Raw genomic sequence first — 144,179 nt, 5'->3', positions numbered from 1 at the left:
CTCACAACACATCTAGACGAGTTCCCTGTGGGGTCTAGTTTCCAATATGGGGTCACTTGTGGGGGGTTTCTACTGTTTAGGTACATTAGGGGCTCTGCAAACGCAATGTGACACCTGCAGACCATTCCATCTTAGTCTGCATTCCAAATGGCGCTCCTTCCCTTCCGAGCCCTTCCATGCGGCCAAACAGTGGTTTCCCCCCACATATGGGGTATCAGCGCACTCAGGACAAATTGAACAACTTTTGGGGTCCAATTTCTTTTCTTATCCTCGGGAAAATACAAAACTGGGGGCCAAAAAATAATTTTGGGGGGAAATTTTTTATTTTTTATTTTCACGGCTCTGCGTTACAAACTGTAGTGAAACACTTGGGGGTTCAAAGCTCTCACAACACATCTAGATGAGTTCCTTAGGGGGTCTACTTTCCAAAATGGTGTCACTTGTGGGGGGTTTCTACTGTTTAGGTACATTAGGGGCTCTGCAAACGCAATGTGACACCTGCAGACCATTCCATCTAAGTCTGCATTCCAAATGGCGCTCCTTCCCTTCCGAGCCCTCCCATGCGGCCAAATGGTGGTTCCCCCCACATATGGGGTATCAGTGCACTCAGGACAAATTGGACAACAACTTTTGGGGTCGAATTTCTCTTCTTACCCTTGGGAAAATAAAAAATTGGGGGCAAAAAGATAATTTTTGTGAAAAAATATGATTTTTTATTTTTACGGTTCTGCATTATAAACTTCTGTGAAGCACTGGGTGGGTCAAAGTGCTCACCACACCTCTAGATAAGTTCCTTAGGGGGTGTCCTTTCCAAAATGGTGTCACTTGTGGGGGGTTTCAATGTTTAGGCACATCAGTGTCTCTCCAAACGCAACATGGCGTCCCATCTCAATTCCTGTCAATTTTGCATTGAAAAGTCAAATGGCGCTCCTTCGCTTCCGAGCTGTGCCATGCGCCCAAACAGTGGTTTACCCCCACATGTGGGGTATCTGCGTACTCAGGACAAATTGTGCAACAATGTTTGCGGTCCATTTTCTCCTGTTACCCTTGGTAAAATAAAACAAATTGTAGCTGAAGTAAATTTTTTGTGAAAAAAAGTTAAATGTTCATTTTTATTTAAACATTCCAAAAATTCCTGTGAAGCACCAGAAGGGTTAATAAACTTCTTGAATATGGTTTTGAGCACCTTGAGGGGTGCAGTTTTTAGAATGGTGTCACACTTGGGTATTTTCTATCATATAGACCCCTCAAAATGACTTCAAATGAGATGTGGTCCCTAAAAAAAAAAATGGTGTTGTATAAATGAGAAATTGCGGGTCAACTTTTAACCCTTATAACTCCCTAACAAAAAAAAATTTTTGTTCCAAAATTGTGCTGATGTAAAGTAAACATGTGGGAAATGTTACTTATTAAGTATTTTGTGTGACATATCTCTGTGATTTAATTGCATAAAAATTCAAAGTTGGAAAATTGCAAAATTTTCATAATTTTCGCCAAATTTCCATTTTTTTTCACAAACAAACGCAGGTACTATCAAAGAATTTTACCACTATCATGAACTACAATATGTCCCGAGAAAGCAATGTCAGAATCACTGGGATCTGTTGAAGCGTTCCAGAGTTATAACCTCATAAAGGGACAGTGGTCAGAATTGTAAAAATTGGCCCGGTCATTAACGTGCAAACCACCCTCGGGGCTTAAGGGGTTAAGCCAACAAATTTCTATTTTCACTTTGTAATAGGAAAAAGTTGTCCAATTTGTCCTGAGTACGCTGATACCCCATATGTGGGATAAACCACTGTTTTGGCGCACAGCAAAACTCGGAAGGGAAGGAGCACTGTTTGACTTTTTCAACTCAGAAATTGGCTGGAATTGAGATCGGATGCCATGTCGCTTTTGGAGAGCCCCTGGTGTGCCTAAACAGTGGAAACTGCCAATTCTAACTCCAACCCTAACCCCAACACACCCTTAATCCCAATCATAACTCTAACCACACCCCTAACCCTGACACACCCCTAACCATAATTCCAGCCCTAACCCTAATCCCAACCGTAAACATAATTCTAACCCTAATCCAAACCCTAACTTTAGCCCCAACCCTAACTTTAGCCACAACCCTAACCATAACTTTAGGCCCAACCCTAACATTAGCCGCAACCCTAACCCTAACTTTAGCCCCAACACTAACCCTAACTTTATGTCTGTACGGACCCGTGGAAGCGCAGAGAGCGCGAAACGGCCGTCGTCCGTACACTGCTCACAAGAGCTCCTTTTCATTCTCCCAGCCATGATGTTTTAATGGATATTTAATAACGACAAGTCAAGTTTCAGTTCGGTGAGTGCCTTCCTCTCCTTTTTTCTTGTGCAACAAATTGCTTTATTTGTGGTTTCCTGGAAGAGCTCCCGGTAACTGGAGGTGGATTATACATCGAATGAGTGCACCTGACTTTCATACAGGTTGAAGGTCTTTGTGTGGAAGGCAGTGCCGTCCATTTTTTCTACTTCATGCTAAGACTAACCCTAACTTTAGCCCTAACCATAATGGGAATATCGAAATAAATACATTTTTTTTAATTTATTATTTTTCCCTAACTAAGGGGGTGATGAAGGGGTTTGATTTACTATTTATGGTGGGTTTTTATGTTTGGCAGTTGTCACACGCTAAAAGACGCTTTTTATTGCAAAAAATAGTTTTTGCATCACCACATTTTGAGAGCTATAATTTTTTTTCCATATTTTGGCCTACAGAGTCATGTGAGGTATTGTTTTTTGCGGGACGAGTTGACATTTTTATTGGTACCATTTTCAGGCACATTACTTTTATTATTGCTTTTTATTCTGATTTTGGGAGGCAGATTGAACAAAAACAAGCAGTTCATTAATTTCTTTTGGTGGGGGGCGGTTATACCGTTCCGTGAGTGGTAAAATTGATAAAGCAGTTTTATTATTTGGGTTAGTGCGATTACAGCTATACCTCATTTATATGTTTTTTTTTTTTAAAATTATACAATAAAAACTATTTTATATAAAAAATAATTATTTTTGCATCGCTTTATTCTGAGAGCTATAACTTTTTTATTTTTTTCGCTGATGCTGTTTGGTGGCTCGTTTTTTGCTGGACAAGATGATGTTTTCAGTTGTACCATGTTTATTTACATAGTGTTATTCCACTTTTTGTTTGGCGGTATGATGATAAAGCATCTTTTGCCTTGTTTTTTTATGGGGTTCAGTTAAGGGGTAATTAGTGGGACAGTTTTATAGGTTGGGTCGTTACGGACGCTGCAATACTAAATATGTGTACTTTTATTGTTTTGTTTATTTACATAAAGAAATGTATTTATTGAAAAAAAAAATATTTTTTCTTTATTTAGGAATTTAAAAAAATATATTTTTACAAATGCTAATATTTTTTTTACTTTTTTACATTGGCCCAGGATGGGACATCACTATATGAAGTCAGATCGCTGATCAGACATTTTGCACTGCACTGTATCAGATCAGCTATCTGACAGGCAGTGAAGGAGGCTTGCCGGCGCCTGCTCTCAGCAGGCACTGAAAAGCCACCTCCCTGCAGGAGCCGGAAGGACCCCGTGGCCATCTTTGAGCCAGGGGGTCTGAAAGGAGATATGTTACGAGAGATTAAAGAGGCTGGGGTAATCAGAGATAGTTGTAGCCCCTGGGTAGCTGCCTTAGTCCTCGTCAGGAAAAAGGACGGCACCATGAGAATGTGTGTAGATTATCGGCAGATAAACCACATTACACACAAAGATGCATACTCACTGCCCAGAATCGAAGAGTCATCAGCTGCTTTAAAATCTGCTAACTACTTCACTACCTTGGATCTCACCAGTGGGTCCGGCAGGTTCCCATAGCAGAAGTGGACAAGGAAAAGACTGGCTTCACCACACCGATGGGCCTCTGTGAATTCAACTACATGCCATTCAGACTGTGCAACACCCCAGGAACGTTTCATAGGATGATGGAGTGCTGTCTTGGACACAAGAATTTTGAAACCGTCTTGCTGTATCTGGACGATGTCATCATCTTCTCCAAGACTTATAAGGACCATCTGGAGCACCTGGCCGAGGTGTTCGAAGCTCTGTCCAGCTTTAGTTCGAAGGTAAAGCCATCCAAATGCCATCTGTTAAAGCCCAAAGTGCAGTACCTGGGCCATGTGGTGAGCGCCGAAGGAGTGATTCCTGACCCTGACAAGGTCACGGTGATCAGAGACTGGCCGAAGCCCAGCAACCTCCATGAAGTTCGGCAGTTCCTCGGGTTGGTAGGCTACTACAGAAGATTTATCAAAGACTTCACCAAGAAAGCCGCGCCACTACAAGACCTGTTAGTGGGCCAATCCAAGAAAACCAAGGGTAAGAATACCCCATTTGACTGGGGCGACGGACTGGAGAGATCTTTCACTGGTTTGAAGTTGGCTCTGACGGGTGATGAGGTACTGGCTTACCCTGAATATGACCAACTGTTTGTGCTGTACACAGACGCCAGCAACATGAGACTAGGAGCCATGTTGTCCCAGGTCCAGAAAGGCAAAGAAAGGATAATCGCCTACGCCAGCAGGAAACTGCGTCCCACTGAGAGGAACCCTGAAAACTACAGTTCCTTTAAGCTGGAGTTCATCGTCATCGTCTGGGCAGTGACGGAGAGATTCAAGCACTACCTGGCCTCGGCAAGATTCACCGTCTTCATGGATAACAATCCACTGACATACTTGGACACAGCAAAACTTGGTGCCCTGGAGCAACGGTGGATGGCCCGGTTGTCCAATTATGATTGGATTATGATTACCGCGCAGGGCACAAGAATGCGAATGCCAATGCATTGTCCAGAATGCCCAACTTGCCAGAGATGGGAGAAGATTCAGAAACACTCGAAGAAATAGAATTGCCAGCTTTCCATAGCCCCAAGGCAACTCAGTATTCTCATCATGTGAGGAACCGGCACAGAAACAAGCCAGAAGCCACGCTGAACCCCCTGCCCCACCATGAATGGGCAGAGACCCAGGAGAGTGACCCTGCGGTCCATCTGGTGAAAACTCCTGACACAGGCAGGTTCACACCCTGGTCCAGATGATCCACAAGAGACACAACAGCTATGGAAGGAGAAAGGCAAAGTATTTATCTCCGATGGTAAGCTGTGCCGGAGAAACATTGACCCACACACTCATGAGTTAGTTTGGCAGATAGTGGTTCTGACAAGATGCGCCAATGGTTCTGGAAGCGTACCACGATGGAGCAGGACACTTCGGATGGAAGAAGTTGGAGTGTCTACTTTGTGGAAGGTTCTACTGGGTTAACATGAGAAAAGCCATCAAAAAGTGGTGCCGAGAGTGTGGCCCATGTAGCATGTGCAGAAAGGACCGTGACAGAGGGTTTCCCTACAGCCCATAGTCACCAAACAGCCACTTGAACTGGTGGCCTTAGACCACGTGAAGCTAACACCAAGCCGGTCAGACTATGTCTACGCTCTGACCATCGTGGAACACTACTCCAGATTCCTGGTAGTTGTACCTGTCAAGGATCTGACGGCAAGAACAGCAGCCATGGCCCTTCAATGGTATTCACGGATATCCTGAGAAGGTACAACACCGTACCACCCACAAACCAACGGAATGTGTGTAAAGATGAACCAAGTAGTGATTGACATACTGAAGACCTTACCTATACAGGAAAGGAACTTATGGCGAGAAAAGTTGCCAGACTTGTACAACCACATTCCAGTGAATTCCACCAACTGTACTCCAGCATACCTGATGAGATGAACATCCAGCAAACTACCTGTTGATCTAGAAATGGGAGTCCTAACCCCAGAAAATTCCTCATCTGATGCAGATTGGGATACTGAGAGACAGAAAAAGTACTGCCAAGTACAAGAGTGTGTTGAAAGAAGTCTATCCCAAACCTCACAAAAACAAGAGAGAGACTACAACCAACGTGCTCCTGCAATTGCCTTGTCACCAGGTGAACAAAGTGTTAAAGCATAAAAGGAGAATCCACAAACTTGTTGATCAGTGGGAAGCAGAAGCATATACCATCTTGCCGTCCAACTTTGACAATACTAAAGTCTGTCGTATCAGCAAAGATGGAGGAGAAACTTCAACTGCAGTATCTAGAGACCATCTCAAGAAAGGCCCTGATAAACTGAGGAACAAAGAAACAGATCCAGGAACATCTCCACCCGTGGAAACTTAAGAAAAGAAGATTCACACTGTTCTTGGGGATTTTCCCCAGTCTTGGACTCAAGTACATCAGGCCATCGTGATACTTGTCTTAACTTTTCCCCAGCTGGAAATACCAGAACAAAATGTGATTCCAGACCATCCTGAACCAGAAGAGACTCTGCACCAACAGGTTCAAGCAGCGTATGTCACCCCAGCAGTGGAACCAGAGAATCCACCCTCTGCTATTGGTGAATCTGTCAGACCTATGGTGAATCTAAGAAGACGCAGACTCTTGCCCAATTTACCTACTTAATGCAGGCCTACAGATAGTACACACACTAGTGGGTCCACTACAGTAACAGCAGACATGTTAGATCAGAAACTACGCAGGTCTACGCGTAGTATCAAAGGTCAAATCCCAGCTCATTACAGGGATTAAAAGTGTCAATAATTGCTGTTACATGTTTGAATTGCTTGCTTATCTTTGTTACAGGTTTAAAAATGAACATTGCGGTAATGGACGATGCTTACCCAAAAACTTTTGTTGTAAATAGTTTGGCACCCTCAAGGTGCACCTTGGTTCTGCCCACTTTGCCGGCGTGGGTAGAGCCTTTCTTTGCTTCATCTGACCAAAGACAATAACAGATGTACTTTTATAAACTTGATTTTGCAACGTTCAAGTGTCCTCACCTCCCATAAAGGGAAGCCAAAGTTTTATAATTGTTCAAATATTTTTTTCAAAATGTTTGCATTATTTAACTTGCAAATTGTTTTCTTTTCACAGTCCGGGAGTACTCTATTTAATGGGGGGAATGTGGCGCCCCAGGGTCCTGGTCGTCGCAGTGGTATTTCTTTCCTCTCGGGGAGAGTGATGCTACGTTTGGAGGCAAAGAAGGATAACTGCATCCAGGTAACACAATGCATGCAACATGTTCACACTCCAGACCAGAATGGGGAGCTCTAAGCCTGTTTTAGGTGAACTCCCCTATAAGAACATCCTGATCTGGAGGGAAAGGGGTCAGTTCCTGTCAGGGAGACAGAGGGAAAGGAAGCAGAGGAGCTGTGTAGCCTGAAGTGCTGCAGCTCCTGGGAAGAGACATTCAGAAGGCAGAACTGTATTGCAGTGAGCGTACAAGGAAAGCAAAGCAAAGGAGAGGATACCAGAAAGGGACCAGCCCTGCACAAGCTGCCTCCTTCTGAGGCGCAGAATCCCGGTAGCCAGAATACCGAGGGAGTAATGACCTTTATGCTTTACTCCAGAGACCGGCAGTACAGCTAATTGCAGGTTACCTGTCCGCACCTACACCCAGGAGGCACAGTGGCATCCATCAGAGGCCGGGGCATGCTAGAGTCCCTATAAACAGCCTCAAGCCACCAGTCATATGGGTTTTGTCCTATCCGACTACGGGGGACAGAGAGAGAGACACCACATCTGTGAGACCCTTATGAGAAGCCATAGGCAGTAAGGGACAACACCACTACAGTGCAAGGGAAGGCTATTGATTTTCACCTGGACAAGGGAACTCTGGACTTGCCTCCAAACCGGCCAGACTCTGCGTGCCCTGTGATCTGGTGCCCTGGACTGTGGATGCTGAAGTCTTCAGTAAAGGTAAAGAGACTGCAACCTTGTGTCCTCGTACTTCTCTGCACCTCTCACCATCCAGGGGAAGGAGATGTACCTTCGTGGGCGGAGCTAGCCAAAAAAAGCACAAAGCAGGAAGAACGGGTGCTGCGCTGCTGCCTGGAACGCCAGAAGTGAAGACGCTGTACAGCAGAGCCGCAAAAGGAGACACCGGCTTCTATCAGGTTAGCGAGGGGAAAGAGCCATGTCTAATCCGGGAGTACCCCACAGCCCCATGGGGGCGCTCCACTAGTATTCCTGATCGCTATGCACGTTAATAGAATTTTGTTATTGCTAATTACAATTGTTACATAAGCAGCTCGCATGATGTCTGTTTGAGTTGAATGATGAAATGATGATCAATTTTTGGAACATCTCCAAGAGATAGTCAGAGGTTAGATTAAGGTTTGTTTAAAATGTCAGTATAGAGTGTTGAACAAATACTTTACTCAGGGACATAATGTCAAGGCCTATTAACCACTCATACTATATAAACCTGTCCACATCAAGGTGACCATTATTAAATGAGAACCTATTGGTTTTGGAGACGAAAAAGTAATAGTGGATTAGGGCTGTATTAAAAAAAACATTGCCACTTAATCTCACGACTTCTGCTTATGAACTTATGAATCATTTGGAATGACAAATCTACCAGTTATTTACATTGAGTCTTGGAAATTTTCACCAGTACCCCAGTATACTTACTGCATAAAATATCTGTCACGGGGACACCGTGACAGGGAGGGTCCAGAAGACCACAGAGTCTGGTTTCACGAAATCCTACACTGGTGAGGCGTACTTCACCATATTAAACTGCAGGTTTTATCCTTTTTAGCAGTGCAATGAATCTGTTCAGTTGATGCTCCTGGAGCTCTCCTGCCTGGATTGTCTCAGCTGTTTAGTGTTGGCCACTCCCCTCTGCTATTTGCTTGCCTCTGGCACCTAGGGATTGCCAGTGTTAGTTCTTACTGCCTGGTTCTGGAGTTCGAGGTGTAGTTTGTGGTTGGAGTTGGCATCTGGAGATTGTTCAGAAGATTGTTGCTTGCAGTGTGCATATCCTCTTTCTCTCCTATTTGGTTTTTCCTACATTAAACTCCTTTGTGTCCCACTCTCTGTTCTTTGGTATGTGAATTTTGTATGGTTGGTATTTATCCCTGTCTGTCTTCCCTTCTTTGTCTGGTTAGCGTATTTCTATACACTTCAGCTTCCCACTACCCTGGATGAAGGAGGGGACAGGACAGATAGGGGTTGATATTGGAGCATAGGAAGACATGTGAACCCGGCATCTCCACCTTCATTAGTAATCCGGGGTACAGGGATAGACTATAGCGTCCCTAGTCCTAGGGACCTGGTTAGTGCCTATAGTCAACACAATCATGACAATATCTTGTGATAATGGATTAATGAAAATGTACTATTAGCGGGCATTGTCTATAGGTATGTGCAAGTACCTTATCGGTTTCCTTTACCTTTGTAGCACACAGGGTGCGGTACAATATGTGATGTCCTTCGATAACACAGGATTGGGACACCTAAATATTACACCTAAAGGAACTTCAATGACATCTCATTCCAAATCTATAGGTATTAGTATGGAGTTTGTCAACCCTTTGCAGCTATAACAGCTTCCAGTTTTCTGGGAAGATTTTTTACAAGATATTAGAGTGTGTCTACACTCCACCAGGTGCATGGATCACACGGTCTGTAATGAGAGGAAAACAAAGAAATATCCAGCTTCATTGCCATGAATAATGATCATAAATGATCTGAAATGTGTAGCACATTTACACTCTTGGTCTTGTTCTTATTTTTTTGTGGATTATTCAGTTAGGCCTTTGATTACTTTATTTGGATCATGGGAGCTGGATATTTCATCATTTTCATTACGGTCAATTTCTGGACAGGCAGCGGGTCTCTGGATCCAAACTTTAAAGCTTCATATACAGTCATGGCCAAAAGTGTTGGCACCCTTGAAATTCTTCCAGACCATGAAGTATTTCTCCCAGAAAATTATTGCAATTACATGTTTTGTTATACACATGTATATTTTCTTTGTATTGGAACAACACAAAAATAACAGAGCAAAACAAGGCAAATTGGACAAAATTTCAGAGATCCCTAAAAATAGGGAGGACAAAATTGTTGGAACCTTTCCAAGATTGTTGGTAAATGACTTTGTTTCAAGCATGTGATGCTCATTCAAACTAACTTTTGGCAAGTAACAAGTGTGGGCAATTGTTATGACCTGGTGGTCAGGACAATAATGGACCTGGTGGTTAAGAGCACACGGAATGACCTGATAGTTACTGATAATAAAGGACGAGTTCTGGGACGTGGGAACTCTGCTGACCGCAATCCCTAATCCTATCAATCACACTAGAAATAGCCGTGGATTGCTCCTAACGCTCCCTATGCAACTCGGCACAGCCTAAGGAACTAGCCAGCCCTGAAGATAGAAAAATAAAGCCTACCTTGCCTCAGAGAAATTCCCCAAAGGAAAAGGCAGCCCCCCACATATAATGACTGTGAGTAAGATGAAAATACAAACACAGAGATGAAATAGATTTAGCAAAGTGAGGCCCGACTTACTGAACAGACCGAGGATAGGAAAGGTTGCTTTGTGGTCAGCACAAAAACCTACAAAAAGACCACGCAGAGGGCGCAAAAAGACCCTCCGCACCGACTCACGGTGCGGAGGCGCTCCCTCTGCGTCCCAGAGCTTCCAGCAAGCAAGACAACAATAAAAAATAGCAAGCTGGACAGAAAAATAGCAAACCAAAGAAATACAAGCAGGAACTTAGCTTCTGCTGGGAAGACAGGTCACAAGAACGATCCAGGAGTGAACTAGACCAATACTGGAACATTGACAGGTGGCATGGAGCAAAGATCTAAGTGGAGTTAAATAGAGCAGCCAGCTAACGAGTTAACCTCGTCACCTGTGGAAGGAAACTCAGAAACACCCACCAGAGGAAGTCCATGGACAGAACCAGCCGAAGTACCATTCATGACCACAGGAGGGAGCCCGACAACAGAATTCACAACAGTACCCCCCCTTGAGGAGGGGTCACCGAACCCTCACCGGAGCCCCCAGGCCAACCAGGATGAGCCAAATGAAAGGCACAAACAAGATCGGCAGCATGAACATCAGAGGCAAAAACCCAGGAATTATCTTCCTGACCATAACCCTTCCACTTGACCAGGTACTGGAGTTTCCATCTCGAAACACGAATCCAAAATCTTCTCCACCACATACTCCAACTCCCCCTCAACCAACACCGGGGCAGGAGGATCAACGGATGGAACCACAGGCGCCACGTATCTCCGCAATAACGACCTATGGAACACATTATGGATGGCAAAAGAAGCAGGAAGGGCCAAATGAAATGACACAGGATTGATAACCTCAGAAATCTTATACGGACCAATGAAACGAGGCTTAAACTTAGGAGAGGAAACCTTCATAGGAACATAACGAGACGACAACCAAACCAAATCCCCAACACGAAGTCGGGGACCCACACAGCGCCGGCGGTTAGCGAAACGTTGAGCCTTCTCCTGGGACAATGTCAAATTGTCCACCACATGAGTCCAAATCTGCTGCAACCTATCCACCACAGTATCTACACCAGGACAGTCCGAAGACTCAACCTGCCCTGAAGAGAAACGAGGATGGAAACCAGAATTGCAGAAAAACGGCGAAACCAAAGTAGCTGAGCTGGCCCGATTATTAAGGGCGAACTCAGCCAACGGCAAAAAGGACACCCAATCATCCTGATCAGCAGAAACAAAGCATCTCAGATATGTTTCCAAAGTTTGATTAGTTTGCTCGGTTTGGCCATTTGTCTGAGGATGGAAAGCCGAGGAAAAAGACAAATCAATGACCATCCTTGCACAAAAGGATCGCCAAAACCTCGAAACAAACTGGGAACCTCTGTCAGAAACGATGTTCTCCAGGATACCATGTAAACGAACCACATGCTGGAAAAATAATGGCACCAAATCAGAGGAGGAAGGCAATTTAGACAACGGTACCAAATGGACCATCTTAGAAAAGCGATCACAAACCACCCAAATGACCGACATCTTATGAGAGACTGGGAGATCCGAAATAAAATCCATAGAAATATGCGTCCAGGGCCTCTTCGGGACCGGCAAGGGCAAAAGCAACCCACTGGCACGAGAACAGCAGGGCTTAGCCCGAGCACAAGTCCCACAGGACTGCACAAAAGAACGCACATCCCGTGACAAAGACGGCCACCAAAAGGATCTAGCCACCAAATCTCTGGTACCAAAGATTCCAGGATGCCCAGCCAACACTGAACAATGAATCTCAGAGATAACTCTACTAGTCCATCTATCAGGGACAAACAGTTTCTCCGCTGGGCAACGGTCAGGTCTATCAGCCTGAAATTTTTGCAGCACCCGCCACAAATCAGGGGAGATGGCAGACAAAATTACCCCCTCTTTGAGAATACCCGCCGTCTCAGGAACACCCGGAGAGTCAGGCACAAAACTCCTTAACAGGGCATCAGCCTTCACATTCTTAGACCCTGGAAGGTAAGAAACCACAAAATCAAAACGGGAGAAAAATAACGACCATCGAGCCTGTCTCAGATTCAACCGTTTGGCAGACTCAAGATAAGTCAAATTCTTGTGATCTGTCAAGACCACCACGCGATGCTTGGCTCCTTCAAGCCAATGACGCCACTCCTCGAATGCCCACTTCATGGCCAACAACTCACGATTACCAACATCATAATTACGCTCAGCAGGTGAAAACTTTCTAGAAAAGAAAGCACATGGCTTCATCACCGAGCCATCAGAACTTCTTTGCGACAAAACAGCCCCTGCTCCAATCTCAGAAGCATCAACCTCAACCTGAAATGGGAGCGAAACATCTGGCTGGCACAACACAGGGGAAGAAGAAAAACGACGCTTCAACTCCTGAAAAGCCTCTACAGCTGCAGAAGACCAATTGACCACATCAGCACCCTTCTTGGTCAAATCAGTCAACGGCTTAGCAACAGTAGAAAAATTAGCGATGAAGCGCCGATAAAAATTAGCAAAGCCCAGGAACTTCTGCAGGCTCTTCACAGATGTCGGCTGAGTCCAATCGTAAATGGCCTGGACTTTAACAGGGTCCATCTCGATAGTAGAAGGGGAAAAAATGAACCCCAAAAATGAAACCTTCTGAACTCCAAAGAGACACTTTGACCCCTTCACAAACAAGGAATTAGCACGAAGGACCTGGAACACCATTCTGACCTGCTTCACATGAGACTCCCAATCATCCGAAAAGACCAAAATATCATGCAAATACACAATCAGGAATTTATCCAGGTACTCTCGGAAGATGTCATGCATAAAGGACTGAAATACTGATGGAGCACTGGAAAGCCCGAATGGCATAACCAGGTACTCAAAATGGCCCTTGGGTGTATTAAATGCTGCTTTCCATTCATCACCTTGTTTAATACGCACAAGATTATACGCCCCTCGAAGATCTATCTTGGTGAACCAACTAGCCCCTTTAATACGAGCAAACAAATCAGACAGCAACGGCAAAGGATACTGAAATTTGACTGTAATTTTATTAAGAAGGCGGTAATCAATACAAGGTTTTAAAGAACCATCCTTCTTGGCCACAAAAAAGAACCCTGCTCCTAACGGTGATGACTGGCGAATATGGCCTTTCTCCAAGGATTCCTTTATATAACTCCGCATAGCGGCGTGTTCTGGCACAGATAAATTGAACAATCGGCCCTTAGGAAACTTACTACCAGGAATCAAATTAATTGCACAATCGCAATCCCTATGAGGAGGTAGGGCACTGGCTTTGGGCTCATCAAATACATCCCGATAATCCGACAAAAACTCTGGAACTTCAGAAGGAGTGGAAGACGAAATGGACAAAAATGGAACATCACCATGTACCCCCTGGCAACCCCAGCTGGACACAGACATAGATTTCCAGTCCAATACTGGATTATGAACCTGTAGCCATGGCAACCCCAAAACGACCACATCATGCAGATTATGCAACACCAGAAAGCGGATATCCTCCTGATTTGCAGGAGCCATGCACATGGTCAATTGGGTCCAGTACTGAGGCTTATTCTTGGCCAAAGGCGTAGCATCAATTCCTCTCAATGGAATAGGATACTGCAAGGGCTCCAAGAAAAAACCACAGCACCTAGCATACTCCAAGTCCATCAAATTCAGGGCAGCGCCTGAATCCACAAATGCCATAACAGAATAGGATGACAAAGAGCAAATCAGTGTAACGGACAATAGAAATTTAGACTGTACCGTACCAATGGTGGCAGACCTAGCGAACCGCTTAGTGCGCTTAGGACAATCGGAGATAGCATGAGTGGAATCACCACAGTAAAAACATAGCCCATTCCGACGTCTGTGTTCTTGCCGTTCAGCTCTGGTCAAAGTCCTATCGCATTGCATAGGCTCAGGCCCATGCTCAGATAGTACCGCCAAATGGTGCACAGCTTTACGCTCACGCAAGCGTCGATCGATCTGAATGGCCAAAGACAGACTCATTCAGACCAGCAGGCATGGGAAATCCCACCATGACATCCTTAAGGGCTTCAGAAAGACCCTTTCTGAAGATTGCTGCCAGGGCACATTCATTCCACTGAGTGAGCACAGACCACTTTCTAAACTTCTGACAATATATCTCCGCTTCATCCTGACCCTGACACAGAGCCAGCAAGATTTTCTCTGCCTGATCCACTGAATTAGGTTCGTCATAAAGCAATCCAAGCGCCAGGAAAAACGCATCAACATCACGCAATGCCGGATCTCCTGGCGCAAGGGAAAATGCCCAGTCTTGAGGATCACCACGTAACAAAGAAATAATGATCTTTACTTCTTGAACAGGGTCACCTGAGGAGCGAGGTTTCAAGGCAAGAAACAATTTACAATTATTTTTGAAATTCAAGAACTTAGATCTATCACCAAAAAACAAATCAGGAATTGGAATCCTAGGCTCTGACATCGGATTCTGAACCACAAAATCTTGAATGTTTTGTACCCTTGTAGTGAGATTATCCATCCAAGAGGACAGACCTTGAATGTCCATGTTTACACCTGTGTCCTGAACCACCCAGAGGTAAAGGGGAAAAGAGAGACAAAACACACTGCAAAGAAAAAAAAATGGTCTCAGAACTTCTCTTATCCCTCTATTGAGATGCATTAGTACTTTGTGCCACCTGTACTGTTATGACCTGGTGGCCAGGAAAATAATGGACCCGGTGGTTAAGAGCACACGGAATGACCTGATAGTTACTGATAATAAAGGACGAGCTTTGGGATGTGGGAACTCTGCTGACCGCAATCCCTAATCCTATCAATCACACTAGAAATAGCCGTGGATTGCTCCTAACGCTCCCTATGCAACTCGGCACAGCCTAAGGAACTAGCTAGCCCTGAAGATAGAAAAATAAAGCCTACCTTGCCTCAGAGAAATTCCCCCAAGGAAAAGGCAGCCCCCCACATATAATGACTGTGAGTAAGATGAAAATACAAACACAGAGATGAAATAGATTTAGCAAAGTGAGGCCCGACTTACCGAACAGACCGAGGATAGGAAAGGTTGCTTTGCGGTCAGCACAAAAACCTACAAAAAGACCACGCAGAGGGCGCAAAAAGACCCTCTGCACCGACTCACGGTGCGGAGGCGCTCCCTCTGCGTCCCAGAGCTTCCAGCAAGCAAGACAACAATAAAAAATAGCAAGCTGGACAGAAAAATAGCAAACCAAAGAAATACAAGCAGGAACTTAGCTTCTGCTGGGAAGACAGGTCACAAGAACGATCCAGGAGTGAACTAGACCAATACTGGAACATTGACAGTTGGCATGGAGCAAAGATCTAAGTGGAGTTAAATAGAGCAGCCAGCTAACGAATTAACCTCGTCACCTGTGGAAGGAAACTCAGAAACACCCACCAGAGGAAGTCCATGGACAGAACCAGCCGAAGTACCATTCATGACCACAGGAGGGAGCCCGACAACAGAATTCACAACAGGCCATTTAAAATCACACCTGAAACCATATAAAAGGGGGAGAAGTAGACTCAATCTTTGCATTGTGTATTTGTGTGTGCCACAATAAGCATGGAGAACAGATAGAGGAGTAGAGAACTGTTTGAGGACTTGAGAAACAAAACTGTTGAATAATATCAACAATCTAAAGGCTACAAGTCTATCTCCAGAGATCTTGATGTTCCTTTATCCATGATGTGCAACATAATCCAGAAGTTTACAACAGATGGCACTGCAGCTAATCTCCATGGACATGGACAGCAGAGAAATTGATGAAAGGTTGCAATGCAGAATAGTCTGGATGGTGGATAAGCAGCCCCAATAAAATTTCAAAGAAATTCAAGCTGTCTATTAGGCTCAGGATGCATCAGTGTCAGCGTGAACTATTCATAGGCATTTGAATTAGATGAAACACTATATGGCAAGAGACCCAGAAGAACCTTACTGCTCACACAGAAACATAAAAAAAGCTTACTGCAGTTTTTAGTATGCCAAAATCCTTTTAGGAAAGTGTCTTGTGAACAGATGAGACCAAGACAGAATGTTTTTGTAAAGCACAACATTCTACTGATTATCGAAAACAAAATGAGGCCTACAAAGAAAAAACACAGTACCTACAGTCAATTGTTATGATCTGGTGGCCTAGGAGCAGCATGAGACGTACTCTGGAGAAGGTGGTACCTGTACTGACCGCAGACCCTGAACTTAGCACTGCAACTAGAAGTAGCCGTGGGATGTACCTAACACTCCCTAGACACCTCGACACAGCCTCAGAACTAACTTCCCCTAAAGATAGAAACGGGAAAACTATCTTGCCTCAGAGAAAATCCCCAAAGGATAGACAGCCCCCCACAAATATTGACTGTGAGAGGAGAGGGAAATGACATACGCAGACTGAAATCAGGATTTAGCTAAGGAGGCCATTCTAGCTAAAAAGAAAGAATAGGACAGAGTACTATGCGGTCAGCATTAAAACACTAGAAAATATCCACCACAGAAAATACAAATCTCCACATCTGACTAAAAACATGGAGGGTAAATCTGCATCTCCAGAGACACAGCTTGGCTGCAAAAAATCCTTCACAGACAAAGCTGGACAAGGCAAAACATGAAAATGCACTGAACTATAAGGTCCACAGCCTGTGGACAGCAAAAACAAAGCCAGAACTTATCTTTGTTGAAATGAACAGCCAAACAGGAGAGACCAGGAATGGATGTGAATCCTCCAAAAACAATGGGCAACTGGCACTGACTAAAGGATCAAGGAAGACTAAATAGCCCAGTCAAAATTGCAATAAGTGAACACACCTGATAAATTCTGCGATCCAAAGACAGCAGCACTACCACTCATAACCACCGGAGGGAGCCCAAGAGCAGAATTCACAACAGTACTCCCCCTTGAGGAGGGGTCACCGAACCCTCACCAGAGCCCCCAGGCCGATCAGGACGAGCCAAATGAAAAGCACGAACCAAATCGTCAGCATGAACATCGGAGGCAACAACCCAAGAATTATCCTTCTGGCGATAACCCTTCTATTTGACCAGATACTGAAGCTTCCGCCTCGAAAAACGAGAATCCAAAATCTTCTCAACCACATACTCCAACTCCCCATCAATCAACACCGGGGCCGGAGGATCAACAGAGGGAACAACGGGCACCACATACTTCCGCAACAAAGATCTATGGAAAACATTATGTATGGAAAAAGAGGCTGGAAGGGCCAAACGAAAAGACACTGGATTGATAATCTCAGAAATCCTATAAGAACCAATAAACCGAGGCTTGAACTTAGGGGAAGAAACCTTCATAGGAACATGACGGGAAGACAACCAGACCAAATCCCCAACCTGAAGCCAGGAACCAACACACTGACGACGGTTAGCAAAATGCTGAGCCTCCTCCTGAGAACACCAAATTGTCCACCACATGAGCCCAAATTTGCTGCAGCCTGTCAACCACAGAATCCACAGCAGGACAGTCAGAAGGCTCAACCTGCCCTGAAGAAAAACGAGGATGAAAACCAAAATTACAAAAAAAAGGCGAAACCAAGGTAGCAGAACTAGCCCGATTATATTAAGGGCAAACTCGGCCAATGGCAAGAAAGCCACCCAATCATCCTGATCAGCAGACACAAAGCATCTCAAATAAGTTTGCAAGGTCTGATTAGTTCGCTCGGTTTGGCCATTTGTCTGAGGATGAAATGCGGAAGAAAAAGACAAATCAATGCCCAGCCTAGCACAAAAGGTCCGCCAAAACCTAGAAACAAACTGGGAACCTCTATCGGAAACAATATTCTCCGGAATGCCATGCAAACGAACCATATGCTGAAAAAACAACGGAACCAAATCAGAAGAGGAAGGCAATTTAGGCAAAGGTACCAAATGAACCATCTTAGAAAACCGATCACAAACCACCCAGATAACCAACATCCTCTGGGAAACCGGAAAATCTGAAATAAAATCCATAGAAATATGCGTCCAAGGTCTCTCAGGGACCGGCAAAGGCAGAAGCAACCCACTAGCGCGGGAACAGCAAGGCTTAGCCCACGCACAAATCCCACAGGACTGCACAAAAGAACGCACATCCCGCGACAAAGAAGGCCACCAAAAGGACCTACCAACCAAATCTCTGGTACCAAAAATCCCAGGATGGCCAGCCAACACAGAACAATGAACCTCAGAAATCACTTTACTAGTCCATCTATCAGGAACAAACAGTTTCCCCACTGGACAGCGGTCAGGTTTATTAGCCTGAATTCCTGAAGAACCCGTCGTAAATCAGGGGAGATGGCAGAGAGAATCACCCCTTCCTTCAGAATGCCGACCGGCTCAAGAACCCCAGGGGAATCAGGAAAAAAACTCCTAGAGAGGGCATCAGCCTTAACATTCTTAGAACCCGGAAGATACGAGACCACAAAATCAAAACGGGAGAAAAACAGGGACCATCGAGCCTGTCTAGGATTCAGTCGTTTGACAGACTCGAGGTAAATCAGATTCTTATGATCGGTCAGGACCACAATACGGTGCTTGGCCCCCTCAAGCCAATGTCGCCACTCCTCAAATACCCACTTCATAGCCAACAACTCCCGATTGCCGACATCACAATTGCGTTCCGCAGGCGAAAACTTCCGAGGAAAGAAGGCACACGGTTTCATCAAGGAACCATCAGAATTCCTCTGAGACAAAACGGCCCCTGCTCCAATCTCAGACGCGTCAACCTCAACCTGAAATGGAAGAGAAACATCCGGCTGACGCAACACAGGGGCAGAAGTAAATCGGCGTTTAAGCTCCTGAAAGGCAGAAACAGCTGCGGAGGACCAATTCGTCACATCAGCGCCTTTCTTCATCAAATCGGTCAGAGGTTTAACCACGCTGGAGAAGTTGGCAATGAAACGACAATAAAAATTAGCAAAGCCCAAGAATTTCTGAAGGCTCTTCACAGATGTGGGCTGAATCCAATCATGAATGGCCTGAACCTTAACCGGATCCATTTCTATAGATGAGGGAGAAAAAATGAAGCCCAAAAAAGAAACCTTCTGCACTCCAAAGAGGCACTTCGACCCCTTCACAAATAAAGCATTATTACGGAGGATCTGAAATACCATCCTGACCTGTTTCACATGAGACTCCCAATCATCGGAAAAAATCAAAATATCATCCAAATATACAACCATGAATTTATCAAGATAACTCCGAAAGATAACATGCATGAAGGACTGGAACACAGATGGGGCATTAGAGAGTCCGAATGGCATCACAAGGTATTCAAAATGGCCTTCGGGCGTATTAAATGCAGTTTTCCATTCATCACCCTGCTTAATACGAATAAGATTATATGCCCCTCAAAGGTCAATCTTAGTAAACCAACTAGCCCCCTTAATCTTAGCAAACAAATCAGTAAGCAAAGGCAAAGGGTATTGAAATTTGACCGTGATCTTATTCAAGAGGCGATAATCATTACAGGGTCTCAAGGAGCCATCCTTCTTGGCAACAAAAAAAAACCTGCTCCCAATGGTGAAGAAGATGGCCGAATATGCCCTTTCTCCAAAGACTCCTTAATATAGCTCCGCATGGCGGCATGTTCTGGCACAGACAGGTTGAAAAGTCGGCCCTTAGGGAACTTACAACCTGGAATCAAGTCAATAGCACAATCACAGTCCCTATGCGGTGGAAGGGAACTGGATTTGGGCTCATCGAATACATCCTGGAAATCTGACAAAAACTCAGGAATTTTAGAAGAGGGGGAAGAGGAAATTGACATCAAAGGAACGTGACCATGAACCCCCTGACAACCCCAACTAGTCACAGACATAGATTTCCAATTTAACATCGGATTATGTACCTGTAACCATGGAAAACCCAGCACAATATCATCATGCAAATTATGCAACACCAGAAAATGACAATCTTCCTGATGGGCTGGCGCCATGCGCATGGTTAGCTGTGTCCAAAACTGAGGTTTATTTATAGCCAACGGTGTAGCATCAATCCCCCTTAAAGGAATAGGGTTCCGCAAAGGCTGCAAGGGGAAACCACAACGTCTGGCAAATTCCAAGTCCATTAAGTTCAGAGCGGCGCCTGAATCCACAAACACCATGACAGAAAATGACGATAATGAGCAGATCAAGGTCACAGATAACATAAATTTAGGTTGTACAGTACTGATGGTAACAGAACTAGCGATTCTCTTTGTACGCTTAGGGCAATCCAAAATAACAAACAGAATCGCCGCAGTAAAAACACAACCTATTCTGACGCCTGAATCTTTGTCGTTCAGCTCTAGACAAAATCCTATCACACTGCGTAGACTCAGGGCTCCGCTCGGAGGACAACGCCACGGTGTGCACAACTGCGCTCGCGCAAGCGCCGATCAATCTGAATGGCCAGAGACATAGAATCACTCAGACCAACAGGCATGGGGAACCCCACCATAACATCTTTAACGGATTCAGAAAGACCCTTTCTGAAAATTGCCGCCAAGGCATCCTCATTCCATTTAGTCAACACCAACCATTTTCTAAATATCTGGCAATACGATTCTGCCGCTTCTTGACCCTGACACAGGGCCAACAAGGTCTTCTCTGCATGATCCACTGAATTAGGTTCTTCATACAATAACCCTAGCGCCTGAAAAAAGGTTTCTACATTAAGCAAAGCACGATTCCCAGATTCCAGGGAAAATGCCCAATCCTGAGGATCACCACGCAGCAGGGAAATAACAATTTTAACCTGCTGAATGGAATCACCAGAAGAACGGGTTTCAGAGCAAAAAACAGTTTAGTTATTTTTAAAGCTCAAAAATTTGGACCTGTCCCCAAAAAACAAATCAGGAGTTGGAATTCTAGGCTCTAAAGCCGGAGTCTGAACGATATAATCGGAAATACCCTGTACTCTAGCAGCAAGTTGGTCCACACAAGAAACCAATTCCTGAACCTCCATGCCAGCACAGAACTCCTGAGCCACCCAGAGGAAAAGAGGGAAGGAAAGACAAAACAGACTACAGAAAAAAAAATGGCTCAGCACTTTCCTTCCCTTCTTCTGAGATGCGTTTAACTCATTGTTGGCCAGTTGTACTGTTATGATCTGGTGGCCTAGGAGCAGCATGAGATGTACTCTGGAGAAGGTGGTACCTGTACTGACCGCAGACCCTGAACTTAGCACCGCAACTAGAAGTAGCCGTGGGATGTACCTAACACTCCCTAGACACATCAACACAGCCTCAGAACTAACTTCCCCTAAAGATAGAAACGGGAAAACTATCTTGCCTCAGAGAAAATCCCCAAAGGATAGACAGCCCCCCACAAATATTGACTGTGAGAGGAGAGGGAAATGACATACGCAGACTGAAATCAGGATTTAGCAAAGGAGGCCATTCTAGCTAAAAAGAAATAATAGGACAGAGTACTATGCGGTCTGTATTAAAACACTAGAAAATATCCACCACAGAAAATACAAATCTCCACATCTGACTAAAAACATGGAGGGTAAATCTGCATCTCCAGAGACACAGCTTGGCTGCAAAAAATCCTTCACAGACAAAGCTGGACAAGACAAAACATGAAAATGCACTGAACTATAAGGTCCACAGCCTGTGGACAGCAAAAACAAAGCCAGAACTTATCTTTGTTGAAATGAACAGCCAAACAGGAGAGACCAGGAAGTGCATTTGGACAGCAAGGTGGATTGCTGTTAAGGGAGAGAAAAAAAAAATCTTTAAATCTTCAGCATAGCGAGTGTGAGCGAGCTGAGTGTGACCAGAGCGTAAGTGTGGACGGCGGTAAGTGTGACTTGTGATTCAGTGACTTTGGAGTCAGGGAGTTTCCAAGGGAGGAATTACTGAATTGCTGTCTATTTTTTATTAATACTTTGTATTTATTTTTAATTTTTTTTTATTGAACTGTTCTGTCTGGTGCAATCCCCATTAGGAAATATGCTCCACTCTTGTTAATGCCATCCAGTGCACATCTTGCCACATGTATGCAGTCCTTGAGCAGCCGATTGAGGGTGCATACTGCTGTGCGAGATGTGAGCACGTTGTGCATTTGGAAACCCAGATTCTGATTCTAAATGTGCAGCTGGCAACACTGAGATCCATAGACAATATGGAGAGGAGTCTTCTGCTCACGGAGCAGACGCTCAATGGGACAGATGAGGGGGGGGATGGTGGGATGGAGCTGCAGGACAATGAAGTAGCAAGCTGGGTGACAGTTAGGAAGCGGGGTAGAGGGAAAAGTGCCAGGGAGGCTAGTCCTGACCTGGCACACCCCAATAAGTTTGCTAAGTTGGCAGATGAGGGGGGTGACAGTACAGGGGTAGCACTGCTGCAGCCAGGCATGTCCTCTGAAAGCCGGGGGAGTGACTGCTCCAGTAAGGAGGGAAATAGGAGAGCAGGGCAGGCCAGACAGGTGCTGGTAGTGGGGGACTCAATTATTAGGGGAACAGATAGGAACAGATAGGGCAATCTGTCACAAAGACAGGGATCGTCGAACGGTGTGCTGCCTACCTGGCGCTCGAGTCCGACACATCGCTGATCGGGTGGACAGATTATTGGGAGGGGCTGGTGAGGACCCAGCGGTCATGGTGCACATTGGCACTAATGACAAAGTTAGAGGTAGGTGGAAGGTCCTTAAAGATGATTTCAGGCTGCAAGCTGAAAGCAAGGACCTCAAACGTGGTATTTTCCGAAATACTGCCGGTACCACGTGCCACGCCAGAGAGGCAACGGGAGATTAGGGAGGTTAATAAGTGGCTCAAGAATTGGTGTAGGAAAGAGGGGTTTGGGTTCCTGCAGAACTGGGCCAACTTCTCAGTTGGCTACAGGCTCTATGCTAGGGACGGGCTGCACCTCAATGGGGAGGGTGCAGCTGTGCTGGGGGAGAGAATGGCTAGAAGGTTGGAGGAGTGTTTAAACTAGGAATTGGGGGGGAGGGTATTCATTTTATAGGAGGGGAAGATAGTGCAGACAGAGACCTGGGCACAAATAAGGAAGTTGGGGGTGGCGGTGGCATGGGGGGTGGGGTCAGAACAGTTAATAATTTAAGAAATAGAAGTACAGAGAGGAACATAAAGTGCATGCACACTAATGCCAGAAGCCTCACCAACAAAATGGACAAATTAGAACTAATGTTGTTGGAGCATAATTATGACATGGTGGGGATATCTGAAACGTGGCTGGATGAGAGCCATGACTGGGCTGTTAACTTGCAGGGCTATAGCCTGTTCAGAAACGACCGTACAGATAAACGAGGGGGAGGGGTGTGTCTATATGTAAAATCGTCCTTAAAACCCATCCTGTGCGATAATATAGGTGAATTTAATGAAAATGTAGAATCCCTGTGGGTGGAGATAAGGGGAGGGGGAAAAAATAAATTACTGATAGGGGTTTGTTATAAATCTCCAAAAATAATGGAAGCAATGGAGAATATCCTCGTAAAGCAAATAGATGAAGCGGCGACTCAAGGAGAAGTCATTATTATGGGGGACTTCAACTACCCTGAAATAGATTGGGGAACAGAAACCTGCAGTTCCAGCAAAGGTAATCGGTTTTTGACAACTATGAGACAATTATCTTTCACAACTGGTTCAGGACCCAACAAGAAGGGGGGCACTGCTAGACCTAATATTAACCAACAGGCCAGACCGCATAGCAAATATAAGGGTTGGGGGTCACTTGGGAAATAGCGATCACAAAATAATAAGTTTTCATGTATCCTTTAAAAAGATGTGTAGTAGAGGGGTTACAAGGACACTAAACTTCAGGAGGGCAAATTTCCAACGGATGAGAGAGGATCTTGGTGCAATTAACTGGGACGATATCCTGAGACACAAAAATACACAAAGAAAATGGGAGACGTTTATTAGCATCCTGGATAGGACCTGTGCACAGTATATACCGTATGGGAATAAACATACTAGAAATAGGAGGAAACCAATATGGCTAAATAGAGCTGTAAGGGGCGCAATAAGTGACAAAAAGAAAGCATTTAGAGAATTAAAGGAAGTAGGTAGTGATGAGGCATTAAATAAATACAGAAAATTAAATAAATTCTGTAAAAAGCAAATCAAGGCAGCAAAGATTGAGACAGAGAGACTCATTGCCAGAGAGAGTAAAAATAATCCTAAAATATTCTTTAACTGCATAAATAGTAAGAAACTAAAAAATGATAGTGTTGGCCCCCTTAAAAATAGTCTGGGTGAGATGGTGGATGAGGATGAGGAAAAAGCCAATATGCTAAATGACTTTTTTTCATCAGTATTTACACAAGAAAATCCCATGGCAGACAAAATGTCTAGTGATAAAAATTCCCAATTAAATGTCACCTGCTTAACCCAGCAGGAAGTGCGGCGGCGTCTAAAAATCACTAAAATTGACAAATCTCCGGGCCCGGATGGGATACACCCTCGAGTACTACAGGAATTAAGTACAGTCATTGATAGACCATTATTTTTAATCTTTAAAGACTCCATAATAACAGGGTCTGTGCCACAGGACTGGCGTATAGCAAATGTGGTGCCAATATTCAAAAAGGGAACAAAAACTGAACTCGGAAATTATAGGCCAGTAAGCTTAACCTCTACTGTGGGTAAAATCCTGGAGGGCATTCTAAGGGACGCTATACTGGAGTATCTGAAGAGGAATAACCTCATGACCCAGTATCAGCACGGGTTTACTAGGGACCGTTCATGTCAGACTAATTTGATCAGTTTCTATGAAGAGGTAAGTTCCGGATTGGACCAAGGGAACCCAGTGGATGTAGTGTATATGGACTTTTCAAAAGCTTTTGATACGGTGCCACACAAAAGGTTGATACATGAAATGAGAATAATGGGGATAGGGGAAAATATGTGCAAGTGGGTTGAGAGCTGGCTCAGGGATAGGAAACAAAGGGTGGTTATTAATGGAGCACACTCAGACTGGGTAGCGGTTAGCAGTGGGGTACCACAGGGGTCTGTATTGGGCCCTCTTCTTTTTAACATATTTATTAATGACCTTGTAGGGGGCATTCAGAGTAGAATTTCAATATTTGCAGATGACACTAAACTCTGCAGGGTAATCAATACAGAGGAGGACAATTTTATATTACAGGATGTTTTATGTAAACTAGAAGCTTGGGCTGATAAATGGCAAATGAGCTTTAATGGGGATAAATGTAAGGTCATGCACTTGGGTAGAAGTAATAAGATGTATAATTATGTGCTTAATTCTAAAACTCTGGGCAAAACCGTCAATGAAAAAGACCTGGGTGTATGGGTGGATGACAAACTCATATTCAGGGGCCAGTGTCAGGCAGCTGCTACAAAGGCAAATAAAATAATGGGATGCATTAAAAGAGGCATAGATGCTCATGAGGAGAATATAATTTTACCTCTATACAAGTCACTAGTTCGACCACACTTAGAATACTGTGCACAGTTCTGGTCTCCGGTGTTTAAGAAAGACATAGCTGAACTAGAGCGGGTGCAGAGAAGAGCGACCAAGGTTATTAGAGGACTGGGGGGTCTGCAATAACAAGATAGGTTATTACACTTGGGGCTATTTAGTTTGGAAAAACGAAGACTAAGGGGTGATCTTATTTTAATGTATAAATATATGAGGGGACAGTACAAAGACCTTTCTGATGATCTTTTTAATCATAGACCTGAAACAGGGACAAGGGGGCATCCTCTGCGTTTGGAGGAAAAAAGGTTTAAGCATAATAACAGACGCGGATTCTTTACTGTAAGAGCAGTGAGACTATGGAACTCTCTGCCGTATGATGTTGTAATGAGTGATTCATTACTTAAATTTAAGAGGGGACTGGATACCTTTCTGGAAAAGTATAATGTTACAGGGTATATACACTAGATTCCTTGATAGGGCGTTGATCCAGGGAACTAGTCTGATTGCCGTATGTGGAGTCGGGAAGGAATTTTTTTCCCCAATGTGGAGCTTACTCTTTGCCACATGGGTTTTTTTTGCCTTCCTCTGGATCAACATGTTAGGGCATGTTAGGTTAGGCTATGGGTTGAACTAGATGGACATATAGTCTTCCTTCAACCTTAATAACTATGGATGTGAATCCTCCAAAAACAATGGGCAACTGGCACTGACTAAAGGATCAAGGAAGACTAAATAGCCCAGTCCAAATTGCAATAAGTGAACACACCTGATAAATGCTGCGATCAAAAGACAGCAGCACTACCACTCATAACCACCGGAGGGAGCCCAAGAGCAGAATTCACAACAGTCAATATGGTGGAAGATCAAAGATGTTTTAGGGATGTTTTGCTGTTATTTATTCCAAAAAGTGTACAACCAAATATTAAGTTGAGGGTGTCAACAATTTTGTCCAGCCCATTTTGTGGGTTTTGTGTGAAATTATGTCCAATTTGTCTTTTTTCAGGTTTTTTTTTGTGGTGTTCCAATGGGCAGCACGGTGGCTCTGCTTGGGTTTAAATCCCACCAAGGACAATATCTGCAAGGAGTTTGTATGTTCTCCCCGTGATTGCGTGGGTTTCTTCCTTGTTCTCCGGTTTCCTCCCACATTCCAAAGACATACTGATTAGGGATTAGGATTCTAGATTGTGAGCCCCATCGGGGACAGCGATGACATTGTGTGCAAACTGTAATGCACTGCGGAATATGTTAGCGCTATGTAGAAATAAAGATTATCATTATTAATATACACAAAGGAAATAAATATATGAATAAATAACAAAACGTGTAATTGCAATAATTTTCTGGGAGAAATACTTCATTTCCTTTAACAATTTCAAGGGTGCCAACACTTTCGGCAATGACCGTATGTCTATGTTGAGACTGTTGAATTTGGATCTGTGCACTGGCAAACAATACAAGAAAAACAGAAGTCTGAATTCAGCCTTACCCTGCATCAGTATAATAAAGGCAATGAAGGTAAGATTAAAATGGGGTATTCGCTCCTTTGTGTATGTACCACCTGCCCAAATGGCCTCATTGGTGCTTGTGTTGAAAGTAAGAATATGAATATGTCCTTTGTTTCATATAACAACTTTTCAAAGACAATTCATGTCTCATAGAACAGATGGGCATTTCGTTTTGAGAAACTGCTCTAAATTCAGAAATAATAATCAAGAATTACATATATGCTTTAAGTGGAATTTTGACATTACTAATAAGAATTCCTATGTACGTAGCTCGTATGATGTCTACTTCAGTTGAATGATGAAACAATGAGCAATTTTTGGAACAGCTCCAAGAGATACTAAGAGGTTAGATTAATGTTTGTTTAAAATATTGGAGTAGTGTATTGAGTACAGAATCTTTTGAAAACCAAAGTTGCCAATTTCTCAGAACATTTCCAAAAATTAGATTGACAACTAGCTGAAAGTACTTCCATTCCTTTGAAAATACATACAGTTTGGGCCAGAAATATTTGGACAGTGACACAAGTTTTGTTATTTTAGCTGTTTACAAAAACATGTTCAGAAATACAATTATATATATAATATGGGCTGAAAGTGCACACTCCCAGCTGCAATATGATAGTTTCCACATCCAAATCGGAGAAAGGGTTTAGGAATCATAGCTCTGTAATGCATAGCGTCCTCTTTTTCAAGGGACCAAAAGTAATTGGACAATGGACTCTAAGGGCTGCAATTAACTCTGAAGGCGTCTCCCTCGTTAACCTGTAATCAATGAAGTAGTTAAAAGGTCAGGGGTGGATTCCAGGTGTGTGGTTTTGCATTTGGAAGCTGTTGCTGTGAGCAGACAACATGCGGTCAAAGGAACTCTCAATTGAGGTGAAGCAGAACATCCTGAGGCTGAAAAAAAAAGAAAAAATCCATCAGAGAGATAGCAGACATGCTTGGAGTAGCAAAATCAACAGTTGGGTACATTCTGAGAAAAAAGGAATTGACTGGTGAGCTTGGGAACTCAAAAAGGCCTGGGCGTCCACGGATGACAACAGTGGTGGATGATCGCCGCATACTTAATTTGGTGAAGAAGAACCCATTCACAACATCAACTGAAGTCCAGAACACTCTCAGTGAAGTAGGTGTATCTGTCTCTAAGTCAACAGTAAAGAGAAGACTCCATGACAGTAAATACAAAGGGTTCACATCTAGATGCAAACCATTCATCAATACCAAAAATAGACAGGCCAGAGTTGAATTTGCAGAAAAACACCTCAAGAAGCCAGCTCAGTTCTGGAAAAGTATTCTATGGACAGATGAGAGAAAGATCAACCTGTAGCAGAATGATGGGAAGAAAAAAGTTTGGAGAAGAAAGGGAATGGCACATGATCCAAGGCACACCACATCCTCTGTAAAACATGGTGGAGGCAACGTGATGGCATGGGCATGCATGGCTTTCAATGGCACTGGGTCACTTGTGTTTATTGATGACATAAGAGCAGACAAGAGTAGCCGGATGAATTCTGAAGTGTACCGGGATATACTTTCAGCCCAGATTCAGCCAAATGCTGCAAAGTTGATTGGACGGCGCTTCATAGTACAGATGGACAATGACCCCAAGCATACAGCCAAAGCTACCCAGGAGTTCATGAGTGCCAAAAAGTGGAACATTCTGCAATGGCCAAGTCAATCTCCAGATCTAAACTCAATTGAGCATGCATTTCACTTGCTCAAATCCAGACTTAAGACGGAAAGACCCACAAACAAGCAAGACCTGAAGGCTGCGGCTGTAAAGGCCTGGCAAAGCATTAAGAAGGAGGAAACCCAGCGTTTGGTGATGTCCACGGGTTCCAGACTTAAGGCAGTGATTGCCTCCAAAGGATTTGCAACAAAATATTGAAAATAAAAATATTTTGTTTGGGTTATGTTTATTTGTCCAATTACTTTTGACCTCCTAAAATGTGGAGTGTTTGTAAAGAAATGTGTACAATTTCTACATTTTCTATCAGATATTTTTGTTCAACCCTTCAAATTAAACGTTACAATCTGCACTTGAATTCTGTTGTAGAGGTTTCATTTCAAATCCAATGTGGTGGCATGCAGAGCCCAACTCGCGAAAATTGTGTCACTGTCCAAATATTTCTGGCCCTAACTGTATATAACAGTATGAGGTCTCCTAGGACTGTATCCAATTCATTTCAAGTTATTTATAAAAAATACAGTCTTGGTAATGTCAAAATGTCCTCAGCATATATGGCTATAGGAAACAAATGATAACTTTTTATCGCTGCTGTGATGTCACACATTAGCTGTAATGTTTATTCAGTGTGCTATAGTTTTATCTCCTTATTTCTGGGACTAAGCTGTGAGCTCGGATGTCCTTTCATTATCCAGATTCACTACAACATGGCTGCTGCATTCCCTGCCTCTACTTTAAAAAAGGCTTTTATAGTCTCTCATGATTGGCTGTGCCTTGCCATGTGATGTGATAGCTGTAAGGCATTTTTGGGATAACCGTACAACCATGTTTGAGATCGTATACACCTTCATTGGCTGATGCAACCTTCTGCATTGAGTAAAACGTTGGCAGACATTTTAAGCGATTTGCGCAAATCAAATCTCAAATGGTTCGAATTTGTTGGGTTCAGTGAATTCCTAAAAATTCAACACAAATTTGATTAGGATCGAATAGATGCTCTTATCTCTACTAATGAGCAAATATTTTACTCAAAGACCTAATGGCTTATTAACATAAAGGCTTAGTATCCGCTAATGATAATTCAGCTCTAATGCTGCATGTCATGTGATTTAAAACTGCTCTCATTATTAAAGAGAATGTATCATATTTGGAGATTTAAAATTGACAATGGATTAAAGGGGTAGTCCATGACTGAACAACCCCATCTTAATCAATCAGGACCCTAATTAAAAATGAACAGTATCTACCCACCTCTTGTTCCAATGATGACACTGTTCCTGGAGAGTTAGTAGAATAATAAAAAACAGAAAATCGCAAATCGGGTCTTATCCCACGGATTACTCCAATCAATGTTAGAGAACTGCTCACCTGATGGTGCAGAGTAAGAGCATGTAGATGTCAGCTGCTGCAGATCCACTAGGTCGGCAAACCAACTTCTCAGAAATGTTATAATAAATATGTGTGGGTGATATCCGCGCTGCTGTGATAGAACTAATCCAGATATAGTTGTAATACAGTTTGGTGGTTTATTCTTTTCCATGTTGAATTCCAAGAAAGATAGGAACAGACCCTCTGCTGCTACTGAATCCTGAAAATCAGGAGATCCTCAACGATATTGCCGGTGAAGTGCTAGTAGAATAATAGGATTTTGGTGTAATACCACCAAAGTGTATTACAACTATATCTGGATTCGTTCTATCACAGCAGCGCGGATATCACCCACACATTTATTCTAATGTTCCTGGAGAGTGACATGATTTGTTGCGGGAGCCAGTTATAATCACAGTATTCTGATTGAGGGAGTTGTCATTGTAAAATACTTATCAATCACTACCAGTTATTTCGAATGAAGCTCAGACATTTCCAACAGGACCCAAGTTTATTTACTACATAAAATGCCTTTTGATATTGGAACAGCCCCTTTACGACCAGTGACGGGCATAGCATGTCATGAACGGTCGTCACTTTCTTCATGACTTGCTATGTCCTAAATGACTTCAACCCTTTAACGTCCAATGACGTTCATATCTAACATTGTAAAGCTGTATAATCACTGCACTCGTACTATGGAAGATGCTTTTTTCAAGTGAAAAAGTTTATTGGAACAGTGTTGTGGTGAAGCGATAGGCAAAAAACGTTTCGGCCAACCTGTGGCCTTGATCACAATATCGCTGAAACAAACGAAAACAAGAAACAATAAATAACTATATACAGACCATAATTTACATATATACAGTTTCGAAAGCATGTCAAGACAAATGCCGAAATAAAGTGGTATCTAAAGAGATGCCGGTACAAATTAGTACATTATACATGATGCAAGGACATAAAATAGAGAAAATGGGTTACAGAGATCTGCTCTGATCACAATTAGGGACATGGATGATCAAGTTTTTTGCCTATCGCTCCAATAAACTTTTTCACTTGAAATAAGCATCTTCCATAGTACGAGTGCAGTGATTATACAGCTTTATGATTGATGGGATCGTTGGCTCCGTTCACTGGCACCATCACCGTTTGATCGCAGTGTTCCGGGGGTTAATGTACCAGGAGCGGTCCTTGACAGCTCCTGGCACATAGTGCCGGATGTCAGCTGCGATAGTCAACTGACACCTGGCCCCAATCGGCCGCACTCCCACCCCGTGAGCTCGGCTGATCGGTGATGACGTACTATCCCGTCGGTGGTCATACGGGCCCATACCACCTCGACGGGATAGTACGTCATATTCAGAAAGGGGTTAAACAGTCACTGCATGTAAACACGCAGTGACAGTTTTGTGCCGACAGTTAATAATAATAATCTTTATTTTTATACAACGCTAACATATTCTGCAGCGCTTTACAGTTTGCACACATATCATCACTGTCCCCGATGGGGCTCACAATCTAAATTCCCTATCAGTATGTCTTTGGAATGTGGGAGGAAACCGGAGAACCCGGAGGAAACCCATGCAAACACGGGGAGAACATACAAACTCCTTGCAGATGTTGTCCTTGGTGGGATTCGAACCCAGGACCCCAGCGCAGCAAGGCAGCTATCCACTGAGCCACCGTGTTGTCACTGACAGCTGAGTAGCATGGTAAGAGGTGCAGAGAACCATGCCATCGGTCCTCACACTCAGGGCACCGTGACTGGTCAGTCAATGTAACTGACCGATCACAGCATGATCGTACAGGAGGTGCTGAAATAGTGGCCGAACTCCTGCATTAACTGCTGCACTAACTGTTTAACCACATAAATACTGCAGTCGAGAGCGATCGCAACATTTAGTGGGCAGGCAGAGGGAGGAAGCTCCCTTTGCCTTAAGATTGTCATGTGGGGGCCTGATCGTTGCCATGGTGACTCACGTTCATCATGATGATGACAAGGTCACCAAATTATGGAAAGCTGCTTAGACCATGCTAAGAGCATAGTCTAAGAAGATTTCTGTACACATATAATGCATTGCAATGTTTGTGCATTGCAATGCATTACATCTGTGAAAAAAGTGAAAATCCCACATTTTTTAAATAAAAAGAAATAAAAAAAAATACACATTTGTTATTGCTGCGTCTGGAACAACCCAATCTAAAAAACTGTCATACTAGTTAACCTGTTCAGTGAATGCCTTAAAAAAAAAAAAAGTGGCAAACTATGGTTTTTCATCATACCGCTGGAAAACAAAGTGAAATAAAACACAATAAAAAAAAGATGAATGTAAATAAAAATGGTATCGCTGAAAATATCATCTTGACCCACAAAAAGAAGCAGCCATACAGGATCCGTCAGTCAAAAAATTAAAAGGTTATAGCTCTCAGAATACAGGAAAGCAAAAATAATTATTTTTTGTATAAAAGTTTTTATTGTGTAAAAGCAGCAAAGCCTAAAAAAAAATCACATAAATGTGGTATCACTGAAATCGTACACACCCAAAGAATAAAGATGCTTTATCAATTTTACCATACGCATAATGGCATAAAAAAATATATATTCCCGAATTCCTGGTTTTGTTCATGCTGCCTCCAAAAAATCGGAATAGAAAGTGATCAAAATACATCATGTGCCAAAACATGGTACCAATAAAAACACGAACTCGTCCTGCAAAAAACAAGCTCTCATATACAGTTGTGCTCAAAAGTTTACATACCCCGGCAGAATTTTTGCTTTCTTGGCACCAAAACTTTTTCTCCACTCATGGTTAGTGGTTGTGTGAAGCCATTTATTGTCAAAATACTGTGTTTTCTCTTTTTAAATCATAATGACAACCCAAAACATCCAAATGATCCTGATCAAAAGTTCACATACCCTGGTGATTTTGGCCAGATATCATGCACAGGAGTTGACACAAATGGGTTTGAATGGCTACTAAAAGTAACATCCTCACCTGTGACCTGTTTGCTTGTAATTGGTACGTGCATTAAAGACTCTTGCATCTTTCATCCAGCCACTGATATTGCTGGATTGTGAGTCATGAGGAAAGCAAAAGAATTGTCAATGGATCTACGGGAAAAGGTAGTTGAACTGTAAAAAACAGGAAAGGAATACAAAAAGATATCCAAGGAATTGATAATGCCAGTCAGCACCGTTCAAACTGTGATTAACAAATGGAAAATCAGGGGCTCTGTAAAAACAAAACCATGGTCAGGTAAACCAACAAAAATGTAGTCCACAGCTACCAGGAAAATTGTTCAGGATGCAAAGAAAAACCCACAACATCTGCAAAAATACAGGACTCTCTGAAAACTAGCGGTGTGGCTGTTTCAAGATGCACAATAAGGAGGCACTTGATGAAAAATGGGCATGGTCGAGTCTCCAGAAGAAAGCCATTACTGCACAAATGCCACAAAGTATCTTGCCTATAATATGCAAAACAGCACAAAGCCAAGCCTCAAAACTTCTACAACAAGGTAATTTGGAGTGATGACCATAAACGTTACATTTGGAGAGCGGTCAACAAGGCCTATGATGAAAGGAACACCATTCCTACTGTAAAGTATGGAGGTAGATCGCATATGTTTAGGGGATGTGTGAGCTTCAAAGGCACAGGAAACTTGGTCAAAGTTGAAGGAAAGATGAATGCAGCACGTTATTAGCAAATACTGGAGGCAAATTTTCAATCATCAGCCTGGAAGCTGCGCATGGGACGTACTTGAACGTTCCAACATGACAATGATCCAAAACACAAGGCCATGATGACCTGTCATTGGCTACAGCAGAACAAAGTGAAGGCATGTACAGCACGGTGGCGCAGTGGTTAGCACTGCAGCCTTGCAGCGCTGGGGTCCTGGGTTCTAATCCCACCCAGGACAACATCTGCAAAGAGTTTGTATGTTCTCTCCGTGTTTGCGTGGGTTTCCTCCAGGCACTCCGGTTTCCTCCCACATTCCAAAGACATACTGATAGGGATTCTAGCTTGTGAGCCCCATCGGGGACAGTGATGATAATGTGTGCAAAACTGTAAAGCGCTGCGGAATATGTTAGCGCTATAAAAAAAAAGATTATTTATTTATTAAGGTTCTCGAGTGGCCATCTCAGTCTCCTGACCTCAATATCACTGAGGCACTCTGGGGAGGTCTCAAGTGTGCAGTTCATGTTAGACAGCCCAGGAACTGGAGGCTTTTTGCCAAGAAGAGTGGGCAGCTTTACCATCTGATAAAATAAAGAACATCATCCACAACTACCACAAAAGACTTCAAGCTGTCATTGATGTTAGACGGGGCAATACACAGTATTAAGAAATGGGGTATGTAACCCTCATCCCCCTGTACTGATCCTCTATGTCTTTACCTACACATTATACCTACAGGAACTTTTATGGCATCCCATTCTAAATCCATGGGCATTAATATGGAGTCATTTGCCAATTAGCAGCTATAACAACTTCCACTCATCTGGAAGATTTTTTATACAATTTTGCAGGTGTCTGTGGGATTTTTTTCCATTCTTTCAGAAAATCATTTATGAGATCAGACACTGATGTTGGCAAGAGGAAATGGATCACAATCTCTTTTCTAGTGTTCATCCCAAAGCACTTTGATGAAGCTGAGGCCAAGGCTTGTACAGCCAGCCAAGCTCTTACACACCAAATTCTCCCAAACATACGTTTATAGTTTTTGCTCTGTGCAGTGGGACAGTCATAGAGGATTAAAAAGGGTCTTATTCAAACTGTTCCTTCAAAGCTGGGAGCTGCTATTGTCAAAAATATCTTATATGCTGAATCATTAAGCTTTCCATTCACTGGAACTAAAGGGCCTAAGCTGACCCCTGAAAAACAAAGTCATCACATTCGTCTGTCTGCCACACTTTACATTTGGCATAATGCGGTTAGGCTGGTAAATGCCCGTCAAGAGAAGCTTGATTCATCTCTCCACAGATCATGTTTCCTCTGCTCCTGAGTCTAGTGGCAGCTTTACTCCATTCCATCTGATGCTTGATATTGTGCGTGGTGATGTAAAGACTGCATACAGTTGCTTGACCATGGGAACTCATGCCACAAACCTCCTGGCACACTATTTTTGTGATGATGTTAGTTCCAGATGATGTTTAGAGCTATTCAGGTACTGAGCCAAGCATTGGCAAATTGTATGCACTATACATCTCAGCACTTGGAAACCCCATTCTAACTTTACATGGTCTGTTACTTCATGGCTGAGTTCCTGTGGTTCCTAAATTCTTTTACTTATCAAAAATACCACTAAATACTGGAAAATTTAGGAGTGAAGAATTTTTACAAACTAGCATGTCTCATCTAATGAATTCAGTGGGATCTTTACTTCGAGCCATCCTTTCACAAATGTATGCAAATTCAGATTGCATAGCAATGGGCTGGATTTTATACACTGGTGGCAATGTTACTGAATGAAAACACTTAATTCAATAATTAGGAAGTGTTTCCCAATACTTTTGTCCATATAGTGTATTTTTAACAAACATTTGAACAAACTGGCAAATTAAAAGAAAGTATCACAACACAGCTGTCAGGTGACCCAAGACCAGGGGCTCCTTCCCTGTCCCTGACACTAGGGGGCACCCTAGCTCACCCTATTCCCTGGGATACTTCTGAAGGTGAAGATGCCGGAGCCGCCACCCTTGCCTAATCTCCTGAATCCACCCTCCGTCTGTTCTCTTCCCTCACACAGAGAAGAGTGGCACTGATGTGCATCGCAGTACACCAATCTGATGTGAACAAGGCAACACGAACAAGGTTAACTGAAAATACCAGACTTGCAAATATTCACTCACATATAACAGAGGAATACACTGGAGTGTGGAAGATGGGGAAAGAAAAACAAAGTAATAGGAGGGAAGGGAGTTATCACACTTACAAACCCACACAACAGTCACAGACAACTCATCAAAACTTCTTCTCATATAACCACCAAAACACCTTTCCTTCAAGCCATGCGGCATTAGCTAGCTCTGACGATGTGTTTCAATCAGGACCCAGATTATAAAGAGGATAGGAGTGACTAACCAAACTCAGCTGAGAGCTCAGACTCCCAGAGCTTCCAACATGGCCGATTAACCCTGTTTTGCCAAAAGAAACTAACACCATTTAAAAAGAAGATAAAGTGCTTCTTTTCAGCCCAGGAGAGGGAACAATCAGATGCTGTGGTCTCTGGCTCCTCTCTGTTGAGGTAACCCCATGACAAAAGTGTCATCCAACAACAACTCAGTCTCTGGGCAACATTGGATCTCTCTCTGGATTCACTGCCCCCTCAAACCTATATCTCTGTGCCTAGCCAGCATCTTTAACCATAAAGTATATGGCGGACTCCTGAGATTATGGAGTAATATTTAAACAACCAATTATTTTAATTTCAGGGGCGATAAGCCACTACCAGATGTGTTTGCCATTGGCTTTTACCCCTTTGAGAACACATAAAAGTTCAGCAACGACATACCATATTTTTCAGACTATAATGCACACTTTTTGCTTCAAAAATGTGGAGGAAAATGGGGGGTGTCTTATAGTCCAAAAGTACTTTCTGTGGATGGGGAGGTGAGGGAGCCGCAGCGGCGGAGAAGTGAGTTACAGGAGGCAGGAGCCGACTGGCTCCTATGCCCGCTGCTAAAGATAAATGAATATTTAATGTTCTCCATGCCCATAGAAGTGGAGAGCAGTGAATATTCTTTTTTCTTTAATAGAGGACAAGCTGCTAGCCGTGGCCATCGGTTTCCTGCAGCTGTGGGCTTTCACATGTGCCCGCTACTTAAGGGAATGAATAGTCACTGCTCTCCACTCCCATATGTGTGGAGAGCAGTGAATATTAATTTCTCTTTAATAGCAGGCACAGGAGCAGCAGCCGCTGACTCCTGCAGCTGCCAGGATAGGGATGAGGGGGCTATGTATACCAGGCTGGGCATGAGGGGACCATGTATACCTGGATTGGAGATATATATCAGGATAGGGGATATTATTATTTTTATTATTTATTTATATAGCACCATTAATTCCGTGGTGCTGTACATGAGAAAGGGGTTACATACAGGGTTATAGATATCGTTTACAGTAAACAGGTTTACCGTGACAGACTGGTACAGAGGGGAGAGGACCCTGTCCTTGCGAACTTACATTCTATGGGATAGTGGGGACAGAATTGACCACATTTTTTGCTTACATTTTTTTTTCTCCTCTAAAACCTAGGTGCGTCTTATAGACCGAAAAATATGGTACATTTACACTGTGTGTAGAATTATTAGGCAAGTTGTATTTTGATCACATGATCATTTTTATACATGTTGTCCTACTCCAAGTTGTTCAGGCTTGAGAGCCAACTACCAATTATGTAAATCAGGTGATGTGCATCTCTGTAATGAGGAGGGGTGTTGTCTAATGACATCAAAACCCTATATAAGGTGTGCTAAATTATTAGGCAACTTCCTTTCCTTTGGCAAAATGGGTCAGAAGAGAGATTTGGCGGGCTCTGAAAAGTCCAAAATTGTGAGATGTCTTGCAGAGGGATGCAGCAGTCTTGAAATTGCCAAACTTTTGAAGCGTGATCACCGAACAATAAGTTTCATGGCAAATAGCCAACAGGGTCGCAAGAAGCGTGTTGGGCAAAAAAGGCGCAAAATAACTGCCCATGAATTGAGGATAATCAAGCGTGAAGCTGCCAAGATGCCATTTGCCACCAGTTTTGCCATATTTCAGAGCTGCAATGTTACTGGAGTAACAAAAAGCACAAGGTGTACGATACTCAGGGACATGGCCAAGGTAAGGAAGGCTGAAAAACGACCACCTTTGACCAAGAAACAAAAGATAAAGCGTCAAGACTGGGCCAAGAAGTATCTTAAGACTGACTTTTCAAAGGTTTTATGGACTGAAGAAATGAGAGTGACACTTGATGGGCCAGAGGCTGGATCAGTAAAGGGCAGAGAGCTCCACTCCAACTCAGACGCCAGCAAGGTGGAGGTGGGGTACTGGTATGGGCTGTTATCATCAAACTGAACTTGTGGGACCTTTTCGGGTTGAAAGACAACTGGGTTGCCAGTTTCTGAAAGACAACTTCTTCAAGCAGTGGTACAGGAAGAAGTCGGTATTGTTCAAGAAAAACATGATTTTCATGAAGGACAATGCTCCATCACATGCCTCCAACTACTCCACAGCGTGGCTGGCCAGTAAAAGTCTAAAAGAAGAAAAAATAATGACATGGCCCCCTTGTTCACCTGATCTGAACCCCATAGAGAACCTGTGGTCCCTCATAAAATGTGAGATCTACAGGGAGGAAAAACAGTACACCTCTCGGAACAGTGTCTGGGAGGCTGTGGTGGCTGCTGCACGCAATGTTGATCGTAAACAGATCAAGCAACTGACAAAATCTATGGATGGAATGCTGTTGAGTGTCATCATAAAGAAAGGTGGCTATATTGGTCACCAATTTTTTTGGGGGGGTTTGTTTTTGCATGTCAGAAATGTTTATTTCTAAATTTTGTGCAGTTATATTGGTTTACCTGGTGAAAATAAACAAGTGAGATGGGAACATATTTGTTTTTTTATTAAGTTGCCTAATAATTCTACACAGTAACAGTTACCTGCACAAACAGATATCCTCCTAAGATATCCAAATCTAAAAAAAACACTCCAACTTCCAAAAATATTAAGCTTTGATATTTATGAGTCTTTTGGGTTGATTGAGAACATAGTTGTTGATCAATAATAAAAATAATCCTCTAAAATACAACTTGCCTAATAATTCTGCACACAGTGTATTTGTTTATATTCATATATTGGATGAACACACATTTGTCCGATGCCTATCTTATGTATAATTAGTCTGTCACACACTGCTGCCTGTTCTTGTTGTCGCTCTTTGTAGGCTTCGCAGCAACTTCTCTTTGTTGCATCTCACACCATTTTTAACTTGGTTTGCTTGAGTTTTCCTCCTGGGGTCTACGGTCTGCTGTCTCAGCAATACAGGCTCTCCAGCCATTCCATGTGGTCTAAACTACACACAACTTACTTCTAGAGATGAGCGGTGTTCGAGTCAACTGTTCGCCAATTTCAAATTCAAGCTGTTTTGGGCGGTGTTAGAGTCGTTCGAGGAACCCGAACAATTTGCTTAAAATTCGGCTGTTCGAGTTTCTGTCTGATAACTGTTCGTTCACCAAAAGCCTTGCTTGATTTGCACATTAAAACTGTTTATCATTGTTAATAGACTGTTTCAGTATATTTCTTTCCCGCATTTACAGTGGGGCGGTGCAGTCTCTCAGCCTATCAGCAGTGCGCACACACACAGCAATGTGCATGAGATGCACACAAGCAAGGGCATGTGTCATTGGCTGTGTATGTCACATGTCCTTGCCCTATAAGAACCAGCCATTTTCCCCGTCGCCACCATTTCCTCATTGCTGCAGCTTAGTGTTAGACGGCACCGCTGCTGCTGTGGGCGCTATACAGTCAAAGAGTCTTTTTTTACAAGCGAATTTTCTGACAGATAGGTTTAGGGAATCGGGAGTCGGGACTAGTTGTATTATCAGCCCTTTTCAGGGTAGGTTACAGCAGGTCATAGCACTGTTTGCCAGGCAGGTCTGTGCCAGCGCTGTGCAAGTGTTTGTCACAGCATTTGGTGTAATCTAGCTCAGCCAATCCTTTTGGGCTAGTAGCATTGCCTGATAGTCATCTGAGTAGCCTGCCTGTGAAACAATCTATACCGCCTGTGTATCTCTATTTTCACAGCATCTAATCCAGTTATTAGTTTTGGGCCTAGGAGCAGTGTCTGCATGTCAGCAGAGTAGCCCACCTGTGAAACAAACTATACTACCTGTGTATCTCAATTTTCACTGCACCTAATCCAGTTAATAGTTTTGGGCCTAGGAGCAGTGTCTGCATGTCAGCAGAGTAGCGCGCCTGTGAACAAACCATACCGCCCGTGTATCTCTATTTTCACAGCATCTAATCCAGTTAATGGTTTTGGGCCTAGTACCACAGTTTGGCCACTCAGTTTTGCTCACTTTTCATCCATCGGTTGTTGTGCCAACAACTACAGATACAGAGTTGCCAATTAGTTAAGCACTAAAATGAGTGGCAAAAGGCCTGCTGATGGTGGAAAGGGGAATAGGCGTGGTGGAAAGGGAAAAAGGTTGTGTCCGTGGGGTAGGTGGTAAAGCAACAGTAACATCTGCAGAAGAAAGACCATCTTCCAGCCAAAGTAAGATGTCTACTTCTTTTCGTCGACAATCTGATATGATCCCTTTCTTACGACCATCGCTACAAGCATCGCCAAAAATTCCAGATGAGGCATAAAAACAGCAGGTGCTTGAATGGATATCAAGTGCTCGTTCAAGTGGGCTCTCCTCCATGTCAACTTCAACATCACAACTACTCCAGTCCTCAGAGTTGTCACCCCAATCGCACTTGCTTCCTCACAGGTCCCAAATCTCCAGCTGCCCGTCTGAGCATGGGGTAACACACATGGTTGAGTCTGTAGAGCTGTTTACGCATACTATAGCCTGGGAATCAGAGGTCTGCTACAGAGCTTCTGTGAATCCAGACGAGGAAATGATCTGCACTGATGCCCAGAATCTTTGTGAGTCGGATTCAGGCCCAGATGAATAAGGTTCTGAGCACAATGTAGACCCTCGTTCCCAAACTGTAACTCCTTTTGGTGGAAACAATGAGGAAGATGATGATGAGACTGAGATCCCTGATTGGAACGAAAACTTGACTTTTCGGTCGGGGCAGGAAGAGGTTGGCTCTGAGGACGATGGGTGTGAGAACACACAGGATGATGATGATGAGGTTGTAGACCCCACTTACTGTCAACCCCCAGTCCGCCAGTCCATGAGGTCAGCAGAGGAGGTGGAGGAGGATGCTAGTGACGAGTCTGACGACGAGGTAACGGTGCGCCTTCCTGGACAAAGACGGAGCACTGGAAGCAGGTCATCAACTGCATCCTCAACCCCAACTGTGCCTCAGACCAGACATCGTGGTGGCTCTTCAGGTCGCACAAGCTCTAAGCCTTGCATAGCCTGGGCATTTTTTGACATCGCAAAGGATGACCCAACTCATGTTGTCTGTAAGATTTGTCAACAAAATCTCAGTAGAGGCCAAAAAATCACTAGCTTGAGTACTTCATGCATGAACCGTCACATGGATGTGAGGCACAAGTTGCAGTGGGAAGCTCACTGTGCTACTATGCGGCCTAGTGGGCCAGGTCAACCACCGAAGCAAGCTACACCACCTGTTTACCTAAGTACTATTTTTTAACGGCATCTAGCCCTGGAAATCCTTTTGGGCCTAGTAAAATTTGGTGCTACTCAGCAGCGTACTACACCCATGAAGCTAGCTACACCGCCTGTTTACCTAAGTACTATTTTTTAACGGCATCTAGCCCAGGAAATCTTTTTGGGCCTAGTAGAATTTGGTGCTACTCAGCAGTGTACTTCACCCATGAAGCAAGCTACACCGCCTGTTTACCTAACTACTATTTTTTAACGCCATCTAGCCCAGGAAATCCTTTTGGGCCTAGTAGAATTTGGTGCTACTCAGCAGCGTACTTCACCCATGAAGCAAGCTACACCGCCTGTTTACCTAACTACTATTTATTAACTGCATCTAGCCCAGGAAATCCTTTTAAGCCTAGTAGCAATTTCTGCTACTCAGCAGAGTACCCCACCCATGAAGCAAGCTACACCACCTGTTTACCTAAGTACTATTTTTTAACGGCATCTAGTCCAGGAAATCCTTTTGGGCCTAGTAGAATTTGGTGCAACTCAGCAGTGTACCCCACCCATGAAGCAAGCTACACCGCCTGTTTACCTAAGTACTATTTTTTAACGGCATCTAGCCCCAGAAATCCTTTTGGGCCTAGTAGAATTTAGTGCTACTCAGCAGCGTACCCCACCCATGAAGCAAGCTACACCGCCTGTTTATCTAAGTACTATTTTTAAAACGGCATTTGGCCCAGGAAATCCTTTTGGGCCTAGTAGCAATTTCTGCTACTCAGCTGAGTACCCCACCCATGAAGCAAGCTACACCGCCTTCTTTCTTTCTCAATCTAACCCCTCGGTTCTGGGGTGTCCACTCTCCCTCCAGCTCTCTCCTTCTCACAGGTGGACTACCGCGTGATTTCACACTGTGGCAAATCTTTTGGGCCCAGGCATAAGAAGTCGTTGAGGTAATGGATAATATGTGCCGCCTTACAAACGTCCATGACAACACATTCGAGGAAGCAACTAAACGCCTCAAATAGTGAACAGGATATGGAGCACCCCATGGGCAAACAGCGATCTATGTAGTATGCTCCTTCACAGAAGTAGCCCAATGGGAGGACACTATTCGGAGGCACAGGTAGTAACTGGAACACCCCCTCAATGTCTGTTTTGGCCATTAGGGTGCCCCTTCCCAACTTCTTGACCCGCCCGATTGCCTTGTCAAAGGAGGTACAGTACATAGTACTGTACTTGGTTCCACGTCAATGTTGTCGTTTACTGACCTGCCCCTTGGATATGACAAATGGTGGATTAGTCTGAATGTATTGGGTTCATTTTTTTGCACAACTCCCAACGGGGGTACCACTACGTCTTCTAAGGAAAGTGTTCTGAATGGACCGCCGCCATTCTACCTAAAGATATTTCTTTTTTTTTTTTGTCAAGACGTCTGGGTGTTGGTAGAGTGAGTTTAGATTTTTACTCCAGCCTTTCTTGATTTTAGAAGGGCACGACACGCCTATATCTGTGTCTCCTCCTCCTTTTACTCCTCCACCTCTTTTCTTTTCGCATGACTATATGTAGTTGTGACTTTTCCATGTGTTTGTTGTGTCTGTGTTTGTTGTGATAATTAGTTTTCCAGGTGATTCTAATTAAATGAAATCTACTTAAAAATGGCGTTCCACATTATTAAGCAGGCCAAAGGTTTCAAGCAATATGAGAAATAAAAAGGATCTCTCTGCTGCTGAAAAGCGTTAAATAGTGCAATGCCTTGGACAAGGTATGAAAAAATTAGATACTTCACAAAAACTTTGTGATCATCATACTGTGAAGAGATTTGTGACTGAAACAGAGCACAGAGTTCATGCAGATAGAGGCATAATGAGGAATAATTATAATACCATAATGTAATACCATTACAAAAGCAACAGTTATTTGAAGCTGCTGGTGCCTCTGGAGTCCCTCGAACCTCAAGGTGTATGATCCTTCAAAGGCTTGCTGTGGTGCAAAAACCTACTATTCGGCCACCCCTAAACAGCGTTCATGAGCAGAAACGGTTGCAGTGGGCCCAGACATACATGAAGACTAATTTTCAAACAGTCTTGTTTACTGATGAGTGTCGAGAAACCCTGGATGGTCCAGATGGATGTAGTAGTGGATGGTTGGTGGATGGCCACCATGTCGCAACAAGGCTGCGACATCAGCAAAGAGGTGGAGAAATCATGTTTTGGGCCTGACTCATGGGGAAACAGCTGGTGGGGCCCTGAAGATGTGAAAATGACCTCTGTAAAGTAAATAGCGTTTCTGACTGACAACTTTCTTCCATGGTATAAGAAGCAGAAACATGCCTTCAGGAGCAAAATCATCTTCATGCATGACAATGCACCATCTCATGCTGCAAATAATACCTCTGAGTCATTGGCTGCTATGGGCATAAAAGGAGATAAACTCATGGTGTGGCCACCATCTTCCCCTGACCTCAACCCTATAGAAAACCTTTGGAGTATCATCAAGCAAAATATCTATGAGGGTGGGAGGCAGTTCACATCAAAACAGCAGCTCTGGGAAGCTATTCTGACTTCATGCAAAGACGTACAAGCAGAAACTCTCCAAAAACTCAAGAATGCAAGAATTGTGAAGGTGATATCAAAGAAGGGTTCCTATGTTAACATGTAACTTGGCCTGTTAGGATGTTTTGGAGTTAAATAGCTTTATTGTTCAGTGAATGTGACCTCCTAATGCTGCAAATTCCACAAATGAGCATTTTCAGTTCTTTAAAACATATCAAATGTTTAGAAATTCTACTGTGCCTAATAATTTGGAACAGTGCATTTTGAGTTTATATTCATTTTGGAGATTATACTGTTATCATTGGGAGGTTTCTTCAATAAAATTCGATGTATAATCTAACGGGTGATGACTTTTATTAGACTGACTGTCATTTGCACCGACCATTTAGGAAAATCCGAGAAAAATGTAATCTGCATAATAATTTGGAACACAGTGTATTACTGAGAGAGACACTCCCACAAGAGAAAAATCTGAAACTTGGATCAAGCTGCAAACTGCCTATGAGGGGGTCTAAAAAATGAATGAAATGTGTAGATTTAAGATTGACAGTTAATGCACCACCAACATGTAAAAATGATTTATTTCATGTGAAAATTGTTCACAGCCTTTGTTCTAGGTAGATCTGAAGCATCTATAGCTACAAGCTAAATTGCACTCAGGTATTTCTCTGCCGTTTCATAGTTTTAAGGTTGAAGGTAGAGTTAAAGAAGTTGGACAACTTCTTATCATACCCCTCGCTTGGCCTGCATAAAATAATAAATAATATACTCACCTCCCGCGGTGTAGGCACTCGCTCTTCCGGGGCTCTCAGGCTGTTGTGCTACGTGATGCCGGCACCCAGTCAGCGTCATGAAAAGTAAACAGATCACTAGAAAGATCTCTGTACTGTCACCTCATATATTTGAACATTATAATAAGATTGCCCCTAAGCCTTCATTGTTCCAAAGAAGAAAAAAACAAGTTTGATATATCTTGGTATTGCAGTCCACTCATTCCCTTAATAACCTTGGTCACCGGAGAACAAAATTGTCCACAGTATTCTAAGTGTGACTGCACTAGTGGCTTGTATAGAGGCAAAACTATGCTCATGACATAAGCATCTATGTCTCTTCTAATGCATCCCATGACTTTATGAACCTTGTCAGCGGCTGCCTGGCACTGGTCACTGACGTTGAGTATGCAGACCACCCATACACCCACGTATTTTTAAGTGACAGATTTACCCAGTGATTTATCATTTAGTACATAATTAAACATTTTATTTCCTCTGCCCAAGTGCATAACCTTACATTTATCTACATTAAACTCCAGTTGAAATTTCTCAGTCAATCATCAAGCTTATATAAATCCCTGTGCAACATTACATTGTCCTCCTCTGTATTGATTACTCTGCAGAGTTTAGTGTCATCTGCAAATATGGAAATTCTATTCTGCATGCCCCCTACAAGGTCATTAATAAATGTTAAAAGAGGACCCAATACTGACCCTTGTGGTACCTCACTGTGAACTGTGACCCAATCCGAGTGCATTCCGTTAATAACCATACGTTGTTTTATATCACTGAGCCAGTTGTTAACCCAGTTAGAGATATTTTCCCAAGTTCCATTACTCTAATTTTATGTACCAACCTTATGTATGGCACCATATCAAATACCTTTAACACCTTTCTGGCACCGGACAGAATAGTACGTCCGATGGAAGAACCCCCGGTGAGCCCGCATCAAAGCTGGGACATGTCAGCTGTTCTGAACTAGTGAACCTGATCGCTAAATGGTGTAGCGAGAAAAAACATCAAGACGACAGAATTAAAATGGAATAACGGGCGATCAAAAGAACGTATCTGCACCAAAATGGAATCATTAAAAACATCACCTCGACATGCAAAAAATAAATTCTCACCCAACCCCAGATCACAAAAAATGGAGACACTACAGGTATCGGAAAATGGAGCATTTCTTTTTTCGCAAAGTTTGGAATTTTTTTTTCATTACTTATATAAAAAAGAACCTAGATATGTTTGGTGTCTATGAACTCGTAATGACCTGGAGAATCATAATGGCAGCTCAGTTTTAGCATTTAGAGAACCTAGCAAAAAAGCCAAACAAAAAACAAGTGTGGGATTGCACTTTTTTTGCAATTTCATCTCACTTGGAATTTTTTCCCGTTTTCTAGTACATGACATGGTAAAACCAATGGTGTTTTTCAAAAGTACAACTTGTCCCGCAAAAAATAAGCCCTCACATGGCCATATTGACGGAAAAATAAAAAAAGTTATGGCCCTGGGAAGGAGGGGAGTGAAAAACGAAAATGCAAAAAACAAAATAAGCTCTGGGGGTTAAAAAGTCCATATAGACAACAGCCACTGTTTCCATGGTCCAGTCTGGAACATACCTCCTCATGGAAGCTAGATTAGATTAGATTGACTGGACTGATCCCTCATGTACCCATGCAGTTTCTGGGTCATGAAGCTATTCTTATTGAGATTTGAGATGAGCTTATTTGCTCGGGTCCCTGCTTATTCGGGAAGCTATAGAGCTTACCGAATAAGCTGCAGAGGGAATCCTGGATCGCTCCGGCTGATCAGCTGTTCGGCATTCATGTGTCGCGGCTGTGTGACACTCACGGAAAGCTTAACAAACAAACATAAGAAGATTGTCTCCTCAGAGAGGACTGGAACTGGAGTACCGCCTATTGGAAGTAGAAATCCTAAAGGTCAATGTCGACCCTTCAACGAGTCTTGCCACATGACTTTTGGCATGAGCCTAGTCATGTGACAAGGCTCGTTAAAGGGTCGACGTTGACTTTTAGGATTGCTACTTCTAAAAGGTGGCACTATAGCTCTAGTTTTCACCCTCTCTAAAGAGACAATTTGTATAGTTTATTCTTTATACAGGCCGAGCGGCTTGTCCATACAAGCCTGGTAGTGGAGCTTCCAATGATTCAGACAATTTTCGTATTTAATTTCCCAGAGGAGCATTACAAGGCTTAAAAGTCTCCTCACCTTAGAATGCCAGACTTGACATGTTATTCTCCACAAAGAGAAACGTTCGTTACCCCTTAGATCCCAGGAATAAATTAGACACTCTGCATGTAGAATAGCCCAAGTCCTTCATTGTTTTACTCAGTCATAGTAACATAGTAACATAGTTAGTAAGGCCGAAAAAAGACATTTGTCCATCCAGTTCAGCCTATATTCCATCATAATAAATCCCCAGATCTACGTCCTTCTACAGAACCTAATTGTATGATACAATATTGTTCTGCTCCAGGAAGACATCCAGGCCTCTCTTGAACCCCTCGACTGAGTTCGCCATCACCACCTCCTCAGGCAAGCAATTCCAGATTCTCACTGCCCTAACAGTAAAGAATCCTCTTCTATGTTGGTGGAAAAACCTTCTCTCCTCCAGACGCAAAGAATGCCCCCTTGTGCCCGTCACCTTCCTTGGTATAAACAGATCCTCAGCGAGATATTTGTATTGTCCCCTTATATACTTATACATGGTTATTAGATCGCCCCTCAGTCGTCTTTTTTCTAGACTAAATAATCCTAATTTCGCTAATCTATCTGGGTATTGTAGTTCTCCCATCCCCTTTATTAATTTTGTTGCCCTCCTTTGTACTCTCTCTAGTTCCATTATATCCTTCCTGAACACCGGTGACCAAAACTGGACACAGTACTCCATGTGCGGTCTAACTAGGGATTTGTACAGAGGCAGTATAATGCTCTCATCATGTATATCCAGACCTCTTTTAATGCACCCCATGATCCTGTTTGCCTTGGCAGCTGCTGCCTGGCACTGGCTGCTCCAGGTAAGTTTGTCATTAACTAGGATCCCCAAGTCCTTCTCCCTGTCAGATTTACCCAGTGGTTTCCCATTCAGTGTGTAATGGTGATATTGATTCCTTCTTCCCATGTGTATAACCTTACATTTATCATTGTTAAACCTCATCTGCCACCTTTCAGCCCAAGTTTCCAACTTATCCAGATCCATCTGTAGCAGAATACGATCTTCTCTTGTATTAACTGCTTTACATAGTTTTGTATCATCTGCAAATATTGATATTTTACTGTGTAAACCTTCTACCAGATCATTAATGAATATGTTGAAGAGAACAGGTCCCAATACTGACCCCTGCGGTACCCCACTGGTCACAGCGACCCTGTTAGAGACTATACCATTTATAACCACCCTCTGCTTTCTATCACTAAGCCAGTTACTAACCCATTTACACACATTTTCCCCCAGACCAAGCATTCTCATTTTGTGTACCAACCTCTTGTGCGGCACGGTATCAAACGCTTTGGAAAAATCGAGATATACCACGTCCAATGACTCACCGTGGTCCAGCCTATAGCTTACCTCTTCATAAAAACTGATTAGATTGGTTTGACAGGAGCGATTTCTCCTGTCGGGTTCCCACAGATTGGATCTCACAGATTAAATATTGAAGGTTCATCCTATTATAATGCTAAAAATGAAAATAAACTGTAGAATATTTTAAAACAGGGTTATTTTTAAGCAGCATAGTTTGTGAACAAATATATTACTATGTACAGTACAGACCAAAATTTTGGACACACCTTCTCATTTAAAGATTTTTCGGTTTTTTTATGACTATGAAAATTGTACATTTACAATGAAGGCATCAAAACTATGAATTAACACATGTGGGATTATATACTTAACAAAAAACTGTGAAACAGCTGAAATTATGCCTTATATTTTAGGTTCTTCAAAGTAGCCACCTTTTGGTTTGATGACTGCTCTGCACACTCTTGGCATTCTCTTGATGAGCTTCAAGATGTAGTCACTGGGAATGGTCTTAAAACAATCGAGGAGTTCCCAGAGATGCTTAGCACTTGTTGGCCCTTTTGCCTTCACTCTGCGGTCCAGCTCACCCCAAACCATCTCGATTGGGTTCAGGTCTGGTGACTGTGGAGGCCAGGTCATCTGGCGTAGCACCCCATCACTCTCCTTCTTGGTCAAATAGCCCTTACACAGCCCCGAGGTGTGTTTGGGGTCATTGTCTTGTTGAAAAATAAATTATGGTCCAACTAAACGCAAACCGGATGGAATAGCATGCCGCTGTAAGATGCTGTGGTAGCCATGCTGGTTCAGTGTGCCTTCAATTTTGAATAAATCCCCACCAGGGTCACCAGCAAAGCACCCCCACACCATCACACCTCCTCCTCCATGCTTCACGGTGGGAACCAGGCATTTAGAGTCCATCCGTTCACCTTTTTGCGTCGCACAAAGACACGGCGGTTGGAACCAAAGATCTCAAATTTGGACTCATCAAACCAAAGCACAGATTTCCACTGGTCTAATGTCCATTCCATGTGTTCTTTAGCCCAAACAAGTCTCTTCTGCTTGTTGCCTGTCCTTAGCAGTGGTTTCCTAGCAGCTATTTTACCATGAAGGCCTGCTGCGCAAAGTCTCCTCTTAACAGTTGTTGTAGAGATGTGTCTGCTGCTAGAACTCTGTGTGGCATTGACCTGGTCTCTAATCTGAGCTGCTGTTAACCTGCGATTTCTGAGGCTGGTGACCCGGATAAACTTATCCTCAGAAGCAGAGGTGACTCTTGGTCTTCCTTTCCTGGGGCGGTCATCATGTGAGCCAGTTTCTTTGCAGCGCTTGATGGTTTTTGACACTGCACTTGGGGACACTTTCAAAGTTTGCCCAATTTTTCGGACTGACTGTCCTTCATTTCTTAAAGTAATGATGGCCACTCGTTTTTCTTACTTAAAATTTGTATTATGGAAAGAAAAAAGCAGCTAACAGTCTATTCAGTAGGACTATCAGCTGTGTATCAACCAGACTTCTGCACAACACAACTGATAGTGAATGTACAATTTTCATAGTCATGAAAATACAGAAAAATCTTTAAATGAGAAGGTGTGTCCAAACTTTTGGTCTGTACTGTATGTACAATAGGGAATGCAATAATACAATGATGAATATGCAAAAAAACACATGGACTTGTATTTAGCACAATCCAACAAATAACATAAATGTAAAAATCAGACTGCACAATTGTGTCCATGCTAAGCAACTTTAATATAAATCTGTGATCAATATCTAATTATTGTATTATCTATTTATTAAGCGCAACAAGTTCATTTCTTTTTGACAGCACATGTGTATTAATAAAACAAATAAACTAAACATATAAACATATGCATGAAAATGAGCGCAAAGAAAGAGTCTGTATCTAAATCAACTTACACAATGCTTTATTTAAAAAAAATGATAGCTTTCCTCTTACTGGTGCTTCAAGGGTATCCTCCATGTTTTGATTGCACATGTTTTTGTCCATGACAGGTGACGACCATCACAAGGAAAGTAGTCTTGAGCATATTTCATGAACGTATTTATAACGAGGTGTGTGCCTTTCATTGAAAGTACACAGTATTTAAAGGGAAACTGTCAGCAGGTTTGTGTTCTGTTATCTGAGAATAGTATGGTGTAGGAGCTGAGAACCTGATTCCGGTGATGTGTCACTTACTGGGCTGTGTCTCTGTTTCATTAAATTCACTGTTTAAATAAGCAGGATAGTATCAGTATCTGACTAGCTGCCTTGTGCTTGCTGGTCCTACCCTGCCCCCAGCACTGATTAGCATCTCTCAGCTGCCAATCAGTGGGGGTCTTCAATGTACCAAACTCTGCTAAATCTGCAGCAGTAAACACTGTGATCCTGTCATAACTGCTAAGTGATACACCGCTGGAATCAGGGTCTCTGTCTCTACATTATTCTGCTGTCAGATTACATAGCAATACCTGCTGACAGATTCCCTTTAATAATAAAGTGCGTCTTATAATCAAAGATGAAAACATGTTAATAAGGATCAATCTGGAAATGTAGAAATAACCTCATGAGTGAAAAATGTCAGCAGGTGCATGATCCTATCACTGCTGACTGACTGGAGACCTACTGTATCTACTACCATGTGTCATGGTTACACCAAGATGCCACTTTATTCATATATCTCCAGGTGGAATAAGACAGGGATGGCACAATGGAGGGCTCTGAGAAAGTATTTGTTGAGCAATTATGTATTTACAAGGAGCTCATAGGCCTCATTTACTATAGTACATTAATATCTAAGATTAAAACTATCCCAATATGTTGTAAAATTATCGATTTCCAACTACAACTCATAGTTTAAACAATTAATATGAAAACTATTCATACGGAGAAGTCATTATGAGCTACAATTAAAATGCAAATAAATCCACAGTTAAGAGCATTTATATGTGTGACAACCAATAATGCTATAGGCAAATGCCATCTCATGCCTGGCTTACAGTGGTCTCACCAGTGCATCTATCATCAGTGGTATAAACCTAACATCTAAATCTGTAACTTACAGAAAAATCTTTGGCTTCCTGCTAAAGAAATATCATGGGAGTCTTGGAAGAATAACTGCTTACTGTATGTTACAGCTCCAAGCATTGCTGAGCACTGCTTACCTGGATGTTCTTCTCTGCTGTGCATTCAGACACACAAACATGGACACACACACAGAAACACACACACAAACAGACAGACACACACACACGGACACACAGAAACACACACGGACACACACGCACAGATACACACATACACGGACACACCTACAAACACACTGAAACACACAGACATGGACACACACACACGGACACACAGAAACAAACACACACGGACACACACAAGGACACATGCACACACGGATACACACGGACAAACAGACATACGGAGACACACAGAAACACATACACACTAACGGACACACCTACAGAAACACACAAGGACACAGACACACAGAAACACACACATATGGACACACACACAGAAACACACACACACACACATGGACAGACACACAGAAACACACACATGGATACACACACCTACAGACACACAGAAAAACACACACGGACATGCAGACACAGACACACACAGAGACACATAGAAACACACACACGGACACACAAACACACACATGGACACACACCTACAGACACACAGAAACACACACACGGACACGCAGACACAGACACACACAGACACACAGAAACACACACACGGACACACAGAGACACACAGAAACACACACATGGATACACACACCTACAGACACACAGAAACACACACGGACATGCAGACACAGACACACAGAAACACACACATGGACACACAGAGACACACACATGGACACACACACCTACAGACACACAGAAACACACACACGTGGACACACACACAGAAACACACACGGACACACAGACACAGATACACACAGACACACAGAAATACACACACTTGGACACAGACACACACAAGATGAGTTCACTGTACCCTTTTGTAGGTGTCTATATTAACATGTAGAAACACTAATTTACGATTTTTAAGCCAGCTTAAAAATAATCATTTTTGGCAGTAAATCGCCCTGTGTAAACAGGATAAAAGCAGCTAGTAATGCGATATTCTAAGAGCACAGAACAATTGTATTAACAATTGTTCTGTATGCATAGAACACTCATTGGCAGGTGTAAACTGGCCAGTAAACAGCCGCCAATTGGACTGTATATGGCTAATCCGCAGTTGGCATGTACTGATAATGTAGTGAAATTGTGTAGTGACAAATGAAATAAACACGTAGAAATATAAAGTTGGGCACATCTGTGCACTGCTTAGCAGTAAACATTAAAACACCCATTCCTACCACTGTGTATGCTCCCTTGGTGCCATCAAAACAGATGTGAGCCAATATCTAGACCTTTCGACTCCTGAATGTTGTGAGGCTTGTAGTCAACACAAAGTTCCTCCAACCATTCATGGAAACAATTTTACAATGTGAGAAATATTACTATGCTCAAAGGGGCCAATGCTATTGGGGCATACAGTTACCAGGAAGGGATGTACTTGATCTGTGACAATGTTTAGATAATTTGTACATCATCTCAAAATAATATCCATACACAGCAGGTGAAATAAGTAAAGTAACAAATTTTCCAAGTAAATATATTTCTAAAGGTGCTATTGACATGAAATTCCCACCAGATGCTGGTAATAACCCATCCAATCCACACAGACAAAGAAATCAAACCATATCAGCATGTTTTGCAACAATAAGGTTACAAAGGTCTTGAGACTGGTTTTACCCATCTTGAGATGTTTCTTCGGTGGCATCTTGGTAATGACACACATTTTTGTAGGCCATCAATTGAAGCAGCTGATATTTTTTACTAAGTGGCAGGATTGCTTTATAATTACTGATAGATTTCAGCTGGTGTTAATTTTATGGACATCTACAGTGAATTGCCAAAGTATGCACCCCTTGGCTTTTTACCAATTTTGTTACATTACATCCGGTGTTGAAATATTTTTGTAATCCGATTTTTGTGTGATGCACCAGCAATAAATAGTCTAGGATGGTGAAGTGAATTAAGAAAAATAAAGGCATAAATTAAATTTAACAGAGAGATTAGAGCGGCGCTTAACCCCTTAGTGACAGAGCCAATTTGGTACTTAATGACCGAGCCAATTTTTGCAATTCTGACCACTGTCACTTTATGAGGTTATAACTCTGGAACGCTTCAACGGATCCCGCTGATTCTGAGATTGTTTTTTCGCGACATATTGTACTTCATGTTAGTGGTAACATTTCTTCTATATTACTTGCGATTATTTATGAAAAAAACGGAAATATGGCGAAAATTTTTAAAATTTTGCAAATTTCAAACTTTGTATTTTTATGCCCTTAAATCAGAGAGATATGTCACGAAAAATAGTTAATAAATAACATTTCCCACATGTCTACTTTACATCAGCACAATTTTGGAAACAAAATTTTTTTTTGTTAGGGAGTTATAAGGGTTAAAAGTTGACCAGCAATTTCTCATTTTTACAACACCATTTTTTTTTAGGGACCACATCACATTTGAAGTCATTTTGAGGGGTCTATATGATAGAAAATAATGAAGTGTGACACCATTCTAAAAACTACACCCCTCAAGGTTCTCAAAACCACATTCAAGAAGTTTATTAACCCTTTACGTGCTTCACAGGAACTGAAACAATGTGGAAGGAAAAAATGAACATTTAACTTTTTTTTGCAAACATCTTAATTCAGAACCATTTTTTTTATTTTCACAAGTGTAAAAACAGAAATGTAACCATGAATTTTGTTATGCAATTTCTCCTGAATACGCCAATACCCCATATGTGGGGGTAAACCACTGTTAGGGCGCACCGCAGAACTTAGAAGTGAAGGAGCGCCGTTTGACTTTTTCAATGCAGAATTGGCTGGAATTGAGATCGGACGCCATGTCACGTTTAGAGAGCCCCTGATGTGCCTAAACAGTGGAAACTCCCCACAAGTGACACCATTTTGGAAACTAGACCCCTTAAGGAACTTATCTAGATGTGTGGTGAGCACTTTTAACCCCAAGTGCTTCACAGAAGTTTATAACGTAGAGCCGTGAAAATAAAAAATCGCTTTTGTTTACACAAAAATGATCTTTTCGCCCACAAATTCTTATTTTCACAAGGGTAACAGGAGAAATTAGACCACAAAAGTTGTTGTGCGATTTCTCCTGAATACGTCGATACCCCATATGTGAGGGTAAACCACTGTTAGGGCGCACCGCAAAGCTTGGAAGTGAAGGAGCGCCGTTTTACTTTTTCAATGTTGAATTGGCTGGAATTGAGATTGGATGCCATGTCGCGTTTGGAGAGCCCCTGATGTGCCTAAACAGTGGAAACCCCCCACAAGTGACACCATTTTGGAAACTAGACCCCTTAAGGAACTTATCTAGATGTGTGGCGAGCACTTTGAACCCCCATGTGCTTCACAGAAGTTTATAACGTAGAGCCGTGAAAAAAAAAATCGCATTTTTTCTACAAAAATGATTTTTTGCCCACAAATTTTTATTTTCACAAGGGTAACAGGAGAAATTAGACCACAAAAGTTGTTGTGCAATTTCTCCGGAGTACGCTGATACCCAATATGTGGGGGTAAACAACTGTTAGGGTGCACCGCAGAGCTTGGAAGAGAAGGAGTGCCGTTTTACTTTTTCAATGTAGAATTGGCTGGAATTGAGATTGGACGCCATGTCGCGTTTGGAGAGCCCCTGATGTGCCTAAACAGTAGAAATCCCCCACAAGTGACCCCATTTTGGAAACTAGACCCCCCATGGAACTTATCTAGATGTGTGGTGAGAACCTTGAATGCCCAAGTGCTTCACAGAAGTTTATAATGCAGAGCCGTGAAAATAAAAAATATTTTTTTTTCCACAAAAAAGATTTTTTAGCCCCCAAGTTTTTATTTTCACAAGGGTAACAAGAGAAATTGGACCCCAAAAGTTGTTCTCCAATTTGTCCTGAGTATGCTGGTACCCCATATGTGGGGGTAAACCACTGTTTGGGCGCACGGCAGAGCTCGGAAGGGAAGGAGCGCCTTTTTGGAATGCAGACTTTGATAGAATGGTCTGTGGGCATTATGTTGCGATTGCAGAGCCCCTGATGTACCTAAACTGTAGTAACCCCCCACAAGTGACCCCATTTTGGAAACTAGACCCCCCAAGGAACTTATCTAGATGTGTGGTGAGAACTTTGAATGCCCAAGTGCTTCACAGAAGTTTAGAATGCAGAGTCGTGAAAATAAAAAATATTTTTTTTTTCCACAAAAAAGATATTGTAGCCCCCAAGTTTTTATTTTCACAAGGGTAACAGGAGAAATTGGACTGCAATAGTTGTTGTCCAATTTATCCCGAGTACGCTGATGCGCCATATGTGGGGGTAAACCACTGTTTGGGTGCATGGCAGAGCTCAGAAGGGAGGGAGCACCATTTGACTTTTTGAGCACAAAATTGGCTGTCGTGTTTGGAGACCCCCTGATGTACCTAAACCGTGGAAACCCCCCAATTCTAGCTCCAACCCTAACCCCAACACACCCCTAACCCTAATCCCAACCTGATCCATAATCCTAATCACTAACCCTAACCATAATCACAACCCTTACCCCAAAACAACCCTAATGTCAACCCTAACCATAACCCTAATCAAAACCCTAAATCCAACACACCCCTAATCCTAATCTCAACCCTAACCTCAAACCTAACCCTAATTCCAATACACCCCTAATCACAACCCTAACCTTAACCCTAATCCCAAACCTAACCCTAATCCCAAGCGTAACCCTAATGCCAACCCTAACCCTAATACCAACCCTAATCCAAACCCTAACCCTAATCCCAGCTCTAACCCTAACTTTAGCCCCAACCCTAGCCCTAACTTTAGCCCCAACCCTAACCCTAAGGCTACTTTCACACTTGCGTCGTTTGGCATTCCGTCGCAATCCGTCGTTTTGGACAAGAAACGGATCCTGCAAATGTGCCCGCAGGATGCGTTTTTTGCCCATAGACTTGTATTGCCGACGGATCGTGACGGATGGCCACACGTCGCGTCCGTCGTGCACTGGATCAGTTGTGTTTTGGCGGAGAGTCGGCACAAAAAACGTTCAATGAAACGTTTTTTTGTACGTCGCATCCGCCATTTCTGACCGCGCATGCGTGGTCGTAACTCCACCCCCTCCTCCCCAGGACATAGATTGGGCAGCGGATGCGTTGAAAAACTACAGCTGCTGCCCACGTTGTGCACAATTTTCACGTGCGTCGGTATGTCGGGCCGACGCATTGCGACGGCCCCGTACCGACGTAAGTGTGAAAGAAGCCTAACCCTAAGTTTAGCCCCAACCCTAACCCTAAATTTAGCCCCAACCCTAACCCTAAATTTAGCCCCAACCCTAACCCTAAATTTAGCCCCAACCCTAGCCCTAACCCTAGCCCTACCCCTACCCCTAACCCTACCCCTACCCCTAACCTTAACCCTAATTTTAGCCCCAACTGCTGTTCTCCTGCCGGCCGGCAGATGGAGACAGATGGCGGGTGCACTGGGCATGCGTCCGCCATGTTCTTCTGCCGGCGGCCAGGAGGAGCAGCAAGAGGATCCAGGGACCTAGGTGAGTATGCTAGGGTCCCCGAATCCCCCTATTTCTCTGTCCTCTGATGTGCAATCACATCAGAGGACAGAGAATTACACTTTTCTTTTTTTTTTTTTTTTGCGGTCGCCGGTAAACAGTTAATTACCGGCGATCGCAAAACAGGGGTCGGTAATACCGACCCCGATCATGCTCTTTGGGGTCTCGGCTACCCCCGGCAGCCGAGACCCCAAAGATTCTCCCGGTGCCGGCCGGCGGGCGCACTGCGCATGCGCCCGCCATTTTGAAGATGGCGGCGCCCACCGGGAGACACGAGGAGCATCGGGGGAGCTAGGTGAGTATTGGGGGGCCACCTGGGACCCCTTTTCTCTGTCCTCCGATGTGCGATCACATCGGAGGACAGAGAAATTAAAAAGAGATCGCTTTTTTTTTGCGATCGCCGGTAAACGGTTAATTACCGGCGATCGCAAATGCGGGGTGGGTTAAAAACCCCCCGAATCATGTTCTCTGGGGTCTCGGCTACCCTTGGCAGCCGAAACCCCGGAGAAAATTGGCCTCTGGGGGGCGCTATGGACTTTTTCCACAGCGCCGTTAATTAACGGCGCTGTGGTTTAAGTACCCTTAGCGGCCGCCGTTAAAAGGCGTATCGGCGGTCGCTAAGGGGTTAATATACAATGGCTCGTTGGGCTGCAAATTTGGACAAAAAACCACTCTTTTGTCAGGTACAACGCATAAAAATGATAAAAATAAATTTGCGCACACTACGAGAGTTTAAACAGAACCAGAAACTGTATTCAATAAAATGGTGGTACAACGACGTAATCATAAATATGAAAACCAAAGAACAACTTGCAATAGTACCAATAAAACTTGTATGCAGTTACCCAACCTAATGCCACTAGATATAAATACCCACGGATATATGCGGATAAATAGAAAACATATGTTGTAGTAACCATACAACAGGGTTAATTGCTGAAACCAAATAATGAGCTTGTATCTGAGAATGGCAACCTGTACAGGGAATAGCTAGACTGATTTTAATAAAATGCTAGTCACTGAAGGATCAGAGTCTGATTGATGAAAAATATATATATGATTCCCACTATAAAAAAAAGTCTCCACGATAAGATGGAAAGCTTTCAAGTCTCGTTTTCTAAGGACATGCATGTAAAAAAAGTAAAAAAATGCTGTGAAAGAACTGCGTGAAATGAAGCAGCCCCGGCCGGTGGCAATGCTTCAATACAAAAAGACAGAGCTGCGTGCTACAGACAGATTATGGTGCACACGCTGTGAGGAAGCAAGTGACCAGGTTCAGAAGCCGGGATTACAGGACGCCGGAGATTTACAGCACGGAAGAAGAAACATCGCCTCTTCTCCTGAACACGTGAGCTCCAATTTAAGATAACAGGCTACGTACACACAGCAGATTTACGACCAGGCTTAATCTGTCTGTAGCACGCAGCTCTGTCTTTTTGTATTGAAGCATTGCCACCGGCCGGGGCTGCTTCATTTCACGCAGTTCTTTCACAGCATTTTTTTACTTTTTTTACATGCATGTCCTTAGAAAACGAGACTTGAAAGCTTTCCATCTTATCGTGGAGACTTTTTTTTATAGTGGGAATCATATATATATTTTTCATCAATCAGACTCTGATCCTTCAGTGACTAGCATTTTATTAAAATCAGTCTAGCTATTCCCTGTACAGGTTGCCATTCTCAGATACAAGCTCATTATTTGGTTTCAGCAATTAACCCTGTTGTATGGTTACTACAACATATGTTTTCTATTTATCCGCATATATCCGTGGGTATTTATATCTAGTGGCATTAGGTTGGGTAACTGCATACAAGTTTTATTGGTACTATTGCAAGTTCTTCTTTGGTTTTCATATTTATGATTACGTCGTTGTACCACCATTTTATTGAATACAGTTTCTGGTTCTGTTTAAACTCTCGTAGTGTGCGCAAATTTATTTTTATCATTTTTATAAATTAAATTTATGTGATCAAATTCCTAGAAATTGTCATGTGCTTATGTTTTCACCCCATTTGCTATGAAGCCTCTAAAAAATTCTGGTTCAAGCAATTACCTTCATAAGTCACATGCTTAGTGAAAGATTGCACACAGGTGGACTTACTAAGTGTCAAATTGGCTGTCAGTATATACACACCTGTTCTGAAAGGCCACAGAGGCTGCAACACCATTAACCCCTTCATGACCAGAGCTTTTTTCTGTTTCCCATTTTCGTTTTTTGCTCCCCTCCTTCCCAGAGCCATAACATTTTATTTTTACATCATATGGCCATGTGAAGACTTATTTTTTGCGGGACGAGTTGTACTTTTGAACAACACCATTGGTTTTACCATGTCGTGTACTAGAAAATGGGACAAAAAATTCCAAGTGCGGTGAAATTGCAAAAAAAGTGCAATCCCACACTTGTTTTTTGTTTGTCTTTTTTGCTAGGTTCACTAAATGCTTAAAATGACCTGACATTATGATTCTCCGGGTCATTTCTAGCTCATAGACACCAAACATGTCTAGGTTCTTTTTTATCTAAGGTTACTTTCACAGTGTGACAACGCAGCACAACGGGGGCAGTGGATGCATTATTACAATGCATCCGCTGCCCCATTGTGAGTTGCGGGGAGGAGGGGGCGGAGTTCCGGCCGCGCGTGCGTGGTCGGAAATGGCGGACACGACGCACAAAAAAACGTTGCAAGCAACGTTTTTTTGTTCCGACAGTCCGCCACAACACGACGCAACCGTCGCACTGCGTCGCTAAGGTTAGTCTATGGGGAAAAAACGCATCCTGCAGACAACTTTGCAGGATGCGTTTTTTCTCCAAAACGACACATTGCGACGTGCGTCGTATGACGCTAGTGTGAAAGTAGCCTAAGTAGTGAAAAAAAATTCCAAACTTTGCTAAAAATAAAATAAAATTGCGCAATATTCGAATACTCGTAGCATCTCCATTTTTTGTGATCTTGGATCGGGTGAGGGCCTATTTTTTGCGTGCTGAGCTGACGTTTTTAATGATACCATTTTTGTGCAGATACTTTTTTGATCGCCCGTTATTGCATTTTAATGCAATGTCGCGGTGACCAAAAAAAGGTAATTCTGTAGTTTTGACTCTTTTACCTCGCTATGCCGTTTAACGATCAGGTTAATCCTTTTTTTATTTGATAGATCGGGCGATTATGAATGCGGCAATACCAAATATGTGTAGGTTTTTTTTTTTTATTTTGAATGGGGCAAAAGGGGGGTGATTTAAACATATATATATATATATATATATGCAGTATATATGTGTATATATATATATATATATATATATATTTTTTTTTTTTTTATAAACATTTTTTTTAACTTTTGCCATGCTTCAATAGTTTCCACAGGAGACTAGAAGCTGGCACAACTTGATCGGCTCAGCTACATAGAGGCGATGTTCAGATCGCCTCTATGTAGCTGAATTGCTGAGTTCCTATGAGAGCCGACCACTGAGTGGCGCTCATAGCAATCCGGCACTGACAACCATAGAGGTCTCAAGGAGACCTCTGGTTGTCATGCTGACGACCCGATGACCCCCGATCATGTGATGGGGGGGGTCACTGGTGCGCGTATTTCCAACCCGATGGCCAGAAGCGCGATTTAAATGCCGCTGTCAGAATTTGATAGCGGCATTTAACTAGTTAATAGGCACGGGTGGATCGCAATACCACCCACGCCTATAGCGGGCACATGTCAGCTGTTCGAAACAGCTGACGTGTCCCGGAAAAAATATGTGGGCACTCCGCCGGAGCCCACATAAAGGAAGGGATACTGACATCGGCGTACTAATACGTTTGATGTCAGTAAGGGATTAAGCAAGAGGCAAACCAAACAACATCAAGAAGACCAAGGAGATCTCCAAACAAGTCAGGGATAAAGTTGTTGAGAAGTACAATTCAGGGTTGGGTTATAAAAACATATCCCAATCTCTAATGATCCCCTGGAGTACACCATCAAATCCATTATTCATCTATTGTAAAAAACATGGTATTACATCAAACCTGCCAAGAGAGGGACGCTCACCAAAACTCTCTGTCCCGTTAGGAGGGCATTAATCAGTAAGGCAGCACAGAGACCAAATGTAAACTTGAAGGAGCAGCAGAATTCCCAAGCAGAGACTGGAGTATCTGTCCATACGACCACAATAAGCCGTACACTCCATAGAGGTGGTCTTTATGGAAGAGTGGGCAGAAGAAAGCCTTTACTTACACACAAAAATTGTAAGGATCATTTTAAGTTTTCTAAAAGACATTTGGGAGACTTCTCAAATGTATGGAGGAAGGTGCTGTGGGCAGACAAAATTTAACCTTTTGGCCACCAAGGTGAATGCTATGTCTGGCGCCAAACAACAAAGCTCATCACAGCAAGAACACCATCCCAACAGAGAAACATGGTGGTGGCTGCATCATGCTGTCGGGATGTTTTTCGGCAGCAGGGACAGGGAAAATGTTCTGAGTCAAGGGGAAGATGGATGGTGAGAAATACAGGGATATTCATGAACAAAACCGGTCAGTGATTTGAGACTGGGACAGAGGTTCACCTCCCAACAAGAAAATGACCTAAACATACTGCTAAAGCAACACTCGACTGGTTTAAGGGGAATTGTGTAAATGTTTTGGAGTGGCCTAGTCAAAGACCAGACCTTGATCCAATTGAGAATTTGTGGTCAGACTTGAAGACTGCTGTTCACCAAAGGAAACGCCGGAGTAGTTTTGCATTGAGGAATGGGCAAATCTTCCAGTGGCAAGATGGGGAAAGCTTATAGAGACTTATCCAAAGCGACTTGCAGCTGTAATTGTAAAAGGAGGCTCTAAAAAGTACCTACTTTAGGGGGGTGAATAGTTATGCACAGTGAAGTTTTCAGCTATCTTGTCCCTCCTGTGGTTCGCTTCACAATAAAAAGAAAAACAAATGTTCACAGTAGTAGGCATGTTCTTTTTACATGAACTGCTGCAAACCCTAAAAAAAGTGAAATTCCAGGTTGTGAAGTAGCAAAACACAAAAAATGCCAAGGGGTTGGATACTTTCACAACCCACTGCTTGGTTTGATTGGATGGATTGTTATCGATATTTGATGAGAATTTCATGTCAATAGCATCATTAGAAATATATTTATTTAGAAAATTGGTGATGTTCCAATACTTATTTCACCCGCTGTAAACACCAAGATCCAAGGTTTCTCAGCAGAACATTACATTACACTGCCTCTGTTGTCCTTCCTTCACACACACACATGACGTGAAATAATACATGATCCAACAGAAGAGACCTACCCCCTTCCATTGCTTCATGGTTGAATTCAGATGTGCACATACCCCACTGAAGGCACTTTCAGCACTTGATAGGGTTAGCATAGGAGCTCTGTGTTCTGACAGCTTAGAATCATAGCCAGAGTTACATTTTCTAGTAACTTGTGTTACAGTTATCTTGGGCACCCTTAACCCTATCACTTTTTTAACCCCCTGCCTATGTAGAACGTACATGCATGCCCTACGCAAGATGCAGGTTCCTGAGCTTGCTCCATACAGGGCATCCACCGATGCTATCTCCAATGGCTGCTGTTTAGCCATTTAGATGCATTTATCAAACTCAGAGGGAGACAGAGGAATTTAAATAGTTTTGATATGCTTGCACACAATTGTGAGGAGCCAACAGGAGGCCATGGTAGCCGGGGAAGACCCTGTTGCTGCCATGTCTGTATTCTCTTGAAACCTGCCTGGGGTTGATCGTCACTTTAGCTATGTACTGCTATTCTGAAGTATCAAACAATTTCAGGTGCAGCTTCCCTCATCATCTCACATGCTAAAAAAAAAAAGTGGAATATAATTGACGCAACATGTTGGACAAACCACAAAATGGTACTAATAAAAACCACAGGTCGGCTCACAAAAAAATGCCCTTTTTTCAGCTCTATGGAAAAAATAATAAGTAAAGTCTCACAAAATAGGAATAAAATGATATATATTTTTTTACAAAGTTCTGACTAAAAAAAAATATTAACGCCACAAAACTAAAACCCCAAAAATATTGGTGGTATTATTTTTTTTTTTTACCAAGTTCACCCTTCTTGCATATTATGAAGACCCTTTATACAATTTACTGCTTTGGAGATTCTGTGACCTGGTTGGCTACCCTATTTAGCCATTGGCAGAGTTACTCTTATCCTCTATTTTTCCTTAATATCTCTAACCTTTAACAGATGCTATTGTTACTAGTGGTATTGATAGAGCTGACCAATATAACTATAATACCTAGATATGTATACACACATACATTGTATACTGGAAAACAGAACACGAATATGCAACCATTTTTCCGAGTCCAGTCTCAAGGAGGCAGTCGAAGTACTGTACATGTTGTTCACACATTTAGTATATAGTAATATCTTGGTTATTGTACTACTAAAGTCCTGATCTGCTGTATTACATCCCACTTTCATTGATTTGAGAACTTTTTCAAACTGAATGTAAATAAGGAATCTCCCATCTATACCCATAATCTATATGATCAGCTCTACATTAAGAAAATATATTATACTAAAATATATTAGGAAATATTTAACATAATGCATCTTCATTATTGTATCTTCATACATTTCCTCTAACTTCACAGTTACCTTTTATCCATATACCATGCTTGGTAATATAAAATAGGACGGTCTGTAAAAACTATATCCTTGGCTCCAGGAAAAAAAAATGCATAAAAAAAACTAATCATCAGCTGACACTGATGGATATATGATAAATGCATAATCACAATAAAACAGTATAAAAGCCCTAATGTCTGGAGGCAGAAAATGGCACTTATATATTTGTTCAGCCATAGGAAGTGTGAGGGCAGAATTACTTCATTCTCTGAAGAATCACAGTGTTGAGTATGTCGGCTTCTTCCAGTGTCTGGTCTTCGTCTGTAAGTTCTGTGTTCGGAAATGTGGTCACCAAAACAAAATCAGTCTGTGCAAAGTCTGAGCGAGACTGAATGATAAAGTGTCGTACATCCACAATTCTGAAAGGGAATAAAAAGAGAATATATATACAAGGAAAAGATTTGTGTCCAAACTCTTTACCAATTATATACAGTGCTCAGCATAAATAAGTTCACCCCAACAGATTTGTCAGAAAACCTTTAGGTTGCTTTCAGAATCGATATTTCCTATGGGATACCATACTACAAAGTGCTCCCTTAAATATGGGCCATTGAAAGAAAGAGGGCCCCCTGAGGAAGCAAGTGTGCGAAACGCGCGTTGGGGTTCTCTTCCCACAATCAGGAGCAGGTCGGTTCATTTATGTAAAATCATTTCACTTTTACTCCACTTGGTCTTACCTCTTTCTTTCAATTATAGGGTCCCCCAGTAATTTTCTCAATTAATGTTATAGCTATTGTGGCTATGACATTTTGAACCGTTAGTCTATATACACAGCTCTGTGAGTTACCACTAAAATCCTATAGAGAGAGATCTCGAGATTGGTTATTATATTGTGTAGTTCATTTAACACAAAGTGGCTATGTTGATTATTCCTGTTATACTCTTTCCCTGTACGTGGTACTAGTGTGTTGCATTCTCCTTTTCAGTTGTGTCTGCAAATATACTTATAATGATTATGTCTTGACAACAAAAAAAAACTCTTTTAAAAATATATTTTCAATAAATCTTCTAGTATTTTAATCAGCTCTAGTGTCCATTTTTTCTTTGTTTTTCTAAAAATTTAACAAAGATGGAAATGCAACCGTCTCACAGAGAAGTACAGGTCAACCACGGAAGTTAATACCTAAAGAAGAGAGTCCTCTGATAACCAAGATTCAACAAAAAAAGACATGCAAGTTCACTGCACCTAGCTAAAGAAGTAGAAATCTAAACTGGGGTGAGTGTTTCCTGAGACACAATACAGAGTACACTTCAAAGGAATGGCATTTGTCCATGAAGAAAGTCTCTCAGAGCCCATGCACAAAAAAGGCCACCTACAATTTTCCAGGGACCATGCTGAAAAATATGAAGACTTTTAGGACTCTATACTCTGGAGTGATGAGACCAAGATACATGTTTTTGGAACGGATGACTTCAAAACTGTATGGCATTACAAAGGTGAGGAGTGCAAAGAAAAATGTATAGTGCCTAAACTGAAACATGGTGGATGGTGGCAGTGTCCTTATGTGGTTCTACATGAGTGCTGCTGATGTCAGGGAGCCAATTTCATTGATAGTTTCATGAATTCACTGATATACTGCTCTACACAGTATATATAAGAGAAGATGCTAAACCCTCAATCTACTAAAATGCTTGTGCATGCCCTCATCATCTCCCACCTCGACTACTGCAACATCCTTTCTGTGGCCTCCGTGCTAACACCCTTGCACCTCTCCAGTCCATTCTTAACTCTGCTGCCCGACTAATTCAACTCTCTCCTCGCTACTCCTCCGCTTCCCCCCTCTGCAAATCTCATCACTGGCTCCCATTCCCCCAGCATAACCAGTTCAAATTACTAATACTGACCTACAAAGCCATCCATAACCTGTCTCCTCCATATATCTCCGAACTAATCTCCCCATATCTTCCCTCACGTAATCTCCGGTCCTCCCAAGACCTCCTCCTCTCCTCCACACTTATTCGCTCCTCACCCAACCGCCTCCAAGATTTCTCCTGAATATCCCCCATCCTCTGGAATTCTCTGCCCCAACACGTCCGACTATCAACCACATCCGGATCCTTCGGACGGAACTTGAAAATCCACCTCTTCAAGAAAGCCTACAGCCTGCACTGACCCCGCTGCCTCCTCATCACTACTGGAGATACTGCCTCACCAATCCCCCCAACCTACCGTCTCCTTCCCCACCATCCTGTAGAATGTAAGCCCCCAAGGGCAGGGTCCTCGCCCCTCTGTATCAGTCTGTCATTGTTAATTTGCTTACTGTAAGTGATATCTGTAATTTGCATGTAACCCCTTCTCATGTACAGTACCATGGAATCAATGGTGCTATATAAATAAATAGTAATAATACTATTACTGAAAAACAAGTACTCGGAAAAATGCTTAAAAGACTCCCCCTATTCATTTTTATTGAAAATGATGTTGTTGTGTTTTTTGAACATCTTTTCCAAAACAGCAGTCAAACAGTTAAAAGACATAATCGGACAATTCTTCCGATGTTTTCTGCTGTGAAGCCACGACACACTTTACAGTACAAGTCAATGGAAAGGCCAAAAATGCCTTAAAGACACCTTGGCGCCTTTTTGAGAGTTTTGTAATTTTTTCTCCTAAAAAAAGCCAGCATTTTCTTGATTCCTGAAAAATGTTGAAAAAAGGATAACAGAAAACTCCAAAGAAAAACATCAACAAAAAGTTAACAAAAATGCAAGCGTTTCCTGAAGCCTAAAAAAACTTGAAGTTTTTGCCCATCTGAAAAAGATGTTTAACCCCTTCATGACCCAGCCTATTTTGACCTTAATGACCTGGCCGTTTTTTGCAATTCTGACCAGTGTCCCTTTATGAGGTAATAACTCAGGAACGCTTCAACGGATCCTAGCGGTTCTGAGATTGTTTTTTTCGTGACATATTGGGCTTCACGATCGTGGTAAATTTAGGTCAATAAATTCTGCGTTTATTTGTGATAAAAACGGAAATTTGGCGAAAATTTTGAAAATTTCGCAATTTTCACATTTTGAATTCTTATTCTGTTAAACCAGAGAGTTATGTGACACAAAATAGTCAATAAATAACATTTCCCACATGTCTACTTTACATCAGCACAATTTTGGAAACAACATTTTTTTTTGCTAGGAAGTTATAAGGGTTAAAATTTGACCAGCGATTTCTCATTTTTACAACGAAATTTACAAAACCATTTTTTATAGGGACCACCTCACATTTGAAGTCAGTTTGAGGGGTCTATATGGCTGAAAATACTCCAAAGTGACATCATTCTAAAAACTGCACCCCTCAAGGTGCACAAAACCACATTCAAGAAGTTTATTAACCCTTCAGGTGCTTCACAGCAGCAGAAGCAACATGGAAGGAAAAAATGAACATTTAACTTTTTAGTCACAAAAATGATATTTTAGCCACAATTTTTTTATTTTCCCAATGGTAAAAGGAGAAACTGAACCACGAAAGTTGTTGTCCAATTTGTCCCGAGTACGCTGATACCTCATATGTGGGGGTAAACCACTGTTTGGGCGCACGGCAGGGCTTGGAAGGGAAGGAGCGCCATTTGACTTTTTGAATAAAAAATTGGCTGCACTCTTTAGCGGACACCATGTCACATTTGGAGAGCCCCCGTGTGCCTAAAAATTGGAGCTCCCCCACAAGTGACCCCATTTTGGAAACTAGACGCCCCAAGGAACTTATCTAGATGCATAGTGAGCACTTTAAACCCCCAGGTGCTTCACAAATTGATCCGTAAATATGAAAAAGTACTTTTTTTTTTTTTCACAAAAAAATTATTTTAGCCTCAATTTTTTCATTTTCACATGGGCAACAGGATAAAATGGATCCTGAAATGTGTTGGGCAATTTCTCCTGAGTACACCGATACCTCACATGTGGGGGTAAACCACTGTTTGGGCACATGGTAATGCTCGGAAGGGAAGGAGCGCCATTTGACTTTTTGAATGAAAAATTATCTCCATCGTTAGCGGACACCATGTCGCGTTTGGAGAGCCCCTGTGTGCCTAAACATTGGAGTTCCCCCACAACTGACCCCATTTTGGAAACTGGACCCCCCAAGGAACTTATCTAGATGCCTAGTGAGCACTTTAAACCCTCAGGTGCTTCACAAAATGATCCGTAAAAATGAAAAAGTACTTTTTTTTCACAAAAAAATTTTTTCGCCTTAATTTTTTCATTTTCACATGGGCAATAGGATAAAATGGATCCTAAAATTTCTTGGGCAATTTCTCCCGAGTACGCAGATACCTCATATGTGGGGGTAAACCACTGTTTGGGCACACGGCTGGGCTCGGAAGGGAAGGCGCGCCATTTGACTTTTTGAATGGAAAATTAGCTCCAATTGTTAGCGGACACCATGTCGCGTTTGGAGAGCCCCTGTGTGCCTAAACATTGGAGCTCCCCCACATTTGACCCCATTTTGGAAACTAGACCCCCCAAGGAACTTATCTAGATGCATATTGAGTACTTTAAACCCCCAGGTGCTTCACAGAAGTTTATAACGCAGAGCCATGAAAATAAAAAATAATTTTTCTTTCCTCAAAAATGATTTTTTAGCCTGGAATTTCCTATTTTGCCAAGGATAATAGGAGAAATTGGACCGCAAATGTTGTTGTCCAGTTTGTCCTCAGTACGCTGATACCCCATATGTGGGGGTAAACCACTGTTTGGGAGCACGGCAGGGCTCGGAAGGGAAGGCAAGCCATTTGGCTTTTTAAATGGAAAATTAGCTCCAATCATTAGCGGACACCATGTCACGTTTGGAGAGCCCCTGTGTGCCTAAACATTGGAGATGTCCCACAAATGACCCCATTTTGGAAACTAGACCCCCGAAGGAACTAATATAGATGTGTGGTGAGCACTTTGAACCCCCAAGTGCTTCACAGAAGTTTATAACGCAGAGCCATGAAAATAAAAAATAAAAAATTCTTTTCTCAAAAATGATTTTTTAGCCTGCAATTTTTTATTTTCCCAAGGGTAACAGGAGACATTTGACCCCAAAAGTTGTTGTCCAGTTTCTCCTGAGTACGCGGATATCCTATATGTGGGGGTAAACCACTGTTTGGGTACATGCCGGGGCTCGGAAGTGACGTAGTGACGTTTTGAAATGCAGACTTTGATGGAATGCCCTGCGGGCATCACGTTGCGTTTGCAGAGCCCCTGATGTGGCTAAACAGTAGAAACCCCCCACAAGTGACCCCATTTTGGAAACTAGACCCCCCAAGGAACTTATCTAGATATGTGGTAATCACTTTGAACCCCCAAGTGCTTCACAGATGTTTACAACGCAGAGCCGTGAACATAAAAAATCATTTTTCTTTCCTCAAAAATGATGTTTTAGCAAACAATTTTTTTTTTTTCACAAGGGTAACAGGAGAAATTGGACCCCAGTAATTGTTGCGCAGATTGTCCTGAGTATGCTGGTACCCCATATGTGGGGGTAAACCACTGTTTGGGCACACGTCGGGGCTCGGAAGTGAGGGAGCACCATTTGACTTTTTGAATACAAGATTGGCTGGAATCAATGGTGGCGCCATGTTGCGTTTGGAGACCCCTGATGTGCCTAAACAGTGGAAACCCCTCAATTCTACCTCCAACACTAACCCCAACACACCCCTAACCCTTATCCCAACTGTAGCCATAACCCTAATCACAACCCTAACCACAACCCTAATTCCAACCCTAACCCTAAGGCTATGTGCCCACGTTGCGGATTCGTGTGAGATTTTTCAGCACCATTTTTGAAAAATCCGCGGGTAAAAGGCAGTGCGTTTTACCTGCGGATTTACCGAGGATTTCCAGTGTTTTTTGTGCGGATTTCACCTGCGGATTCCTATTGAGGAACAGGTGTAAAACGCTGCGGAATCCGCACAAAGAATTGATATGCTGTGGAAAATACAACACAGCGTTTCCGCGCTGTATTTTCCGCACCATGGGCACAGCGGATTTGGTTTTCCATAGGTTTACATGGTACTGTAAACCTGATGGAACACTGCTGCGAATCCGCAGCGGCCAAATCCGCACATAGCCTAATTCTAAAGGTATGTGCACACGCTGCGGAAAACGCTGCAGATCCGCAGCAGTTTCCCATGAGTTTACAGTTCAATGTAAACCTATGGGAAACAAAAATCGCTGTACATAATAATAATAATAATAATCTTTATTTTTATATAGTGCTAACATATTCCGCAGTGCTTTACATTTTTGCACACATTATCATCACTGTCCCCGATGGGGCTCACATTCTAAATTCTCTATCAGTATGTCTTTGGAATGTGGGAGGAAACCGGAGTGCCCGGAGGAAACCCACGCAAACACGGAGAGAACATACAAACTCTTTGCAGATGTTGTCCTTGGCGGGGTTCATGCTGCAGAAAAACTGCACGGAAACGCAGCGGTTTACATTCCGCAGCATGTCACTTCTTTCTGCAGATTCCACAGCGGTTTTACAGCTGTTCCAATAGAAAATCGCAGTTGTAAAACTGCAGTGAAATGCGCAGAAAAACCACGGTAAATCCGCGATAAATCTGCAGCGGTTTAGCACTGCGGATTTATCAAATCCGCTGCGGAAAAATCCGCAGAGGACCAGAATACGTGTGCACATACCGAAACCCTAACCCCAACCCTAGTTCTAACCCCAACCTTAGTGGGAAAAAAAAAAATTTTCTTTATTTTATTATTGTCCCTACCTATGGGGGTGACAAAGGAGGGGGGGGGTCATTTACCATTTTTTTTTATTTTGATCACTGTGATAGGTTTTAGAAGATGGAAGATGGCAGCGCCCATGGAGAAGACGGACGGACCCCGGGAGGCTCGGTAAGTATGATGGGGTGGAGCGGGGGGGGGGGAGGGTGGATCGGAGCGCGGGGGGTGGATCGGAGCGCGGGGGGTGGATCGGAGCACGGGAGGGGTGGATCGGAGTGCAGGGGGGTCGGATTGGAGCACGGGGGGTGGGATTGGAGCACGGGGCAGCGGACAACAGCACGGGGGGAGCGGACCACAGATCGGAAGACTGGGGGGGGGGGGGGGATCGGTTGCGTGGGGGGGTGGGGGTGGGCAGACCAGTGTTTCCAGCCATGGCCGATGATACCGCAGCATCAGCCATGGCTGGATTGTAATATTTCACCAGTTTTAATAGGTGAAATATTACAAATCGCTCTAATTGGCTGTTGAAAGTGAAACTGCCAATCAGAGCGATCGTAGCCACGGGGGGGTGAAGCCACCCCCCCTGGGCTGTACTACCACTCCCCCTGTCCCTGCAGATCAGGTGAAATTGGAGTTAACCCTTTCACCCGATCTGCAGGGACGCGATCATTCTGTGACACAGCATATGCATCACAGGTCGGATTGGCACCGACTTTCATGACGCATACGCTGTGTCACAGGTTGGGAAGGGGTTAAACATACCCTTATACAGAACCATTGCATAAGCAATGTGGGTTCCATAACTTCCTCTCTGGTATAGATCTATGTCCTAAAATGCAGGAGTAAAGTCATTACCTATGACTGAGGTTGAATCTTTGGACGAGGCGACTTCCATCAGCTAGTCTAATCTGAATTTTTGTTGTTGGGACATGCTCATCAAGTTCCACCTCAGCATTTACAAATGGTTTGTGTTCCTCTTCAGGGGAAGATGGTGTACTGATTATTTCCGGAGTCAAGCTGTATGATAGAAGGAAAAAAAACCGATGCATATATCAATAAATTAACATTGTCAATCAGCATTGGTGTATGGATGCGATTACTTATGTAGAAGGCCCCAGAAAAGTGTGACCATGCAAATAAGCACTGGAAGTGTTATTGAGCTGCAGGTCCTCCTCATGTCACAGCGTAGCGCCTATGTCTGGCAATATATTCTGCTTTAGAAGTAATAGCTTTTTACAAACTTCTGAGGTTCAGATTGAAAAAAAACCTTAGGTCTTAGGATAATATGAAACCTACTGATATCACTGACTGGCCTCTCCTCTCACTGCAGCCTTCATAGTGATTCTATCTTTTCTGTTGTGAATTTGCTTTTTGGCTCCCTCTAGTGGTTACTAGTTTTTTGACTCTGGTTTTTCTGTCTTTCCTTTTATCCGCACCTGGGTCGTTAGTTAGGGGCGTTGCTTTATAAGCTCCCTGGACACTCAGTTCTATGCCTGGCAACGTAGTTATCAGAGCTAATCTGCTGTGCTCTTGTCTACTGATCCTGGTCCGGTTATTCAGCTAAGTCTTTTACTTTGCTTTTTGCTAATTGTTTTTGGTTTTGTATTTTTGTCCAGCTTGTTCCTAATCTGTATCCTGACTTTTGCTGGAAGCTCTAGGGCGCTGGTGTTCTCCCCCCGGACCGTTAGACGGTTCGGGGGTTCTTGAATTTCCAGTGTGGATTTTTGATAGGGTTTTTTGTTGACCATATAAGTTACCTTTCTATATTCTGCTATTAGTTAGCGGGCCTCTCTGTGCTAAACCTGGTTCATTTCTGTGTTTGTCATTTCCTCTTACCTCACCGTTATTATTTGTGGGGGGCTTCTATCCTGCTTTGGGGTCCCTTTCTCTGGAGGCAAGAGAGGTCTTTGTTTTCCTCTACTAGGGGTATTTAGATTCTCGGCTGGCGCGAGTCATCTAGGATCAACGTAGGTATGACCCCCGGCTACTTCTAGTGTTGGCGTTAGGAGTAGATATATGGTCAACCCAGTTACCACTGCCCTATGAGCTGGATTTTTGTATCTTGCAGACTTCCACGTTCCTCTGAGACCCTCGCCATTGGGGTCATAACAGTACCCAGTTACCACTGCCCTATGAGCTGGATTTTTGTATCTTGCAGACTTCCACGTTCCTCTGAGACCCTCGCCATTGGGGTCATAACAGTTTGCCAGGCCCATATTAAATGTTTAATGCATTGCAAAAGAGGGATTATAAGAAAGAAGATTCTGAGTTTTTTTTTCTCCTCTCTCATTTTTTTTTTTTTTCTTCATCCCCTTTACCTCAGAGTGGCTTATGCTTGCTGCAGACATGAATGTCCAGACCTTGATTACAAGTGTGGACCAGCTGGCTACTCGTGTGCAGGGCATACAAGATTATGTTATCAGAAGTCATGGGTCAGAACCTAAGATACCGATTCCTGAACTGTTTTCCGGAGACAGGTTTAAGTTTAGGAATTTCAAGAATAATTGTAAATTGTTTTTGTCCCTGAGACCCTGTTCATCTGGAGACTCCGCTCAGCAAGTAAAAATTGTTATTTCGTTCTTACGGGGTGACCCTCAAGATTGGGCTTTTTCGCTGGCGCCAGGAGATCCGGCATTGGCTGATATTGATGCGTTTTTTCTGGCGCTCGGTTTACTTTATGAGGAACCCAATCTTGAGATTCAGGCAGAAAAGGCCCTGCTGGCTATGTCTCAGGGGCAGGACGAGGCTGAAGTGTATTGCCAAAAATTTCGGAAATGGTCCGTGCTGACACATTGGAACGAGTGTGCACTGGCCGCTAATTTTAGAAATGGTCTTTCTGATGCCATTAAAGATGTTATGGTGGGTTTTCCCATTCCCACAGGTCTGAATGATGCTATGGCACTGGCTATTCAAATTGACCGGCGATTGCGGGAGCGCAAGACCGCAAATTCCCTCATGGTGTTGTCTGAACAGACACCTGATTTAATGCAATGTGATAGAATCCTGACCAGAAATGAGCGGAAAATTCATAGACGCCGGAATGGCTTGTGCTACTACTGTGGTGATTCTACACATGTTATCTCAGCATGCTCTAAACGTATAGCTAAGGTTGTTGGTCCGGTCACCGCTGGAAATTTGCAACCTAAATTTATTCTGTCTGTAACTTTGATTTGCTCACTGTCGTCTTATCCTGTCATGGCGTTTGTAGATTCAGGTGCTGCCCTGAGTCTTATGGATCTGTCATTTGCTAAGCGCTGTGGTTTTACTCTTGAACCATTAGAAAATCCTATTCCTCTTAGGGGTATTGATGCTACGCCATTGGCAGCAAATAAACCGCAGTATTGGACACAGGTTACCATGTGCATGACTCCTGAACACCGCGAGGTGATACGTTTTCTTGTTTTACATAAAATGCATGATTTGGTTGTTTTAGGGCTGCCATGGTTACAGACCCATAATCCCGTCCTGGACTGGAAGGCTATGTCAGTTTCTAGTTGGGGCTGTCGTGGTATTCATGGGGATATCCTGCCTGTGTCTATTGCTTCTTCTACGCCTTCGGAAGTTCCGGAGTATTTGTCTGATTATCAGGATGTCTTTAGCGAGTCCAGGTCCAGTGCATTGCCTCCTCATAGGGACTGTGACTGTGCTATAGATTTGATTCCAGGCAGTAAATTTCCTAAGGGAAGACTCTTTAATCTGTCGGTACCTGAACATACCGCTATGCGTTCGTATATCAAGGAGTCTTTGGAGAAAGGACATATTCGTCCGTCTTCTTCCCCTCTTGGTGCAGGATTCTTTTTTGTGGCTAAAAAGGACGGATCTTTGAGGCCTTGTATTGATTATCGGCTTTTAAATAAGATCACTGTCAAATTTCAGTATCCTCTGCCGCTGTTGTCTGACTTGTTTGCCCGAATTAAAGGTGCCAAGTGGTTCACCAAGATAGACCTTCGTGGTGCGTACAACCTTGTGCGCATTAAGCAAGGTGATGAATGGAAAACCGCATTCAATACGCCCGAAGGTCATTTTGAGTACTTGGTGATGCCTTTTGGGCTCTCCAATGCGCCTTCAGTTTTTCAGTCCTTTATGCATGACATTTTCCGGAAGTATCTGGATAAATTTTTGATCGTTTATCTGGATGATATTTTGGTTTTTTCTGATGATTGGGACTCGCATGTGGAGCAGGTCAGGTTGGTCTTTAAAATTTTGCGTGAAAATTCTTTGTTTGTCAAAGGCTCAAAGTGTCTCTTTGGTGTACAGAAGGTTCCCTTTTTGGGGTTTATTTTTTCCCCTTCTGCTGTGGAGATGGACCCGGTCAAGGTCCGAGCTATTCTTGATTGGACTCAGCCCTCGTCAGTTAAGAGTCTTCAGAAGTTCTTGGGTTTCGCTAACTTCTACCGTCGTTTTATCGCTAATTTTTCTAGCGTTGTGAAACCTTTGACGGATATGACCAAGAAGGGCTCCGATGTAGCTAACTGGGCTCCTGCTGCCGTGGAGGCTTTCCAGGAGTTGAAACGCCGGTTTACTTCGGCGCCTGTTTTGTGCCAGCCCGATGTCTCACTTCCCTTTCAGGTTGAGGTGGATGCTTCGGAGATTGGAGCAGGGGCCGTTTTGTCGCAGAGAGGCCCTGGTTGCTCTGTTATGAAACCTTGTGCCTTTTTCTCTAGGAAGTTTTCGCCTGCCGAGCGAAATTATGATGTGGGCAATCGGGAGTTGTTGGCCATGAAGTGGGCATTTGAGGAGTGGCGTCATTGGCTCGAGGGTGCTAAGCATCGTGTGGTGGTCTTGACTGATCACAAAAATCTGATGTATCTCGAGTCTGCTAAACGCCTTAATCCGAGACAGGCCCGCTGGTCATTGTTTTTCTCCCGCTTTGATTTTGTTGTCTCGTATTTACCAGGTTCAAAGAATGTGAAGGCCGATGCTCTTTCTAGGAGCTTTGTGCCTGATGCTCCTGGAGTCGCTGATCCTGTTGGTATTCTTAAGGATGGAGTTATCTTATCAGCTATTTCTCCGGATCTGCGACGTGTGTTGCAGAGATTTCAAGCTGATAGGCCTGAGTCTTGTCCACCTGACAGACTGTTTGTTCCGGATAAGTGGACCAGCAGAGTCATTTCCGAGGTTCATTCCTCGGTGTTGGCAGGTCACCCGGGAATTTTTGGCACCAGAGATCTGGTGGCCAGGTCCTTTTGGTGGCCTTCTTTGTCAAGGGATGTGCGGTCATTTGTGCAGTCCTGTGGGACTTGTGCTAGAGCTAAGCCTTGCTGTTCTCGTGCCAGCGGGTTGCTCTTGCCCTTGCCTGTCCCGAAGAGACCTTGGACACATATCTCCATGGATTTCATTTCTGATCTTCCGCTATCTCAGGGCATGTCTGTTATCTGGGTGATATGTGATCGCTTCTCCAAGATGGTCCATTTGGTTCCTTTGCCTAAGCTGCCTTCCTCTTCCGATCTGGTTCCTGTGTTTTTCCAGAACGTGGTTCGTTTGCACGGCATCCCTGAGAATATTGTGTCAGATAGAGGATCCCAGTTCGTTTCCAGGTTCTGGCGATCCTTTTGTAGTAGGATGGGCATTGATTTGTCGTTTTCCTCTGCTTTCCATCCTCAGACTAATGGACAGACGGAGCGAACCAATCAGACTTTGGAGGCTTATTTGAGGTGTTTTGTCTCTGCTGATCAGGACGATTGGGTGACATTCTTGCCGTTGGCTGAGTTTGCCCTTAATAATCGGGCTAGTTCCGCCACCTTGGTTTCGCCTTTTTTCTGCAACTCTGGTTTCCATCCTCGCTTTTCTTCAGGTCATGTGGAGTCTTCTGACTGTCCTGGGGTGGATTCTGTGGTGGATAGGTTGCAGCGGATCTGGAATCATGTGGTGGACAACTTGAAGTTGTCACAGGAGAGGGCTCAGCGCTTTGCCAACCGCCGCCGCGGTGTGGGTCCCCGACTACGCGTTGGGGATTTGGTATGGCTTTCTTCCCGCTTTGTTCCTATGAAGGTCTCCTCTCCCAAATTTAAACCTCGTTTTATTGGTCCTTACAAGATATTGGAAATCCTTAATCCTGTATCTTTTCGTCTGGATCTTCCTGTGTCGTTTGCTATTCACAATGTATTTCATAGGTCCTTGTTGCGGCGGTACGTTGTGCCTGTAGTTCCTTCTGCTGAGCCTCCTGCTCCGGTGTTGGTTGAGGGCGAGTTGGAGTACGTGGTGGAGAAGATCTTGGATTCTCGCCTCTCCAGGCGAAGACTTCAGTACCTGGTCAAGTGGAAGGGCTATGGTCAGGAGGATAATTCCTGGGTGGTCGCCTCTGATGTTCATGCGGCCGATTTAGTTCGTGCCTTTCATGCCGCTCATCCTGATCGCCCTGGTGGTCGTGGTGAGGGTTCGGTGACCCCTCACTAAGGGGGGGGTACTGTTGTGAATTTGCTTTTTGGCTCCCTCTAGTGGTTACTAGTTTTTTGACTCTGGTTTTTCTGTCTTTCCTTTTATCCGCACCTGGGTCGTTAGTTAGGGGCGTTGCTTTATAAGCTCCCTGGACACTCAGTTCTATGCCTGGCAACGTAGTTATCAGAGCTAATCTGCTGTGCTCTTGTCTACTGATCCTGGTCCGGTTATTCAGCTAAGTCTTTTACTTTGCTTTTTGCTAATTGTTTTTGGTTTTGTATTTTTGTCCAGCTTGTTCCTAATCTGTATCCTGACTTTTGCTGGAAGCTCTAGGGCGCTGGTGTTCTCCCCCCGGACCGTTAGACGGTTCGGGGGTTCTTGAATTTCCAGTGTGGATTTTTGATAGGGTTTTTTGTTGACCATATAAGTTACCTTTCTATATTCTGCTATTAGTTAGCGGGCCTCTCTGTGCTAAACCTGGTTCATTTCTGTGTTTGTCATTTCCTCTTACCTCACCGTTATTATTTGTGGGGGGCTTCTATCCTGCTTTGGGGTCCCTTTCTCTGGAGGCAAGAGAGGTCTTTGTTTTCCTCTACTAGGGGTATTTAGATTCTCGGCTGGCGCGAGTCATCTAGGATCAACGTAGGTATGACCCCCGGCTACTTCTAGTGTTGGCGTTAGGAGTAGATATATGGTCAACCCAGTTACCACTGCCCTATGAGCTGGATTTTTGTATCTTGCAGACTTCCACGTTCCTCTGAGACCCTCGCCATTGGGGTCATAACAGTACCCAGTTACCACTGCCCTATGAGCTGGATTTTTGTATCTTGCAGACTTCCACGTTCCTCTGAGACCCTCGCCATTGGGGTCATAACACTTTTCCTTCCAGGAAGGTAATAGATGAAAGGAGATGAATTGTATCCTGGAGCAGCAATGACCAGTAAACTAGCTGAAATGAAGAATGAAATATGAATAATATTGAAAAATGAAATATGAACAGAATATTGGATGGCACTCGGACCAATGTTATTCTATGGGACCGTGCACATGTCCGATATTCTCCTTGGACAGAGCAAGTCCAAGGAAAAAAATTGCAGCATATCCGAATAGGATCCGATATCCAACTCGGATATCCATGCAAGTCAAAGAGTCTGTGGAAAACATCGGACTTCACACGGATGACATCTGAGTGCAGTCCGCTTTCCACGGACTGACAGAATGGAGAAGATGGAGAATCGGATCAGAGTTTGATCAGAGAGTGATTTGCATAAATGACCAGATTCTCCGGGAGGAGAGAATATACGCTCCTGTGACCCTAGCTTGAGACTCAACTATCTAGGAAGGCTGGCAAGCAAATCTGCTTCCGTTTCTCAGAAAAACGTGCTTCCTTATAATGTGCAGCCAAAAAGAGAGCAGAATAGCTTCACTAAGTGAGGAACAGTGCTCCAAAATCATACATATAGGACAATCAAAGTGGACAAAGATTCCGAAGATGTGTGAAAAAATGTTACAGGCACACGGTCTAATACACAATCCCAATGGACTAAGCAGCTACCACTAGCTATGAGCCCGCAGCTAGCAGACGAGGCAAGCGGAAGACCCCACAAGTTACCTCTAAGTGTCGTTTTTTCCTATTATTCCGCACCCGCTGTGTACATCCTGTGTAAAATTAGGAATTAAAGAAAAAAATGGTGTGGGCTCCCACGTAATTTTTATAACCAGCAGAGGGAAAGCCCAGTAATGTTGTCTGTGTCTATGTGGTCCTGGACAATAAATGACTTTTTATACTATACAGTGTGCCATTTTACATTTTTTCACACACTGAGGGGCACATTTATCATTGTAGTTACATCTAAATTATTACACATTTTTTGAATAAGTTAAAACCAAATGTATCAATTTTTTACTCCATTTATTGCCAAATTTTTAGTACCTGTACCAAAACTTAAAAGATGACGAGAAAGGCGTGGATGGCCAATTAAGCATAAAGTACAACACACTTACGATTACACCGCTATAGAAAAATTGCCAAAAAGTCACATATTCTAGACAATACACAACTGTCTCATAAAAGGTGGGAAATCAATAAGTTTGTGCTGCATTTTTAAAAGGGAATCTGTCAGTAGGATCAGCACTTCTAATCAGTTTATAAGGACATGCAAGTTCTAAAAAGTTGAATACAATGACACCTTGATATTTGCGATCTGATATTTTATTCTAGAGAAATCCACATTTTTCTTATATATAAATGAGCTGTTCAGCTCTCTGGGCCGGATGCTGATCTAACTGAGAATCTGCCCCGAGAGCTAATTTTCATTAAAGGGTGGCATTTCTAGTGTGAGACACTACATCAGGAGAGCAGACTGTCAGTCATTACATGGCTCACACTGGTAACTCTCTCTTTCACTTAAAATAGGCTCTGGAGGCAGATTCTCAGGGAGATCTATGTCCGGCCCATAGACCTTAGCAGCTCATTTACATACAAGAAAAATGTGCATTTCTCTGGAATAGGACATCAGATCGCAGATATCACTTTATTCACCTTCCTATGGCCTATATGCCCATAGAGCTTAGAGGGTTGATTCTACCAACAGATACTTTTTACCATGCAAGCCACATTTTTTGCAACATGCTATATTAACAAGCAGCATTTCACATATTAATCTACTGTAATTATGTACAATCATGAAGTCTACCACATAACAAGCATAAAAAGTTGCAGTTCGTATTATCTAAAATTGGGAAGTAAATTACAATGTTTAAAGGGGTTGTCCAGTACTTTTTTTTTTATTGAGGACCTATCCTTAGAATTAGTCAACATCAGATCAATGCGGGACACCCAGCATCCTCACCAATCAGCGATTTCTGGGGCACTATACACAGCTCTGTCAACTGCTTAGTGGCTGTGGCCATGTAGTGCGTTCAACGAATATGGGTGGATGTACAGCTCCCAACTGCGGCCACCATACACTGGAAGGAGTTGTGCTGTTATGCTCCAAAAGTGATCACAGCCAGCCTCCATCAGCACCAGGAACAGTTGATCGGTGGGGGTGCCGGGTGTCTCACCCACACCAATCTGTTGACGACATACTCTAAGGATAAGCCCTCAAAAGAAAAGTACTGGACAAACCCTTTAAAAAGTAGTACTTATATACTGTAATTGGTATTAAATTTATCATAATGTGCAAAACTTGTTAAATATTGAAGGGCGCAGATAAAATCTGCACAAATAACATTGATGAATGTGGGTCAGCGTGTTTCCTTGTGGTTCCACTGCAGATAATGTCTAATGTCTAAATACAGTTTTGTTATGCCTCATAACTAACATTTTCATTAATCCAAGTGAATTGAAGCAATGGAAAAAAAACAACATCTGAAATTAAATAAATTACACTTATACCTTCCAAGTTTTTTGCCCTCACCACTAAAGGCCTTGAATTTTAGCCTTGGTTTAACATATTCTTGGTCTTGATGGTCTTCCATATCTAAGCGGACTTGACCGCCATGTACCATTCGCTGCAGCTCTAAAGGAATTTCCCTAAAATATAATGGATAGATAATACATAGGAACAGGTGAAGAAACTATTTCGTTTCACAGCAGGTACAATATTGTCTACCTATGATACAGTATGTCACATCTAATATAATAATGCATTGCCTTTGGTGATAGTCACGGGATGATTAAGGGTCTGAGTGATCCTACGTGTCTACCCTCTATACCTATACCCCCCCTGATACCTATGCTAAGGGAATTTGATATTTTATTTAATTGGTGAATAAAAAAAATACACTTAAATTTAACAAAACAAATGATACAGAACATCTATAATAAATCGCTCTTGTATCTCTGAGTGTTGCTGAAACATCGTCTGTTGAAAGTCCCCCGTTTACCTATTCCTGCATCTGGAATATATTCAACCCTTTGACTAATAGGAGCAATTAGAAGTCCACACACATGGTTATGTGTATGAATCCAGTGTATTAATGAGAAGAGTGCTCCTCACAATATAATTTTCTTTGCCGTTGTCACTAGTTTACCTCGACAGAGAGGAGCCAGAAGACAATAGAGTCTGATTTCTCCTACTCCTGCACTGTTTAGAAGCACTGCACCTTCATATTAAACGGTGCAGGTTTCTTTTGGCCGTGCAGGAGTTAACCTGCTCAGTTGAGAGCTCTGGGAAGCTTTTCTGCATTAAGGCTCTCAGCTGTTCACTGCTAGCCACTCCCTTCTCCTTTATGTTCTGGGCCCTGGCAAGAAATCATTGCCAGAGTTGGCTCATGTTCAATGGTTAGGAGATGGTGGTTTGCTATTGTTTGAGAAGGCATTTTGTGGATTTATCTGAGACTGCTGCTAAGTTTTGGTGGTGTGCTAATTCCCTTCCTTCTCCTACTTTGATTTTACCCCATCCTCCACTCCCCGGTGTTTATCTCTGTTGTTTGTGTGAGTATATTTGTATGATTGATATTTTCCTTTATCCCGCTTTGTATTAACTTGTTAGTCTGGTTGGTATATTACAGTACACTACTACTCCCCTCTTCCCTGGGCGGGGGAAGGGTACAGACTGAGCGCGTATTCAGGAGCTAAGGCAAGGTACGTGGCACCGGAGTCTTCACCATCAGTAGTAATCCGGGAAACAGGGCAAAATAGGGCGCCCCTAGCGTTAGGGACAGGGAAGGAGCACCTGGTCCCAGGACGCCCAACAACAGAATCATGACAGCCGTTTTGGCTATAATGGTCCTGCCCTCATACTACGCTGTCTGATAGCCTGATGACCAATCTGCTTTGACTTTTATAAAAAGTACATTACATGGTGAAACACTAATTAGCAGTTTGCCCATTATAGCCACATCCATGGCAAAAAGTAAATCATCCATCAATATAGTCTCCCAAATCTAAGATTGGTAAACTCATACTTTTGTGTAAAGATCCTATCTAACCCATATTATTTTCTTTGGGTGAATGTTCAAATAATTGGCAAAGGAAATGACCAAAGTGATGTGTTCCATCTCCGTAAATGTAGTAGCCAATTATTTATAAATCTTAAAAATTTTTACTGGGATCCTCCATATTGTAGACTTCCTTACCGTATTGTCCATATAGACATTACAGCAGGGTGTCTGGACTTTACGGCAGCAGATATGAATGGGAATCAGTTGACAGAAATATATTAAAGACTATAGTGATCTCTCCTAGAAGTAATGCACACCAGCCCCTTCTAGGGACCAGCAGTAGCTGGGGCAATCCAAACATACTATTAATTGTATGCATTGTGTAGCAATCCTGCCTTATTGAGGCCTCTAGCAATATCAATCTTCGAAAAAATGTGGGAAAAGTGTCAGGCACTTGTGAATTATTATAGTACTAGTGGTAATTATAGTAGTACTAGGTGGCAGCCCGATTCTAAAGAATCGGGAGTCTAGAATCCATATATACTTTATTTATTCAAATGTAAGAATAATACAATTAATAAATAATAGTAAGAAAGAACAAAAATAATAGGCAGTATATGGAGAAAACACCAAACAAAAGTTCAAAATTGGTGTGAAAATGTCACTGAACCACTTCACAACTAAATATATATAGTTTTGGTAAATGGTATTATCATTTTTTTGACGAAATTCGGCAGGAGCTTGAAGAGCAACGTCACTGGGCCCGCCTCCACGCAGTAGAAACTTGCTGTGAGGTAAAAATTCAAAAATCACACCAAAATGGCGGGCGGAGTGTGTCACAGTACGGCACGTTTCTGATTGGTCGCTCGCAGCAGGCGGCAACCAATCAGACACTGGACACTGTTGACGTCACTTATCTCCGGACATTGGCTCCGGACATTAGCTCCGGACATTATCTCCGCACATTAGCTCCGGACATTAGCTCCGGACATTAGCTCCGGACAAAGCTACGGAAGTTGGCAGAAATTGCAGGAAGTAGTGTTCTAGGCAATTAATTCCGGACATTAGCTCCGGACATTAGCTCCGGACAAAGCCATGGAAGTTGGCACAAATTGCAGGAAGTAGTATTCTAGGCAATTATATATTTAGATAATTAATTATACTACTGGGCTATAGTAGCAGCATAGGCACACACACATGGAGGGACCTGGAGGTATTCTGTTAATTGTGCATGTTTGGATCCTTCGCCCCAGAGTTCCTACATAGAGCTGGATCACTTCCATAAATGTATGTGCCACAAATAAAGCATTTAATTTATGCCCGGAGTCTCAAAAGAATAGGATCAGTACAGCAGTACTTGGAAGTGGCCACTACACACTGAATGGAGCTACCCATGGCAATTCCATTCAATGTGCTTATAACTGGTCACAACCGGGCCTCAGAACAGCTGATCACCGGGGACGCGGACCTGTACTGACATGATATTAATGACCTATTTAAGGGTTAGGTCATTAATATCTTACAAATAGACAACCCCTTTAAATGTATATTTGTATACAAATTAAAAAGAAAGTTACCCTCTTTTAACGGATTCCAGAAACTGAGCATTCACTGGATCTGTGTAAGAACGAAGCTCTCCATCGTCTAAACTAAAGCCATTGCTCCATAGTTTGAGCAATATTTGTATCTGTCAAGAAATGATAATGAACACTCAGGTCGATGTAAAAAATGATAAAACACGTTATAACGGAATATAGAAATACTAGTGCAGTTATTACTTGTACGTGGAAACACCACAATGTGTCTATAACAAAGAAAACTACTGTACAATAACTACAGACACGGCCGTCTTATTTGCTTTAGTAGATTTGTGGACTTTCACTGTTAGTTTCTCTAGATCTAAGTCAAAGTTCATGGACAATTAGGAACACGGGCATGAGAGCAGAGAGGATTACCAACATGTTGGCACAGAGACAGGCTTAATGCCCTTGAAATGGTCAATCAGCCTTGACATAACAATCAGTGACGCACTGGAACGATAAGAGCAGTATGTAATAACACGCACAGCAAGGCAGTAATAAAAATGTCTGATACTACATGCCTATATTTATTATTATTATTTATTTTTATAGCGCCATTTATTCCATAGCGCTTTACATGTGAGGAGGGGTATACATAATAAAAACTGGTAGAATAATCTTAATCAATACAAATCACGACTGGTACATGAGGAGAGAGGACCCTGGCTAATATTCTTCCAGTTTTATACTGTTGGGCCATGTTGGATGAGGTCTGGCTCTACTGAAGCACGTTGACATGTCTTGTTGACAGCACACAACCTAAGGTCTGGGGCGCTCTCATAGCACGGCTCCTCTTTGTGCAGAGTTGGCATAAAGCACTTCCAAAAAGTACTTGGGTATACCGAGGAATTCAAAAGAATTAGGGCTGATTTTATTAGGTCAGCTTACTATTAATTAACTTACTATGTAATTGGTATATGTGCATACTTGGAATATTGATCTCCATTGTACCTCACAAAATGTATCCTCTGCGTTCTCCTGCTGTAATGTCAGCATTGTCTTTGACGAGAGAACACAGCACAGGGCGGAGAGAGACGGGGGGATAGCACATACGAGAGAAGTCAGCACGTGGGGGGAGGTTCTCAACGCTGCAAAGCCTGCCCCCATCGCGACATTACCGCCCTCCCAATGCGATAGCACCGGGCCCCCATCTAGTATGTATACAGTATATGTATGTATAATAGTGAGCTCTCACTTCACAACTGCAAAAGCAAGGGTGAGAAGATACCAGAAAAATCCACCTCTACTTCTGAGGTGTCAATTATCATCTCATGAGGAGTTTATATGCGGATTCAACCAGAGCAGTATCAATTGAAAGTTTGAGCTTTTAAGGAGAGATATTTTGACTATTTTTGAAAAAAAGATTCTTCGAGATCCTCCTCTCAACGTAAGGTGTAGGAACGTTTGTTTGAAAAAGAGAAAAATCACTTGTACAATGTGGATACATTTCATAATCCTCCAGGATTATTAAGATACTAGATGGTGGCCCGAATCGGGTATTCTAGAATATGCATGTCCACTTAGTATATTGCCCAGCTCGTAGTATATTGCTCAGCCACGTAGTATATTGCCCAGCGACATAGTATATTGCCCAGCCACGTAGTATATTACCCAGTCACGTAGTATATTGCCCAGCCACGTAGTATATTGCCCAGTCACGTAGTATATTGCCCAGCTTGTAGTATATTGCTCAGCCACGTAGTATATTGCCCAGCGACATAGTATATTGCCCAGCCACGTAGTATATTACCCAGTCACGTAGTATATTGCCCAGCCACGTAGTATATTGCCCAGTCACGTAGTATATTGCCCAGCTTGTAGTATATTGCTCAGCCACGTAGTATATTGCCCAGCGACATAGTATATTGCCCAGCGACATAGTATATTGCCCAGCCACGTAGTATTTTGCCCAGCCACGTAGTATATTGCCCAGTCACGTAGTATATTGCCCACTTACGTAGTATATTGCCTAGTGACGTAGTATATTGCGTAGCCACGTAGTATATTGGCCAGCCATGTAGTATATTGCCTAGTGACGTAGTATATTGCGCAGCCACGTAGTATATTGCCCAGCCACAAAGTATATTGCCCAGTAACGTAGTATATTGCCGAGCTACGTAGTATATTGCAAAGCCCACGTAGTATATTGCCCAGTGACGTAATATATTGGCCAGCCACGTAGTATATTGCCTAGTGACGTAGTATATTGCCCAGCCACGTAGTATATTGCCCAGTTACGTAGTATATTCCCTAGTGACGTAGTATATTGCCCAGCCACGTAGTTTATTGCCCAGCCACATAGTATATTGCCCAGTTACATAGTATATTACGCAGCCACGTAGTATATTGCCCAGTGACGTAGTATATTGCCCAGTGACGTAGTATACAGCACAGAGCCACGTAGTATATTGCCCAGTGACGTAGTATATTGCCCAGCCACGTAGTATATTGTACAGCGAAGTAGTATACAGCACGGAGCCACGTAGTATATTGGCCAGTCACGTAGTATATTGCCCAGCCAGGTTTGTCACAGGTGAAAAAATAAAAAATAAACATATACTCACCTTTCCGAGGGAGCCCTTGTAGTCCACGGCAGGTTCTGGTCCTAGGGTTGGTATCAGCGCAGGACCTGTGATGACGTCGCCATCACATGACCCTGACGTCATGGCAGGTCTTTGTAGCGCAGGCGCGCAGGGCCTGTGATGACGGCGCGGTCACATGACCGTGATGTCATGGCAGGTCCTTGTCGCGCAGGGCCTGTGATGACGTCGCGGTCACATGACCGTGACGTCATGGCAGGTCCTTCTGCCACCGGAACCTGCAACGGAAGATGGCGGCAGGCGCGAGCTGCAACGGTGGGTGAGTAAAGCAGGTTTTTTTTAATTATTATTATTATTTTTAACATTACATTTTTTACTATTGATGCCGCATAGGCAGCATCAATAGTAAAAAGTTGGGGACACACAGGGTTAATAGCGGCGGTTACGGAGTATGTTACCTGCGGCATAACGCTGTTGGTTACCGCCAGCATTAACCCTGAGTTAGCGGTGACCAGAGGGGAGTATGCGGGTGAAAGGCACTGACTGCGGGGAGTAAGGAGCGGCCATTTTCTTCAGGACTGTGCCCGTCGCTGATTGGTCGCGGCAGCCATGACAGGCAGCTGGCGAGACCAATCAGCGAATGAATAACCGTGACAGACAGACAGAAGGACAGACGGAAGTGACCCTTAGACAATTATAAAGTAGATTACAGCTAAGTAGGGCTACGTGGAGACGTGTTTCTGGACATCCATTCTCTGACAAACTGAGGGATCAAAAACATTTGAGCAACTTGTTTGTGACTTGACAGTTTTAGAGCTCACATTTGCCTAAAATAAAGCAGCCAAGTTGCAGTCTAAAGCAAGTGTGTCATTTGTAACCAGTAACAGAAAATCTTAGGCTATATTCACACTTTGCGGATTTTGCTGCGGATCCGCAGCGGATTTGACCGCTGCGGATCCGCAGCAGTTTCCCATGAGTTTACAGAACAATGTAAACCTATGGGTAACAAAAAACGCTGTGCACATGCTGCAGAAAAATCAGCGCGGAAACGCTGCGGATTACATTCCGCAGCATGTCACTTCTTTTCTGCGGATTTTCACCTGCTCCAATAGGAAACTGCAGAGGAAAATCCGCAGAAGAAACCGCAGTAAAAACCGCGATAAATCCGCAGTAAAAACCGCAACGGGTTTTGACTGCGGATTTTGGAATTCTGCTGCGGAAAAATCTGCAGTGAAATCTGCAAAGTGTGAACATAGCCTAATACATTTGGAAACATGTGCAACGCTATCCCTTGCAGTATGTCACGGGTCAAAATGCGACACCATAGGAAACTATTAGATTTTCTGCGATTTCAGTGTTGTGCGGCACATATCGTCATGTAGTCCTACCATTAAGCATACAGTTAGTTCCATATATATTTGGACAGAGACAACATTTTTCTAATTTTGGTTGTAGACATTACCACAATGAATTTTAAACAAAACAATTCAGATGCAGTTGAAGTTCAGACTTTCAGCTTTCATTTGAGTGTATCCACATTAAAATTGGATGAAGGGTGTAGGAGTTTCAGCTCCTTAACATGTGCCACCCTGTTTTTAAAGGGACCAAAAGTAATTGGATAATTGGCTCCAAGGCTATTTTATGGACAGGTGTGGGCAATCCCTTCATTATGTCATTCTCACTTGAGTTGATTTGAGGTGTGGTGCTTGCATTTGGAAGGTTTTGCTGTGAAGTAAACATGCGGTCAAAGGAGCTCTCCATGAAGGTGAAACAAGCCATCCTAAAGCTGCGAAAACAGAAAAAACCCATCTGAGAAATTGATACAATATTAGGAGTGGCAAAATCTACAGTTTGGTACATCCTGAGAAAGAAAGAAAGAAAGCACTAGTGAACTCATCAATGCAAAAAGACCTGGGTGCCTACGGAAGACAACAGTGGTGGATGATCGCAGAATAATCTCCATGGTGAAGAGAAACCCCTTCACAACAGCCAACCAAGTTATCAACACTCTCCAAGAGGTAGGCATATCAATATCCAAATCTACCATAAAGAGAAGACTGCATGAAAGTAAATGTTACGCTCACGCCCTGACTGGTGGGCGTGAGCTCGGGGGTTTTGTGGCCCCACTGTGCCACAAACCAGACTACCCTGGAAGGGGCGTGACTATGACAGCTGCCTGGGTTTTCACTGGAGCCTCTGATGGTGAGGACAGGCTTGTGCAGCAGGCAGCTGCCAGGTGCTACTCCAGGGTGGTGTCTGGCTGTGGCTGCTGATCCCACTTGGGAGACAGGAAGACCAGGATTGGTGCGGGCATTAGGCAGGACTGGCAGAAGAGCACGGCTGGAACACAGACGAGTAGGCTGGCACAGCTGAGACAGGGCTGGCAGAGACACGGCAGAGAACACAGGGCTGGCAGAGACACGGCAGGAAACAGGACTGGCTAGGACAGCAGGAACACAGGACTGGAAGGCAGGGCAGGAACGGCAGGACTGGCAGGAACACAGGATTGGGAGGCACGGCAGAGAACACAGGACTGGTTGATGTGGTATATGAAGGAACAGGTAAGGGCCTGTTCACACTGGACGTGCAGGTACAGATTTGTAGTTTGGAACACAGGGCTGGCAGAGACACGGCAGAGAACACAGGGCTTGCTAGGACGGCAGGAGACACAGAACTGACTTAGGACGGCAGGAGACAGGACTGGCTAGGACGGCAGGAAACACAGGACTAGCTGATAAGATATTAGAATCAGGCTGCACTCAGATGACACCCGAGTGCAGTCCAATTGTGAGTGAGATGAAGGAACAGGTAGGGATATATAGTTTGGAGGAACAGGTAGGGATATATAGTTTGGAGGAACAGGTAGGGACCTGTTCACACAGGAGAGGAGTGAAAAACTGCAGATAGGAATGGAAAAGCAGCAAGCGGTAGCGTAGCGACAAAAGCTGAGCAGAGCCACAAAGAATGTGGAGAGAAGCTGCAGCAAGAGATACTGCAGAAGCTAAGCAAAGTGGAACCGCAAGGATTGCAGAGGGGAACTGCAGCAAGAGGTTTCTGCAGCAACGGGAGCGGAGCAGAGCAAGACGGAGCAGAACCGCAGAAGTGCGGAGCAGCGGCTAAGCCACCAAGATGCAGAGCAGGCAGAGCCGCAAGAGTGCGGAGTGCAAGCAGACCGAGAACACAAGGAAAGACACAGCAGGGAAGGAAGCCACAGACAAGGAGACCAAGATAAGACTAAGTACAGACAAGGCAATGGAACAAGACACAAGGACAAAGACACAGGGACCAGGATATTCTGCCTCCTGGAGGGCGGACAAAGATAAAGGCAAATGCACAGAGAAAAGCCTCCAGAGAGGGAGCAACACAGAGCTAGACCTGGCAAACTCAGAAGCAAAACACTAACTGAGCAAACACATTGCACAGGCCCAGAGCACAGGGTGGAGCTACACTATATACAGGAGGCCTCTTGGTAATTGGTCAGGAACTGATTGGACAGGTGCGCCTGATTCCTATAAGAACCAGAGAGTTCAGGCGCCGGCCCCCTATACACATAGCCATGAGGCATGCACAGAGCAGAGGAACAGACTATGGAGCTGGCAAGAAACAGAAACCACATCATGGCCTGGAGCAGTGGGTAAGATTGTGTGAGAGATGTGAGGCCATGATGTGATGCCAGCAGAGTTGTTACAGTACCCCCCCCTTTACGGCCCCTCCTCTTCAAGCCCGCCAGAACAACCTGTAGAAGAAGGATAGGAGGACACATAGTCATAGCCATCACAACATTCCTCTCGTAGAATGAGGTATTTGAGACATTAAAGATCTCAGGATGCTCAGTCTCTTTGAGTCCAGTAAGATCAGCCTCCCACTCAGAAGACACAAGGGCCAGGACTTCTTTCACCTGGTTAATTGAAAGCAGGGACTTGGAAGCTTGCGATTTGACCACAACATAATGTGATTCCTTGGAAACTGAAGACACGTTCACTGGATCCAACTTAAGCCCATCATTACAAGAAAATTGGACCTTCTTCTTTAGACCGGTGGGAAGCAGAGATGAGAATACTTCTGTCTTGGGATCTTCACCAAATAGCCAGATGGAAACTGGAGGCATACATACAGGAAACATCTTCAGCCTGGTACCCTGAAAAAACTGGACCTCCTCTTCTAGATTAGAGGATGAGTAAGTCTCTGTCTTAGTATCAAGTAGCCACTTGGAAGCAGAAGGCATACATTCAGGAAGCCCCATCAGCTTGTTACTCAGACAAAACTGGACCATCTCTTCCTCCGGACTGGTGAAGAACAGAGATGCAAGAGCTTCAGCTTCAACTTCTTCATCCACCTGCCACATGGAATCAGAAGGCATCATTACAGGAAGCATCTTCTTCCCAAAGTTCAGGGAAAATTTTTTAAGTGACAGGGATGTTCCTGGGAACTGGTCACTGGTATTGTCACTGGAGGTGTACGGAGAGGACGCCACTGTTTCCTTTACTTCAGTGAGGTCAGCACACTGTGACTCAATAGCCAGCTGATTAGGTGGAGAAGATATCAACACTGTAGATTGACCTAGCAGTTTAGGAACAAGAAACTTCTGGAGACTTGATAGTTCCAAACGCAGAACCACGCTGGGTCTTTGGACCGGAACGGGCAGCAGAGTATCCGGTTCAGAACGACCGACGGGCGGACTGGTCAACCAGTGGAAAACAAATCTCTCCGCATACAATGCTCCGATTTGGAGCTGTAGTTGTCCCTTCAACACTGGACTGTTCATAAGTAGGACTCGGCAATCACCAAACACCTTCACAGGATTCTGGAGCAGTGGAACAGGAATCACACTTAGACTCCGTCTGGTTAGCAGCTTTAACACATCTGCAGGACCGAAGCTCCCACAAGGCACTGGAACAGACTCAGACTTTAGCGGAAGGGAGTTATTCTCACCAAGGGCAGTCTCTCCTACTGGCCCGAGGTTTTGGAGCTTTAGATCCCCTGGACAGAGGTCTTCCAGGTGTTCCTCACAACAGCAGCGACATAGTAAGCCCTTCTTACGACTGCTCTTAGACTGATGCTTTGCCAGTCCACTCTTGACAGTCTTTTTGGGTTCTATTAGAGTAGCTGCTTTAACGGGTAGAGGAACTGGAGGATCACAGACGGTCATGGCTTGACGTGGAGGTTTCTTCACAGGTTTCGCCCGTCTGGAGCGCCTCTCGGATCTAGATGGGGAAGACTTCACAGGAGCAGCAGGACGAGGCTTGTCAAAGACTTTACGGAAGGCCACCAGGAAGGCCCCAAGACTCATGACGATAGGATCCCCTGCTTCCCAGAGGGGACAAATCCATAATAAAGCATCTCCTGCTAGGTAGGACATGATGTAGGCCACCTTAATACGGTCAGAGGGAAAACAAGCTGCATTCTGCAGGATGTAGCGCAAGCACTGTTCCAGGAAGCTTTGGCATTCCTCTGGATTCCCATAGAACCTAGGTGGGTCTGCTGGGTTGTGCTCTTCCTCATAGGCCCGGAGTTGATCGTAGAGAGCATTTGAAATTATGATTGGGCCCGAGGTCTCCTCAATTGGAACGACACAGGGCGGAACAAATTCTTCAGCTTGCTCATACCAGTAGACAGAAAGTTCATCATGCTCTGAGAGCGGTAGGACATGGGATACAGCGGAGGCCTGGGCCTGTGCAAACTGTTACGCTCACGCCCTGACTGGTGGGCGTGAGCTCGGGGGTTTTGTGGCCCCACTGTGCCACAAACCAGACTACCCTGGAAGGGGCGTGACTATGACAGCTGCCTGGGTTTTCACTGGAGCCTCTGATGGTGAGGACAGGCTTGTGCAGCAGGCAGCTGCCAGGTGCTACTCCAGGGTGGTGTCTGGCTGTGGCTGCTGATCCCACTTGGGAGACAGGAAGACCAGGATTGGTGCGGGCATTAGGCAGGACTGGCAGAAGAGCACGGCTGGAACACAGACGAGTAGGCTGGCACAGCTGAGACAGGGCTGGCAGAGACACGGCAGAGAACACAGGGCTGGCAGAGACACGGCAGGAAACAGGACTGGCTAGGACAGCAGGAACACAGGACTGGAAGGCAGGGCAGGAACGGCAGGACTGGCAGGAACACAGGATTGGGAGGCACGGCAGAGAACACAGGACTGGTTGATGTGGTATATGAAGGAACAGGTAAGGGCCTGTTCACACTGGACGTGCAGGTACAGATTTGTAGTTTGGAACACAGGGCTGGCAGAGACACGGCAGAGAACACAGGGCTTGCTAGGACGGCAGGAGACACAGAACTGACTTAGGACGGCAGGAGACAGGACTGGCTAGGACGGCAGGAAACACAGGACTAGCTGATGAGATATTAGAATCAGGCTGCACTCAGATGACACCCGAGTGCAGTCCAATTGTGAGTGAGATGAAGGAACAGGTAGGGATATATAGTTTGGAGGAACAGGTAGGGATATATAGTTTGGAGGAACAGGTAGGGACCTGTTCACACAGGAGAGGAGTGAAAAACTGCAGATAGGAATGGAAAAGCAGCAAGCGGTAGCGTAGCGACAAAAGCTGAGCAGAGCCACAAAGAATGTGGAGAGAAGCTGCAGCAAGAGATACTGCAGAAGCTAAGCAAAGTGGAACCGCAAGGATTGCAGAGGGGAACTGCAGCAAGAGGTTTCTGCAGCAACGGGAGCGGAGCAGAGCAAGACGGAGCAGAACCGCAGAAGTGCGGAGCAGCGGTAAAGCCACCAAGATGCAGAGCAGGCAGAGCCGCAAGAGTGCGGAGTGCAAGCAGACCGAGAACACAAGGAAAGACACAGCAGGGAAGGAAGCCACACACAAGGAGACCGAGACAAGACTAAGTACAGACAAGGCAATGGAACAAGACACAAGGACAAAGACACAGGGACCAGGATATTCTGCCTCCTGGAGGGCGGACAAAGATAAAGGCAAATGCACAGAGAAAAGCCTCCAGAGAGGGAGCAACACAGAGCTAGACCTGGCAAACTCAGAAGCAAAACACTAACTGAGCAAACACATTGCACAGGCCCAGAGCACAGGGTGGAGCTACACTATATACAGGAGGCCTCTTGGTAATTGGTCAGGAACTGATTGGACAGGTGCGCCTGATTCCTATAAGAACCAGAGAGTTCAGGCGCCGGCCCCCTATACACATAGCCATGAGGCATGCACAGAGCAGAGGAACAGAATAATGAGCTGGCATGAAACAGAAACCACATCATGGCCTGGAGCAGTGGGTAAGATTGTGTGAGAGATGTGAGGCCATGACGTGATGCCAGCAGAGTTGTTGCAGTAAATACAGAGGGTTCACTGCACGGTGCAAGCCACTCTTAAGCATCAAGAATAAAAAGGCTAGATTGGACTTTGCTAAAAAAAACATCTAAAAAAGCCAGCACAGTTCTGGAAGAACATTCTTTGGACAGATGAAACCAAGATCATTCTCTACCAGAATGATGGAAAGAGAAAAGTATGGTGAAGGCGTGGTACATCTCATGATCCAAAGCATACCACATCATCTGTAAAACACGGCGGAGGCAGTGTGATGGCTTGGGCATGCATGGCTGCCAGTGGCACCGGGTCACTAGTGTTTATTGATGATGTGACACAGGACAGAAGCAGCCAAATGAATTCTGAGGTATTCAGAGCCATACTGTGTGCTCAGATCCAGCCAAATGCAGCCAAACTGATTGGTCGTCGTTTCATACTACAGATGGACAATGACCCAATACATAAATCCAAAGCAACCCAGGAGTTTATTAAAGCAAAGAAGTGGAATATTCTTGAATGGCCATGTCAGTCACCTGATCTCAACCCAATTGTGCAGCATTTCACTTGTTTAAGGCTAAACTTCAGTCAGAAAAGCCCACAAACAAACAGCAACTGAAAACCACCGCAGTGAAGGCCTGGCAGAGCATCAAAAAGAAGGAAACACAGCGTCTGGTGATGTCCATGAGTTCAGGACTTCAGGCAGTCATTGCCACAAAGGGTTTTCAACCAAGTACTAAAAATGAACATTTTATTTAAAATTATTGAATCTGTCCAATTACTTTTGGCACATGTTAAGGAGCTGAAACTCCTAAACCCTTCATCCAATTTTAATGTGGATCTGAACTTCAACTGCATCTGAATTGTTTTGTTTAAAATTCATTGTGGTAATGTCTATAACCAAAATTAGAAAAATGTTGTCTCTGTCCAAATATATATGGACCTAACTGTATGTGTTCAAAACTAAATTTGGTACTTAGATTGACACCTTTTTATTTCAGTGATCCACTTAAAAGAAGAATTAGATGGAAACAGAAATGTTTTGAAGAGGAGATACCATGATTAGAAGAAAAGAAATCTTGGGTAGAGATGGGCAAAACCGAACAGTAAAGTTTGGCGTCTGTACCGAACACCTACTGTTCGGGCACGGACACCGAACACAGACTTCACCAAGAAGTCTGTCCATGTTAGTGTTCAGGTTTGGCCCCCCGGACACTGGGTGTTTGTCGCGCTGTCATGTGTATGATAGCGCGGCAAACACTGCTTCCGATTGGCGGTAAAAATATTGCCGCCGGTCACACAGTCCCGATTCCCACGCTGTCAAATGGCTGCATAAGCTTGCAGCTGTGATCGCAGGTATAAAGTTTACCTCCGGTCACTGGAGTGGGCTGATGAGACTACAGCTCCCATCAGCCTAAGCCCACTGCTGCTAATAACAGTGAGATATAAATCATATGTATTTCTAACATATATAATCACAGGGGACAACGGAACAGAGTGACAGCTGAGCAGATTACACCCTAATGACCCAGTGGTGCTAGGTATAGAAATATTACATTGTTAATGCAATATAAACAATGATCAAAATCCATAATTCAGTAAAGTGCTGGTGCATATGAAGCACAAAATGGTAATGGCAAAAAAAACGTATAAAGCATATAAAAAAATAAGCAATATATAAAGTAACAGTGCACAAAGTAGCTGAAAAAACTAAACTCACTGACCCCCCATTGAAGAAGCGATTGCGAAACGCTGCTCTGACTGAGCAGCTCACACTCAGGTATAGCACACGTGTTTATTTCTAATCAGCTCTTGGCACAATGTTTTCACTTTTTAAGCTTAGGCAAAAAAACTTCTCTCCATGCCAAGATAGTCTTCATTACTATGATCTAATCTTGTAATATCATGTTATAGATTCACTAATGGCACTTTAGTCGTTTTTTCAGCTACTCTGTGCACTGTCACTTTATATATTGCTTATTTTTTATATGCTTTATACGTTTTTTGTTTTTTTTTGCCATTACCATTTTGTGGTTCATATGCACCAGCACTTTACTGAATTATGGATTTTGATCATTGTTTATATTGCATTAACAATGTAATATTTCTATACCTAACACCACTGGGTCATGTAGTGCAGGGGTCCCCAACTCCAGTCCTCAAGGCCCACCAACATGTCATGTTTTCAGGATTTCCTTAGTCTTGCCCAGGTAATAATTGCATCACCTGTGCAATGCAAAGGAAATCCTGAAAACATGACCTGTTGGTGGGCCTTGAGGATTGGAGTACCCCTGATGTAGTGTGTCCCTTCCCGTCCCACGCTGTAATCCATGTCTGGGGATTAATAGTTGTCAACCTGGACAGTGCAAGATGTGACCGTCCAGGCTGAAAACCACTGTGAGAAAGAGCAGTTTGTGTCATTCTTTCAATTAAAGGGAACCTGTCACCCCCCATGCGTTTTTAACTAAAAGAGCCACCTTGTGCAGCAGTAATGCTGCATTCTGACAAGGTGGCTCTTTTAGTTCTGGGTGCTGTAACTGCCGAAATAATCAGTTTTGTAATTTGTCCTAAATACCTTTTCTTCAGTCAAGGAGGCAGGCCTTTCCCCCCTGCTGCAGACGCCACACAGCCGTCACTCAAATCTTCCTGGCACCGGGCGCCTCCTCACCGCTGTTTTGAAATGAGCCGGCGCCTTGGACAGGCGCAGTGAGCGCTGCCCGTCTGTCCTCATATGCAGTCCAGCTGACTGCGCCTGAGCGGACGCCCTGCCTGTGAATCCCAGCCCCGTAGTATGAATAAATAAGAAGGCACTGCGGGGCTGGGATTCACAGGCAGGGCGTCGGCACAGTGTCCCCCAATGAATGGCTCGGAGAAAAGGATTTTACGGTGAGTGCACAAAAATCCCTATTTCTCCTTCGCCTAATTGGGGGACACAGACCGTGGGACGTCCCAAAGCAGTCCCTGGGCAGGAACAGCATCCGATCAGACCCCGTGTAACGGTACTTACAAGTGCGCCAATGCGGCCTGCAGAGTCCGCCTGCCCAGACTCACGTCTGAGGACGTCTGGGAATTATGGTGCTTCAAGGGTGCATGCGGACTGGAAAAACCCGCAAAGTTGACAGACGCGCTTTGCTGAAGCCTGGTGTCTAGAACCCAAGGAACCTCGATTGATCAAGTAGAGTGAAAACAGGCTGACGTCTAACATGGAAGGACTTCTGGATGCGTAAAGAATCCACCAGACTAACATGGCCGAAGACACAGCTAAGCCCTTCCTGAAAAAACGCCAGGTTAGCCCAAATGAGGGGTCTATCCTCTGGAAGGATGCCGTCCTTGACACGTACTAACTCAGGGCACTCACACTGTCCAGGAAATGGGGCACCCATTCCGTTTTGTGGACTGGAGCCGAAAGAGAAGAGGGAAGAATGATGCCCTTGTAACAGTGGAAGTACGATACCCCATTGGAAACAAGGGACGGGCTGAGGACAACCTAGGTGTCCAGGATCGTCCTTAAAAAGGATATCTGCTGGGCTGGAAACGAGGAAGACCTGTCTAAGTCTATCCACCAGCCCAGGTGAGGAAGGGTATCGTAAGGTAAATATATATATATATATATATATATATATATATATATATACTTGCTATTGAACCCGTTCTATGCCCGGGTGGCGAGCATTTATATTGGTATATGGTCTCTATCCTGGTATGTGTTGCTTCCATCCTGCGCCCTAATCTTGTCATGTGCTGCTACCATTTTGCGCACCCATCCTGTCATTTGCTGCTCCCATCCTGCGCCCCCATCCTGTCATGTGCTGCTCCCATCCTGCGCCCCCATCCTGTCATGTGCTGCTCCCATCCTGCGCCCCCATTCTGTCATGTGCTGCTCCCATCCTGCGCCACCGTTCTGTAATTTGCTGCTCCCATCCATATGCCCCATATGCTGCTCCATAAAGGTTGATGGCCCCCATAAGATGCTCCATAGTATATGCCCCGTATGCTGCACCATTATGGTTAATGGCCCCCATAAGATGCTCCATAGTATATGCCTCGTATGCTGCACCATTATGGTTGATGGCCCCCATAAGATGCTCCATAGTACATGCCTCATATGCTGCTCCATTATGGTTGATGGCCCCCATAAGATGCTCCATAGTACATGCCCCATATGCTGCATCATTATGGTTGATGGCCCCCATAAGATGCTCCATAGTACATGCCTCATATGCTGCACCATTATGGTTGATGGCCCCCATAAGATGCTCCATAGCACATGCCTCATATGCTGCTCCATTATGGTTGATGGCCCCCATAAGATGCTCCATAGTATATGCCCCGTATGCTGCACCATTATGGTTGATGGCCCCCATAAGATGCTCCATAGTACATGCCTCATATGCTGCTCCATTATGGTTGATGGCCCCCATAAGATGCTCCATAGTACATGCCTCATATGCTGCTCCATTATGGTTGATGGCCCCCATAAGATGCTCCATAGTACATGCTCCATATGCTGCACCATTATGGTTGATGGCCCCATAAGATGCTCCATAGTACATGCCTCATATGCTGCACCATTATGGTTGATGGCCCCCATAAGATGCTCCATAGTACATGCCTCATATGCTGCTCCATTATGGTTGATGGCCCCCATAAGATGCTCCATAGTATATGCCCCGTATGCTGCACCATTATGGTTGATGGCCCCCATAAAATGCTTCATAGTACATGCCTCATATGCTGCTCCATTATGGTTGATGGCCCCCATAAGATGCTCCATAGTACATGCCTCATATGCTGCTCCATTATGGTTGATGGCCCCCATAAGATGCTCCATAGTACATGCCCCGTATGCTGCACCATTATGGTTGATGGCCCCCATAAGATGCTCCATAGTACATGACTCATATGCTGCTCCATTATGGTTGATGGCCCCCATAAGATGCTCCATAGTATGTGCCCCGTATACTGCTCCATAAATGTTGATGGCCCCCATAAGATGCTCCATAGTATTATATGCCCCGTATGCTGCTGCGATATATAAAAAAAAATAACATAGTCACCTATTGTCGCTGGGCGCCGAGTGCTGGGGGGCCTGGGCAGGCGGGGACACCGGCGCGCTGTGGGGGTCAGGTGCCGGAGTCGCCGCTAGCTCAGGCCCCTGACACTTGCTATACTCACCTATCCCGTTCCAGCACTGCGTGCCACTCCGTCTTTCGGGTCCTCTGGCTGTGACTGTTCAGTCAGAGGGCGGCGCGCATTAAGCGCGTCATCGCGCCCTCTGAACTGAATTTCACAGGCAGAGGACCCGAAAGACGGAGCGGCACGCAGCGCTGGAACGGGACAGGTGAATATAGCATTAACTCACCCTCCTGGCACGTCCCTGCTTCTCCGTTGGAGATCACGGTGTGCGTTCAGTGCTTACGCATACCGTGATCTCCTGGGCTGTGTCACTCTGTGGGGTCCAGACTGCGCCGGCGCTTGCGCAGTCAATAGAGGCTTCGGACAGAGTGACGCTCCCAGGGTTATATTATAAATATATATATATATATATATATATATATATATATATATATATATATATATATATATAGACGGGCTCAGCATAATCCGGGAAGGATGGCTGGAAGTCGACCAGATAGGGGAGGACAGCCACGCACCCAGAGTGCCTGAGGGGCATGACAGCCACCATGATAATGGCGAACACTTTGGGAGCAGTAGCAAAGCCAAAGTCGTGACTTGTGAAGGTAAACATCCCGAATGTCAATGGATCCCAGAAAACTCCCCTTTTTCACATTGAAGTGATGGCCGAGTGAGGAACTCCATCCAAAGGAGGATGACCTTTTTGAAGCTTGTTAGAAGTTAGAGTTCCAGGATCGGTGTTACCTTTCGGTCTTCTTTTAGGAACCAAGATCCCTTAGATCTAGACTGTCCTGGACAACCCTTCCACTGTTGGTTGGATCTATAGGACACCTGCTATTCTTTGTTCCTACGTGGGGAACACTTCCAACTACTCACCGAATAAGCGACCACTCTGTAAGGGAGTGATAACAGAGGGTTTTTTTCTTTTAACGCATTTTTTTGAACGCAGAGTATGCTTCCGTTCTCTGATCCATAAAGCCCTTCTGAATGGAATGAAGTGGGATTCGCTGCAGACAGCGCCGCGCAACTAGCCGCAATCAAAGAGGCGTGCACCACAAAGCCTCCCGTGCACAAAGCCTCCCGAGATTTGAATGGCCCGCTGTACTGTCTCCGGAAAGAGAGAAAATTGATGTGAAACAAACAAATATAGACCAAAACTGGAACCATCAGTAACAAAAAAACTACATAGACCAAGCACCCTGTGGTGAGGTGTATAGCATATTTACATAGAGCATTCCTATGTGTTGCGGTCACTACTCCAATTTTTTCTGTTATTGTAAATAAAGTAGCTAAGGTCTCCGACCAGTAGACCATTGGTCTGGTAACCCGTGTGGGCTAAGGAAGGGTAAAGCGCTGAACTCGATGCCGCAAGATGGAACGAGTCATTGTCTGACAGTCCATGGTATTTTTAAAAGATGATCCATCGGGCAGGGATACTGGTAGGTGCCATGTAGCAAAGTGCGCGGTTGCATCCGCCAGGTGAGGAAAAAAAAACATCTCTTGAGTTGCTGCCGTCATTGAACATGCAGAGATAAAAGGATGAACTCTCAATCAACCATCCTCTTAATAGGGAGGTGGAGAGGAATCGTCCGCCTTCTCGCATCATCCGTTAAATAGTGGCAATGCAGAGGGGAGCTGCTCGGACGTCAAAAGGAATGCATCTGTACATCTACGGGGATCAAGTCCCCTGGAGGACCGGGTTGACATCAGGCCTCGTGGTAGCAGAGTATACGTGGAGGGGACACTCCATGTGCTCATTTAATGATGGCGTGAGGAGATCGGTATCCTTTGGAGGACCCGTCACCAGAGTATACGTGGAAGCGACCACTCCATGTGGTCTTTTGATGATGGTGTGTATCTTTAAAGGCCAGGGAATGCTGGACATGTACCTATATACTCAGCAACTAGTGGACATGTGTCTTTAACACCAGGGAATGCGGTCATGTACCCTTAAGACCAGGGAATGCTGGACGAGTGCCTTATAGACCAGGGATTGCTAGTCACGTGCCTTTAAGACCAGAGCTTGCTGGTCAACCAGATATTGCAGGTCGTATGAATTAAAAACAGGGAACGCTACTCCCTTTATGCTGCCAGGGTGCGTGCGGGGGAGGGGTGCGGAGGGAGGGATGGAGCTGTCTCCTTACCCGGATTCTGAGTCCCCCGTCTGGAATAGCGCTGTCTTCAGCGCTGAGTACTGCCGGAGCGATGCAGCAGCCACTTCCGGATGAGCTCGTGTCCGGAAATGGCAGGAGGATGAAGATGGCCACTGAGAATAGAGTTCTCATCCTGAGTGAGAGGCGCCTGAATAGGGTGGCGGAGCTTGAAGCGCGGCCTAGCATGGGCGGAGTTCCGTGTTGCGGCCTACACAAACCCGAAGCCGGGGGCTAAATTTTTGAAGCCAGCCGGCGCCGAACGAGGAAAAATGAGGGAAAAAAACGCCGGTTGCGCAGAGCCCTCCAACCGGCACTTACCCCAGTATGCAGCTTTGTTTGGCAGGTCTGAAGGTAGAAAAGATCCTGTGCTGTTGTTGCTGTTTGGACGGTGCAGGGATAGAGAAAAACCCTCAATCCATTGTCCCTTTAGCAGGGAGGTGGAGACGAACCGTCCGCCTCCTTGTACCATCCGCTTTTAATAGTGGTGGTTCAGTGGGGGTCGGGTCAGACGCCTCTGAAGTGCCTCTGAACAGCCGAGGGTAAAACCTGGTGGGCAGGGCTGAATGTCCGGCAATAGGCCTGGCTGGAGAAGAGGATACGTGGGGGTGACACTCCAGTGCTCGTCTGATAAGGGAGGGGGAGATTGATGCCCTTGAAGGGGCCCGTCGCCCCTAGAATCAGCTCAGGCAGCGGCTTCCCACGTCGCAGGAGAGGATACGGAGAGGTAACACTCCCGTGCTCGCCTGTTGTTGGTTCGGGGAGATCGGAAACCTTGAAAGGATCCGTCACCCCATTCGTCCGTTGTAAAGGTAAAAAGAGTTTTTGGGTCTGAATGGCAGACCAGTCCGTGTGCCTCCTACAGACACTAAGCAAGAACTGGTTAGCTGAGAGCCAGCAGGAGGGTGTATACTGCAGGGGAGGAGATCACTTTTTTTGTATCACTTAGTGTCAGCCTCCTAGTGGCAGCAGCATACACCCACGGTCTGTGTCCCCCAATGAGGAGAAGGAGAAAACCCTTTTTGCCTAGAACAGTAACTCCTCCACACTTTTGACCAGAAGGTAAATTTGTATTCTTATCTAATGTGGTAGGAGGAGTATGAGGAAAGCAAAGATAGTACAATTTTGGTAGGCAATTCAAAAGAGCCAGGAAATGGGGACAGCGAAGGAGATAATATAGCAGGTTGGGAGGAATGAATAGACAACAATATTGAAGTCAGGTACTGCTGTTCTCTCCACTGAAACCCAACATGGGAGTGAGATTATAACCAGTGGCGTAACTACAAAGTTATGGGCCCCGGTGCGAACTTTCAAATGGGGCCCCATTACACCATGCCAAAATATTTTCCACCCAAATTCACATTTTCCCTATTACTTTTGCACACTATAGCTTTATTGCAAAGTTGTATAGTGTGACCTCAGTTGCATAACTCCAGTGCCGCATCCTGGCATATATTTGTCCCCCGTACTGCCATTGTTATGTAATGTATAAAAGAAAATAAACCATTATACTCATCAGGGGCTAACATAGAAGTCATGGGGATCCATATAAGAACTATAATGCACCCCCATAGTACTCCTTATAGTATAATACACTCCCCATAGTCCCCCATATAGTATTGTACACTTCTCAGTCCTCCATATAGTATAATACACTCCTCCGTATATTAAAATACACTCCTCATAGTGCTCCATATAGCATAATACACTCTTCGTAGTGCTCCATATAGTATAATACACTGCTCAGTCCTCCATATAGTATAATACACCCCTCATAGTCCTCCATATAGTATAATACACTCCTCAGTCCTCCATTTAGTATTATACACTCCACATAGTCCTCCATATATTAAAATACACTGCTCAGTCCTCATAGTGCTCCATATAGTATAATGCACCGCCATCGTCATCCATGTTGTACAATTCACTTCCCATAGTATGATGGACCATAGTTCTTCATATAGTATAATATATTCCCCATAGTCCTCGATTCAGTATAATGCAGCCCACGTATAGTATAATACAGCCACCCCACAGAGTATACTGCAGCCCTGCTATACAATACAATGTAACCCCCATAGAATATAATGCAGCCCCCCTCATAGTGTAATGCAGCCCCTCCATACAGGGGCAGTGAGAAAGACATGAGGAAATGGTGACTAGGGGGCAAGGGACAAGGACACAAGGGGGGTAGGGGAGACAGGCACAATGGTAACATAGGGGGGCTAGGGAGCAAGGAAGACAGACACAAGGGGACACATGGGGGCTAGGAGGCAGGGGAGGTTACAAGGGGACTAGTGGGCAAGGGAGACTGACACAAGGGGACAAGGGAGACTGGCACAAGGGGATACACAGGGACTAGTTGGCCAGGGAGACTGACAAGGGGACACACAGGGACTAATGGGCAAGGGAGACTGGCACACGGGGACAAGGGACACAAGAATAAGGAGACAAAGGAGACAGGCGCAAGGGGACACACAGGGACTAGTGGGCAAGGGACACTGACACAAGGCTACACACGGGGACAAGGGATAGATGCACAAGGGGACTCATAGGAACTAAGAGGAAGGGGAGAAGGGCACAATGGGACACACGGGGACTAGGGTGCAAGGGAGACAGGCACAAGAGGACACAAGGGGACTCCGAGGGCAGAGTAGATAGGGATGCAAGGGCTGCAAGGGGACAGAGGAAGATGGGGGGGGAGAAATGGGAGGGAAGAAGGGGGCACAGGGATTACAAGGACAGGGTAGATGGAGAACACATGGTGAGAAAGGGGATAGGGGAGACTTGAGAGCAGGGCAGATGAGTCACATGGGGACAAGGGGCAGGGAATGCATGGGGGGTGCAGGAGGACTCAGGGCATGGGAGATGAGGAGCATTGGGAGACCAGGGGAGGAGGAACAAGGTGTGTACGGGGGGCCCGGAGGAGCACAATGACCTGAACTTGGGGACCTACTAGGACATGGGGCACGTGACAGCAGGGAGGAAACGGGGCTGGTGTCACAGGGGGCCAGGACGCTGGGGGCAGAGATGGTGACACACGGGCAGCAGACACACCTCACTTCCGCCGGTCCCGTACACCTCCATGTTCATCCCCGGATCCTCCATATGGCTGAGCCGCTGGCTTGGTCCACGTGCCCCCCACTAGCTCTGGAACCGCCTGTTCCCGGTCGCAGCAGCCGCCACAGGCTTTGCCAATATGGCGACCACCATGACCTGTGCAGATGCTGCACTGCTTGGGCCCCACACACAGTGGGTGCGCGATGAAGTGATGTCATCACGCACCCACAGTGTCAGAGGCAGAGGGGAATGATGGGAGAGGGAGCATCAGCTGACGCTCTCTCCTCCATCATTGCTTTGAACTGTACCAGCATCATAAACGCCGGTATAGTTCACTGCGGCGGCTACGACGGGGGGAGTCGGGTGCCTCTGACCTATCGGGCCCCTGACTTGCCAGACTGTGGTAGTTACGCCCCTGCCTCACACACACTACATATATCACACACACACACACACACACACACACACACACACACACGCACTATAGATATCATACACAAACACACCAGCTCATATACACATCTCACACTCCTCTCTGGTAAAGGGGAGGCTGATATTAACCTGCAGCTCCTCAGCGTCTCCTGCTTGCACACCGCTGTCATGTCCGCCCCTCCCCTGCTCTCCCCTTCAGTCCCGGGGCTCAGAGCAGGAGACGCTGTCACAGTCTCACAGTGCTGACTGGAGCTGCTTCGAAGTTCCTAACTCTCTCTTACCCCGGCTGCCCCCTCCCCTTAGATACGCCTCGGACTGTTGCCGTGCAGGAGGGATCTCCTCCTGCACTGCAACATGGTGTCGGCCGGTGCTTCTAACCTGCCGGGCGGAGGGCCCCTGACCTGCCGGGCCCCGTCGCAATGGCGACCGCGGTAGTTACGCCACTGATTATAACTCAATTTGAACTCGGTTGGGCTAGCTGAGCTGCATTATAGTATTTTTCTACAGGGTGGGCCATGCATATGGATACACCTAAATAAAATAGGAATGGTTGGTGATATCAACTTCCTGTTTGTGGCACATTAGTATATGGGAGGGGGAAAACTTTTCAAGATGGGTGGTGACCATGGCGGCCATTTTGAAGTCGGCTATTTTGGATCCAACTTTATTTTTTCCTATGGGAGGAGGGCCATGTGACAAATCATACTTATTGAGAATTTCACAAGACATACAATGGTGTGCTTGGTTTTAACGTAATGTTATTCTCTCATGAGTTATTTACATGTTTCTCTTTGTTTACAGCCATTGACATCTCGCAGAGGTTAACAAGTGAGGAGCGGATATAAATTGTGTTGAAGTCTGGTGAACGCAGTACCTGGGTCATTGCAGCAGATTTCAATGCAAGACACCCTACGCAAGAAAACTGTCACCATTCCCATGTTATTTAGGTGTATCCATATAAATGGCCCACCCAAAAAAGTTTGCCTCATCACTGAACATAATGTTCTGTTTAAACTGAGGCTCCTGTTCCAATTTTTGCTTTGCCCATTCTGCAAATTCAGCGCGCCGATTAAGTACTCTTAATGCAACCTAGGGTTTGGGGAAAAACAAGGTAAACGTGGAATCATCTTCACTTTACCCTGACAAATAAATATAAGAATATGGGACTTCAGTGCAAATAAGTCTCATTGTGGAACTGACAGTGGAAGAGTTCTAAAGAAATACCACTACTTTCGAATTAGTCTTCAAAAACAATCTAACCTTTTGCTGCTGCAAAGTGTTTCTAAGTTTTCTATCGATGTGAATACTCTTCTGCCCAATGATGACAAAAGCTTGCAAACATTATTTTCTGGTTAGCCACTAAAGGTATCACTCAGAGTACTTTTGTCATCATTGGGCAGAAAAGTATTCACATCGATTTTAACAAGGTACCACAATATAATTTGTTATTGTACATCATAAGTTTTCTATAAAACTGAGATATGGAAAAAAGATACAAATCTATAAGAGCTTTTCACAATTCTGATTTTAATTATTGCTCGCCCCCTACCTTCTCTTAACGTTAGAAATGGCTGCAGTGAGGGTTGTACACAGAGCTCCATATCTGGAGAAAAGGAAAAGCATTTACAGTCTCAGGGCTCATACTCACATGTGAGAAACGCGGATGAGTCTCGCATGTTAATACCCGGCACTCGGGAGCGGAGCGTGCGGCTGCATGTATTGCTACGTGGCCGCACGCTCCGGTCCGAGTGCCGGGTATTGACGTGCGAGACTCATTCGAGTTTCTCGCACGTGAGAATGAGCCCTCGGGAAGAGCAGAAAAAAAGGTTATATAAAAGAAAGAAAGCACATGAAGAAGAAATAAGTACAGAACAGAAGCTTTGCAAGTCGTGGAGGCTGAGCTAATGAAGACCGCAGCACCATTGATATACACAGACCTAAAGTGCAGCCTGCAATATGGGGAAGGACACTGCCATAAGAGAAAAATGATATCTGTGACACATGGTTGAAAGATACCACACATTTTAAAGATTAAGTGGCACATATATCCTGATTAGGTACAAGGGAGACAATAGATGAAAGCTTTAGAAAAAAATACCCCCGATATGTTCCTATGAGAGAGCACACCTGTAGGTTAAACCCTTTCTGATCTCGGACGGAATAGTCAGTACCCCCGCTTTGATGCGGGCTCCGGTGGAGAGCCTGCATCAAAGCCGGGACATGTCAGCTGTTTTGAACAGCTGACATGTGCCCGCAATAGGCGCGTGAGGAATTGCGTTCTGCCCGCACCTACTAACTAGTTGAATGCTGCTGTCAAACTCTGACAGCAGGATTTAACAAGCGCTTCCGGCCATCCGTCTGGAAATGCACGCACCGGTGAACCTCGTCACATGATCATCAGTGCGTTGGCATAACAACCAGAGGTCTTCTGCAGACCCCTATGGTTGTTGATGCCAGATTACTGTGAGCGCCACCCAGTGGTCGGCGCTCATAGCAATGCTGTAATTTAGCTACATAGGGGATATCTGAACATCGCCTCTATGTAGCAGAGCCGATCAGGCTATGCCAGCTTCTAGCCTCCTATGGAGGCTATTGAAGCATGGCAAAAGTAGAATAAAAATGTTTTTAAAAATATGAAAAAAATAAAAAAAAATAAAAAAGTTGAAATCCCCCTCCTTTCGCCCCATTCAAAATAAAACAATGAAAACAAATCAAACCTACACATATTTGGTATCGCCGCTTTCAGAATCGCCCGATCTATCAATGAAAAAACCGCGACATTGCATTAAAATGTAGTAACAGGTGATCAAAAGAATGTATCTGCACCAAAATGGTATCATTAAAAACGTCAGCTCGGCACACAAAAAAATAGACCTCACCAGCCCGAGATCACGAAAAATAGAGACGCTATGGGTCTCGGAAAATTGAGCAATTTTTGCAACGTTTGGAATTTTTTTCACCACTTAGATAAAAAAGAACCTAGACATGTTTGGTGTCTATGAACTCGTTAATGACCTTGAGAATCATAATGGCTGGTCAGTTTTTGCATTTAGTGAACCTAGCAAAAAAGCCAAACAAAAACAAGTGTGAGACTGCACTTTTTTTAGCAATTTTACCGCATTTGGAATTTTTTTTCCCATTTTCTAGTACACGACATGGTAAAACCAATGGTGTCATTCAAAAGTACAACTCGTCCCACTAAAAATAAACCCTAACATGGTCATATTGAGTGGAAAATAAAAAAGTTATGCCTCCGGGAAGGAGGGGAGCGAAAAACAAAAGTGCAAAACCGAAAAAAGCTCCGGGGGTTAAGGAGCAGGATCACAGCATGACAGTAGGTCTTACTTACAAACCTACCCTTTCCTTTACCACTAAGAGTCTTGGCTTTAAAATGTCACCTAACTCATAGCCCTCCTCTTGATCTTCAATACACAGTTATTAAAAGGGGTATTCCAATCTCCAAGATCCTATCCCAATATGTAGTTGGTGTAATAATAATAATATTAGCAAATACCTCCAATTAGAAATGTAGTAGTTTTTCTGATACGCTATGTCTTTTTCTTCATGTGCAGGCATTGCAGGACCTTAAGACCTTAGCCCTGCTCCGTATAGCACAAGCGATCAGAAGATCGCAGCTTCTAGTCTCCCATGGAGACTAATGAACCAAGTAAAAAAAAAAAGTTTAAAAAAAAAAAAATACAAAAAGTTTAAATCGCCCCATACAAAATAAAAGAGTAATAAGAAGTAAAAAAAATACAAATATTTGGTATTGCCCCATCTATCAATATATAAAAAGAATTAATCCGATCGGTAATCGGCGTAATGAGAAAAAAATCAAAACGCCAGCATTACATTTTTTTTGGTCGCTGCAACATTGCATTGAAATGCAATGATGAGCAATCAAAACATTGTATCTACCGAAAAATAGCATCAATAAAATTGTCAGCTCACCCCGCAAATAAGCCCTTAACCAGCCCCAGATCACAAAAAAATGGAATCGCTACGGTTCTCGGAAAATGGACACATTTTTTTTTCGACAAACCTTTAATTTTCTTCACCAAGAACCTAGATATGTTTGGTATCTACGAACTCGTAATGACCTGGAGAATCATAGTGGAATGTCAGTTTTAGCATTTAGTGAACATGATGAAAATAAACCCCAAAAACAGTTGTAGAATTGCATTTTTTTTGCAATTTCACTGCACTCCCCCCCCCCCCCCATTTTTCAGTACACTATATGGTAAAACCAATGGTGTCGTTAAACAGTACAACTTGTCCTGCCAATAAAAAAACCCTCATATGGCAATTTTGATGGAAAAATAAAAAAAGTTATGGCTCTGGGAAGAAGAGTAGCGAAAAACAAAAACGGAAAAACCCAAGGTGGTGAAGGGGTTAAGTATTAGATATTTCTCATTCAATTTAGTAGATTGTCTTTGTAATGCTGGACAGGTCTTGAGAGGTTAGAAAATGTCTCTGTAATACCTCTACACTCTGGTAAGGGGATTACAATTCTCCTTTATTAGTTGAGAAACAGTTAGAACATATTCTTTACCTGTTCCAGATTCCACAAGGCAATTCACAGTAAAATCATGTGTGATTCTGCCATGCGGGACACTAATACTACTAAGTGTATGGACACCCTGAAAAGATTATTTACTGGTAATTATAAAACCGTAAGATGAAACCGCTTACATCAGGTCCTCCAGGAAAGAGCTCCTCCCCGTGAATGTATTCAGATTGCCTTATTGATGAATCGCCCAGAATGTAACCACCACCGGAAAAAGACTGGAAAAAGAGACACCAAGCATTAATACATCTTTGTCTTCCAGTAATAACTTTATGACAGTCTTAATAGCTGCCAGGATGAATTGCAGAAGTCTTGAAAAATAAGGCTGAACACAGTAAATTTTGAAACTTTGCATAAACTTCACTGTTAAGCAATAGACATACCCTTGGTTTAAACAGTTCCTCTGACATTTTACTGGCTTCTTCCACAGAGATGGCTCCATGCTCCTTTGCTTCCTTAAAAAGCTCATTTACTATCTTACCCGGAGAATGAAATCTAGAATAACTAAAGAAAAAAAGAATGTTCGCTTTCAATTAGTCTACATAATCATTAATTTGAAAATAATTATCTATTATAACTACACTGCTCAAAAAAATAAAGGGAACACTAAAATCCCACATCCTAGATATCACTGAATGAAATATTCCAGTTGTAAATCTTTATCCATTATATAGTGGAATATGTTGAGAACAATAAAACCTAAAAATGATCAATGTAACTCACAACTAATATCCCATGGAGGTCTGGAGTTGGAATGATGCTCAAAATCTAAGTGGAAAATGAAGTTACAGGCTTATCCAACTTCAGTGGAAATGCCTCAAGACAACGAAATGATGCTCAGTAGTGTGTCTGGCCTCCATGTGCCTGTATGACCTCCCTACAATGTCTGGGCATGCTCCTGATGAGGCGGTGGATGGTCTCCTGAGGGATCTCCTCTCAGACCTGGACTAAAGCATCCGCCAACTCCTGGACAGTCTGTGGTACAACGTGAGATTGGTGGATGGTACGAGGCATGATGTCCCAGAAGTGTTCAATCGGATTCAGGTCTGGGGAACGGGCGGGCCAGTCCATAGCTTCAATGCCTTCATCTTGCAGGAACTGCTGACACACTCCTGCCATATGAGGTCTGGCATTGTCCTGCATTAGGAGGAACCCAGGCCAACCGCACCAGCATATGTTCTCACAAGGGGTCTGAGGATCTCATTTCGGTACCTAATGGCAGTCAGGCTACCTCTGGCGAGCACATGGACGGCTGTGCAGTCCTCCAAAGAAATGCCACCCCACACAATTACTGACTCACTGCCAAACCGGTCATGCTGAAGGATGTTGCAGGCAGCAGATCGCTCTCCACGGTGTCTCCAGACTCTGTCACATCCGTCACATGTGCTCAGTGTGAACCTGCTTTCATCTGTGAAGAGCACAGGGCGCCAGTGGCAAATTTGCCAATCCTGGTGTTCTGTGGCAAATGCCAAGCATCCTGCACGGTGTTGGGCTGTGAGCACAACCCCCATCTGTGGACGTTGGGCACTCAGACCATACTCATGGAGTCGGTTTCTAACTGTTTGGGCAGACACATGCACATTTGTGACATGCTGGAGGTCATTTTGCAGGGCTCTGGCAATGCTCCTCCTGATCGTCCTCGCACAAAGGCTGAGGTAGTGGTCCTGCTGCTGGGTTCTTGTCCTCCTACAGCCCCCTCCAAGTCTCCTGGTGTACTGGCCTATCTCCTGGTAGGGCCTCCAGCCTCTAGACACTATGCTGACAGACACAGCAAACCTTCTTGCCACAGCTCGCATTGATGTGCCATCCTGGATGAGCTGCACTACTTGAGCCACTTGTGTGGGTTGTAGAGTCCTTCTCATGCTACCACGAGTGTGAAAACACAACCAACATTCACAAGTGACTAAAACAGCCAGAAAGCATTGGTACCGAGATGTGGTCTGTGGTCCCCACCTGCAGAACCACTCCTTCATTGAGTGTGTCTTGATAATTGCCAATAATTTCCATCTGTTGTCTATTCCATTTGCACAACAGCATGTGAAATTGGTTGTCAAACAGTGTTGCTTCCTAAGTGGACAGTTTGATTTCACAGAAGTTTGATTTACTTGGATTTATATTCTGTTTAAGTGATTCCTTTATTTTTTTGAGCAGCGTATGATGTTAAAGGACTTATCTTAAATGCTCGAGTCCCCTGAGTAAAACATATAGTCACCTCGGCACTAGCTCTAGTCCATCAATGGCAGCGCTGAGTCTCCATGATGTTGTCACGTGAATGCTGCAGCCAATCAGCGGCCACATCTCCTGGGCAGAGGGGAAAGCAAACGAGAGTATACAGACATTACAGTATGGGATCACAGCAGATTCTTTTTGTGAGATAGAGCAATTCCCTGCCTGCTTTTAAAAAATGTTTTGCTTCTAATAAATAATTATTTGCGATCCTGTGCTGTACACTCTTTTGCTTCCTCCCCTGTCCAGAAGATGTGGTATACTGCTGCACCCTAAAAACAAAAGTCCTTTTCAGGGCTATATATTTTCATTTCTCTATTAATACCATAAAGTTTGCAGGCATATATTATATACCTAATTTAAAATGTGCAAGGTGTGCGCTGAGGGATGGGAAAGTGGACATGCTGCTGATGGTGCATGCAGAAGCAGAGGCCAAGTAAAACTGTACCTGCTGCGGGATCACAACGAACAGTCCTGTAGACTGTGAGCCCTCGCGGGCAGGGTCCTCTCTCCTCCTGTACTTGTGTGTGCCTTGTTTTACTCATGTTTATTGTACTTGTCTATATTTGCCCCATTCACATGTAAAGCGCCATGGAATAAATGGCGCTATAAAAATGAATAATAATAATAACAAGCTGATCCACAAAATGTTGCTTCCTGTCCCACTTTGCAGGGGGGCACGGGACACCTCACTTGAAGCCAGAACAGTGCAAACAGGTGGTCTGTTGGATGGCACATAATGCTTTACAGTTTGTTTCCCAGCAGCACCCTGTCTTCCACATGGAACAGTTTCACTAATCAAGAATCTGGACTTTATAATCCTCACCCTGATCTTCCTTCCTCCCACCATGGCGAGCCCTAAGAGACAAGTGATTCCACACTCGAACACTCCGAAGAGCTCTTTACATTTTGATTTATTGATTCTGGCCTCTCGCTCTTCACCTTTCGAGAGACATGAGGCGAATAGTGTGTAGTAATGCACTAAAAATTTATAAATATTTTAGCAGCCATGGTCAGAAGACGACAGTCGTTGCACATTTACAAGCACCATTAGCAACCACGTCCAATTCTTTGTCACAGCGCAGCGCTCAGCTGTCCATGGATTTGGATGGCCTCTGTGTTGGAATGTCTTGGGAGTAGGACTGGATTCCTGAAGAGCACGGGGTGAGGCCATGGTCCTGCAGAGCCTGTGACGGCTACTGTGTTGGGGAAGCTACCGTCCTTCTGTGGGTCTGGAAATGTCAGGTGGCCTGGTGAGCAAGGTATTGTCCAGGACGGTGATGCCAGTTAGGCAGCTTCCCTGGGAGAGAGGACTGACGAGGAGTCAGCGTGTGAAGGTAACAGAGTATGGCGGACTGTGTACACTGACGAGGGTCAGTTACTATAAACTGTGCGGTCTCCCACGGTAACTGGACGAAGTGAGGTCTGGCGTGTTTAGAGACTGCAATCTAATGTCGTCTAATGCTATCTGAGTATCTGAGTAGACACATTGATAGGGCGCACGGACAACCCCAGGAACTGGTCAGAAGAGGACTGGCAGGTGTAGTGTCTGTCAAATGAAGGAAGCCATGTACTATGAACTATGTGTGTGATGTGTAACATGGTGGTTTATGACATGTAAATTAACCACATGGACTGTTTAATGGAGAAAATCGTGCCTGTGTGACTGAATCCCGTTGCTAAGCGAGAGTCCCCCAACACATGCAGTAAGTGCTATCTTACAGTACCTACACCCCCTCCTTCGACGACGATGAATTGTCATGTTTGAGCACGTTGTCCATATCAGTCGCAAGCTGGAAGCAGTGCAGCACTACCTCGGTGAAAAGGCAACAGGCTCTGCTGAAACTAAGTTGTGTAAAGGTATAACAGACCAGACAGGTCTGTGGTTCTCGTCGATGAACCTACAATCAGGCATGGTTGCGTGTGATAATGGCGGTAATCTGGAAGCTTGGCAAGCTAAGTGTCAAGGCTCGGTTTTCGGGAGTCCTGAGACCAGGGGCTCCTTCCCTGTCCCTAACACTAGGGGCGACCTAGCTTGCCCTCTTCCCCGGATTACTTCTGATGGTGAAGACGCTGGGGGTACGGACCTTGCCTTAGCTCCTGAATCCACCCTCAGTCTGTACCATTACCCTCTTCCCTGGGTGAGGGAAGGGTACAGACTGAGGGCGGATTCAGAAGCTAATGCAAGATACGTGTCTCCGGCATCTTCACCACTAGAGGAATCTGGGGAACAGGGGAGGCGTGGCTTCCTTGGTCCCGGGACACCCGACAACAGAGCCATAACATTAGCTCTGGCCAGGAGTGCTTGCCAGGACCCAGGTTATATAGATGATGGGAGTGGTAACAGTGCACATCTGAGAGCCTTAAAGGCAGAAAAGCTTCCAGGACCTCTCAACTGAGCAGATTAACTCCTGCACTGCTAAAAAAAAACCCTGCACTGTTTAATAGGAAGGAGAATTGCTTCTAATCAGTGCAGCGGTAGGAGACACCAGAAGCTGCGGTCTTCTGGCTCCTCTGTCGCAGTAAACCCGTGACACCTGGTCTCTGTTGTTTGTCTGCAGCGTTCACTTCAAATTGTTGTTTGTTTGCAGCCCATAACTGAGCACAGCTGCTCTTCTCATGTACAGTGGGGCAAAAAAGTATTTAGTCAGTCAGCAATAGTGCAAGTTCCACCACTTAAAAAGATGACAGGCGTCTGTAATTTACATCATAGGTAGACCTCAACTATGGGAGACAAACTGAGAAAAAAAAATCCAGAAAATCACATTGTCTGTTTTTTTTAACATTTTATTTGCATATTATGGTGGAAAATAAGTATTTGGTCAGAAACAAAATTTCATCTCAATACTTTGTAATATATCCTTTGTTGGCAATGACAGAGGTCAAACGTTTTCTGTAAGTCTTCACAAGGTTGCCACACACTGTTGTTGGTATGTTGGCCCATTCCTCCATGCAGATCTCCTCTAGAACAGTGATGTTTTTGGCTTTTCTCTTGGCAACACGGACTTTCAACTCCCTCCAAAGGTTTTCTATAGGATTGAGATCTGGAGACTGGCTAGGCCACTCCAGGACCTTGAAATGCTTCTTATGAAGCCACTCCTTCGTTGCCCTGGCAGTGTGCTTTGGATCATTGTCATGTTGAAAGACCCAGCCACGTTTCATCTTCAATGCCCTTGCTGATGGAAGGAGGTTTGCACTCAAAATCTCACGATACATGGCCCCATTCATTCTTTCATGTACCCGGATCAGTCGTCCTGGCCCCTTTGCAGAGAAACAGCCCCAAAGCATGATGTTTCCACCACCATGCTTTACAGTAGGTATGGTGTTTGATGGATGCAACTCAGTATTCTTTTTCCTCCAAACACGATAAGTTGTGTTTCTACCAAACAGTTCCAGTTTGGTTTCATCAGACCATAGGACATTCTCCCAAAACTCCTCTGGATCATCCAAATGCTCTCTAGCAAACTTCAGACGGGCCCGGACATGTACTGGCTTAAGCAGTGGGACACGTCTGGCACTGCAGGATCTGAGTCCATGGTGGCGTAGTGTGTTACTTATGGTAGGCCTTGTTACATTGGTCCCAGCTCTCTGCAGTTCATTCACTAGGTCCCCCCGCGTGGTTCTGGGATTTTTGCTCACCGTTCTTGTGATCATTCTGACCCCACGGGGTGGGATTTTGCATGGAGCCCCAGATCGAGTGAGATTATCAGTGGTCTTGTATGTCTTCCATTTTCTAATTATTGCTCCCACTGTTGATTTCTTCACTCCAAGCTGGTTGGCTATTGCAGATTCAGTCTTCCCAGCCTGGTACAGGGCTACAATTTTGTTTCTGGTGTCCTTTGACAGCTCTTTGGTCTTCACCATAGTTGAGTTTGGAGTCAGACTGTTTGAGGGTGTGCACAGGTGTCTTTTTATACTGATAACAAGTTTAAACAGGTGCCATTACTACAGGTAATGAGTGGAGGAAAGAGGAGACTCTTAAAGAAGAAGTTACAGGTCTGTGAGAGCCAGAAATCTTGATTGTTTGTTTCTGACCAAATACTTATTTTCCACCATAATATGCAAATAAAATGTTAAAAAAACAGACAATGTGATTTTCTGGATTTTTTTTTCTCAGTTTGTCTCCCATAGTTGAGGTCTACCTATGATGTAAATTACAGACGCCTCTCATCTTTTTAAGTGGTGGAACTTGCACTATTGCTGACTGACTAAATACTTTTTTGCCCCACTGTAGATGGCACGAGCCGCTGAGCTCAGTGATGAGCTGCAGCGCTGTTCATTTGACAGCAGTGCTGCAACAATAAAGAGCGGGGCAGCGGTGGGAGGGTATGTAATACTCAAGTTTGCTTTTTAAAAACTATTGCAGCTTATAGCAGAAAGCTTTCTGCAAGGCGACAAATCCTTTATTTATCTGACTTCTCTACTTTATATTGCATCATCCACTGTGGTACAAAGATGTCAATCATTTCTAGATAGCAGGGGGTGCCGCGGAGATCGCAGGACTTTCCTACTGAAGTACAGGCTAGCAGACACTACTGTGTTACATACAGCAACTCAATTATTACAACTTTAATAGGACCAGGAATCATCCTGCTGACAGGTCCCTTTCACGGAGTTCATGCATCTGTATGGAAAATGCGCCACCTACTGGTATTGTACTATGATTTGACCTCTTTGCGGTTCATCAGTGATGAGCAATGTTGGGTTTGGACCCCAGCTCTCCTTACATATCTGTTTTAGTAAATACTTGTATTCCCTGTGTCATCTGTTCGTAGAGCTCTGCAATGTGTAATTCTTCCTTTTTCTTAAAGACGGCTGTCCTGACATAGTTGGCACTGGTTGGACAGATGGGACATCTCCCCTCCAACTGGTAACAGTTTCCAATTTCTTCATATATTTCCAGCAGGGGTAAATGAAGAACTGCACCAGACAGTTAGAAGAAATTAGGACCCTTAATTGTTATTTCATGGGAAATGCAAGATCAGACAGATCAAAAGGACCATATGTAACCAACTGAGATAGTGAAGTCACAACACGATCCACATTATATAAAAGAATACAACTCTTTATTAACACGTAACGTAGCAATATTACATAAGTAACAATATAATCATAATAACTTACAAATATCTGTAAATATACTAAGCGCCGCACACGATGCAGAGCGGCAACATGCCGGGTACGCGCCGCTACACCTGCAGATAGCTAGGTAATTATTAGTACTATATATATGGACGCCAAACACATCATGGACTACCTCCTGACGAAGCTGCGGAGCCAGCGAAACGCGCGTCGAGGTGTCAGTGTGACCGCTATCCTCTGCTGACATGGCCGCAGGTACTGGGTTCACTTTATCCTAATATGCCTTTTGGTGGTTATTTATCTACACTGTGGAGTTGGCCCATTTATATATTTGCTATTAAGCTCACCCCATTTATATTTACTATGGTTTCTATGGGCTAACTATCCATTTAGTTACTGCATAAGGTATAATCCATCAGGCCTTTGCAGTATAAGCGGCTACATAGGTCCACCAAGTATAGATCATTATGATATTATATCTTCTCTTTATCTGTGTGGATTTATGATATTCGGATAGGTCACTCTCTGTCTTTGTTCTTTGTTGCTCATTCTTATTGCAGAGTCCATGTGCAGCAGTGGTTTTGACACTGCTGCTTAGTATATTTACAGATATTTGTAAGTTATTATGATTATATTGTTACTTATGTAATATTGCTATGTTACGTGTTAATAAAGAGTTGTATTCTTTTATATAATGTGGATCGTGTTGTGACTTCACTATCTCAGTTGGTTACATATTGTGCTATGTGAAGAGGATCAGATTTAGTTATTGTAGAGGAATTTGCTTGGTGGTAGATCAAAAGGACCAGCGTGTCCTCTCTGAATGCACATATACACATGATTTTCTTATTGCCCATACCATTCAAGTGAATCCTCCTGGCTGGTTTCCAAGGAAATACGTCTGTCAGATTCTGACTGCTGCTCTCCATATCCATCCTCACACAAGCGTTCCAATGCCAGCTATACAAAAAGACAGAAGAAGCAAAACATCAAGGCCCAGCACCGATAACGGAGCCCTGTTGTGACCCGAATGACATAGAAGGGTACTCAGAAGATGCCGGAGAAGGCTGGCCTCCATCTGCTGCATATACCTGTGGGATACATAAACTCCGCATCCCCAGGACTCCCAATCCGCAACCTTGACTTTATTGAACCCTCTTTGGACTTCGCAGCAAGCCCCTTTTTGTGGTTTATAAAGCTTTCAATCTCTGTATAAATGAGAACATTTTATAACAGGGATTGAATTATGTTAATTAGTGTGGTTATATCATGAGAACAATGAGAGACGGTTTAAGGAGTGACTTTTCCTAGACATCATGTGGGCACTCAGAAGAGCGTGCATTGCTTACTTGGGTTGCGATACCACGAGGACTCGCTGGCAGAGGCAGTGTGATGCTACGGGCAAAGTTTTCCTTGAGAACCTTCTTGGTGGCCTGGCATTATTGTATGCTGATACTTTGACATATCCATCCTATCCTAGAAGCCCCAACTAACAACTTACAGGACTTGTGGCCCAGTGGAATAAGTATGGATGGATGGACTTGTGGTGAGAAGAATCAGTATGGATGGATGGATGAGCTCAGGGCCTGATTCTTCATCCATAGGTGCTGCCTGTCTTCCAGATTCAGCATGACCGAGGTCATCTCTCTATAATGAAATGGAATCTTACATGCATTTTGGATGAAGTGATATTTTTCTCACCCATGGGCCGGCTAATAAATGCACTGATTTGCTGAACGCTGTGGTTTTCTTACATTTATGTAAGATACAGGCTGTCAGAGAATGTTGAGAGGTGTAGTTTCACCACAACTGCAGTGCTGATCCCTGCTGTACGGGTTATGGAACACAACACACACTGCGGTATTCATCAATGCCAACCTGCCACATTCCCGCTGTATTTGCAGTGCCCGTTTGGTGTAGAATGCTCCTGGTACAAACGTATCTCTAGACGTTTATGTACTCGAACATTGCCATCCTACTGGCCACAATGCGTCAGATTCCTTTTTGTTGTTTTTCTACTGTATTTGACCACACTTTTCAATTCAGAGGCCTGCTGAGTGGCATACATTGTTTTCAATGGGATAAATTATCACCGGCTGAGATCGCCATCTTGTGGATCTTTGTAAAACTGCTTCACTAATATATTAAAGTCTAGGATTCGCCTCCATTAGATATAGCAATGGGGGCTCTACCAGGGGCGTTTCTATAGTGATTGCAGGGGTTAAAGTTGCACCTGGGCACTGAAGAGGCCTAAAATGCATATTTGGCCCGTATAAGACGACCAATACTATTAAAGATCCATGGTAATTGGGGACAGTGATGAGAGGCTTTGAGTTAGGGCCCACCAGATCCTAGCCTAGCTGTCCATCACCATTTCACAGAACAAGGGCGCAGTGTAAGTCTGGTTAAACAAATAGCGGCACACTGACCAATGCGAGTCAATGATGTACATCCTAACTTTTAAATTAGTTGGGACGCTGTGTAAAACGTAAAGAAAAATAGAATACAATAATTTGGAAATCTCTACAGAATAAGAACAGAAGTTGACATTTGTCCATTTGATTTGAAAAAATTAAGTAAGTTAGAACTTGATAGCAGCAACAAAGTGCGGACAGGGCCATGTCTACCAGTGTGTCACATCCCTTCTTCATTTTACAGCACTCTGTAAGCTGTCAGAGAAGATGGCAGCGTTTCTGTATTGAGTTGATATTTGGCAGCTTCTTCTTTGCCCTATAGAGCTTTAAATTACAATGATTTCGGGAAGTATTCCTAAGCACATGCAATGCATGACACAATCCGGCCCATTATTAATGCAGTGCTGCCTGAGGGCCCGTAGATCATCCAATATTGATCATCGATCTTAAACCTTGCGCACATGGATATTCCAGAATCACTGAATCTTTTGATGATATGCCCTGTAGATGGTGCGATATTCAATGTCTTTGCAAATTTGACTTTGATGAACAATTTTCTGAAATTTTCCCACAATTTTTAGTGCACAGACTGGCAAACTTCTGACCATCTTTGCTTCTGAGAGACTCTGCCTCTGTAGCAGGCTCTTTTTATGCTGTTTTTCATTAGTAGCACTCACTTTTTCAGCAGCCTCCTGCTAACCGTCCCATCGTTTTTTAGATATGTTGCTATCATCAATTTCTATATAAGTTATTTTAAATGAAATGGAAAAGGGTCTAACTTTCACTTTCTGATCGGCGTCCTACGTTCTGCTGTGAATAATATAAGGCTAGAAGAGATTTCCAACTTATTGCATTCTTGTTTTCTTTACGTTTTACATACTGTCCAAACTTTTTTGGGGTTGTAATTGACATGAACAGGGTGTATATAGGATATTTACAGGGTGTGTATAGGGTATTTATTGGGCATGTTCAGGGTGTACATAGGGTATTACAAGATGTGTGTATAGGGTATCTACAGGCTATTTATTGGGTATGTACAGGATGTGTATAGAGTAGTTACAGGGTGCGTATAGGGTAGTTTTAGGGTGTACATAGAGTAGTTACAGGGTGTACATAGAGTACTTACAGGGTGTACATAGAGTGTTACAAGGTGTACATAGGATAGTTACAGGATTACGGTGTACATAGGCTAGTTACAGGGTATTTATCGGACATGTGCAGAGTGTATGGGGTAGTTACAGAGTATTTATTGGCCATGTACAGGGTGTATATACGCTATTTATTGTCCATGTACAGGACTCTACAGGGTGTGTATAGGGTATCTACAGGGTATTTATTGGCCATGTACAGGGTGTGTATAGGGTAGTTACAGGGTATTTATTGGCCATGTACAGGGTGTGTATAGGGTAGTTTCAGGGTATTTATTGGGCATGTACAAGGCATTTATTGGCCATGTATAAGGTATCTACAGGGCGTATATAGGGTAGTTACATGGTATTTATTGGCTATGTGCAGGGTGTGTAAAGGGTAGTTTCAGGGTGTATATAGGGTAGATACATGGTGTGTATAGGGTATCTACAGGGTATTTATTGGGCATGTAAAGGGTATATATGGGATATTTATTAGGCATGTACAAGGTGTGTACAGGTATAACCAAATTCGGACTTACACTTTAGTTAGCCGAGAGAAAACAAACATACATGGGAGTAAAATGAAAACTTTTTTTTTTATAAATAATAAAAACACTAGTTAGCTGCAGCAGATAACTAATAAAGTGCCCAGTAGGGGGAGCCCCAATCCAATCCAAGAATGGTATAATACCACTATTATTGACATATGGGCAGCCTGGGTTTAGATAGGAAAAATTCAAGTGTATATAGGTTGTGGCAGGTCGGCTCACCTAGCTGGTAGACACAGGCACACATGGGTTAAAGTCTCTGGGTGGTTTATTGCATCATAAACCCAAAATGCTAAAAGAAAAAACAGCCTTTCTGGCTCAAAATGAAATAAAAAGTTCATATACAGTCCTGCCCAGCACTTCTTGGCCAACACATATGGCAGCTCTCTCAGGAGTGTCAGCCTAGGGCTTGCTTGCCTCCACACAATACAGACCACAGATAAAAAAAAAAAACTGGCTGGACATTTATTTCCCCAGCCACACCCTTGAGGTGGAGATATGGTGAGTAGGCGTCCTGCCCATCTCTTACCTACTCACCTAAAAACCCATCCAGAACATGGCCGCTTAACTCCTTCAGCACATAGCATGCTGAAAAGGAACTTATGGGTTTCTAGATTACGGAGGAAAGCAGTCTCTGTGACACATATCTCCCCTCACATATCATGCCAGTGACCCTGTCACAAGGTTCAGTGACCATAAAGTAAATAGTGTGGGATATATCCCATAAATCAAAACCCAAAGGCCCAATATCAAATCGGGTGTCCGTAAAGAGGCTAATGTATAAATTACAAGTACTGTGCACAGGAAAGAAATATATCTTGGTACCGTGTTGGCCAGTGGATAGAAAAATATTTAGAATTGAGAGTCCTCAGTGGTTGATACCTTTTAATGGCTAACTGAAAAGATGGTAACAAATTGCAAGCTTTCGAGACTACACAGGTCTCTTCATCAGGCAAAGACTAAAACAAATTCTGAAGAATCACATATTTATGCACAACATAGTATAGGAAAAAAAAAAAAAAAAAAAAAACCATGGATAAGCCAGGTGACATGAAGCAGAATTACCATGGGTGATAAACAGTTACGTCCATAAATATTGGGCCAATTCTTAGATAAGGATTGTTTTATTGTCCTGTGATTAGGGTCTCTGTTTTAATGACCCTTCATGGTCTGAGGGGCAAGTTCCTTAGTTGATGTAAAAAGACATAAATCCATGTGACACATTCATTCCTGCATTAAGAGTGTCAAAGGTCGTCATCAGTTTATATTCCCAGACTCTCCTGTCTTTCTGCGATTTGAAGTTTCCTTTCAATACAAGTAATTTCATGTCCATAATGTTATGATTTGGGAGACAGAAATGTATTGCCACCGGTAGATCCATTCTTTTTTCTCTTATTGTATGGCGATGGGAGTTCATTCTTGTTCTAAGCTTCTGCCCTGTCTCCCCCACATACAGACCCCCAGTTGGACATTTAGTACATATAATTAGGTACACCACATTAGAAGTGACGCAGCTGAAAGTACCTGGGATCTTGTAGTCCTGATGTGAATTGGGGATCTTTATCTTGTCTGTGGTCATTATAAATGGACAGGTTTTACATTTTTTCTGGTTGCAAGGAAAGGTTCCTGCAGCTGTTGGAGAGGACAGGGAGCTCCTGACAATGATGCTTCTTAGATTTGGGGGCTGCCTAAAACACAGTAGTGGGGGGTCTGGAAAAATGGATTGTAATCGGGCATCTTTTTGCAGTAAAGGCTGTAATTTCCGTGCAGCTCCCCTTAGCACCTCCAGATTTGGGTTGTAGGTAACCACTAGAGGTACCCGGTTATTTTCTTCTTTAGTTTTGTAATGTAGCAGGTGATTCCTTGATATTCTGGTGGCTCTTGTGATCTGATTTTCAATTGTTCTTGGATGGTAGCCCTGATTCAAAAAGATCTTTCTGAGGCGACCAAGGTGCTCATCCCTATCCATGGGGTTGGAACATATACGATTGTATCTGATGGCTTGGCTGTAGACAATAGAGTTTTTTATGTGTTTTGGATGGAAACTGTCCCAAACTGACCCAAATCTGGAGGTGCTAAGGGGAGCTGCACGGAAATTACAGCCTTTACTGCAAAAAGATGCCCGATTACAATCCATTTTTCCAGACCCCCCACTACTGTGTTTTAGGCAGCCCCCAAATCTAAGAAGCATCATTGTCAGGAGCTCCCTGTCCTCTCCAACAGCTGCAGGAACCTTTCCTTGCAACCAGAAAAAATGTAAAACCTGTCCATTTATAATGACCACAGACAAGATAAAGATCCCCAATTCACATCAGGACTACAAGATCCCAGGTACTTTCAGCTGCGTCACTTCTAATGTGGTGTACCTAATTATATGTACTAAATGTCCAACTGGGGGTCTGTATGTGGGGGAGACAGGGCAGAAGCTTAGAACAAGAATGAACTCCCATCGCCATACAATAAGAGAAAAAAGAATGGATCTACCGGTGGCAATACATTTCTGTCTCCCAAATCATAACATTATGGACATGAAATTACTTGTATTGAAAGGAAACTTCAAATCGCAGAAAGACAGGAGAGTCTGGGAATATAAACTGATGACGACCTTTGACACTCTTAATGCAGGAATGAATGTGTCACATGGATTTATGTCTTTTTACATCAACTAAGGAACTTGCCCCTCAGACCATGAAGGGTCATTAAAACAGAGACCCTAATCACAGGACAATAAAACAATCCTTATCTAAGAATTGGCCCAATATTTATGGACGTAACTGTTTATCACCCATGGTAATTCTGCTTCATGTCACCTGGCTTATCCATGGTTTTTTTTTTTTTTCCTATACTATGTTGTGCATAAATATGTGATTCTTCAGAATTTGTTTTAGTCTTTGCCTGATGAAGAGACCTGTGTAGTCTCGAAAGCTTGCAATTTGTTACCATCTTTTCAGTTAGCCATTAAAAGGTATCAACCACTGAGGACTCTCAATTCTAAATAAGTACTGTGCAGTAATTCTGTCAAGAGATCCAAATGTGGTGCAACTGAAGTGTTAAGCAGAGGGGTAAATACATGCTCTCACGATTAATCTGCACAAAGATCTACACAAGACCTAATAGATGTGCACCGTAATGTTAAAACTGCCCACTCTTCTTGGCAAAAAGCCTCCAGTTCCTGCAAATTCCTGGGCTGTCCAGCATGAACTGCGCACTTGAGATCTCCCCAGAGTGGCTCAATGATATTGAGGTCAGGAGACTGAGATGGCCACTCCAGAACCTTCACTTTGTTCTGCTCTAGCCAATGACAGGTCGATTTGGCCTTGTGTTTTGGATCGTTGTGTTTCCTTCAACTTTGACCAAGTTTCCTGTACCTTTGTAGCTCACACATCCCCAAAACATCAGCGATCTACCTCCGTGCTTTACAGTAGGTATGGTGTTCCTTTCATCATAGGCCTTGTTGACCTTTCTTCAAATGTAACATTTATGGTTGTGGCCAAAAATTACATCTTAGTCTCATCACTCCAAATTACCTTGTTCCAGAAGTTTTGAGGCTTGCTGTCTAATGGCTCTCTTCTGACGACTTGACCAAGCAGCCCATTTTTCTTCAAGTGCCTCCTTATTGTGCATCTTGAAGCATCCACACTGCTAGTTTTTAGAGAGTCCTGTATTTCAGCTGATGTTATTTGTGGATTTTTCTGTGCATCCCCAACAATTTTCCTGGCAGTTGTGGACAACATTCTTGTTGGTCTACCTGACCGTGGTTTTGTTTTTACAGAGCCTCTGATTTTCCATTTGTTAATTACAGTTTGAACACTGCTGACTGGCTTTATCAATTCTTTGGATATCTTTTTGTATCCCTTTCCTGTTTTATACAGTTCAACTACCTTTTCCCGTAGATCCGTTGACAGTTCTTTTGCTTTTCCCATGACTCACAATCCAGAAATGTCAGTGGCTGGATGAAAGATGCAAGAGTCTATGAGGATTCCAGAAACTCACTCAGCTTTTATGCGCACACACTGATTACAAGCAAACAGGTCACAGGTGAGGATGTTAGCTTTAGTAGCCATTCAAACCCATTTGTGTCAACTCCTGTGCATGTTATCAGGCCAAAATCACCAGGGTATGTGAACTTTTGATCAGGATCATTTGGATGTTTTGGGTTGTCATTATGATAAAAAATGAGAAAACACAGTAGTTTGACAATAAATGGCTTCAGCCAATCACTAACTATGAGTGGAGAAAAAGTTTTGGTGTTATCATTCATATTCTCTGAAAAAGGGACAAGAAAGCAAAAATGTTGCTGGGGTATGTAAACTTTTGAGCAAAACTGTAGATCTCTCACTAATCCTATATACATTTGAATTTTTCCTATTTAAACCAAGGTTACCCATTTATCAATAACTAGATGGTGGCCCGATTCTAACGCATCGGGTATTCTAGAATATGTATGTATGTATATAGCAGCCACATAGTATAAAGCACAGGCCACAACATATTCTTGAATACCCATTGCCCACATAGTATAGAACACTGGCCACATAGTATATAGCAGCCATGCAGTATATAACGCAGCCCACGCAGTATATAACATTGCCCACATAGTATATAACACTGCCCACATAGTATATAGCAGCCATGTAGTATATAACGCAGCCCATGCAGTATATAACATTGCCCACATAGTATATAACACTGCCCTCATAGTACATAGCAGCCAAGTAGTATATAACACAGCCCACGCAGTATGTAACACAGTCCACGTAGTATATAGCAATGTGGGCACTATATGCGTGGTTAAAAAAGACTTAAAATAAAAAATAAACATATACTCACCTTCCGAAGGCCCCTTGTAGTCCTGGCGCCTGTGTGCGGTGCACGCGGCAGCTTCCGGTCCCAGGGTTGGTATGAGCACAGGACCTGTGATGACGTCGCGGTCACATGACCGTGACGTCATGGCAGGTCCTTCTCGCATCGCATCCTTGGCACCGGAATGTGCCGCTTGCACTGCCGAGGACTGCGCGCACGTCGGAGGGTGAGAATAACCTTTTTTTTTTATTATTAATATTTGTAACATTAGATCTTTTTACTATTGATGCTGCATACACAGCATCAACAGTAAAAACTTGGTAACATAGGGTTAATAGCTGCGTTAATGGAGTGCGTTACACCGCGGCGTAACGCGGTCCATTAACGCTGCCATTAACCCTGTGTGAGGGCTGACTGGAGGGGAGTATGCAGCGGGCACTGACTGCGGGGAGGAAAGAGCGGTCATTTTGCTGCCGGACTGTGCCCGTCGCTGATTGGTCGTGGCAATGGTCGTGGGCGTTTTGCCACGACCAATCAGCGACTTGGATTTCCATGACAGAGGCCGCGACCAATGAATATCCGTGACAGACAGACAGATGGAAGTGACCCTTAGACAATTATGTAGTAGACTAGATGGTGGCCCGATTCTAACGCATCGGGTATTCTAGAATATGCATGTCCACGTAGTATATTGCCCAGCCCGCGTAGTATATTTCCTAGCCCGCGTAGTATTTTGCCCAGCCCACGTAGTATATTGCCCAGCCACGTAGTATATTGCCCAGCCACGTAGTATATTGCCCAGCCACGTAGTATATTGCCCAGCCACGTAGTATATTGCCCAGTCACGTAGTATATTGCCCAGTCACGTAGTATATTGCCCAGACACGTAGTATATTGCCCAGTCACATAGTATATTGCCTAGCCACGTAGTATATTGCCCAGCCACGTAGTATATTGCCCAGCCACGTAGTATATTGCCCAGTCACGTAGTATGTTGCCCAGTCACGTAGTATATTGCCCAGTCACGTAGTATATTGCCCAGTCACGTAGTATATTGCTCAGCCACGTAGCATATTGCCCAGTCACGTAGTATATTGCCCACCTACGTAATATATAGCCCAGCGACGTAGTATATTGCCCAGTTACGTAGTATGTTGCCCAATTACGTAGTATATTGCCCAGCCACGTAGTATATTGCCCAGCCACGTAGTATATTGCCCAGTTACATAGTATATTGCCCATTGACGTAGTATACAGCACAGAGCCACATAGTATATTGCACAGAGACTTAGTATACAGCACGGAGCCACGTAGTATATTGCCCAGCCTCATAGTATATTGCCCAGCCACGTATGTCACAGGTTAAAAAATAAAAAATAAACATATACTCACCTTCCGAGGGCCCCTTGTAGTTCGGTCACATGACCGTGACGTCATGGCAGGTCCTTCTCGCGCAGGGCCTGTGATGACGTCGCGGTCACATGACCGTGACGTCACGGCAGGTCGTTCTCGCGCAGGCCCTGTGATGACGTCGCGGTCACATGACCGTGACGTCATGGCAGGTCCTTCTCATGCAGGCGCGCAGATCCTGTGATGACGTCACGGTCATATGACCGTGACGTCATGGCACGTCCTTCTCCCATACCATTGTTGGCACCGGAACCTGCCGGAGGTCACCGGAGCGTCGCGAAAGGTAAGTATATAATGATTTGTTATGTTTTTAATCATTTTTAACATTAGATGTTTTTACTATTGACGCTGCATAGGCAACATCAATCGTAAAAACTTGGTCACACAGGGTTAATAGCGGCGGTAACGGAGTGAGTTACCCGCGGCATAACGCGGTCCGTTACCGCTGGCATTAGCCCTGTGTGAGCGGTGACTGCGGGGAGTATGGAGCAGGCGCCGACTGCAGGGGAGTAGGGAGGGACTAATCGGACTGTGGCCGTCGCTGATTGGTTGCGGCAGCCATGACAGGCAGCTGCCGAGACCAATCAGCGACTTGGATTCCATGACAGACAGAGGCCGCAACTAGGGTTGAGCGAAACGGGTCGGCAATTTTCAGAAGTCGCCGACTTTTGGCAAAGTCGGGTTTCATGAAACCCGACCTCTGTGTAGGGTCGGCCATGAAGTCGGCGATCTTCTGAATCTGGAATCGGAATTCCGATACCGATTCCCGATATGTTTAAGATATCGGGAATTGGTATCGGAATTCAGATTTAAGTGTAAAATAAAGAATAAAAATAAAAAATATCGCTATACTTACCCTCTGAAGCGCCCTGGTACTAACCGGGAACCTTCCTTCCTTCGAATCAGCGCTTCCAGGACCCTGCGGTGACGTCGCGGCTTGTGATTGGTCGCGCGACGCCCATGTGACCGCTCGCGCGACCAATCAGAAGCCGCGACGTCACCGAAGGTCCTGGAAGCGCTGATTCTTAGGAAGGAAGGCTGCCGGAAAGAAGCAGGGCGCGTCCGAGGGTGAGTATATTCCTATTAGTTATATACTCACCCTCGGACGCGCCCTGCTTCTTTCCGGCAGCCTTCCTTCCTAAGAATCAGCGCTTCCAGGACCTTCGGTGACGTCGCGGCTTCTGATTGGTCACGCGAGCGGTCACATGGGCGTCGCGCGACCAATCACAAGCCGCGACGTCACCGTAGGGTCCTGGAAGCGCTGATTCGAAGGAAGAAAGGTTCCCGGTTAGTACCAGGGCGTGTCAGAGGGTGAGTATAGCGATATTTTTTATTTTTATTCTTTATTTTACACTTAAATATGGATCGCAGGGCCTGAAGGAGAGTTTCCTCTCCTTCAGACCCTGGGAACCATTGGAAACCCAATGCACTGCATTGGGTTTCGAGTTTCGGCCGACCCCGACTTTTTTATAGGATCGGCCGATTTCACTCGACCCGACTTTTGAAAAAGTCGGGTTTCGTGAAACCCGACCCGATCCTATAAAAGTAAAAGTCGCTCAACACTAGCCGCAACCAATGAATATCCGTGACAGACAGAAAGACAGAAGGAGAGAAAGACGGAAGTGACCCATAGACAATTATATAGTAGACTAGATGGTGGCCCGATTCTAACGCATCGGGTATTCTAGAATATGCATGTCCACGTAGTATATTGCCCAGCCACGTAGTATATTGCTCAGTCACGTAGTATATTGCCCAGACAAGTAGTATATTGCCCAGCCACGTAGTATATTGCCCAGCCACGTAGTATATTGCCCAGCCACGTAGTATATTGCCCAGCCACGTAGTATATTGCCCAGACACGTAGTATATTGCCCAGCCACGTAGTATATTGCCCAGTCACGTAGTATATTGCCCAGACACGTAGTATATTGCCCAGTCACGTAGTATATTGCCCAGACACGTAGTATATTGCCCAGCCACGTAGTATATTGCCCAGCCACGTAGTATATTGCTCAGTGACGTATTGCCCAGCCCCATATAGTATATAGCACAGCCCATGTAGTACGGTATATTGCCCAGCCACATAGTATATAGTAGAGCCACGCAGTATATTGCCCAGTGACGTAGTATATTGCCCAGCCACATAGTATATAGCACAGCCCACGTAGTACAGTATATTGCCCAGCCACATAGTATATAGCAGAGCCATGTAGTATATTGCCCAGTCACGTAGTATATTGCCCAGCACAGAGCCACGTAGTATAGAGACTTAAAAAAACAAAATAAACATATACTCACCTATAGCCCGTTGAAGTCCTGCTATACTCACCCTCCGCCGCCTTTCTCGCTCCTCTCCACGCTCCCGGGACCGCTCCATTGCAAGCGGCAGCTTGCGGTCCCGTCCCAAGGCTGGTGTGAGCAGGACCTATGATGACGTCACGGTCACATGACCGACCGTGACGTCACGGCAGGTCCTTGTCGCACACCAGCCCTGAGACGGGAGCGGAAGCTGCCGCTTGCAATGGAGCGGTCCCGGGAGCGTGGAGAGGAGCGAGAAAGGCGGCGGAGGGTGAGTATAGCAGGGTTTTTTTTATTATTATTTTTAACATGACATATTTTTAATATTGATGCCGCATTGGCATCATCAATAGTAAATAGTCATCAATAGTAAATAGTTGGGGACACACAGGGTTAATAGCAGCGGTAACGGAGTGCGTTACACCGCGGGCCGTTACCGCTGCCATTAACCCTGTGTGAGCGGTGAGGGGAGGGGATTACAGAGCGGGCGCCGGGCAGTGAGTGCAGGGGAGTAGGGGAGGGACTAATCGGACTGTGGCCGTCGCTGATTGGTCGCGGCAGCCATGACAGGCAGCTGCCGAGACCAATCAGCGAACGAATAACCGTGACAGAAGGAAAGACAGACAGACGGAAGTACCCCTTAGACAATTATGTATATAGATAGTGGTATTAAACCATTCTTGGATTCGAGTGGGGCTCCCCCTACTGGATAGTTACAGGGTATTTATTTGCCATGTACAGGGTGTATATAGGGTAGATACAGGGTGTGTATAGGGTAGTTACAGGGTGTGTATTGGCCATGTACAAGGTGTATATAGGGTAGTTACAGGGTGTGCATAGGGTAGATACATGGTGTGTATTGGTCATGTACAGGGTGTGTATAGGGTAGATACATGGTGTGTATTGGCCATGCAAAGGGTGTGTATAGGGTAGATACAGGGTGTGTATTGGCCATTTACAGGGTGTGTGTATAGGGTAGATACAGGGTGTGTGTAGAGTAGTTACAGGGTGTGTATAGGGTAGATACAGGGTGTGTATTGGCCATGTACAGGGTGTGTATAGGGTAGATACAGGGTGTGTATAGGGTAGTTACAGGGTGTGTATAGGGTAGATACAGGGTGTGTATTGGCCATGAACAAGGTGTATATAGGGTAGTTACAGGATGTGTATAGGGTAGATACATGGTGTGTATTGGTCATGAACAGGGTGTGTATAGGGTAGATACATGGTGTGTATTGGCCATGTACAGGGTGTGTATAGGGTAGATACAGGGTGTGTGTAGGGTAGTTACAGGGTGTGTATAGGGTGTGTATTGACCATGTACAGGGTGTGTATAGGGTAGATACAGGGTGTGTATAGGGTAGATACAGGGTGTGTATAGGGTAGGTACAAGGTGTGTATAGGGTAGATACAGGTTGTGTATAGGGTAGATACAGGGTGTGTGTATAGGGTAGATACAGGGTGTGTATAGGGTAGATACAGGGTGTGTATAGGGTAGATACAGGGTGTGTATTGGCCATGTACAGGGTGTGTATAGGGTAGATACAGGGTGTGTATAGGGTAGATACAGGGTGTGTAAAGGGTAGATACAGGGTGTGTATAGGGTAGATACAGGGTGTGTATTGGCCATGTACAGGGTGTGTATAGGGTAGATACAGGGTGTGTATTGGCTATGTACAGGGTGTGTATAGGGTAGATACAGGGTGTGTATAGGGTAGATACAGGGTGTGTATAGGGTAGATACAGGGTGTGTATAGGGTAGATACAGGGTGTGTATTGGCCATGTACAGGGTGTGTATAGGGTAGATACAGGGTGTGCATAGGGTAGATACAGGGTGTGTATTGGGTAGATACAGGGTGTGTATAGGGTAGATACAGGGTGTGTATAGGGTAGATACAGGGTGTGTATAGGGTAGATACAGGGTGTGTATAGGGTAGATACAGGGTGTGTATAGGGTAGATACAGGGTGTGTATAGGGTAGATACAGGGTGTGTATAGGGTAGATACAGGGTGTGTATTGGCCATGTACAGGGTGTGTTTTGGCCATGTACAGGGTGTGCATAGGGTAGATACAGGGTGTGTATTGGCCATGTACAGGGTGTGTATAGGGTAGATACAGGGTGTGTATAGGGTAGATACAGGGTGTGTATTGGCCATGTACAGGGTGTGTATAGGGTAGATACAGGGTGTGTATTGGCCATGTACAGGGTGTGTATAGGGTAGATACAGGGTGTGTATAGGGTAGATACAGGGTGTGTATAGGGTAGATACAGGGTGTGTATAGGGTAGATACAGGGTGTGTATAGGGTAGATACAGGGTGTGTATAGGGTAGATACAGGGTGTGTATTGGCCATGTACAGGGTGTGCATAGGGTAGATACAGGGTGTGTATTGGCCATGTACAGGGTGTGTATAGGGTAGATGCAGGGTGTGTATAGGGTAGATACAGGGTATGTATTGGCCATGTACAGGGTGTGTATAGGGTAGATACAGGGTGTGTATTGGCCATGTGAAGGGTGTGTATAGGGTAGATACAGGGTGTGTATAGGGTAGATACAGGGTGTGTATAGGGTAGATACAGGGTGTGTATAGGGTAGATACAGGGTGTGTATAGGGTAGATACAGGGTGTGTATAGGGTAGATACAGGGTGTGTATTGGCCATGTACAGGGTGTGTATTGGTCATGTACAGGGTGTGTATAGGGTAGATACAGGGTGTGTATTGGCCATGTACAGGGTGTGTATAGGGTAGATACAGGGTGTGTATAGGGTAGATACAGGGTGTGTATTGGCCATGTACAGGGTGTGTATAGGGGAGATATAGGGTGTGTATAGGGTAGATACAGGGTGTGTATAGGGTAGATACAGGGTGTGTATTGGCCATGTACAGGGTGTGTATAGGGGAGATATAGGGTGTGTATTGGCCATGTACAGGGTCTGTATAGGGGAGATACAGGGTGTGTATTGGCAATGTACAGGGTATGTATTGGCCATGTACAGGGTGTGCATAGGGTAGATACAGGGTGTGTATAGGGTAGATACAGGGTGTGTATTGGCCATGTACAGGGTGTGTATAGGGTAGATACAGGGTGTGTATTGGCCATGTACAGGGTGTGTATAGGGTAGATACAGGGTGTGTATAGGGTAGATACAGGGTGTGTATAGGGTAGATACAGGGTGTGTATAGGGTAGATACAGGGTGTGTATAGGGTAGATACAGGGTGTGTATAGGGTAGATACAGGGTGTGTATTGGCCATGTACAGGGTGTGCATAGGGTAGATACAGGGTGTGTATTGGCCATGTACAGGGTGTGTATAGGGTAGATGCAGGGTGTGTATAGGGTAGATACAGGGTATGTATTGGCCATGTACAGGGTGTGTATAGGGTAGATACAGGGTGTGTATTGGCCATGTGAAGGGTGTGTATAGGGTAGATACAGGGTGTGTATAGGGTAGATACAGGGTGTGTATAGGGTAGATACAGGGTGTGTATAGGGTAGATACAGGGTGTGTATAGGGTAGATACAGGGTGTGTATAGGGTAGATACAGGGTGTGTATAGGGTAGATACAGGGTGTGTATTGGCCATGTACAGGGTGTGTATTGGTCATGTACAGGGTGTGTATAGGGTACATACAGGGTGTGTATTGGCCATGTACAGGGTGTGTATAGGGTAGATACAGGGTGTGTATAGGGTAGATACAGGGTGTGTATTGGCCATGTACAGGGTGTGTATAGGGGAGATATAGGGTGTGTATAGGGTAGATACAGGGTGTGTATAGGGTAGATACAGGGTGTGTATTGGCCATGTACAGGGTGTGTATAGGGGAGATACAGGGTGTGTATTGGCCATGTACAGGGTCTGTATAGGGGAGATACAGGGTGTGTATTGGCAATGTACAGGGTATGTATTGGCCATGTACAGGGTGTGTATAGGGTAGATACAGGGTGTGTATAGGGTAGATACAGGGTGTGTATTGGCCATGTACAGGGTGTGTATAGGGTAGATACAGGGTGTGTATAGGGTAGATACAGGGTGTGTATTGGCCATGTACAGGGTGTGTATAGGGGAGATACAGGGTGTGTATAGGATACAGGGTGTGTATTGGCCATGTACAGGGTGTGTATAGGGTAGATACAGGGTGTGTATTGGCCATGTACAGGGTGTGTATAGGGTAGATACAGGGTGTGTATAGGGTAGATACAGGGTGTGTATTGGCCATGTACAGGGTGTGTACAGGGGAGATACAGGGTGTGTATAGGATACAGGGTGTGTATTGGCCATGTACAGGGTGTGTATAGGGTAGATATAGGATGTGTATTGGCCATGTACAGGGTGTGTATTGGCCATGTACAGGGTGTGTATAGGGTAGATACAGGGTGTGTATTGGCCATGTACAGGGTGTGTATAGGGGAGATACAGGGTGTGTATTGGCCATGTACAGGGTGTGTATAGGGGAGATACAGGGTGTGTATTGGCCATGTACAGGGTGTGTACTGGCCATGTACAGGGTGTGTATAGGGGAGATACAGGGTGTGTATTGGCCATGTACAGGGTGTGTATAGGGGAGATACAGGGTGTGTATTGGCCATGTACAGGGTGTGTACTGGCCATGTACAGGGTGTGTATAGGGGAGATACAGGGTGTGTATTGGCCATGTACAGGGTGTGTATTGGGTAGATACAGGGTGTGTATAGGGGAGATACAGGGTGTGAATTGGCCATGTACAGGGTGTGTATAGGGGAGATACAGGGTGTGTATTGGCCATGTACAGGGTGTGTATAGGGGAGATACAGGGTGTGTATTGGCCATGTACAGGGTGTGTACTGGCCATGTACAGGGTGTGTATAGGGGAGATACAGGGTGTGTATTGGCCATGTACAGGGTGTGTATAGGGTAGATACAGGGTGTGTATTGGCCATGTACAGGGTGTGTACTGGCCATGTACAGGGTGTGCATAGGGGAGATACAGGGTGTGTATTGGCCATGTACAGGGTGTGTATAGGGGAGATACAGGGTGTGTATTGGCCATGTACAGGGTGTGTATAGGGGAGATACAGGGTGTGTATTGGCCATGTACAGGGTGTGTACTGGCCATGTACAGGGTGTGTATAGGGGAGATACAGGGTGTGTATTGGCCATGTACAGGGTGTGTATAGGGGAGATACAGGGTGTGTATAGGGTAGATACAGGGTGTGTATTGGCCATGTACAGGGTGTGTATAGGGTAGATACAGGGTGTGTATTGGCCATGTACAGGGTGTGTATAGGGGAGATACAGGGTGTGTATTGGCCATGTACAGGGTGTGTATAGGGGAGATACAGGGTGTGTATTGGCCATGTACAGTGTGTGTATAGGGGAGATACAGGGTGTGTATTGGCCATGTACAGGGTGTGTATAGGGGAGATACAGGGTGTGTATAGGATACAGGGTGTGTATTGGCCATGTACAGGGTGTGTATAGGGTAGATACAGGGTGTGTATTGGCCATGTACAGGGTGTGTATAGGGTAGATACAGGGTGTGTATAGGGTAGATACAGGGTGTGTATTGGCCATGTACAGGGTGTGTACAGGGGAGATACAGGGTGTGTATAGGATACAGGGTGTGTATTGGCCATGTACAGGGTGTGTATAGGGTAGATATAGGATGTGTATTGGCCATGTACAGGGTGTGTATTGGCCATGTACAGGGTGTGTATAGGGTAGATACAGGGTGTGTATTGGCCATGTACAGGGTGTGTATAGGGGAGATACAGGGTGTGTATTGGCCATGTACAGGGTGTGTATAGGGGAGATACAGGGTGTGTATTGGCCATGTACAGGGTGTGTACTGGCCATGTACAGGGTGTGTATAGGGGAGATACAGGGTGTGTATTGGCCATGTACAGGGTGTGTATAGGGGAGATACAGGGTGTGTATTGGCCATGTACAGGGTGTGTACTGGCCATGTACAGGGTGTGTATAGGGGAGATACAGGGTGTGTATTGGCCATGTACAGGGTGTGTATTGGGTAGATACAGGGTGTGTATAGGGGAGATACAGGGTGTGAATTGGCCATGTACAGGGTGTGTATAGGGGAGATACAGGGTGTGTATTGGCCATGTACAGGGTGTGTATAGGGGAGATACAGGGTGTGTATTGGCCATGTACAGGGTGTGTACTGGCCATGTACAGGGTGTGTATAGGGGAGATACAGGGTGTGTATTGGCCATGTACAGGGTGTGTATAGGGTAGATACAGGGTGTGTATTGGCCATGTACAGGGTGTGTACTGGCCATGTACAGGGTGTGCATAGGGGAGATACAGGGTGTGTATTGGCCATGTACAGGGTGTGTATAGGGGAGATACAGGGTGTGTATTGGCCATGTACAGGGTGTGTATAGGGGAGATACAGGGTGTGTATTGGCCATGTACAGGGTGTGTACTGGCCATGTACAGGGTGTGTATAGGGGAGATACAGGGTGTGTATTGGCCATGTACAGGGTGTGTATAGGGGAGATACAGGGTGTGTATAGGGTAGATACAGGGTGTGTATTGGCCATGTACAGGGTGTGTATAGGGTAGATACAGGGTGTGTATTGGCCATGTACAGGGTGTGTATAGGGGAGATACAGGGTGTGTATTGGCCATGTACAGGGTGTGTATAGGGGAGATACAGGGTGTGTATTGGCCATGTACAGTGTGTGTATAGGGGAGATACAGGGTGTGTATTGGCCATGTACAGGGTGTGTATAGGGGAGATACAGGGTGTGTATTGGCCATGTACAGGGTGTGTACTGGCCATGTACAGGGTGTGTATAGGGGAGATACAGGGTGTGTATTGGCCATGTACAGTGTGTGTATAGGGGAGATACAGGGTGTGTATTGGCCATGTACAGGGTGTGTATAGGGTAGATACAGGGTGTGTATAGGGTAGATACAGGGTGTGTATAGGGTAGATACAGGGTGTGTATTGGCCATGTACAGGGTGTGTATAGGGTAGATACAGGGTGTGTATAGGGTAGATACAGGGTGTGTATTGGGTAGGTACAGGGTGTGTATTGGCCATGTACAGGGTGTGTATAGGGTAGGTACAGGGTGTGTATTGGGTAGGTACATGTCCCCTTATGAACTGTGCACAGAGAATAACATCCCCGCAGACCAGCACCAGCTGCACACAGGGCCGCAGCGGCAGAATCCCCCCGGGGAGGAGAGGACACCGCCGGGGGCACACGCACCTGAATGTCCAGTACGGAGGGTCTGAGAGGTGCTGGCCCCGCCTCCTGCTCCGCCTCCTCCCTGAGACTTTCATCTTCCCCGCAGCCCCTTCCTCCCTCCTCCTCCTCCTCCTCTCCATCCTGTCCCTCGGCCTCGTCCTGTCCGGTGTCCTCTGCTCGGGACTCCTCCATGTTCAGGGAGCTGCAGGTGACCGCATCCCCCCCGCTACGTCACGGCCGTGTGCTCCCTGACATGCCTGTCAGCAGTCGGCGCGGCGCTCGTCACTATGGTAACCTGTCGGCGCAGGCTCCGTTCTGTGCGGGGTGACGGCAGTGAGCCTGTGCTGAGGGCTGCGGTGATGGTGAGGGCTGCGGGGCGTTACTGCGGGCACAGAGATTGGTGGGCAGTCCGGCTCGGTTCCGCTCACCATAAAGAGCCGGCTCTTTTCTTAAATAGAAACACGTTTAAGCCTTTATTTTAGCATTGCTGTTTCCTCAGATTGTTCGCTCTTGTGAACAGGCCTCTGCTACTCGGTTGTAGTTAACGTATTACTTTCTAATATGTGGCGTTTTTTGTACATTGCTGCAGTCTATGTGCACACGTAGATGGAACCTCTGCGGATATTTCCGCACCTGTTTTGAGAAATCCGCAGGTAAAAAGCACTGCGTTTTACCTGCGGTTTTTGTGCGGATTCCACCTGTGGTTTTACACCTGCGGATTCCTATAATGGCCCAAAGAACTGACAATGCTACGTTTCCGTGCGTTTTTTTCCGCAGCATTTGCACTGCGGATTTTGTTTTCCATAGGTTTACATGGTACTGTAAACTCAGGGAAAACAGCTTCGAATTCGCAGCTTCAAAACCGCAACGTGTGCACATACCCTTAAGGCTCATACTCACTTGCGCGAAACTTGGATGAGTCTCGCATGTTAACCCCTTTCTGACATCTTTGTACTATCCCGTCGAGGTGGGGTGGGCCCGTATGCCCACCGAGGGGATAGTACGTCATAGCGATCAGCCACGCTGATGTCAGCTGACATCCGGCACTATGTGCCAGGAGCGGTCACAGACTGCCCCCGGCACAATGACCCCCAGCACACCGCAATCAAACATGATCGCAGTGTTCCAGCGGTATAGGGAAGCATCGCGCAGGGAGAGGGCTCCCTGCGGGCTTCCCTGAGACCCTCAGAGCAACGCGATGTGATCGCGTTGCTCCGAGGGTCTCTTACCTCCTCCTCCCTGCAGCAGGCCCGGATCCAAAATGACCACGGGGCTGCTTCCGGGTCCTGCAGGGAGGTGGCTTCACAGCTCCTGCTCAGAGTAAGCGCTGGTAAGCCTGCAGGAGTGCACGTCAGATCGCTGATCTGACACCGTGCACAGCAAAGTGTCAGATCAGCGATCTTACACTATAACATGATGCCCCCCCCCCCCCCCCCCCCCCCGGGGCAATGTTATGGTGTAAAAAAATATATATTGTTCCCATAAATACGGTACATTTCTTTATCTAAAAAATTTTTAAAAAAACAATAAAAGTACACATATTTAGTATCGCCGTGTCCGTAATGACCCGTCCTATAAAACTGTCCCACTAGTTAACCCCTTCAGTGAACACCGTAAGAAAAAAAAAAACGAGGCAAAAAACAACGCTTTATTATCATACCGTTATTCAAGTGGAATAACACGCGATCAAAAAGACGGATATAAATAAACATGGTACCGCTGAAATCGTCATCTAGTCCCGCAAAAAACGAGCCGCCATACAGCATCATCAGCGAAAAAATAAAAAAGTTATAGTCCTCCGAATAAAGCGATGAAAAATAATTATTTTTTCTATAAAATAGTTTTTATCGTATAAAAGCGCCAAAACATAAAAAAAGATATTAATGAGGTATCGCTGTAATCGTACTGACCCGAAGAATAAAACTGCTTCATCAATTTTACCAAACACGGAACAGTATAAACGCCTCCTCCAAAAAAATTCATGAATAGCTGGTTTTTGGTCATTCTGCCTCACAAAAATTGGAATAAAAAGCGATCAAAAAATGTCACGTGTCCAAAAATGTTACCAATAAAAACGTCAACTCGTCCCGCAGGAAACAAGACCTCACATGACTGTGCACCAAAATATGGAAAAATTATAGCTCTCAAAATGTGGTAACGCAAAAAATATTTTTTGCAATAAAAACGTCTTTTAGAGTGTGACGGCTGCCAAACATAAAAATCCGCTAGAAAACTCGCTATAAATAGTAAATCAAACCCCCCTTCATCACCCCCTTAGTTAGGGAAAAATTTAAAAAATGTATTTATTTCCATTTTCCCGTTAGGGTTGGGGCTAAAGTTAGGGTAAGGGTTTGGATTACATATACGGTTGAGAATAGGGTTAGGGGTGTGGTTAGGGTTACCATTGGGATTATGGTTAGGGGTGTGTTTGGATTAGGGTTTCAGTTATAATTGGGGGGGTTTCCACTGTTTAGGCACATCAGGGGCTCTCCAAACGCGACATGGCGTCCGATCTCAATTCCAGCCAATTCTGCGTTGAAAAAGTAAAACAGTGCTCCTTCCCTTCCGAGCTCTCCCTTGTGCCCAAACAGGGGTTTACCCCAACATATGGGGTATCAGCGTACTCAGGACACATTGGACAACAACTTTTGAGGTCCAATTTCTCCTGTTACCCTTGGGAAAATACAAAATTGGGGGCTAAAAAATAATTTTTGTGGGAAAAAAAGAATTTTTATTTTCACGGCTCAGCGTTATAAACTGTAGTGAAACACTTGGGGGTTCAAAGTGCTCACCACACATCTAAATAAGTTCCCTGGGGGTCTACTTTCCAAAATGGTGTCACTTGTGGGGGGGTTTCAATGTTTAGGCACATCAGTGGCTCTCCAAACGCAACATGGCGTCCCATCTCAATTCCTGTCAATTTTGCATTGAAAAGTCAAATGGCGCTCCTTCGCTTCCGTGCTCAGCCATGCGCCCAAACAGTGGTTTACCCCCACATATGGGGTATCAGCGTACTCAGGACAAATTGTACAACAACTTTTGGGCTCCATTTTCTCCTGTTACCCTTGGTAAAATAAAACAAATTGGAGCTGAAGTAAATTTTTTGTGAAAAAAAAGTTAAATGTTCATTTTTATTTAAACATTCCAAAAATTCCTGTGAAACACCTGAAGGGTTAATAAACTTCTTGAATGTGGTTTTGAGCACCTTGAGGGGTGCAGTTTTTAGAATGGTGTCACACTTGGGTATTTTCTATCATATAGACCCCTCAAAATGACTTCAAATGAGATGTGGTCCCTAAAAAAAAAATGGTGTTGTAAAAATGAGAAATTGCTGGTCAACTTTTAACCTTTATAACTCCCTAACAAAAAAAAATTTTGGTTCCAAAAAGTTTCGCGCAAGTGAGTATGAGCCCTAAGGGTATGTGCACACGTTGCGGATTTTTAAGCTGTTCGAAGCTGTTTTCCCTGAGTTTACATTACCATGTAAAACTATGGAAAACAAAATCCGCAGTGCACATGCTGCTGAAAAAAAACGCGTGGAAACGTAGTGTTGTTTATTCCGCAGCATGTCAATTTTTTTGTGCAGATTTCTCAGCGGTTTACACCTGCTCCATAATAGGAATCCGCAGGTGTAAAACCACAGGTGGCATCCGCACAAAAACTGCATAAAATCCGCATGTAAAAAGCAGTGCTTTTTACCTGCGGATTTCTTAAAACAGATGCGGAAAAGTCCGCAGAGGTTCCATCTACGTGTGCACATACCCTAAGCCTGTATATGGCATGTAGGTTATAGGAAGCTGAATTACGTGTTATCCTCATCTCAGCGATCTGATGTTAGGGTATGTGCACACGTTGCAGATTTGGCTGTGGAATTTTCTTTGCAGATTCTGCATCTTTTGGCAGAAAACGCAGGTAAAAATTTGCGTGGATTTGATGCGTTTTTTTGTGCGGATTTTCATGCAGATTTGTCTGCGTTTTTTGCAACCTAAATAAAGATCTGTTATTTAACAAAAAAAATTGTGATGTCATTTCTTTGTCCAACCTCTTATTTTACATACGGTAATCCATTGAAGAATAATGTTACACACAGACAGATAGATGATAGATAGATAGATAATAGATAATACCAAGGTCGATGTTTAGTAATGAACCTAATAAAATGGTACATAGTTAAATAAAGACACACACACAAAATCTGCACACAATATGTTTAATTTAAAAAAAAAAAAAAGGGAAAAAATGGCGTGGGCTCGCCCACAATTTTCTGTGCCAGACAGGGAAAGCCGACGGCTGGGGGCTGATATTTCTAGCCTGGGAAGGGGCTAATACCCATGGAGCTTCCCAGACTATGAATATCAGCCCGCAGCTGTATATTTAGCCTTTACTGGCTATTAAAATAGGGGACCCCCCAAAAAAAATGACGTGGGATCCCCCTATAATAGCCAGAAAGGCTACGCAGACAGCTGCGGGCTGATATTCATAGACTAGGAAGGGGCCATGGATATTGGCCCCCCGGCTACAAATACCAGCCACCCTAGAAATGGCGCATCTGTAAGATGCGCCAATTCTGGCACTTAGCCTCTCTCTTCCCACTGCCCTGTAGTGGTGGCATATGGGGTAATAAGGTGTTAATGTCACCTTTGATTGTAAGGTGATATTAAGCCCGGTTAGTAATGGAGAGGCGTCAATAAACCTATCCATTACTAATCCTATAGTAGTGAAAGAGTTAAATAAAGACACAGCCTGAAAAAAGTATTTTAATATTCTTAATTTCACCATACTTACAACCACACCTAATTCCCGACGCCCTCGATCACCTGCAAAAAAAATAAAAAATAATAAACCAACAATATACTCCCTGGTCCGACGCAGTCCAATTAATAATGAGTGTCCCACGACGATCTCCAATACAGAGCTGTCACATCAGAAGATATGACAGCTCTATAGGCCTCCAGTGACACACTGACAGGAGACAATGGCTCCTGCAGTGTTATCACTGAGGGTTCAATGGCCATTCATTTTACGGCACTGCTGCGTGAGAATTTTCCCACGCAGCGGTGCCACAAGTGACAGTATGAACTATACTGTACTCACAGCGGCAGAGGGATACAGTGCGGAAGGATACCGTCCGTCATTGTATCCGGAGCCCCTGGAGAGTGGTCTCATCTGCTGATGTGACAGCTCTCCACGGGATATAGTCATGGGACACTCGTTATTAAATGGATTACATTGGATCATCGAGTATACTGTTGGTTTATTATTTTTACAGGTGATCGAGGGCTTCGGGGATTAGCTGTATGGTGAGTATGTACTGTATGTCTATATGTATGTACTGTATATGTGCTTTGTTTGTTTTTTTTCTACACTTGAACACAGTAGCCGGACGATGGAACTACTACTGTCCCATCATCCAGCTAGCTGTCACTGGAGCAGGCACAGCCGGATGGAACTAGTCCCATCGGACGATGCCTGCCTACACACAGACCCGCACGTACGCACACACATACAGCCCCGCACATCTCCGCACACATACAGCACGCACATCTTCTCCACGCAGACACACAGAGCCCTGCACATCTTCTCCGCACACACAGTATCTGCCCACACACTCTTCCCCCTCGCGATCTGCAGCGTTTCTCGCAGGCAAATCCGCAGATCTTTTTTAAACCTGCGGTTTTGCTGCAGATGGGCCAGACACAATGGAAGTCAATGGGTGCAGAAACGCTGCAGATCCGCAAAGAGAATTGACATGTTGTGGGGGGAAAAAAGCTGCGATTCCGCGCATTTTTTTTTCCGCAGCATGTGCAATTTCACATTGACTAACATTGCTTGTGCACTACACTGCGGATTTGAAGCAATTCCGCGCGTCCAAAAACGCTGGGGATCCCCATCTAAATCCGCAACGTGTACATAGCCTTAGGGGGCTTTCACACTGCGTTCTTGTCCGCACTCAGTGGTCCTGTCTGGCTTCCAGCCAAACTCCCCTTAAAACAGGATTCGGGCGCATGCATTGACGGGGCCGTGGACTATAATGGTGCTGACAGTCAATACGTGCTCTGTTGTGCATATTTGGCCATGTACGCCAGCAGCATCCAGGGGGTGGAGATTTCATGGAATCACATCCACTTTGCCTCGAAATTTAAACCGAGTCCACATGTAGCGTAAGTACAGCAGATTGTTGCTGTGTTTAACTGTTCAAGCAAAGTGATGTGACTTCATGACAACTGCCCCCGCTGTGCGCCAAGGATGCTGCGGAACTGTGCGGTTTCGGTGCTTTTTTTCTCTCTCTTCTATGTGGAGCCTAAAAAAAGCATGTAAAGAACTGCATTTCCTTTTTTTAAGTGGGGAATCAAATATTTTCTGTTCTCTAAAAAGCACATTAAAAACGTGGCTTCACATCTGCACCAAAAACGCATCAAATAAAGGAGAGACGATTGTTATTGTGTAGTTTGGTGCGGACATCTGTAGGAAACAAAAAGCCCAGTATTTCTGTAATGTGTGAACACAGCCGTACACAGACGCCAAAAAGCCAGACGTCGTATAGTGAAGCTGCATAAAGACGAGAAAGTGCTGGCTGCCACGACTGTGGATGATTGAATAAAAATGAAATCCTCCGGTCCTAACTAGAGATTAGCAGGGTGCACAGATAATGTCCTGCCAGGTCTGGCTAATCAAAAGCTGCGCCGGGGATGCCGGAAGGTTCGTGGCCTCCCTCCAGCCTCCAGGTTCCACTGACTTTCACACTGGACCACAGACCCGTGAATCCGTCAGCTCACCTCTAGTCCCAACTGTCCCGGATACTGTGGACAGTCCTGGATTTGGGTGTCTGCTGAATTTCCCTCATTACCACTGCCCCTCTGACATCCCCTCCTGCCAGGGGATTAAGAAATGGTAAATGGGCGTAGATTGGAGTGTGGACAAAATTTTCCACATGATCAGTCCATTTTTTTGATCTTCAAAGGTTGGGAGGTATGAAAAAAGTAGAAATATTCCATTTACTCATCCCTGCCGCTTTATCCGGGTTCCCTGCTAGTCTCTGTGTACTCTGTTGTGTCATCTTAACATGTGACCACTGCAGCCAATCACTTATTACTAGTGTTGAGCGATACCCTCCGATATTCGGAAATATTGGTATTGGATTGGATCGGCCGATATTCAAAAAATATCGGATATCGCCGATACCGATACCCGATACCAATGAAAGTCAATGGGACAAAAATATCAGAATTAAAATAAACCCTTTGTTTCCTTGTAGGTTAATTCTACTTGAAGGAAAACAACTAAGAATAATGTAGGATGTATTGGGGGAGGTGGAGGTGACATTAAAGGCATAGAGGTTTCGCCCAATCAAATGGAATAGCAGGAATTTATTTTTTTTAAAGACGTTCGGAGTTACAAAGATATTGACTGTTAAGATTTTTTATATTTTGTCAGATATTTATGTTTCACTACTTCCATGCTCTTCACCTTCTTTTTTACTTCTCCCACACTTTCTTCTTCATCATCCTCAGCAGCATCTTTTTCATCAACTTCTCCTTCACCCTATTCATCTTCTTCACCTTCTTCCTATTATTCTTTTTTTTACATTCTTCATATTCTTTTTATTCAACTATTCTTCTTCTTCATATTCTACTTCTTCATCTTCTTCATATTCTTCTTCTTCATCATAGTCTTATTTGTGACAGCATTCCTGTAGTTGTTATCTATAAAAGTTTGAAGATTACACCTTCCGTTCTGCCTGTCACAAAAGCTTTACAGCAGGTTTTTTTTCCAGGGGCACCACGAGGAGGAACGGACTCACACCCATACACTGCTTAGTCTTCTGCTTATAATTTAGATAATATCTTTTGCTCTGATTTTTAGTCTTATGCTTAATGTTTTTCTGCTTTTTGTTCTGCAGCTCCTTGGTCTTCAGGGTCGTCGTCTCCGGGGCTGTCGTCTCCTTCGGGGTGGTGTTCAGGGTCGTCGTCTCCGGGGTCGTCGTCTTCTTCGGGGTGGTCTTCTGGGTCGTCGTCTTTAGGGTCTTGAACTTAGAAATGTAGCAGAAGGTACAAGAAGGCTGAGGAACTGCCGAGAACCAGCTGACGGTACTGGAACACGGATGGCTACCCGAAGGTACAAGAGCCAAAGGAACTACCGAGGACCAGCTGACGTTACTGGAACCCGGTTACTAAGCAGGAGGTACCCGTGCCAGAAAGCACTACCAAGGACCACCAGACGTTGGTGGAACTCGGATACCAAGAAGGAGGCACCTAAGCCAAAGGCTCTGCCTGGAACCAGCTGACGGAACTGGAACCAGGATGGGGAGCAGAAGGTACAAGAGCCAAAGACACTGCCGAGAACCAGCTGACGGTACTGCAACCCGGATGGGTAGCTGAAGGTACAAGAGCCAATGGAACTACCGAGGACCAGCTGACGGTACTGGAACCCGGTTACTAAGCAGGAGGTACCCGTGCCAGGAAGCTCTACCAAGGACCACCAGAAGTTGGTGGAACTCGGATACCCAGAAGGAGGCACCTAAGCCAAAGTCTCTGCCTGGAACCAGCTGACAGTACTGGAACCAGGATGGGGAGCAGAAGGTGCAAGAGCCAAA

At 44.3% G+C, this 144,179-nt stretch overlaps 1 protein-coding gene across 1 annotated transcript; it reads right to left on the bottom strand.

Moving 5' to 3' along the window:
• Positions 1–63,151: 63,151 nt before the first annotated feature.
• Positions 63,152–135,870, bottom strand: UBXN2B (UBX domain protein 2B). The gene is made up of 8 exons (XM_069731377.1): positions 135,608–135,870; positions 116,644–116,744; positions 108,860–108,980; positions 108,602–108,694; positions 83,318–83,427; positions 80,251–80,388; positions 71,328–71,489; positions 63,152–64,171 (listed from the first exon to the last, which is right to left on the bottom strand). The coding sequence occupies exons 1-8, from the start codon at positions 135,776–135,778 to the stop codon at positions 64,009–64,011; spliced, it is 1,059 nt and encodes a 352-aa protein (XP_069587478.1). The 5' UTR covers positions 135,779–135,870; the 3' UTR covers positions 63,152–64,008.
• Between the last annotated feature and the right edge of the window lie 8,309 nt (positions 135,871–144,179).

Source organism: Ranitomeya imitator, chromosome 6 (genome assembly GCF_032444005.1).
Source record: "Ranitomeya imitator isolate aRanImi1 chromosome 6, aRanImi1.pri, whole genome shotgun sequence".
NCBI classification, from domain to species: Eukaryota; Metazoa; Chordata; class Amphibia; order Anura; family Dendrobatidae; genus Ranitomeya; species Ranitomeya imitator.
This window is presented reverse-complemented; position numbering and strand designations above follow the sequence as displayed.

Coding starts and splice junctions, on each gene's coding strand:
- UBXN2B (XM_069731377.1), bottom strand. CDS start 135,778: ATGGAGGAGTCCCGAGCAGAGGACACCGGACAGGACGAGGCCGAGGGA. Junction 80,389..83,317: donor CTGGAATCCGTTAAAAGAGG/GTAACTTTCTTT, acceptor ATTATATTTTAG/GGAAATTCCTTTAGAGCTGC. Junction 64,172..71,327: donor AGATTCAACCTCAGTCATAG/GTAATGACTTTA, acceptor ATTCCCTTTCAG/AATTGTGGATGTACGACACT.